A 144,179-nucleotide genomic window follows, 5' to 3' on the forward strand; every position below is an offset into this window, starting at 1 on the left:
GATGTGTGTGTACATTATATAAGTTGGAAAAATGTGTATCGTTTTCATTCTTAATACCTCTTTCGATGATTTCTTTTAATGCAGCTGTTATCGCTGGTGCCTACAACTCTCATGAAAAGTACATTTACCGCGTATTAGCAGAATTAGCCTGTGGTTTCTGTCGTACTACTCATCTTATTTTTGGGCGAGGGATAATATTTCAGATTTGCCAGCACCTGAAAGTGATCAGACATCCGCAAATCCCTCGGATTATATCCATTGCACTGTTTTCGTGGAAGTTTATTCGGAAATTATTTGCAAAATCTCTTTCGTTCTTATCTTTCATATGGTATTTTACTTCCTTAAATCTCAAATTATTCCTTTGGTGAGTAGGCAAGCATCGTTATAAAATAGCCTTTAACGGTAATAATGGTACTTCCGGAAATTATTCACCCTGTTCAACGATTAAATATGCCTATTCTATACCCGAGGGGCGGATCCAGGATTTCTTTCTGGGAGGGGCACGAGCAAGGCCGTATCCAGGATTTTGTTCAGGGGGGGGGCACAGGGATACCTTGTTACACAAAACGAACGAAATGATAATGGGACCGTATTAAAAATAACATATTTTTAAGGGTCTGGGGGGGGGGGGGGGCACGTGCCTCCGTGCCCCCCCCCCCTGGATCCGCCTATGCTATACCCGCAAAACGTCCTTAGGATAGAATCATTTTTTTGGGTTTGCTGTGCCCTGCCATTATTATTATCACTTGATCGAGACTCAGGAGATTAAAAACATTAACATACGTCACTTCATAAGAAGTATTTCACTTCGGCCTCGGTAAGAAGCCGTTTGCGTTTCTGATATTATATTTGTTAGTGTTTGAAAGCAAGGAATAACATCTATATTCTTATAAGGCCGTGGAAACATGCCGATGGGCTCAGAGGCAATGGTGCGTACGTAGCTTCTATGACAACTTATATTAACGTTTACCACAAGAGAGCTATAAATAATTATTTCCTTAAATATACCTTTCCTCACTACATAAGGTTTTAACTGCTGACAATCTTTCGTTATGGCTGTAACTGATTTTACAAAGGTATGGAAGCAGACGAAGCTGAAATCCAACGCCTTCCATTTGATTAATACTCACGTATGAGAACGATTTCTAGGTATTTTTCGCTATAAGATGTTAAGTGCATATGAACTTGTTAACTAGTAACCACTGTCGATGTGTTTATATTCATTTTTGCCATAAATTAGTTCATAATTACTGAAGTATCGTATACAGATACGTAGGAAACTTGCCCTTCAGGATAGGTGGCGCCCCTACCGGCCTCAACGGGAAACGGCTTCATTAAATGACCATGCCTGAACGGAGAGTGTCCAGACCTTCTCATATTCTAAGACCGTGGTTGGAAGATATTATTAAACAAAAACAGTTTTCATGTGTTTATTATGGTTGGCATGTAAATGTTCTACATGGAGACATATTTTGGTTACAGTCAATAAACACAAGGTACATTGTTGTCCTGTTTAACTAAATGAAATAAGGTGTGTTTATTAATTTCTCTCAAGTAAACCATAAAATAACTAAGAATTCAACAAAAAAGATGGTAGGTATAAAGAAACCATGTAGAAGAGGAACGGGACAGGAGGAGTTGGAGAGAAATTTGGTGTTTGGACTTGCCAGTGGCCAAAGAACCAGTTCATGATTATGTCTCCAAAAAGACAAAATACGAGAGGTTGAGAGGTAATGATGCTTCGTCCTCTTGGTTAGTCCCAAATCTGATGAAGCAGAGTGAAAATAGGCTCGAAGCGTGTGCATTGATGAGAATGGTGAAAGTGAAATGGACGGAGGAGAATGATGATGAACGACATATTCGAGGCGGAACACGTGGAGGGTGAGAGTAGATTCTTTCGAAGGAGAATCCACCGAGAGCGAAGTGATATCCTCAAATATTATATATAAACAAAAGAAAATTACATTGGTGGAATCACAAAAGTTCTTAATGGAATTATCAAGGGTTTTCTTTAATTGAAAAAGGCATTTAATCTAAATGTATCTTTAATATCTCCCTTTGCAATGCTAAATGAATTAGAAGGAAAATATTACATAACATACTGTCCATACAGAATGATTTGATTCATACAAAGGTAAAAATGCCAATGAATTTACAAGAAAATATCCGTGTAGCGTACGCGCACAATGTCGAAGCTCCCTTGCGAAGCAAATTTCGGGCCACGTGTCGCTGTCTTACTAAAGTATCTCCTGCATACCTACTACTGTGCACCTGTCGCTGTTCTCCTAAGGCGCCACCCGTCTGCGGAGTAACCCGACATCAGTCGGATAAGGTCAATGATAGCCAATAGGGTGGTTTCCTATTATTTTTTTATTGCCCAAAGCGAAAGATTATTACTCCTGGAGTACGTATTTCATGCTTTTAGATGTTTTAATGAAAATATCTATTTTTCGCGATTAAATGAGACGTGAAAACTTTCAAGCGCGCGAAAATGCGACGGCTAAGTATGATTGCTGGGAAAACCCCGTGTGACGTCATTCAAGTTCCGGAATCCGTCATGTGAGGCCACCTTGGTGCGAGGCTATGAGCGCTGCTACGATGCAGGCTGCTAGCAGGTAGCTGAGTACCCTGCTAGCGGGTAGTGCTTGGCTTAAATATGGATTAATAATACCCTATCAAACGAAGGAAACTTTCCGATCTTACAATTAGGAAATTTTAATAGGCGATTATTAAGAGATGTTTCCCTGAGCTCTGTGCCTCATGCATGCATTGGTAATCTCAGACGATGTGAATCTCCTGACTACTCGTATAGCATCTAGGTCCCTGTGACGTCACGTGGAGTGGCATCGCAAGGGCGCCAATCTGGCCTTTTTCAAATGAGGTTCAAATTGACCATTAAAATTCGTCCAAACTGGGATTTCTAAAATCAAATTATTTTTTATATTATGAATACACTAATGGTGGGTAACGAATCGCAATCAATGCCTTTCGTTTTCTTTGATGAAAGAAACTACCCTTTTGGAGAGCAATGATGCCTCCTGTGATTGACGCTCAGTCTAGGTGAGTGTAGTCACAACTACACAAGGAATGGTGAAAAATCTTGACGTGGTTGAAGAAAAATAATTACAGTTTTGAAATCGGCATGCCTATTTTACCTTAAACCAGCTCAAAAATTGAAGTCAACGGAAAAAATTTAAAAATTGTTCCCCTGTGTTTATTTGACCTCGTGCTGGCGCATTAGCATCGAAATATAGCATCATTAAAGTAGAATTTCTTCACAATATTAATGGGAAGTTCGACACCCAGTGGCGTATCAAGGGGGGAGGTCCGGGGGGTCCTAACCCTTCCACCCCCGAAATATAAAAACACAACTACTTTCCTCACTATAAAAAAAACAAAATATTGAATAAAATCTTGAATTTACAATAGATTTCTTTTACAAATGAAGTTTTTTCGATTTTGAAAAGTGTTGAAATAAATCTAAAACCCTCGTCTCATTATCCCATTTTTTATTACCCCCCTCCCCCCCCCACTGGTTTTGGACCCTCCTCGAACGAAATTCCTAGCTACCCCGCCGTCGACGCACCCTTTAATTCCACCCTCCCCTCCCCCCAACCGGAAACAATTTTTTTGTTACGTGCCTGATTCTTGATGATGAAGATTTACTGAAGTTTTTCCCAGTTTTTTTTTTTCTCTCCAACTCAGTTCACTGTGAGGCGTTCGCTTTCGCGGGGTTTTGTACCCTAATACCTTTGTTCCGTTGTCAACAGGGGACTGTCGCCACCGTCGCCTCGCGTCCTCTCCTTTCTCCCGCGCGGCCCACTTTCGAACGGCGGCATGGCGTCACCCGCAAGATCTCGTCCCGCGCGAACATCCTCTTATCCATATTCCTCCACGGACGAGAGCCGACGTGAGAGTTTTCCGAGCACGGATTTGTTTAGTCCCTCACCGCTTTCATACCTGAGCGGTCGGATTCCAAAAAGGCCGCTCTTTCCGGTGCAGTTGAACGCGGTGCCATCGACAGAATGTTCAAGGTAAGGCATGTATAACATTCCTCCAATTCTTTAAACTTTTTATTCCCACAGAAAAGCTTTTTTTTTACCCATACACGGAGGGTACTCGTTCTTGTTCTTTTACGGATATGAAGACGCGTGCGAGTAGTATGTAAATTCGTGCAGTTGAACGCAGCCCTATCGACAGAATGTACAAGGCAAGCCATATATAATATTCCTCCAATTCATTTAACTTTTTATTCCCATAGAAAGCTTCTTTTTTTACCCATACGCGGAAGTTACTCGCCCTTTTGCTTTTACGAAAATGAAGACGCGTGCTATAGTAGTATGTAAATCCAAGTTGCCGTGTATGGGAATTCTCTCTTTCGATTGGGAAAGCAGAAACGGGAAGCCTAAGACTTTCTTTCGCCGCGATCGGAAGCGCTTTTCCCCACTTTATCAGCCCTTGAAGAGCCATCGTCTCGATCCTGACCTTCAACATTCAAATCCATCCCCGTAATGCCGACTCGTGTCTTTTCCCTAAACGGTTTGATATGGTAGGATAACATTATCTTTTATCCTGCGGGAGGGAAAGTTTGCGCTTTTTTCGGTTTATGTAGTGAACCAGAGTCCGCTGAAAAGCGTGTTCAAATTTTACGCATATTTATTTTTGACCGTCGCCTCAAACGGATTTGTAGGGTATTCCTATTTTTCTCGCAAATTGAATATAATTCTGGTGATAAATAATCTTCTTTCTTATTCACATTATTTTCTGGCTTCGGCCTTGCACAGCTCCCAATTATTGCACAAGTTCGAATAAATTCTTCTCGGGTTTCCAACCGTTTTAGGGTCTGCATATTGTAGGCCGACGTTTCGTTGGGACTCTTTTCCAACACCTTCAGGGCTGATGATCATGATTTAGTTGTCTTCATCCGATGAGTGATACCGATGTCACTTAGTCGGCATTATCAATTCTGAAGATCTTGGGAAAGCCTCGCAACGAAACGTCGACGAAATCTGTGATGATTGTGCGATGGACATTGAAAATGGAAATTGTTGCGTTTTTTTCTCTTAAAATTGTAAAACACATGAGACTAAGTCTCATTAAACTTCGCGCAGTTTTTACGACTTCAGTTTTTTTTCATAACCGCTGAATCAGTTTAGTGCCAAAAATGTTCGGCAGAATACCATATGTAGTTGAATGCAATCCTTTTTATATATTTTATTGGTAAGAAGTATTTTGTTTTGTTTTTTTTCCTCAAAGTATCCTCCAGCATAAACTCTCTCGTTGGTCGAGTAAAAACACATATGACATCTCCAAGAGATTATGAATAGACTCAGAATGACGAAACCAATACCTGCTTACTAGTTGAACTGACAGTCGACCTTAGCGCGCGAACAATGAATGCGAATGTCTGAAGGCTTCCGTGCGTTGAATAGAGTAGAAAATTGGCGCCATCGCATTTTTAGTTTTGCCGTACTGGCGCTGAGCTATTGTTCATGTGACCCAAAGGGGTAAGATTCGTGGTTGTATCTAGGTGCCCTCACCACAGTGGGGTTCACATCAAATATGCATTTATTTACAATTAGTTATTCATATGTATAAAAACACATTCAATTAAAGCATTACTTTGAAATATAACTAGAGTAAGTAGACACGTAAATGTTTTATTGGCTTATATGCTTTTAAAATTTTTTACTACTTGTGAGCAATGGCGTACATAGATTATATTTTTTGGTAGGTAGGCCCAGTTAGGCCATGAGAAGTGGCGTAGCGAGGGTCGGGTCCCCTCCCCCAAAATTTAAAAACACAATTACTTTGCTTCATCATAAAGGAAAACAAAATATTGACAAATCATGACTATACAAAAGATTTTGAAAAATGACGTTTTCTCAACTATGAAAACCGTAAAATTTAGGTAGTGAAAAACCCTCTGTTTAGTACCCTGTTTTTCAAAAAAAATTCCCCTGGTTTTGGACTTTCCCCGAACAAAATTCCTGGCTACGCCACTGGATATAAGTTGTGGTGTGTTATGTCCCTTTTCAATCTGAAAGGTTAATGTTATTTTTTTTTTTAATTCGGTATACATGAAAGTAATTGAATAGACGGTTTTCCATAGCCTCAGAAGATTCTGCCCTGGTAGGGGTCACACTGCAGGTCGTAAATCCGTCCCTGACTCTTCCTTCACAATTCTTCAAATGCTATCCTTTGTCACGTGATATGTCTCTTGCTCCCTCGTCATCCCTTGTTAAATTTCTTGCACCCAGCCCAGCCAGTTAGCGGTACAAAACCGTCATCCTTCAACTTTCTCCCACTTTAACCACTCCCGCATCAATCCGCCGGTAGTCTGCACATATCTGCTGAGGCTTTTTCTCGCATGCCTCGAATTTCTCTTGCCGATTTTTTTCTCTTCTGCCTATTGAAAGATCTAATAAACGGCTTTTTTCTGTTCCTTCCAATACAGAGGGTGCTTAAAAGATGGTAAACTTTCCCGGAAAACATTATTGATAAAATCCTCTCGGGTTTGGCACTGGGGTAAGCATAGGCGGATTTAAGGGGAGAGGGGGCACGTGCCCCTCCCCCCCCCCCCCCCAGACGCTTCAAAACTAGAAAAGATTTTTAATACGGTTAGCATTGCGTTCGTTTTATTTTGTGTATTTCTTAGCCTCAATCACTTAATTTAATATTAATAACTTTCATATAAAAATAAAAGAATATTTTCTACAGTAGTTGTAGTGTTTTGTTTTTAATCACAAATATGGGAGGACCTGTCAGACCCTTGTTTGCATTGCGTTCGTTTTATTTTGTGTATTACGTAGCCTCAATCACTTAATTTAATATTAATAACTTTCATATAAAAATAAATGAATATTTTCTATAGTAGTTGTAGTGTTTTGTTTTTAATCACAAATATGGGAAGACCTGTCAGACCCTTGTGTCCCTCAACCCCCCAAAAATACATCCTGGATCCGCCCCTGCGTGTAAGGCTGTTCAAGGTAAACGTTTCAATGAGTAACGCCCTCATCATCATCAGAACTAAGGCTGACTTAGCCCTGATACCGATGAAGGGGTTTCTATCTGCTAACCCTCTCTGGTTTGACACCTGGTAAGGCTGTTTAAGGTCAACTTTTTTCTCTCTTCTGCCTGTTGAAAAGTCTAATAAACCGCTTTGTGTCTATTCCTTTCAATACAGAGGATGCTTTAAGATCGTAAACCTTCCCGGCGATTATTACTGATAAATCCAGTGGCGGATACATATGGGGGGCATGTGCTCACCCCCCAGACGCTTAAAAACTAGATAAGATTCTTAATACGGTTATCATTACGTACATACGTTTCATTTTGTGTATTACGTAGCCTCAATAGCCTCGTATATTTTTGTGTCTACCCCCCACCCCCTCCTTGCGGGACCGCCTTCATTGCCGAACATCGCAGAACCACAATTGTAACTTTTTAATATCATAATATGACATTGTCTTGCGTATTATTTTGTTTCAATCCACATTTGTTAACTTTGAAGGTAAGCATAAATAACGAGAACTCTTCCAAGTAACTTTCGGCGTCCAAAAATTACTAAATGCACCTTCAAGTACATCCTTTGATTTCGTTCAGCAGCAACAGGAAACATAGTTAACCACAGCACACAGACATTCGATATTAGGGTATAGGTAATCAGTTTGAAAAAAAAACTTTCTAAAACTCAAAATATATTTTGCTCAAAATATCCCTTGAGTGTTTTCTGTATCCGCTACTGGATAAAACCTTCGGGGGGTCTGGGAAAAATAAAAAAATGTCAATTTATTTTAAATCATTTTGATTCTTAAAATTTGGGTTTCATTCGAAATTCCGCGGGAAATCATCACAACAGGGAAAACATTAGTAGGTATGCTATAATATTTGCTTCTCAATCTCTGAGGCTTTGGAGGGGATCCATCCCCCACCCCCAAAGTTATGCCACTGCTTTGAATGAGCATTCTCTCTGAATTCTGAATCCGAATATTCGCGTCGTTCTGATGGATTGGATGGAAAGAATTAACTGTAGCCTGCTTTCAAGTTCTCATCTGTTACCCAATCGGAGAGATGTGGGGAATGTCGTTTTCTAAAAATTTGGAGATAAACCCTGAGACAGGGGCGCAGCTAGGAATTAAGGCTGGGGGGGGGGGGTGCAACTAACACCGGGGTGTGTGGGGTATTGTATACCCACCAGGATAAGCGGCAGGTACGAGATTAATAAATTGCGGAATTTTATAGATAAATGGTTCAAAATGGTGAGTTTTACGGCTTTCCGAGGGATATTTTATTAATCCTTACAATATTCTATTAGTAAATCAATCAAATTAAGTGAAATGGGTTAAACTTAAAAAATTCTCTGAGCTCTGGGGGGGGGGGGGTTTTATCCCCCAAACGCTGCGCCACTGCCCTGAGAAAAACCCATTCTTTTGGCTTACGGTATGCTTTCTCGTATTTACACTTCTTACTTTCTATGTTTTCCCCAATGAATTCCTCTTTTGAATGAGCTGAAGGCCGTGAGTATTAGATGAGATGTTTGCTATGTCTTTTTTATTATTATTCAAGGTTCTGAAATGCAAATAAGAAAATCTTTGACTTTGGCCTTCTCAGAACCACGGTTTTGTTTATTTTATTAAAGGTGTAAAATACGCGGAAAAATGCTTTTGAATGTATCCTCTTTTCCTCGTATATTTTCTTGAGAAGATTCGCATGAGCATTGAGTAAAAATTTCCATACGCGATTTCCAAAATGACTGATTATGATGATATGGATATTGAGGTACTCAGCATTATTCTTCATCCTTTCTACAGCACGAGAGAAAATTATCGCTTAAGCTGCTTTACTTCTGCACTGTCCCAGTGCTGTAGTTGGGAAAAAATTTAGGCGGTACTCACAAAAAATCGCCAACAGCTGAGCATGTAGGTATTATATACATCCGGCCGCGATTGAAATGTCAACTCCAACTCTTATATTAGTTCCAAGTTGTGCCACGAGATAACTCTGAACAAGTAAATATTCATTTCCGATTTTTCTTTCTGACTTACATTGGGCAATTTACAGTAGAGCTATTTTTTACATACGTAAAAAGGTAGTTTAACCGGTACACTTAAAACGATTTTGGATTTTAGGGGTAAGCCGTACCGGCCCAACTACATCACTGCACTGTCCTAAATTTTCAAAGACGAGAGATGGCACAAAGGAGTGGAGATGATCTTGATGCGCATTTGCACTGGTAAAAGAGTAAGTTCGAAGCTTTTAAGGACAGGAGGGTAAGAGGGAGATAGCAAAGAAAAGGAATGTGCGAGAAGGAAGTCTAGATAGTTAAATGGAGCGTAAATTTTAAAGGATGTCGAATGCACCAATAACGGCCATTCTTTTAACCAGCGCGAAATACGCTTGGCAGTGGTATAGCCAGGCATTCGTGGTAAAGTTCGGCGTGGGGTCCAAAACCAGGGGTGCATAGGCGGATCTAGGGGGGGGGGGCACGTGCCCCCCCGTCCCTTATTTTTGAGATTAAAACCAGCATACAATAATTACTGTACACAATATTCAAGCGTCTGGGGGGGAGGGCACGTGCCCCCGTGCCTCCAGGGCCGGATTTACTCTATGTTACACTATAGGCACCTCTCTATTGAGCGCCGCTGACCAAAGTATGCATTGCATATTGCCTATGCTGCCAAAAGTACTACACTCCTTGAATGTTAATGCTTGGATTGGCGTAAAGAGTCGGTAACCTTTATGCACCAGTAGGCCATAAGTTTGTACATGGATGGGTTCCTTAAGATGCAAATCCTGTGTTTCCAGGAGATATTTTATGATTAAATAAATGTTACAAAATAGCAAGGAATTGGATCTTTCACCAATTTTTTGCATTGCGGACTTTAATAGAGTTTGAATAGCCAAGGGATTCAATATTATTCCATTTTTGATTTGCCACCTACATATTTCTCTAGCTAATCATAGAGAAAAACCAACTCTCTAACCCCTCCAAATCAAGGATGAAATTTTCAATGAAAAAAATCATATGGCTCAGCTGGAATTCGAACCTGGATCTCCCAATTGACGTCAGATTTACTACCCGTTACATCAGCAAGCCATTTTCTCCATTGCAAATTCTCAGACTTGGTTTACTGAACTAACTATTGACGTCTCAAGTCCACATTTTGGTACAGGACATGGAGGTCATGGTTATTTATGGGGTTGAGTGTTGTGGAATACCCCTCCAATGGGTTAGATACCACACCTGGATGGCTGGTTAGAGGGGCTCATATTTCCCCCTGTTACCCCCACCATGAATTAGCCATTTGGAGGGCCCAATTGGGGTTGGTGGAGATGGAAGAGCTGGATGAAGAGATGCATCTGGTGATTGCCATCATGATGACAACAAAAAACTCAGGTGTAGATTAAAATCCTATGGCGTAATGTATGAGGCTGAGAAGAAAAGTCAACACAGCTACGCTGCATTAAGTGGGGGGATTTGGGATTTCCACTCCCCCTGCAAAATGCTCAGAAGATTGTAACAAGTGTTCCCCTCCATTAGAACTCTGTTTTCTTTAAAAATCCCTGAAAATTTTTTTTCTTGGTACAGGCTTTTAATGGAGTGATTATGCACCCTCAGCTAGCCTCCTAAGCAGTGGCGTAGCCAGGGGGGAGGTCCAGGGGTCTGGACCCCCCCCCCAAAATATACAAACACAATCATTTTCGTTCATAAAAGGAAACAAAGTATTGTAAAATCAGGAATTTACAAAATATTTCTTTAACAAATGAAGTTTTTTTGTTGTGAAAAGTGTTAAAATTAATTAAAAACCCATTACTTAGTACTCAGTTTTTCAAAAAATTTCCTCCCTGGTTTTGGACTCCCCCTGAACGAAATACCTGGTTACGCTACTGCTCATAAGTATGGGAAACTAACTGCAATAGGTAGCTACAAGCTAAAGGAACTAAAGTATCATTATCACTGATCAACAACCCTAAGATTGGTTTGAAGTAGCTCTACACTCAATTCTCCTATCAGCTAATCTTTTCCAACTTACGTATTTCTTCTCTTTCACATCCTGTCCTCTACCTCTTCCATATATTTTATCTTAGTACATAAATTCTAAAATAATGTGACTGTAATGCCTTTGCATAATAGGGTTTTCCTTTTTTGACTTCCCAGGAGGGTTTCCTGCTTGTTCTGCTAGCTTGCCACTCGTATGCTCAGTTCTTGTCTCGTCCAGGACAATTTCCTGGCAATCCCCAACCACCTCGCCAGGGATCGTTCTTTCCAAGACCACAGCAACCCGGGCTCCTCCGTCAGCTGGCCAACTTGCTGGGCTTCAATGGTGGTGGGGTCTCTCCTGCTCCGGACTCCTTTCCCCCATCTGGCCCAGATGGCATCAGAGGTCCTGCAGGACCGAGGCCCATAGTGCCAAACCAACAGTTCTTCAGGCCGGATGGCCCACCACCTCTTGGACCGATCCAAGGGCTGCAGAACCCACAGCAGACCAATTTCGGCAGTGGTTTCAACCCCCAGGGAAGCTTTCAGAGGCCAGTTCAGGGTCCAAGACAACCACAGCCACAGTTTCTGAGCGGGCAGCAACAACAGCAAGGAAGAATACCTTTGGGAAGCCCTCAGATTTTGACTTTCCAAGCAGAGGATGTGAGGCCAGCTCCAGGATTCAATAGTATATCCCCAGGAAATCAACAATCTCCAGGTTTCCTCCAGCAACAATCAACACTTCAGGGCACATCAATTCGCCCTGCTGAACCCCTGTTGCGCCAACCAATTGCAACACAGATCACAAATGACTTGGTTGGGGTTTCCCAGTCAAATCTTGTTCAGCAGGCGACTTTTACCCAATTCTCCCAGCCATCCCTACAACAGGGGAATCCCATTGAACTGGTGTCAGCACCCACTCTGAATCAGACAGCAACATTGAGGGACATTTTAAGGGAGGACTGTGAGGATTACGAGGAGCAGGGATACTGTGACTCTTCAAGGAGGTACCCCAGGTAAGTGGAGGGTTGCTTTATATGCAAGATACATTGCGTTTTTTTAATCAAACAATGCAAAATCGAATTATTTTGTGGCAGTTCTCCAAATGCCTTTACATATCCTGTCCTCATTTCATTTAGATACCCTTCAAGGCTAAATTTATTGATTATCATATTCATACATATCTTACCTTCCATCATCATCACCATAAATGCCATATTTCTCCAAAATTCTCCTATTAATATTTTCTTCGGTTCTTTTGGTTATATAAACGGTCCTTCATCAATAGTTGATTATGGTAGAGTTTGAAAAGTTAAGAGACCTGGACCTGTCTTATTCCATTTTTGGATTCATCATCTACTTCTCTAGATGTGTATTTGTGACAAAATTCAATGGCCGTGACCCTTTTGCAGATAAGTTGATAGTGCCATTAACCTCAGCCAAGAGAGTCACTGAATTCCAACTATGAATTCCTCAGCCTCATACGGTTTTTTTTTGTAATTTACACTCTTGCTAGCAATGTGAGTGAGGTAACATTTTAGGGTGTGAATCATTCCAAGAAGATATTCTTGATATTGCATTCCCCAAACATTTCAGGGGGTTTGAACTCTATTGAAAGTGTCTACTAAAAGTTCACTGCAGCCTAGTTAAGTGTGGGTTTACAACCCCGGATCCAGTGGCATAGCAAGGGGGGGTCTTAACACTTCCCCCCCCTACCCCCCGAAATATAAAAGCACACTTACTTTGAATCACAAAAGAAAACCAAATATTGAAAAAAATCATGAATTTACAAAATATTTCTTTGAAAAATGTTGATGTAGGCTGCATTTTCTGGGTTTCACCGCGTCGTGGTTGCATTGGGGACAACAGTTTCTCCTACATTCCAGCAGGCATCTTCAGGTCGAAGTGATTATGCTGTCAAGTCAAGTCAAAAATTGTTTATTTCACGAGCAAGTGACAATTACATAAAATTTGAAACAACAACAACAACATAACAACAAAGCTCGTGAAGCTGTTATAGGCTTACGCCTCTTCAGCATTACTGGGATTTTTCACTGGTACAGGAGTGGTGTCGGCCCGGCATTCGCCCTAAGGAGTTGGGAAACCCGTAAAACCACCGTGTTTTGGCCGCCGTTATATAGGCAGCCCAGTGGCGTATGTTCTCCCTGATTGGTCGGCTTGTGGCCAATTGCACACTATGCTATTGGCCGCAAGGCGACCAATCAGGGAGAACATACACCACTGGGTTGCCTATATAACGGCGGCCAAAATACGGCATAATCACTTCGACCTGAAGACGCCTGCTGGAATGCAGGAGAAACTGTTGTCCCCAACGCAACCACGGCGCAGTGAAACCAGGAAAATGCAGCCTACATTACCAGCACACCGCAGAAGCCTTCGCACCAACTTATGAAAAATGTTGTAACATTTTAGCATGGAAAAGGTGAATAAAACCAACATTTTAAGAAAATAATTACACCACTTTATTATTTTTATAAAATTATTTGCTTGGAAAAAAGATTTCTTTCAGTAACATGTCTTATACTAATATCATTTTTCGTGGGCTTAAAGAAAATTTGTTGATAACTGTTGTTACAATTCAGTCCTGATTTTCCGTGAAGACTTGTAATTTTTACTTCTGGGGGGTGGGGCAGCTGCTCTTCTTAACCCCTGCCGGATACGTCCATGTCGGTGGATCCTAGCTCTCTTGAGAGGCTCCATATGAACTTGACATACCTCTGAGAAATACACCAAGTCCTTTCATGCAAACCCAGAGATCATGGGTTCAGTTCTTGCTTGGGTGGGTTTTTCCTCCTCCAAGGCTTAGTGTTATGCGCACATATGACAATTAGATGTTAGATGTACATTTATCACACATAAAAAGAATGAAAAAATATCGTGAGAAAAGGGATAACTTATCATACCCCATAAATTAAAAGCATCATTTAACATATTCATAAAAAGTATTAATTTCCAGGGCGATGAAAGCAAAATCCAAGTATGTATTACATTGCGGTCATGACCTATTTACACAGGGCTCTCTTCTTTATATTTACTGTTTAAAATTTATGATTTTGAATGCTACTTCATTGTTATCCTTTGAACATATTTTGTTCAACTTAGAGAAACAAGAAGGCAAAAACTTAATTTAAAATCACAGTGGAACCATACCTTAAAGTATGGGCATACCCAGCTGGGGGACAGGGGCAGTGGCACCGACTCCATGGGGCCTGAGGGGGCCTAAGCCCCCTCAAAAATTTGTTATGGGTGCGAGAAAAAAATGTGTCAGGCTTGTTGATTTTCCCCGGAGTGTCCAGATATCGAGATTCGAGTTATCAGGGCTCTAATGTTGATCATACAACTCTTTTAAAATGCTTAAAAAACTTAAAACTCAATACTTATAAAATTTCCTGAGGCAAGTTCCCGGTTTGGGCCCCCCCCCCAATATTTTTTGTAAGTCAGCTCCCCTGGACAGGGAAGGCAACTGACCCCCCCCCCCCCCTAGGAGAAAAAAAATAAATTTAGTTCAAAACAAAAGTTATGAACAAAATTTTCCTTTTGAAGAAAATATTAGTATAAGACATGGAACTAAAATAAAAATCATTATTTTTTCAAGCAAACAATTATAAAAACTAATAAATTTCTGTCATAATTTCCTTAAAATTTTGGTTTTATTAACCTTTTCTGTGGAGAAAAGATTTATATTTCCGTAATTATTAGTAGGAATCGCAGGTAAAAAGACGATATCTCGTCGACGTTGAAAACACGTCGATTTTCGGACCATATAGACATCGATCGATGTGTTACCATCGACGTTTTATCGATGAGTACTTCGACGTCGAATCGACGGAGATTCGATGATCCATTTCTCACTGGGAAAAGTTACAACTTGAACGACTACAACTAGTTTTGCCCCCCCCCCCCCCCCTAGTTTTCATTCTGGGTTCGCCCATGCCTGATAGATTCACAATGAATTTTGTATGCTCTTCATCATTTTATCAAATGAACACTACCTGTTATTTAGTGTTCCTAAGTAATTAATAGCCCTAATGATTGTGAAATGAATGCTATTTTTCAGGTTGCAGGTGGCAGATTTAGTGAGGAGGTGTGCTGGGATAGTGAATGCACTGTATGTCCCCATACCGGAGTCTAATGATATTGTATCCACCCACCTGCGGAAGGAGAAAAAAGAGGGTAATTCACTGAGAAATATCGAGCGTGCCAACCAAGCTGTCTGGTCGTGGGCAAAATATGCTGCCGGAAAAAGTTCAGTGTGCAAGTCTGACATTCGCCGCGTGAATCCGAGCTATGCGAGGGATATCTCCAAGAAGTGGGTGGTGGTGCTTCAACATCCGGAGGGTAATATGGTGCAACATGTGTCCATGGATAAGTGTACAAATGTCGACAAAGAGTGCCTCTCAGGGCCAGAGGGCAATAGGCATCCAGGAACCAGGTGCACTCAACGGCATACGCATCACCACTTGGTGACCTGGGACCCGGACAAACCGAGTGACTGTCCATCCTTACGAGCGTTTTCATTTCCGACTGCATGTCTATGCCACTTTTCCCTCAGTTCTTCCAGAATTTGAGGAGCGAAAGACAGGAAAGATTATTTCCACTCTATATTGATCTCAAAGACATTGAAGGAAGTTGGTGCACTTGTCACATATATGCAACTGTGATAGGTTAAGTATAATATATAGGCTTTACGTCCGTCATTACAGACAATGCTGTGTGAAAGGCATTACCATGGAAGAGTTTCAATAAAAACATGAAAAATATTTAGCCCACAAAGAAATGATAATACTGATTGAGTGACATCTGGATTGAAAAATAAATGATTAGTCTCACCATGACATATGTATTTAACCGGAAAAAGTTGACACGTTTGATCTTCAAACCCTAACTACAACCTTCCTCCCAAAGGATTAAGATCCGTATCTCAAATTACTTGCTCAGAATGCCTATTGATTGAGTTGGCACTACTAAGGAATTCCATGAGGGAAAATTCTGAATAAGCATGTTTTCATGTAACAGGAGCAAAAAGAGAGAAAGCATCAAATCTTTTTTACGCTTTCTCCCAGTTAAAAAAAAATATTTGCCTTAATATCAAAATCTGAAACAACTACTTTACAATACCTCCCTGTACGGATAATTTGTCTAATATGTGGTAACTAAATGGGTTCAGTCGGGTGAAACTTCAATATGTATCAAGGAAAGATCTAACATAGCACATGTCCATGTAGATTGCTTCGAAAGTTGATAGGCAATGGTTATGTTTACCAAGAAAACCAAGTGTTTGTTTTTACAGAATAAAAAATGTGTAAGTCTTATCACTCTCTATTCACTGAAAATCATGAATATGGTAAATTAAATTTTTATTCAGATTTATCTTTAAGTTTACAACTTTTCATTGAAAAATATCTTTACACGATTTCTCACATACTACACATTGATGACTTCTTTGATTGCAGATGTATTCGGTAGCAATACTACACCAAATCCATATCATCAACACATCCTATTTCACCAGCAGGGTATGTATCAACTTAGGCTCAAGCAAGGGGAACCTACTGAACACACTTCATATTACATATAGGCATTGAAAAATCGTAATACGTATACATATACTAAAAATTTATTTCATTGCATAATGCTGATGACAATAGAAGCCATAAAATATTGGATCAAAATATATAAGCGAATCATAAAATAAGTAGGTACTACATGGTGCACAGGCAAAACAAGTCGACCCAGTACACAGGCAGGTAGCCAGGAAATGGCTTCCGGGGTTGCTTTAATGATATGCCAGTTGCCTACATTGTTACTACATATTTGGTTCAATTCCCATGCTGTAGAAAACCATAAATTTCATCAACCCCTGAATATAGCTCATTATGAACATCTAATGCCAAATCACACAATGACGAGTGTAGCTCGTCATCAGGTTTCCATCATTTTAGCACTATTTAGGGGAACAATATAAATATTTCGGTAGCTTAACAATGTTAAAACGTCCATAATGTAAATAAAGAACCCATACTTCATGAAATATGTTGCATTGAGAGTAATATAATGATTATATTAAAAAGTATACTAGTAGCTATAAACGAGTAGCTATCATGGGCGTACCCAGCGAGGGATAGGGGAGGGGGGGGGCAGCTGCCTCTCTCTAGAAGCAAAATCGCACGTCTTTAAGCAAAATCAGCACTGAATTGAAATGAAAGTATTCAACAAATTTCCTTTAAACTCACGAAAAATGATATGTATTAGTATAAGATATGCAACTAAAATAAAACTATTTTTTCAAATGTCACAACTTTGCTAGCCGTCAGGTTCATCATCAGGTGAACTCTACAGAGATCCATCACATCCTTTTATACCAGGCTAGGAGGGGTAGGGAGGAAGGTAACTAGGTGAACGGATTGGTCAACAGAGAAGAGGGAGGGGGACGTTACTCAAAGTTTGTTGTGTTTTGTGTACTATGGAGCCTCAATCATTTAATTTCATACTAAATAAGTGAATATTTCGTATAGTATAGTGTGTTGCTTTTCATCTCAAATATGAGGAGACCGTTTACCAGTCAGGCCCTTGTACCCCCTCTCAGAAAAAAATCCTGGATCCACCCTTGCAGTGGAGCATTTATAGAATCAGCTGTGCAACAGTGTGTTGCCTTAATAAGTTGCTAATCACTCTCAAAGGTGGTTCTGGGACACAATAGGTGCACCTCTCTGAGGTGCAAACAAGTAGCTTCAAGTGAAGGGGGACAATCATGGTTAATATGATGGCAGCGTTTACAGTTTTAGTGGAATTACAATACCTTTAAATGCCACCTTTCAGTATTTGCTCACAAAAGCAGCATTTTGCATGGGTGTCAGGGATGCCGACTTAGAAAAAATATTGGGGGGGCCCAAACCGGGGATCTTGCCCCAGGAAATTTTATATGTAGTGAGTTTTAAGTTTTTTAAGCATTTTAGAAGAGTCATATGATCAACATTAGAACTCGAATCTCGTTATCTGCACACTCTGGAGAAAATCGACAAGCCTGACACATTTTTTCCTCGCACAATTAATGAATTTTTGAGGGAGCTCGAGCTCCATGGAGTCAGCGCCACTGATGGGTGTGATGTTATGCATGATATCCCAGTGCTTTCAGCAGGTTTTCATGCTAGAATATACATCCCTTCTATTACTCAGAATATTGATATAAATTTCTTTCCTTCCTTTCTACCCAATAAATTTTGCAAGTTGAGTGATCATTATAATTTAAAGTAGGAAAATATTAAATCATAACAATGAACTTATTTGATTAAATTTGTCATAAAAGACAGACTGTAAGACAAACACTGTGCAAGTTCATAACTACATTTCAGTTTGAATGTGTTAATGGCTGTGGCGGCTGGTGGTTATATATCCAGGGTGTGCATTAGAGAACATATATGATGATGAAAAAGGGCATGAAGTTCAAATGAATGCTGCTGAGTAGCACTGAATGCATTGACGGACTAGGATCCTGAGCACAGGTAGTGTAGGTGGCAGCAACACCGCTACACTTCCAGCAAGTTACTCACCAAATATGAGCGTGCGCACTCGCATCGTGTTGAGTCTGCTCCAAGCACCCATTTGAACATGGCATGCCTCCCAGCCTACCTAGTCCCACCCGAGCACCTTCAAGCGATCGCATAGACTGAAAATGCTGCTGGCACGATGCCATGGGATCGCACACTTGTAGAGCGGTGAATTCGCCAAGGAGATAGCTGTAGCATTTGGAGCTTCATATTTCATCCATATGTAGACAGGAGTTTCATCTGTCTCGTGGTAAAGTTTTCTTTTATAATTCATTAATGTTTGAGAGTGCATTTGCTAACATGTGTATATGCACGTGCCGCCACTGGTTATGGCATTCTTTCTGCCTTCAGCAATTGTACTTTGACATTACCCTACGTGACAGTTCACCCCCCCCCCCTTTCAAAAACCCAATCAGAAATCTGTATATACCACTATTAAATCAAAAATCTGAACTACCCCACCCTCTCTGATCAACTTCCTTATTTCTCCAACGGTCACCAACCATTTCCCTTCCCTCTCTCCCTTTCCACAGTCAGCCCTCCAATACAGAACCCCCTTCCTCCCCCGCATTCATTTTCCCTATTTATTCTGGTGACGTCCGAACTTGCCCATCAATTCAACCTTGTGTTGTTGTGAATATATCACTTCTGCATTGATAAATAGCACTGTTCACTCCTCTCTTGTCTTAATTTACATCTTGACCCGATCTTCTTGAACTTAATTTCCTAGCATTTTTAGTCTGTGAGTATGTCAGTGTTAGTAGTGATTGTCAAGGCTTTCTGGTTGAGAGGCTGTATGTATTTAGTCCCAGCGGTCTTTAGTCTATCCCCACAAGCCAATACAGTATAACCCCGATTAGTGTAAAACGGACAAGTGCAATACATTACGGCTTTTGGAGCACTTCATCTTACAATAACCTATCAGAAATGTTTTCATTTCTAGAGACTTATTCAGTCCCCATTCCTTTCAAAATTAAAATATAGTCTTTATAACCATATGGTGCATTTAGGGGGAGTAAGCAATCACAGCGCTACCACGACAGCTGTAGAATTTCCCTGTGAATGTGACCTCTACGCAGCAGCTCAGTTGGAGTACTTAAAGTCATTTTGGCAGCTACTTGATGGGAACTCTTATAGTAATTTTAGTTTGCTAATGGTCAGTGGTGCAGCAAGCGGGAGTTTTAGAGGATGAACCCCCCCAGAGCTCATATAAAATTTTAAGTTACATCCATTTTACTTAATTGCATTAATACTACTTATAGAGTAGTGTAAGGATTAATAAAATATCGTGCGAAAGATCCACAGAGAAAAAATCATTCGCCTTGACCGATTTTTTCTCTGTGGATCTTTCGCACGATTGTGCATTGCGCGTGACTTTTGTAAAAAGTTATCACCGCAGCTAGTCCCGGTATACTTTAAAACTAATAAAATATCCCTCTGAGAGCCGTAAAAATCACCATTTTGAACCATATATCCCAAAATTTTTCTGGGGACGGCCCCCCACACCTCCCGCTTACCCTGGTGGGTATTCCATACCCTCCAGACCTCCTAGTATTAGTTCGCCTAAACCCCCCCTAGCCTTCATTCCTAGATGCACCCCTGCCAATGATGTGTGCTAAATGATTCAAAGGCCTATACCTAGGGCTCACTCAACTTTTCCATTCAGGGAGGCTGAGAATAGAAGTACAAATAGAGGTCCACGTGGTGAGCGAGAGCTCTTAAGCTCTCATTCCCCTGAATATAACTGATGTGCTTTCCTTCCCTTGTTCCTCTACTGTCCTCCCCAATTGACATAAGACCCAGGCACAGTGCCAACTCTGAGCAGGGTCTAGAATATGAACATAAGGGTGACCCACCGGTGGGTCACACTGAGATGACTATACACGTGACCCACCAGTGGCAGTGGCTTACCTAGGATTTTGAAATTGGGGGGATTTACCAGAGATTTACGGGGCCCTTCCGGGGTGTATAGAAAACACCCCAGGGCAAAGAGGGTTCCAGAGGTCCTTCCCCAAAAATTTTGAGAGTTTTGATGTTCAAAACGTGATTTATACGATTCAAAAACAGTAACCTTCTTTGAGTATGTATTAAAATTAAGGATGTAAATTGGATGAAGTAAAAACTTCAAAGGCTGAGGGAGTTGTAACCCAGAAAACCCCACCCCCCCATAGTTACACCACCGACTAATGGATCCCACTACAGTCTGAACCTAGGAAGAGAGATCAGCTCTAAAGATCATGTGATGAGGCCATCAATGGGCTCTATACATATGGTCTGTCAGGATGAATGCCTCAAAATGTTAGATGAGCCTATGGATTTTGATTAAACGTTTAAGTCGCAGTTATTCCATACAAATACCATTTAGCTGTTTTCAAAATAGAGCTAGGCACAGAAAAATAGCTCCATTTATGCTATACTCCTCCTTTTAATTCATTTCAGAAAGAATGAAGTACAATAGAAAACCTAAAAAATAAATTTGACTTCTAAAAATTAATGAAATATTCAATAAATATCAATGTTGATAACAATTTATAAGTAAGTAAGTACCTTATTGTCCACATGGCCTTGCCCTCTGACTCTGTTTATATAGTGCTGCTGGTGTTAGATTCAGAAATATCAGTAATTGTTGAGGTAAAATGGTAATATCTGCCACAGCATATAACTATAAAACTTTTGGTTGCACTGTAGTTCTAAGCAACATTTACTCAATCATTAACTCAAGAGTATTTCAAGTAAATATTTTGCTTAGCAACTGTTGTGGCTGCAAAACATAGGATTACCACATTGCATTACCACCATTAGTCAAGTTAAATTCAAGAAATTCGGGTGGTAAAAAACATGTGTTCCACTTGTTTAATTCAATTATGAGACATTCACCATGTTACTTTGATGAAAGACAAACAAATGTAGGCACACAACAGTGGCTACATTTCTTTGTACAGAGCTTGTAACATAATGTAAACAAGCCACCATGTTGTTTGTAAATAATTTAAAACTAACAATGGTAGTGAGGGACGCGGAGAGAAGGAGGAAGGGAGTCGCGTATAGAGAGAAGGAAGGGATAGACGTGTTATAAAAGATTGGGAGAAAAATTAAAGTAGTGGTGTATTGAGAGACCGGAGGAAGAAATACGGCAGAATTCAAGATCAGCAGAAAGAAGAAAAGGACGCATAGAAAAAGCAGGCGTCTACGAGAGAGAAAGTGACCGGAGGAAAGGGATACGGCAGAACTCAAGATCCCCACTGGTGCAGTTTATGGCAGTGGTTCAGTGAGTGGTAGTACGGATAGTACAAATGAGATTGTAATAGTCATGGCGGCTTGTTGATGTTGTTTATGCTCACGAGTTTTAAATTGTAAAATTTCTTTATAAAGTGTTATAAAAATAATTTGTTAAGTAAGAGAAGTGGAAAATTAATTAAAACGTTACAAGCTCTACCATTCCTAAACAGGAGAAGTATAAAACATTTCTGGATATGCATTTCCCACAGCCATTACTATAGTATTTAACCATTCTGCTTTTTCAGATGTCACATTAAGCAACCCCAGAAATTCTTCAGCTAAGCTCCAGTATGAAGTTAAAGAAATTGAAGGGCCCAGTTCAACTAACTGCAAACCAAATAAATTTAAAAATTCAGAAGTCATTAATTATGAAGCATTTATTCAAATATTTCCAAATAATTCCAATTTCAGATTCATTACTCTAAACACTCATATATTTACACCATTTAAAAGAAAGAGGTGTCCAATACATAACCAAGAAGTTATTTGCTAACTTATTAAAAGTTGAAACACATAATGAATTTAACTATTTTAAATTAAATACTAACTAGTTAATGAAAACAGAATGAGTCTTATTCTGCAAATGCCTTTAAACCATACAGAGAAAAATATTAACATAACAAACAAAACTTCTCACAAAAAATTACCTTTAATTTAAATAATTTTAATATGCAAAAAAGTTCACCATGCACACTTCACTCTTAACACATGGGACAATAGCAATAAACAATAGCAAACCCATGTTTCTGAGTCAGGATTATTAAAAGCTGAGATAAACCAAAACTTCACCCATCTTTGACAAATCACAGGATCCATTCAACCCATCCTACCAAAGTGTAAAAGCCATTTAACTTCTGATCTTCATGCATTTGGCCTTCCAAATTCTTCTGCTTCACTACCATGATGAATATGGGTGAAATCTCCATAATTAACATGTGTAAGTGTTCTTTGCTGCAGAGCTAGATTTAGTTTGAGTGTCTCTATGAATTTGATATCCAATTGTTACTTTTGGGCCTATTCTCAGTCTCTCTTTTAATTTTCGCCTAAGGGATTAGAAGAGAAAGCATTAAAAACGGAAACAATCACATAATAAATACAAACAAACACATGCCTATTTTTGCAAAATACATACCCTATTTCCTTGACACTAGGGCCATTAGAATAGTCAGCGGTCCATAGACCTATTTTATCCATTTTACTCCTTACATTTAAAACTGCCCCACATACTTCGTCACTACACTCATCAAATGCCTCTCCGATCATACAAAGTAACTGTAAAGTATTAAGATTGATAAACATTCAATTCCTTTTCTAGGTAAACTATGCTACAACACAACTGCAATTACACACTCCTAAGCTAAAACACAATGTATCATCATTAACTTTGGAATTATGAAGCAACAAAAGACCCTTGTTAAAATGAATAAGTAAGCAAAATTAATTTTAAGCATTAAATTATAAAAATACCACAACCAGCAAAAGCTCATTCCCCAGAACAATATGGAAATATTTTCCCGAAGCTGATTATACAAACAGCTGCCGACCCAACAAACTTGTATTTGGCACCTCCTAAGTGTGTTGATACATCTTTTACTACAAAGGCTATGTCTTTCGATGCCCAATCAAATATAACAATATTTTAAAATGCTCTTCCTCTTGTTAAAATTTCTCGCTTGAAATTCAGCCACATGATTTTGAAAAATGCCAGCTTACATAGATGTCATAAAATTATTCTTAAACAATAAAAATGTACACAAATAGGGCAATAATTTTCAAACACATGTGCATAAACTATGCACACACTTTCCATGACCTTTCCAAGTTGAATACGCCAACTTAAGCATGTGATCTGTCATCAAAGCACCATTGTCATGCAGTGGCCAATAAGAGATCACACAACTAAAAAAATGCATGCATTTTCTGACTTTAATTCATTATACCCATAAGGAAAATGTTTCATTACCAATAACACTATGTCTTTCTGAGTAGGGGATCTTTCCCTCAAGATAGGGGTTCAGGACACCCAAATATTATTTGTGCATCGCTACATATAAGCATATTATGAACTTTAAGCTCAAACAACATCCACTTTTGGGGGTCCAGGTAGTAACAAATTATCTCACAAGCTTACAAAAATGATAGAATACACACTATTCATACGTACCACTTCTAGCCAAATGTTTGTGAGCTCATTTCTCTTCTTTTCCAAGTTGACAAGCCATCGCCCACCACGTTTGTTAGCATCATCTTCCCACATAGGCCTGATGCCCTTTTTGAAAAGGGAGTAATCACACCCCACACGAAGGTCACTTGCTGCTTTTATGTTGTTGTACAAGCTAATAAAGAGTAAGAAATTGTAAACAAAATTTAGTTCGACGAGTATTCATCACAAGAAACAAAAACTGTCACAGATCTACTTAAATCATTGCAGCACAGTGCCAAGACCTGGTACATATCTTCGATGGACTAACTCAAATAGCGTTCTTTTGGGAAATAAACCCACTATGTCTTAAGCTGAGAAGACATTTGAAATTCCCGAGTTGTGATTTCACAGCTCTTAACTATAAGGACATCATTAATCAGTCAGAAGCACATAGTAGGACACTAAGTGTGCAATTCAACATGCTTCTACACACAACATAACAGATTAAGTACTAATAATTCACCTGAACTTTTAAGTTTATTCATCATCAATTGTAGAACTATGTGAAAAACAGAAAAAAATCAGTTTCAAATAAATATTTTAACAATTTACTATGAAGGAATGAGTGCAAATAAAAATGAACACTGAAACCTTACGAGAGAAACTGTGAAAGTACTGTACAGCATTCCAACAATTTGAGAACTTACCCCCAAAAATCTTCAACTGTGTCAAAAGAAGTGATCTCGCGTTGATTTTCCTCCCATGATTTGGACCGGTCGTTTTCGTAAAACCATAACGTCCAAGTGTTCTGAAGGGGATGCTTAAAGAGATGGTGATCGGGTGCGATTGCCTCAACTTCTTCTTCCTCCTTTTTGGGAACAATCTCCTAAAAATACAAATTCCAATGAGTTTCCGCATGTGCTTGTAACTGTATAAGGATGACGTGGGGCAAGTTGGAAATTCACTGAAATGGTCAATACCCGCGATTGAAACATTGACCAATAAAATATAACAATATTTAACAATTCCTATTCTAAAATTATAGCTAAATTTAAACGAAAAAGCACTAGCTAACGTAAATGGACTCTGCTGTCGGCTAATCAGTATGGCCTTTTGAAACATTGGAACTACTGAGTCATACTTGGATTTGACAAATAAATATGGGTTAATACACTAAAAATATGAAAAATAACTTAGAAATACACAAATTACTAGTGAGTCACTGGTTTTCCCACAAGCCATGCCACCACTCCAAATCCTGCTTTCAGCTCGTTAGCTAACCTCGTTTCTCGATGTTACCAAAAGTCGAACACGTTGACAATCGCGCCATCTGTTTTTCGATTACCACAACACCAACTTAAACAGTGTTTTGTTTGACAAACTGAAGCAGAGGCAAAGGACTTGAAAGGATACACTAAAGTTAACAGTGATGAACTCGTTAAATTCTCGGAAATTTTACCGTTTTTAAATTATTGGACATCGCTTTTTATGTATTTTAGTTATTTTTATAATCTATTTGGTCGTAGGAGGTGTATTTTTTTAATATTTCGCAGTGAGAGGTCATGTTTACGTGAAGAATCACGTTCGTTTCGTTTTAATTGTGGTAAACAATAAAACTTCACCACGGACAACTACTATAGTATGAAGAGAAAGGTTACTACTTGATTTTTACATCTTTGCTTATAGTCTCTAATGTCGATTACTAACACCAACTGCCATAATAACATATTTTATTTTCTTCAACGTTGCTGTGTAAACCTTGTGTTTACCAACGTTTGCATCAGTTGTAACTCGGTAGAGTTTTATTGTATGTGCGAAATGCAGCACTGGTATTAATTTCTGCCATGCTTTTACAGCCTGACGAAGATGGAGAGGGCGATCAACTTTTACCCAAGAGACATTACCTGCCTCCAGATATGCATTTTAACATTCCACCTGTGCAAAATATTCAGTCGGGTGGGTGGCACCATAATGTAATGAATAATCTGAATAATGTTCGAGGTGGTGGTGGTGTTGGCTATCGCGGCCAAATGTGGAAGAACTGTAATCGGGGTGGAATGCCTTCTCGGGGAAACCCAAGATACTTCCGAGGCGTCAAGTCGGGAGGCCAAGGAAGATACGATTCTTCAGGCAATTATCCATCTTACAACAATGGACCATACCAGGTGAAATTGTGATTATTTAACTCAATGCTAATTTATATCATCGATTTGCAGTAGTAATTTATATTTTAGGTTTTTTTCTCAGAGTAGTTTCACGTACACAGTGCGAACTTCAGCTTCGATATTTTGGGTAGTAACACGCCATACCATCCTACTTAACTATCCGTTTTTGTAATGGATTCATGTTTTTAAGACTTTCCTATTGTGTGTGGAGTCCAGAATTCTAATATTGATGGTATTCATAATTCTAAATGGCCTGCAACTATAAGTGCTTCAAAGGTTACCGGCTGGGAAGTTTCATTGAAAAAATGATGCTAATCAATGATAGCTGCCTGTTTCAGTCGATCGTGGTAGAAGTTTAGTGAATATTATTTAAATTTCCTAAAGATAATTTATCGTAATCAAAGGAAACTGGATTTTCCTTGTGCGTGAAGTACTTGCTAACAAAGAGGTATGTGGTGACCATGGATGTGTGTACATATTATGTAGATATTTACTGTGGTTTACATCGTTCAAAAAATCTTTATTTCCTTCATTTTAGTGCGCCTGTTAATAATCTTTCTATTTCTAACGCACTCATTAGACAGTATGCATCGTTTGATGGTACATGTTTCAGTGCTATCGTCTAAATAATGAGAAATAGTTAATATAATTGTGGGATAGTGGAATCTTATGATTGATGATGAAGAAGTGTAAATCATTCATCTAGTTTGACATGATCCATATCTGTCATGATCATCATGAATAACCGAAGCCAACTACATCTTGGCATATATATCAGTTATTTCGGTGTTTGGCCAACGCATATGGCATCATATTTTTGTGTCTTGTTGGTATTACCCTCATGTAGCAGGCTTGTACTGGATCTTTCCCAATATTTCTCTTTGAGAAAATTTTGCTTTACTCCAAGGTCGCTACTGGCCAGAATTGCAGAGTATCACTTATATAGTCTGAATCGATCTGAAAAACCGTACTTAATTTCCTTCTTAAGGTGAGATAATATCGTATACATCTACGATGCTGTGTGTCAAATTGCGAGGATAGTTTGCCCTTTTCTTTATTTCTTGCATTAGTTATGCGGTTGTTTCTTGTGAACCTCATTTCAGTGTCTTGTTGGAATTGGTTTGTTCTCTAGATATGTACATTTTCCTGCATAACCTTTAATTATAATTGTGTAATATTCTCTTTCTTCTATGTAGAAGGGGTGGATGAGGATACTATTTTCTGAGCACTTGTGAATTTAGTGCTACCACTCAACATCCATTGAAGTGCAATTGTGCATTTACTGTCTGCCGAATTATTTTAGTTTTATACATAGCCCAGTTGGTCATGGTAGCAGTCACTCTGAAATATGGTCATGTGAAAGCATTCAGTTATGATCTTTGTGTCAAGCAACAATTAAAAAGTCATGTGAGCAGTGTTCACAATATGAGCCTTCAGCAACATTTTAGAAAAGCTTCAACAAAAAAAAAGTTTTCGTTATTAGCTTCATTGACTTATATTACTGATAAAATTTCTCTTCCATTGTTGTTACTGAGCAAGTCTCTGATCATATAAATGTCAGACTATGCAGTTAAGTTGGCACGTTGTTAAAATATTTGCAGCCTTATACTTAATCCGTATTAGGGATTAGTTTTTTCATTAACAATGGCCAATTTTCTAATATTTATAGAGATAGAATTTGAAAAAGAAAGACTCATATTTGAATACTTTAAATAGATTGCCTTCGTCTTTAACTAGTTGCTGTAAAAAATTGATGGCCTTATTCCTTAGGCAGATAAGTTCGTGGTGTCATGTGCTACTGCCTTGCGGGATACCATTTCTCGGCTACTCCTCTCTCCACAAATAACCATCAGGTACTTCGTTGTGGTTTACACTTTTTCTTCAGGGAGTAGTTTTCCTGTTTTAGTTAATGAGCCGGGATGCTTATGGCATTACAAACTCATGAATGAAGGCTGCAACATACACTCGTTTTTGCATTTTAATGTTATGGAAGAATGCCCTGATAAGGAAGGTTCTAGTCATCATAACTAATCTTTTCCTTAAATTGTACTGATTACTTTTAATAGATTGCGATTTTAGGTGTGAGTGCACAATCCATTTATAACATTCAGTAATGGTAGGAGGTCTGCTTTGTCAAATGTTATAAAATGGTTTGAAATATCTTGAATTTTTGTTGATTTTATGTAAATTTTTATTTATGGTGTCCATAAATTTTCAACAAGTAGTCAGATTGCTCCTGATTATAAATTGATTTGAAATCTTGCAGACCCTTCTTATCCTTAGATGTGTGGAATAAATCCATTATTATTTGCATTTACCATGAATTAAAACTCTGATAACCTGAATTTGCACCAGGTTCTATACTATTTAAGCTATCTAGCAATCTTCTTCATCTGTGAAGTTGAATAATGTGCAAATTTGCCATTTCAGTCATTGGGTTGTGAATGCAAGGTAGCTTTTTTTAGCGGCGATATGCCTGATTTAAGCTATGGTTACCAAATGGATCTATATGTGCTCTGTTGCTAATGATTGTAGTAAAAGATTACATTATCATGACCAACTGTGAGTGATTATGTTGACATTGAAGTTTATTTTGTATTTGAAAAAATTGGCTTATAGTTAAAAGTTACAATTGCTTACCTCAAAATGCTGTAGAATTTGAATATGAAGTATTAATTTTTGATAAAAGCTGCAGAAAAAGTAAATGCACCACAATTTTCCCAATTTATCCACCTTTGTTTTAGATAACTCGTTACTTTAATTTTTTTTAAATATCTGGGAAAATCTAAAATGAGACCTGTACTTTTTTCTTATTTCCATTATAAATGATTTGATTGAATTAATATTTTTTTTAAACAACACAAAAAACATGGTTTAAATAGTTTCTCAACATGCTTTTAATTATTAGGCAATTCTTTTTCAAACTCAAGTTTACTAGATTTTTCAGCCAATAGTGGTAGATTATGGGCTAGGAAGAAGGATAAATTCTTGAATAGATTTTTTTTAAAACTGCTATCTTGGAAAAAGGGGGAGTTTATTTGTTTTACTCAAAATATTTTTTGTTGAGTGAGCACTATGCAATTCAATGGTTGTTGCACTGTAATGATGAGCAATATCTAAAAAAAAATTTTTTTAATCAGCAGAACTCTCGTGATTTAGGGTCCACCATTATATATTTTGGAAAGTGCTTGTGGGAGTGAAAAGTAATTAGGAAGTATTATTTAATTACTTTCCTTCATTTTTTTAGCATTCAAACCCATTGACCTTGCCCGCCTCATGTTAAAATGAGAAGATTTTCTATAAATGGTGATAAGTCATTGAACATGGTATTCTATCCATTAATACGGAATAATCATTTTAATAAAAAAATTTCATCACTAAGAACTCTCAAATGAAATATGTATTTTCAGAATAGGAAAGATCGATGAGCCTTGAATGATGTAAATGTTTTTGAAGTTGCTGCCACATATTAATAATCCAGCACAATAAGGCAATTCCAGTGGTTGGCTTTGCTTGGGTTCTTTGAGCTGCATGAACCTAATGATGGTGTTTACTAACAAACTTCTTTCAGGTTTAATTATGACATCCAAGTGTTGCTGTGCATTAATGTGTTGATAAGTAATCAGGCTGCATTAATTAATATAGTTTCAAAGTGTTTATCACACAGGAATTAGTTCCAAGGAATGTAGGATATGGTCATTTTCTGCAGTGTTGGTGTTAATTTGCCTTTCTTTAATGAGTGCGTTATGATGTAAGAAAGCTCTTTCAATGGTGACGTACCTGATTTAGGAATGGTGAAGATATTGATCTTTATGAGCAATCTAGCTGTGATGAAGCACTTGGGAAAAACTGTGTGTTTTATGCTGGTTTTTGTGTTTCTCTGTGGTGTTGGAGTTGAAATGTGCATAATGGAATGTTCATAAACATTCTTAAAGTTGGCATTAATGTTTGCGTGTATGCTGGCTGAGTTAATAGTCATCTTGCGTATGGGGTTCCTGATGTTTAATATCTTAATCGCAATTAATTTATTCCATGCCCCAAAATGATTTTTATGATGAAGAGGAATCAGCCTGTGGTGATTTTGTCCTGGCTCCACAGGAGTGGAAAGGAACTTAGTCAATATCAGCATCGTTAAGTTCGTTTAAGATGCTTGAATGTTACATCATTTGAGGAACTGAAATGGAAGCTGATACCAGCTAATTATGTAGATACATCAGCAAAGTGAATACAAAAGTGAATTTCACCATGAAAAGTGAAACAGAAGGTGCAATCATTAAGCTTATGAATGGGAACTTACTACAAATGGTACACAATGGATTCAGCGAAAGAGTGATGAATATTTTTTGCCTTTAAAGTGACCATAAATCAATGTTATTTTTCTTGCAGTGTAATTATTCTTTTACTTTGGGAATTTTCGTCATGCTAATGGAAATGAAAGCATTAAATAAAAGATTAAAATCTTAGAAGATTCCCAAAAAAATTCTCATGATTGAAGCAAAAAGAAGTGGTGATCCTGATAAAGCCAAATCTCTTTTTGACATCATTTCCATATGAATATTAAACAGTGCACTGTCTCATTCAAGAGAAATATTTGAATTATGAATGCAGTTTACTTAGGTGAAAAAGGTAGCTGCTCCAAGCCCATAAATGCTGCTGAACAGGGAAGCCTTTCCCCTCTGTACGTGCTCCGAAGGAAAATTATTGGAATCTGGAGGATGTGAAAGTGCTGTATTGCTTACATTGAGCAATGAAGAATGCTAAAGATTTTGGAGAGTGCGTGAAATCAAATGGTGCCGATGTCAATCTTATAGTTGATACACTATTTTCCTAACGGTAGTGCTTCTGAATAATAGAAAGTAATTTCTCTTGGATGTGTTAGAAATGAAAATATGCAGTATGAGTGTTGATATAAAATGATGGTTGTGCTCATATGATACAGTATTTGAATCAACAATTCAGTAGTAATGCCACGTTATGTTTTTTAAAGTTCATAATTACATGATCTAGTGGCTAAGCTCAAAGCCAAGGAGTGAGTCTTCTTAGGTTTTCTTTTGAAAACCTTGGGTAGAAGACAGAATAATTTAATCGGCCGCATCATGAGATGCAATGATCTAGTGAAAATTATCATTGCAGGACAGGTGAAACGAAAGAATGGCAGAAGTCGGCCTGAATGAGATACATGGAACAGGTGATGAAGAGTGTGAAGCTGAAGACTTGTGTAGATGCTAAAAGATTAGCTGATGGTAGAATTGAGTGGATAGCTCTGTCAAACCAATCTTTGAATTGATGATGTTGATGATAATTTCATCCCATGCTGATAATCATGGATACTTTTCTTGGTGCAAGCGACTGAAATTCAAGAGATTTTTAATGCTCTTGTGTCTAACTACGGTGTTTTTACGGAATGTGTCATGAGGGGCACATGTCAAAAATTGAATATGTCATAGCTATGCCCAGTGATGTGAGTATGCTTCAGTATGACATTTATGCACCTGAGAAGTGCACATTACAAAAAGCTGAGGAGAGAAGCAGTGCAAGGAAATGGCTTTTTCTAAGAAAAATCAGTTTTTTCAACTTGCCGTAAGTTACAGGTGGATAACACTTTTTTGTCGAGGAGTGATGTAATTATATGGTGGAAGTGGTTCTAAGAAGTAGAAAATATTCCCTACATAAGTTGGTGTTTCTATTGTGTGGACTTAGTTCACAATTGAGAGCTGTGCAACAAGTGTCTCCATACGGATTTGTCTTCCCTGATCTCGTTATGGATGTGTGGTGGCTGTTATATTTCTGGAGCTTGCATGCTGTGTGGTTTTACCCTAATTTCATATTATGAGATGTCTTCTCATTTCATAGATCAGAAAAAAAATTATGCAAGCCTTTCTATTTAACCAGATACTGAGAACCATAGATTCCTCTGGCTCCAAATCCTCTCGCTACAAAGCAACTGAGTGCCATGAGTGTGACTGGGTGGTGGCATTAAGCTGTGTAACATAATAACAGCATCCTGCTCGAATTAATGAGTAATTTAACCACCCTCTCATGTTGTGTGGAAAGTTACTAACAGTGTCACTAAACTCTCTTGCCTTACCAGTCCTGGTGCTAATTAACTGGAAGTGGATACCCTTTTATATAAGTGTAAAAGGAATTCATCTTTCTTCTCCTGTTTACAATAATTGATCATGCTCACCATGTTCCTTGGTCTAATACAAATGCAAGTGTAATGTGCCATAGAGCATTAAATGAGAATACTTCCTGCCTGGAGGGCTTATAGCAACTCATGCCAAAAGCTAGCCGCAGTGGGATGATTCATCACAGTTTTTTTGCTGTTAATTGAGCATTTCACTTCAGAAAATTTTGCCTCAGTTTTGTGTCATCATCGGTGCAATAGCACTTTCGTGGCTTGTGTGTGAGAATAGCTGATTCAGAGATTGAGTGTCACACTTCACTTTGATGAAGGCTGGTGGAATGTACCTCAATGAGTGAATGCCATGCTAATGGAATCATTATGGATTTGAATTTAAGCTGAGGAAAATGTGCGAGATCTGTTTTGGATGTCTACAAAGTATTTGTGACAGAACAAAAGTCAGTGTGATCTGCTATTTTGGAAGAAGATGACATCAGGAGACTGTTGATGGCAGCATTGAATTTTTTAATTATGGAGAAAACATTTAAAACCTAAGGTAAAAAACAAAAGAAATTGATTTGAATTCTTAGAAATCCATGAAAAGTGGGAGAATTAGGATCCCATCACCTATTGCGGTCTGGTTCCTCTAAAAAGCCCTTGGAAGAGGAACCTGGCTTGTGGTTCTGTCTTTCGTAGTGTCCTTATTCATGACTTGAGATTCAGATTGGAATCACAGTGTTTTTATTGCATAATGAGCATGAAAAATACTTCTGGTTGCAAAAATAGTTCATTTGTGGATTACTGGTGGCTCATATTTATAGCATGTGCCAACACTGAAAAGTATGCAATAAATTTTGTTCATATTACTTGGCTCAGGGTGCAGGTGGAGTGGAGATGAGATGGAATGCATTATATTTTTTGGCTTAATTTTTTTATGTTAATTATCCCATTTTTGTTAGTTTATTTTAAGTTTCTGTTATACAAACCTGATCTTAATCCACTTTCTTCCTGCAGAGCGCTGGATATTATCACCCACAGCCATGGCCCCAAGATTCATATGGAGATACTGTTGTCACTCCTGACATTGCTGTAAGTTCTGATTGATTCTCAACCTAAGCTCAGCATTTGCTGGATCTCTAATACACTTAAGAGATTCATGCTGACGGCCATGCATATAATTCCAGCTTGTTTCCCATTACTCAAGATGTACTCCTATCATTTTGTTTTTTGCTGTAATTTCATTCTTTCATTTTTTTTGCTTCTCTGAAAACTGTTTATGATATTCTAGCACTTTTGCGACAGTGGGCGAATGCCATTGTACTTTGTAGTTTTTTGTCATAGTTAGTTCTTGCAAGGTCATGAATTTTTGTAGCTCTGATCTGATATTTTAGTTGGTGAAATTGAATAGATTTAGGTTTTAATCTGTAGATGTTAATTGATACCTCCACTGTTCAAGCACTCAACAATCACCCACCGGATTAAACCCGCTCATCTCGGAGCGCAACAATACGCATGCGCCCAGCTGGCAGTAGCCGGAGCACAAACGTTCACCTCCTAAGCTTGGAGACTTGGAGGTGGGCGTTAGTGTTCTGGCTACTGCCAGCTGAGCACATGCGTAATGTTGAGCTCCGAGATGAGCGGGTTTGATCTGGTGAAGGCACGGCAGGAACAAGTGACTTTGTACGCAGTCATGTGCGTGGGTGCAAAGTTAAGTACACCAAAGGATGAAGTTCAGCATGATAAAGTATTTGACTTAACCGGGATTCGAACTCGGATATCCCGATTGCCGGTCAGGTGTGTTAGCCAGTTACACCACAGAGCCATTTTCTCAGAGCAAACTTCGTGATGGGTTTACCGAACAAGATGTAAACGTCACAAGTCCACAGTGTGGCACATGTGGCAAGGGTCGTGCTTACTAAGCCACTGTCGGGGTGAAAAACCCTTGTTTTGCCGCTGGTCGGTGACGACGAATTTCAAAGACCCATCCTGAAGTTTGCTCTGAAAAAATGGCATGGTGGTGTAACTGTCTAACACACCTGACGGGCAATTGGGAGATTCAGGTTCTAATCCCTGCTAAGTCAAATATTTTTCATGGCGAACTTCATCCTTTGGTTTATTTAAATTTGATCCGGTGGGTGATTTTTGAGTGATAGTACGGTAAAGGTATTGCAATGTACAGTCGTGGTAATTAAAAGTACTGTATGGACACGCTTTGAAGCAACTTCAGTGCAAAATCTAAAAAACCAGTCTTTCATGTTGGTTTGACACTCTTAGTCTCCAGGAAAGAGATAGCCTGAGTGGAAAGGGGGTAATGAAGACATTTTCTGGCACTCTGTTCTTAGATTTGACATTAAAAAAGAATAGTTCTTTTTGCCCTTAGATCTTACAAAAAAGATAAAAGATGCCTAAAAAAAGGAGGAGATTAAAAAATAATGGTAGTTCACAATTATCAATGCTAATAAGGAGGTTTGTATTTGTGTTATGTAATTCAATCATAAGGTATATGTACTTATCTCACTCACTCAGTGATTCATTCAGCAGTTTGGTGTGGATCGGTGAGGGTAAAGCTCACCAGGGATCAGGGTTGGTGTCCATTTCCCCTCCCTGGTCCTCCTCATATGCAGAGGATTTTTTGTGTGTCTAAAGGCTTCATCTGGGATTAGAACCAAACCCCCTTTGATCAGTAGCCAAGCACTCTACCCTCTAGTCCACCATGCTGTTGGTGTAATTTGGCGTGAGGCCTCCAAAGTACCGATAATCACTTGTGAGGTTTTCATCAGTGCATCATCTTAAATGAGTTTTTGTGTGTCTCTTGAATGATTCTTCAGGTGTAGTTAACTTATTATGACTATGAGGAAATTTTAATTACATTATCATTACTCTCTTCCCCCCCTTGCATAGTATCGCATAATTTTAACCCTTTTCTGCCTTGAAAATATCTCCTATTTCCTTCTAATACGTCATCTATTTAAACTTATTTCAAACCCTTGCTTGTTAAATACAAGCATGTAGTTCATTTTTCACATTCGTGTACCTCCTTCAATGAGTTCTAGGACTTCATCTGTGATCAATGTAATTTTCTTGACAGCTGCTCTTCCATGAACCTCTTTTGAGGCCTCCTTTAGTCCACTTTTAATGTTTTTCCAGCTATCTTCATCAGTAAAATCCTCTTTTATTGTATCTTCCACTCCAATTTTAACACATGTAACCAATTTCAGCTCTCAGTTAGTCCCCACCCAGACATTCAAATGAGGAACTACTTAACGTCGAGGGTATTTTTTCATGAGAATTCAATCTTGTCGGTCAGCTATAAAATTAATGAGTCAAGTAACTGAGACAGCATAGGATAATAATATGCTGGTTCCCCTTGCCTTCTTCATTGTAGTACTAAAGCCATTTGAGTAAAAGTTACCATGCCTGCCATAATTTGAGTGTAGCTGTACCTATCTGTATGATTTCCCTTTTCCCTCAGTGAAGGAGACCTGCTGTTCTCTCCTCCTGGTGATGGGGAGTATGTATAATTTTTGGTGAAATCCCACCACAGCCCAAGGATAAACTGAAACTCCATCATAGTGTCATCGCTTTTTATCCACGACTGCTTATTCATCCAGTAAACTCGCTAATATTGCAGCAAACCTCTTGAACTAGAGGTGGACCTATCATCTACAACCCAGTTGACACAACCAGTGGCTTTAAGCTCAGCAGCTAGATTTCTTTTCTACAGAAGCCAGTTTCTTGATTGGCTTTGTAAACTCCTGAGACCTTGTAACAGTCTTTAAATCTCTACCAACTTTCAAGTGCCTAACTCCATACATCCCTGCCCTATTTTAATGCTATTCATTGTCTTTTCAACTTGCATTTGCCTTCTTTCTTGACAAGTATTAGTCTTTTCTGATGTGCCTGCAGTTTAGTCACACTGAAGTGGCTGTCCTTCCTCCTCTCAGCCAGATATTACTCCTGCATCAGTTGTTTCACCAATAGTCTCATATGTGGCATATTCTCAATTATTCTTTGATCACCATTCCTTATGTAGAAGGCATTTGAGATGGCTATATTAGTTAGGTTTTAATCTCCACCATATCATTGAAACTGTTTTAGCAACATCGATTTTATTCTGCTGCATCATTGAAGCTATGTAGCATATGTAGCTACATTCCTTCTAGCTTCTACTATTGATCTGTATTTGGATGGCATACATGGGTAATTATCCTTGTTCACAAAAATTTAATGTATGTCGGCGTCATTAGAACCTATTGTTCACTACCCAATATGGATTTGAGTACAGTCACAAGAAAGTTTATTGTCTTTAAAATGGTTGAAATGGAGACAATGCTAGTTAAGCATTGTCTAAAACATCTGTATAACCCTATAGTGTACCTCTAAGTTTAAAAAAATTAGTCATTTATGAGGCCTTAAGTTATTTAGAGATGAGTTAGTTTAGTTAGTTATACTTTACAGCTACTAATGCAGTTTAAGTTCTATTAGACAGAAATCAGAGATGTGCGAAAAATTGCTGCATTTTCTATTAAACTACTTAAGTGAAAACTTGGAGATCAGAGTGGAAGATATCAAGGTTCAGGAAATTCTAAACTATGATGAGAGTTCATGTGCCCAGGACTGTTTTTAGTGAGTATATAAAGTTTTTTCTAGCTTTAAAATGATTTTAAGATAGGGAGTTCTCAGTGAAAATATTTCATGCTTTGAAACTTATCAGTTAATGAAATTTGTGTGTTCATAATTTTATGGAGAAGGTGATTAGCTTTCCTCTGTGTAGTGTAGTGATACAAGTATATATTGCATTTTTTAATTAGCTATGTAGACATTAGAATTGATGGGAAGCCCTTGATTCGTGAGGTATGAGGTTAAGGCTTTTCTGAAGAAAAAAATAATGGAATTATCATTTATTTTCTATCATTTTTTATGTTTGCTCCTTAAGTACATTGTTAGGCATTCAGTCAAGTCTCTTAAGGAAGGCATATGAGTTGCTGAAGTGAAATGTTTATGAGCAGAGTTCTGCATTTCCTTGTGTGCTGCTCATCTGTTTGCCGTAAGGAGAAGAATCTGCTGTACCACATGCGGAATTTTAAATCCTTATATATTGGATGGGTAACTCATCATAATGTTACCTTATGAACCTTGGCTTGCAACTGTGTTTACCATGTACCAGAGACCTGATTTTTTGGGCAAGAATGGGCGTAAAAGATTGTGCCCTGATTACTAGCTTTGATTGGAGTCTCATAGAAGTCAAATAATGCCGGAGCTCTGTCAGTGGAATATTGATTCTAATGTTGAGTAATTACTCCAGACATGGAGATGTGCAACTTCTTGTGCTTTACTCAGTCTATTATATGGGAAGTTTACTTGAAGATCGTATGTTGTCTGTTATTTGGAGTGCCAGTTCCTGGAGATCTTTTCACCTTTTCTCTAATGCTTTATGCTTCGACCTACCTTCCATAATTAAATGGTACATATGGCCTAAGGCATCAAACAAATATATGAAAAACCAAGTATTCAACGTTAATCTCTTCATTGTTTTTTAACAATCAATACAAAGTTCGATAAATTTGATAGTTGTGAAATAGGCTCTACCAGTCAAATAATAATATTGAAAAATGACTTAGTGACTCGACTTCCAAGTGGAAAAAAATTCAGTGCTGTGTTACACTTTTAAGGTGCTTTTGTGCCAAATTATTTCAATATCGGTTCAATTGAATGGCATGTAAATGTCATCGACAAAGCTGTGGCAATCTCTTCAGGAGATTATCTTACATAAGTCTTGGCCATGAGGAAGATACACTCCTTGTTGAATCAGGAGTTGAATGTATATTTACTTGAAGTGAAATGTTCTTAAGTCTCAAGCCTTGATATGCAACGCTTTGCATATGGAATGACCATCATGTGGATTACCTATCTCCTGTTCGTTTCTGATGTTTTTTGCATCTCAAGATCAGAATTCATCAAACAGTGCTCGGCTCGTTCTTTCTTTTTTAGGTGTGTAATGCAAAGAAGGAAATCGTTGCTTAGGAGAATTGCAGATTTTTCAATCTACATCTATTTTTGTATGGATGACCTCTTGATGTATGTCAATTTTTTCAGGATTTTTCTTGAGTAGCTGCTGTTTCATCTGTATAAATCTTCAGGAAATCGTACAGTAGGGTATTTTATTTAGTGGTCTATCTTATACTTTTTAAATTATGATGAATGTAATACAGTGAAACCTCCATTTGCGGACACCTTTTTCTTACAGTAGCCAATTCCTCTAAACTGTTCTTCTTATAATTCAACTTTTAGGGCACCCCTGCTAAACGGACATATTCTTCTGGACGTTTATTGTCCGTAAGAGAGATGTTTCACTGTATTTAGAACTGGTTGTTGTAATGTGTGGCCCCTTTTTAAATTTGTTAGGAATTATGATCATTCAGTTATTGGTTTTATTGATGAGTATTGATACTATATCAGTGAATACTGATGCCTTTAACTCATAACACCCAACAAGTTCATATTGCAAGAGGCGTTGTTGTCCACTGTGCATCTTTATCTGTCTGTTGCTATAGTAATGCTTCATAAAATTTTATTTTTTCCCTGTGAATAATATTGAATATGTCTTCTCTGGTCATATTCTGTGATGAATGTTCTGTTGGTGGCAAACATTGGTCTCAGTGTAAGAACTGAGAAAATGTTCTAAATGATGCTATGTTGTTCCTCAACACATTCTCTGTAGTTAGAAAATAATTTTTTATATGGCATGACAAATTATATTTCCAAATTAGGCGACTTCGTTTGCTACTATACAAGCTTTCACATGCATATGTACATGCATTTGTACTCAAGGAGTATGGGTAGACTGCTAATGACACAATTCCAAAGAAACATTGGCAAATGATTAGCTTTCAACATGACTTATTCACTTCCGAGGATGTATGAAATTCTCCTTGATTAGTTCTATACTTAATGTGTTCGCTCTTTCTTTAAATTTAGCTGGTAATACTATGTAGTATGATTTTCCCAATCAACTTGAATGACAGGCTTTTGAGGAAAACTTAATTGAATAAAATTAGGTAGTTCAAAGGAATTGGCAAAATGAAAAACACTCAAAAGTAATTAACTATTAGGTTTATCAGAAAGAATGTGTTGAAGTGCATCGTGGGAGGTACTGGCATGTGTCTTGAATCCTTCATGTTTATGTATCAGTACCTAGCTACTGAATTCTTTAGCTTTAAATTGTAAGTCATGCATGGTGCAAACAGGTTCCTGTAATTTTTCAGTAACATTATTTTATTATTTTGTTGTTCATATTCCACATTTTACTGACATTCAAAGTCCATAATTTTCCATGCACTATATGTATTTCAATTAAAAAAAATTTAATGCATAACATGCATAAAATATAGTTGTAAAATTGTCACAGTTGTTTCAACACTTAAGTGAATGCACTTGAGTGCACTTGAGGCTAGAGGCTTTCATGCTAATATTAGCATTTCTGGGTTTGCACAGGCAATTGACATGCTCCGTTGAATGCTGAGAATCTTTTTCTTTAAAAATAACAAGAGGGAAGAATTCCTAGGTAGCTTGATTGGCAGATTTGATTTGATTTATTTCTTTTACCTGGCCCAGATGAGGCCACAATCCAGCCCCCTCTTCCTCTGGACCAGGGCTCTCTTTGCAAGGCTATAAATACGTAAATGAAGGAATACAGTATTCAGGAAAAAAAATTAACAACTGAGGTGATTTTAATAGGTGATTATTAAGAGATGCTTCCCTGAGCTTTGTGACTCATGCATGCATTGGTAATCTCAGACTATGTATAACTCCTGACTACTCGTATAGCATCTAGGTCATTGTGACGTCACATGGAGTGGCATCGCATGGCCGCCAATCTGGCCTTTTTCAAATGAGGTTAAAATTGACCATTAACATTTGTCTGAACTGGGATTTCTAAAACCAAATAATTTGTTCATTATGAATACACTAATGGTGGGTAACGAATTACAATCAATGCCTTTCGTTTTCTTTGATGAAGGAAACTACCCTATTAATGCCATACCCAAGTAAGTGAGTCATTCATGAATGTACTAAAGGCTCTTTTGATTGATTTGGCTGCTTACTCATTTTTTTTAGATAGTGGAAAAGCTCTTAAGGCTTTAACTTTTGTTTACTTAGGTGTTGGTTGTGAAGGTTTCAGTCCGATCCAGCAGTAGAGATTGTAGCTCAGCATAAGTGTGTGGAGAAAGAAATATAATGCGCTGTAGTAAAATTCAATAGGAAATGCGTTCTCACAAAATCTCTCTAATTCAATAATTTTTGTCTATGTGTCAAATATTTCAGTTTTCATTTATAGAAACAGATAGAATTGTCTCATTGTATTTAGAAGGAATGCATGTTTAACTGAACAAGAGCATTGCATTCGGCATGCTCACTGGAAGTAGTTTTTTTTTTTCTACCGAACTGATAAGAATTGTTCCTTTATATTATACCCAGTTTTTTTTGCCATTTACATATGAATTAGCTCTTAAATTTTTGGATTCCTCATGTAAAGGATGCATATTGAGATTGGAAAATTATGGTGAATAAAAATAGGACTCTTCACCTTTCAGTTAGATTACCGCCAAAACCAGAGATTCAGATAAAGAACTGGACTTAATTGTCTTTTTCCATGATGCATGATGTAGGTGACTGAAAAAATCTTGTTTTATGCAATCTTGCACCACGGGGGTTTTATTTACATTAGATAAACCCTTCCTTAAGAGAGTTATTTGTAAAGGAAGTTGAAATAACAGAAAATCCTCATTTTTTCTTTCTTCAGCTGGGTTACCGAGGTGCAATTAATTAATGTGTTTCACCCTCTCATTACCTTTAATGTTTCTTGCTCATGAAATCACTAGCCTGTGCATATGTGTGTTTCAGTAGGGAGATGTTGACAGTTTTTCTTAAAAACATGTAGTATCTCATTTCTGGTGTTATCATAGAATGGTAAAAATTACCTAAGAGCAAAATTGTGGTGTGCTTAGCATCAGATGTTTTTCTTTTTTCATACCATATATATGCATGTATAATCTATAGTATATGTTTCAGAATAATAAGTAATTTCAAAATTTGCTGTATTACCTTATATTTCTGACTCTTAGCATATGTGTAATTGTGTCATATTGAGAGACCTAAAGAGAACAAGTTAGAACTGTGCACTTCCGGAGTTGTTTTATTCTCAGTTTATTTCATTTAAATTCAATGAAAGTAAAAATTGTAATGGTTCCTTAATTCAGTTATTTTAATTATAATGGTAATAATTTTATTAAGTGCTCTTTAAAGTAAAATATGTGGATGTATACGTTGTAACTGCATCTATTCAGACATTATGAAGAATCCACAGTCTCTCAATATGTTCGCACTGAATATGAATTTGGTTCAATTATAAACTGCAGTGCCAACCCTTTTTCCTTATCATATATTTAAGTTTTATTTTTGACAATGCTTCAGTGTCATATCAGTGAATCATAATTCTTTGATGCCAAATCTTCCAATCTGCTGGATTCATTTTTGTATTGCATTTGCCCTCACTAACTATTTCATTGGTGAAGCCGATTGTGGCATGACCTCATCAAGTGAGTTTACCTTCCCTACTTAGTGATTCCTTGAAATTGTATAATTTTCAAAATTGAATTAACATTTATGCATTCTTAAGTTTCCAATCATATTAATGAATCTTTTCACTTAATACTATTTCTTTTAAAAAATGTACTGAATTCATTGAGGCTTACTTAAAATTTGGGATTGGGAATACTGGGATTTAATTTAGAATAATAATCTCATATTTGTGTAGCAGCCTTTACCTTACCTTTACCATACAACCTTCTTTCTCACTCAGTAATCCAGTCAATTTTTTGTGAAATGTGCGATGTAGTGGCTCTTTGAATAATTCCACTATGTGCCAGGAGAATTGAAGCTGATAGATCAAAAGAGGTCAGTTGGTGAGATGGGGTAGGATGAAACAGGTTTGATTGTTCCCCTGGTAACTTGATATTTTCCTTCGAGGCTAATGATTTATGATCCAAAGGAAAAAAAAGTCAGACGCATGGGCCGAGCGAGGGTGGAGATTAGTGATTTTGTGGAATGTGCGGCATAGTTACTTTTGACGTGCTTATTATCATACGGCACTGAGATGATTGTTCAGCCTCTTGTGAATATTCATACCATTTGCATGTCGTATTTTGCCTCAAAATTTTCTGTTTCTGAAATTCTGTCGCATAACCCGTATGCGAGCTTTTAAACAAAATGTTTCATGAGTAGGACTAGCATCGCAGTGCCACAGCACATGCGAAGAAAGGGTCAAAACTCTGTCTGCTCCCACTTGTGGGACGCTGCATTCAATGAAGCATTAATTTAAAACTAGGTTACCCGTGCGAAAATTTCACGCTTTCACGCTATCAGGGAATAAGTATGTTAAGAGGGTTCCCACTCAACCGTGTAAACCTCAAAACTGTGAATATGCCGTGAATTTTGTACTGCCGTGAAAAAACCCTGGAAATAGCCATGAATTTCGTCATGAAAACTTAAAAATCTCTCAAACTTGACTGTAGAACCACGATTGACAGATCAAAGGAAAAATTGATATTTCGATCACGTTTCAAGGCTGAGTCACATTCTGAAACTGTCCACGCATTTATCTGCACAGGTGTATTCGAAGTGTTTTTATTGGTCCGTGTGCCACGACAGCGCATGTGATTGGAGGACCGGTTGAGTGTTTATTTACCTTGGTGAAAAATCAGACACTTCTTCACTTCCCTGCCACTCTGCTCTCTCCATTTTCCCACTTACAACTTTTAGCGGGGCTTGGATTTTGCTAAAGATAGGTGACGTAATGAGAGACAGCACTTTCATTGCTGCGTTCGATTTCACGGCGTCTGTTGCATTTGTTACATTTTTAGTTAATGTGCGGCCGATGATTGTTGCATGATCAATTTTTCTGCCGAAAATGCCTTATCTACAAACCGTGAATTTGACGACATTTAGACTGAAAACCTGGAAAAAACCACGAATTTTATAATTTTGTTAGAGCAGGGGCCTAAGTCCGTAACTTGAATTCTCCTTTCTCCGGAGACTCTGTACTCTCCCGTAGTTTTCTCCCGACTGTAGTCCGTAACTTGGCGGAGAGAACATCAGTTCCTGGCCGCTACCGGAGAAAACTCTAATTCTCGGTATCGGACAGGAACGGCAGGTAGGTATGAAAAATATTGAATCCGAAGCCGGCGATACCGTGAAGAACCAATAGAAAAGCTTTGTTTCAAATAAAAAAACGAGAGGGAAATCAAACGATTCTCACCTGTAATAAGGGCTACTCGTTCATCATTAAAGTTAAACTTTCAAATAAAAGAAATTGATGCATCGAAATTATAATTGATAGTGGATAAATCGATTTAAATCCATCGCAGATATATTTGTTCATTAGTACACACAAAAGAGTATATTATACCATTGAAAAAGGAGAGACTAATGCGTAACACCAAAGCATTTTTATGTTTTAGATGTAGGTAATCTTGTATACAAACGGCCGCTGTATTCATTGATGATATATATGGCATATTTTTTTGCACTTCGGATGCTTACTTTCATTGGTGAATGCATGATGAGTATGGAAAAACATAACTATCAACGTCAGTATTACATGCATTTATCCTCGAAAAGCTGAAATACACAATGTGGGAGTGGAAAAAGAAAATTGAAAAACTTTACTATGCAGAAAAGAATCGTAAAGAAAATAACGTTAAGATAAATGTGTGAATGGTACATATTTATTCTTGCAAATACCTACGTGCCAGCAATTAGTAACATATGTTACAATCTCCCAAAATGTTATAGTTTAGGAAACACAACAACCTGCCTCGCTACTTTTAAAAATTTCAAAGACTGACAGCGTAGAATAGCGAAAACATGGGGAAAATGGTTTACTAGAGGTATATATAGAGAAAACAAAGCAAAATTACCCTTACTTGTACATATTTATTGCTCATCATATCACATACAGCACTACAACGCACACATTTCTATCTTTTTAATACTTATAATCATTATATTCGGAATCAACTGTTTCAATAAATATCTTGGCTCACAATAAATATAAAACACCATTATGTAACACTAATAAAACATGATAATCGGTTTTCCAATCACTTTGCACACACTAAAAGGATTTGCACTCCTTGAAGTTCGAAAGGATTCTTTACACCTCACTTCCTACTCATCACTAACGACTTAGAATCAGATTACGTTATTTCACATTAACATTGCGAAGACAATTAAATGAATAGGTTGAAACAAATTGCTAAACCAGTTATTGTAACACCAACAAACTTCGAATTTCACTATCACTCTCACCGTAACATGACCAAAACAAAAACAAACAACAACACAACGAAATGCGTGAAATGTAAACATTGCCAAAACCTCACATCTCACAACGGGAATTGGAAATAGATGCAATACGTAATAAAATCAAACAGAACTTGGAAGCGAACAAACGAATGAAAATTAACAGGCGTTCGATGTATCCCTAAAGTAAGACTAGTTCAAATATGAAACATATCCCCTTCGCAATACATAGTTAGATACCTTTCATCGTAATGTATACAGTTGATTCGTAGCCTAAATTATATACGTGCGAAATAATTTCGTCGAAGATGTTACATTCACAACACACTTCACTCTTTACTTCATCGTCTATGTGCAATCAATTCACTAAGGGGTACACTAAGGACACAAATTTTGTTCACTTATACTAGAGGCACAATGAAAGTTCACTGCACGTAGTTTCCTTGCAAATGCAGCCATACAAAAATTTCTATTCTTGTCACAAATTACACTACATAAGTTGCCTGCCAAACTTGAAGAATGCATTTTCGTGTTCTATTTTGTCACAAATACGTAAAAAACCATATTAGAATACAATTAGAACTGCAGTACGATCGCCCACAACGGTCCGCCATTGGTATTTTCCTCGTTTCTCCTATGGAGAAAATGAATCGCCGGGTCCCGGGCGGGTGACTCCCAAGCTCCCGTCCAGGGCGCCTCAGTTTCTCCAAATCGCGTTACGGACTTCAGTCGGGAGAAAGATACTCTCCAGGAGAGTCAGAGTCTCCGTTACTGGGAGAAAGTTTTCTCCGTTACCGTTACAGACTTCAGTTGGATGAAACTGGAGCTTCACGAGTCTCTTTTCTCCCAACTCGGGAGAAAACGAAGTTACAGACTTAGGCCCCAGGAACCCTGATTAAGGAAATGGTTACGTTTAACATTCCTCATACTCCTTAAATTTTATTTTTTAATATTTTTTTTTGTATGTTACTGTGCTTCTTTTGATCAGTTAAGGATTTTACGGGTTTTTAAGCTTTTTTTTTTTTTTTTTTTTTAAGTTTGGAATTTTAAAAATGTGTGGAGTCGATATACCTCATGGAAAAATCAGAACTTTTAAGTCAAATTGAATTCGAAATTGTATTTTTCGCAAGAAGCCTGTGGTTCAACGTTTGAAATTATACCTCATTTATCACTGTAGGTGATGGTAGTACCAGCGGAGCATTTATAGAGTGACAGAGGAAGACCTTTCTGTAATAATTAATTTAAATTTTGAATCCTGATTCGATGCCTTCAGCATTTGAATCCTAAGAATCCAATGAAGGGCAATATCTGAGGATATTTGGATCCAAGCTATCCGATCTGACCATCCCTAATTAATTTAGATGCATCCATAATTTATATTTCAGCATCATGTACCTTCAGCTTTGTGTTATTTCAGGATTTCTCAGTAACAGGGGTGGATTTAGGTCTTTGTTTGGAGGGGGTGGGAGAATGGTTCATTGCCTTTGCATCACCTTGATGGTATGCAATAGCTCACAACGATAATGCGCCTGAGGTCTTATGTGTGTAGACAAGTGACTTTTAGGTATTCATCAATTATTTTTAAACAGAACATCATTTGGTGAAGTGGAAACTTTCATTGGGGAGCCACCTTATGGATTACCATCTTTTAAATTTTTCTAAGAATTACAGGAACCAAATGAAAAACTTTACTTTCTCTGGTAAACAGGTTTTTCGCTGCCATTTATCTCATTACTGGTCCTTCTTGTCATCAGTTTCGGTTCCAACCCCAGGAACTGGTGGAACCGAAAACCAAAGAACTGAACCATCCATAAATAGGATCAAACTGTTGATCTTTGATTTTAACTCTAATTTAAATTCAAATTATTTGAACTCTAGTTTAAATTAAAAGTTTAAGTCATTTAAAAGCAGACTGTGGGTAAAAAATTTTGCAACGCTCGAAAAACTTGTCTGGGAAGGCAAATTTCCTGAATAGGGCATTGTCATTTTTAATTGTAATAGTAATTGGTGTTTGTCCTCATTATTCTAACCCCAATTTTTCATTTTCTACCGAAATTTTTCTACATATATATATGTATTTCCCATTCTTTGGCATCAAAGCATTTTGATTTCCTGAAAAATTGAATTGTGTTGTACCTTAAATCAAAACTTAAAGCTTTTACATGGTGAAAGGGATCCATGATAACAATGAAGAGAAACTATGATGCTTCCACTATTTATTATGGTACAAGAACAACTGGTTGCAGCTGTCAAACTATCTTTAGGTTTCTGAAGATGGCATAATGGCCAAAGGTATGCATGCTAGCATGAAAGGCATGCTGTTAGCTGTACCACGACCCCAAACAAGACCGGATCTATATAACCAGTTCAAGCATTGAAATTAATGGGATGATGTGCTCCTAGCAGAATTTAACTTGTTGGCCAGGCGCAATTTGTTTGAAAAAATTTTTTCTTTAGTCTTTCCAGATTCACTAGTCTTGCCGCCAGAAATGACCTATTTTGGTAAATTTCATGCATTGCCTCCAACTTCTCTAAAACCTAAATTGTTTGAGTGGTAGTGATCTGGTTCAAGAGTGTGGGACAATAGGGTGGTTTCCTATTATTTTTTTATTGCCTTAATCGAAAGATTATTACTCCTGGAGTACGTATTTCACGCTTTTAGATTTTTAAATGATAATATCTATTTTTCGCGATTAAATGAAAAGTGAAAATTTTCAAGCGCGCGAAAACGCGACGCGTTAGTAGGAATGATGGGAAATCTCTCCGTACGTCGTATTTCTGGTTCCCCCTCCGCCCGGTGAGGTGACCTTGAGGCGAGGCTTAGCGCTGATACGTCGCAGGCTGCCAGCGGGTAGCCTAGTGCCCTGCCGCCTGGTAGCGCTAGGCTTAAATAAGGATTATTAATACCTTATCAAACGAGGAAAACTTTCCGACCTTAGCCAGTTTTAATAAGTGATTATTAAGACATGTTTCCCTGAGCTCTGCGCCTCATGCATGCATTGGTAACCTCAGACGACGTATAACTCCTATCTTCTCCTATAGAAACTAGGTCCCTGTGACGTCACGTGGAGTGGCATCGCATGGGCGCCAATCTGGCCCTTTTCAAATGAGGATAAAAATGGACCATTGCCATTCGTCTACACCGGGATTTATAAAACGAAATAATTTGTATCTTATGAATACACTAATGGTGGGTAACGAATCGCAATTATTGCCTTTTGTTTTCTTTGATGAAGGAAACTACCCTATTGGTCAATGTCATAGGTGATGCTGCACTTGTGTGCACCAGCCCTTGAAGTTGTACCATAATAAAGAGTAGTAGTCCAGAACTTTCTCTTGATTAAACTGAAAGGATTCAGGCATAATCTGGTGTAACTGCATGATTTCTCAAAATAAAAGATAAATATATATATTTAAATTAATATAACTCTATGACTGTTTACAACTCACACACATAGGAAAAACTCATGTTCAATAATTTTCGGGTCAGGACTTAGATTCCTCAAGTGAAGCTGGGTTTGTTGTTGGCCTGCAAAATTAGTGGGCATGAGTTTTTATTCATATGTGTGTGTTGTATCCTGCTCTCTCTGTCTCAGAGTTGTAATTATCCCTAATTGCTGATTTCCACAATTGAACTTTAAATAACCATGCGTTTTAAAAATGAAAGGTAAAATATATTTAAAATAAAGGTAAAAATACGCATAAAATCTTATTGTGTTGAAATTTCTGGTGGTATTTTTATTTTCTGCTTCTCTTGATTGTTTTCATGGAATATAAGTGGTGTTATTTTTTAGTTTAGATCCCATTTGATTTTTCTCGCTTTTGCACTGTCTATACTTTATGATTTTTATTGCATGCGGTTAGTTTTTACCGTACGAAAAACTTGTTGAGTGTTGACTAAAGGGAGTAGTCTTTGGCCTCGGTGCCACCGCCCCCCCCAGGAACCCCCCTCAGCGCACTTCAGCAGCAGGCACTTTCTCAGCCGCAGAGCCAGTCGTCACACCAGTCGTCGCACCAGTCGCAGCCCCCGATGCCGCCCCCTCCCCCACCATCTCAACCCCCGCCGCCACCCCCACCGCAACCTCCAGGCCCCTCCCCGGGGCAGCAGCAAAACAACCAGCAGAATCAGCAACAGCAGCAACGGCAAAATCAACAGCAGCAAAATCATCAGCAGCAAAACCATCAGCAACAAAACCATCAGCAGCAGAACCAACAAAAGCAAAATCAACAGTCCCATAAAAACCGAGAACAGCAAAATCAACAGCAGGAAAACCAGCAACAGCAAAATCAACAGCACCAAAACCAGCAACAGCAAAATCAACAGTCGCAGGGTCAGATCTTGCAGTCGGTCGTCATCGATGAGTTGGGAGTGGAAGAGTTCACGAAATCCAAGAGTAGTAAGAGGAGGCCAATGTCTCAAAGTTATCCGTCTCGGCCGTGGAACAAGGAAGCTGCGGAAAAGGCTCTGTCGGTGGAGAATGAATACCTCAAGGGACTTCGGAGTCAAAGCCTTATAATTAGATTTCCGGATCCAGAGTTGTCGAAAGAAGTCGTGAAGAATTTTCATCCGGGGATAGAAAATGTTCATTTCCAAGTGCCCAGTGGGCCTAGGTAAGTAGGCAGCTCAGAATCTTATTGTTGTAGCTCACAAAACCTGGTGGGAAAATGCAGGGGTAGCAATCAAAATGAAAGTTAAAATTTTTATTTGGTATAATAAATCTTTCTGTTCTCAGGAGCAAAATATGGTAATGAAATAGAGTGAAACTCAACTTAAACCGAGGGGGATTAGGAGTCAAACTATGGCAGATTCAGGATTTTTATTTTTCAAGGGATTAACTTTTGACTGACATAATACTGTTGCTCATTTTCTGCACAATAACCTAGCATTAAGATCGAAGCTATTTCCTCTATTTCTCATTCACTAGACTTTTGGGCTGAAACTTATCAATGTGCTCACAGAGTAGTTTCAAGCAGATTTTTGTTCTTGGCAGTTATGTTGCATGAGAAATTAAAAATGAAGTAAGTACGAATGTAGTATCTTTTTGTGCTGGGATCTCACTTCACCTTTTGCTCATTTTCATTTCACTCGTAGCCAGATCAAAGGATAGGTACGCAGTTGATTTTGATTGGTATCCCTGTTGAACTGAAGTAACTACACATTTTTTAATGTTTTTTGCCTTTTTTAACATGAGTTTATACACACCATTTAACTTTTTCTGCTTAACTTTGTAGAACTCCCTGATTGGAATTATGTACCAAAAATAATCTAAAACTATGCCAGAAAAGATGGCTATCCACTATTTACTACTTAGAAGAGACTGTTCCTGGGCAACTTTCTTATCTTTTCCAAGTCTAGTCATGAATTTGTCATGCTTCAAACAGATAACTAATTTTGGTGCTGAAATGAAAATAAATCTGAATGCATGCAATACCAGGAAGCACTGTGTTTGGGTCCCTGTTTGGACACATTTTGCACTCTGACATGTGTCTTCAACCAGCATCAACCCCACCTTTGTTCTTCATTTGATGTTTTTCTTTCTTTTTACTGCTCTGAATTTGAACTTCTCCGTTGATGATGGATACTGGGTACAACTCCCTAACTGTAAAAGTAAAACACCTATAATTGCAGAAAGTAACCTCTTAGAATTGTTTCCTTGATCACATCCTAATAGTAAGTATTTAACGTTATTTTCTTACTGTTGAAACATTTAGGTTCTGCTTCGTTCAATTAGCTGATGATATTAGTCCAGATGATGTTATTAAAGATCTCCAGGATATTCAGTTTGGTGCTGGAACCCTGAAGGTGGAGAAGAAAATCACTAAAGAAGAGGATAATCTTGCCCCTGAAGCCATTGACCCTTACACGTAATGACATAATTTTTAGTATTTTTGACATAATGACATTATTTAATTTGCCATTTTTACCTAACATATGTTGCTAATATTAAGTGCTTGCTACTTTGAATGACACACATTCAATTATTTTATTACTAATATTAAATCTTGGGCAAAATATGTAAATTTTTCACACTGAATAACTTCAATGGTGTGATTTCTGCTGCATAATTACATATAAAACTGATCCACTTTTATCTCTGGTGATACATATATAAAATTAGTTTTGGTATCAATCACTTAAGTTCTGATCATATTTCACTACTACTATTGTGAATGTGTTTCACCTTTTTTTCATATCTTATTGTACTACTTATATATTTTTCTACTTTCCAAGCAAAATATAGGTGTGTATTGATAATGATATCTGTGATAAACACCACATGTGTTCGACTTTTTTTGTTTTGTACATTTTAGTATATCTTCTTTCTACATAGTCCACTTAAGCTTGTTCCACTACTTCTGTGTAATGTTGGGACCTAAGTCAATCACATGAAAGAATTTAAATTTAAATTGGTACTATGTACTTAATATTTTTCCTGTGAGCTGATATGGAGATAAAAACCTCTTCTTCCCCTGCATACAAATCTCTTTTTTACTGTATGGGCATAATATGGAGTTCAATTCTCCTGTAGAAAAGTATTCAAGTTGAATTCTGTGATTATATTTTCTTTTTCATTTTGCTATTGTGGAATTTTCTTGGTTTGCCATTTTCTGGTTGATACAGAAGCGGGGATGATTCTCATCTTTTTATGGTGTCACATTTTTTTCAGGTTATACATAGGCAATCTACCTTCCAATGTCAACATTCAAACGGTGAAGGAAAAGTTTCCTACTGCTTCCAGAATAGATATTGGGTTTGCACAAAGGATGAAATTCACAAGGTAATTATTTTTCCTCTGTAGATTACTCTAGTGATATCATTTTCAAATGCGATATTCAAAAATTAGGTTAATATTTAATCGGTCTGTTTGCCATCCATTATAATACAGGACACTAACCAAGTTTTGGTCCAGATTTGAATTTTTTGGATTCTATTTTTTTATATTGGACATTCATGATATTTACTAGTTTGAAAACATGTCAGGAAATATGAAAATGCATGAAATTTTCTATTATTAGGCCTAAAGACATGAATATGTCTTGAAATGAAACAAGGAAAGCCATGAAATACCAGAGTGCATTACAAAAAATCTAGAGTTATCATTTATTTGCTATGGAAGTCAAATGGTGGTTATTCCTCACCATGTTACACATTGTTATATACAGTGGAACCGTGTTAAAGCGAGTACTGGCTATTGCGAGACCCCCACCATTACGGGAGATAGCAGGTGCACCTTCAATTGACCCTATGATTTGCATGTGAAAAAATTCGTTTATATGAGGCCCTTTTGGTATTGGTGTATACCTTCAAATTCTCTCCATTCACGCCACTCATGGACATGCATGTATACTGTCAACTGCTTTCTGCCACCGGAGGAACAAAAAAAGATAAAAGTATTCACGAATCTTAATGCCACAATATTTTCACCAATGGGAACTACATATTTATGGAATGGCAGTTTACCTCATGGATTTGAGACAAAGAACTCCTTGTTAACTTCAAATCTATAGGCTGTTTTACACAGGGCACGGAATTGTGCAGGTTAGAACTGCATTTATTTCTAAATTATTTGGCGTGGAATTGCGCGAATGCATGAACAAAATTAAAACGGGCTATTTTGCCGTCTCACGTCCATTCATTCTCGCATATGTTCTAGCATTTCACCGCTTTACGCAATGCAATTTTGACTGTGCCTTCGTGCACATGTCAGATTGTGCAAGTACGTGCCCTGTGTAAAACGGCCTTAACAGATTGTCGGTAATTACAGAGATTGGTGAAGGTTTTCTGACGATGGAAACTCTTGCTATGGCGAGTACCAACACCAAAAGAGGCTCATAAAAACAAATTTTTTAACCTGCTAATCATAGGGTCAATTGATGGCAGTTTGGCTCTCTCGTATTGGTGGGGGTCTCGCAATAGCCCATATTTGCGTTAATGCATTTCCACTGTAGGTCACATCCTGGGTATGTTGGACATCTAGCAGCCCTACCTGCGGATGATCCTCGATTAATGTGCCGAAATTTCAGCCACCATGTACTGCAGTGCCTGGTGTTCTTCCAGAAAAAGCTTGAACTTATTTGACGGCATATGAGGCACACCGTTTTTCCAAAATAATAGCTCAAAATAATCACCTTCATCTTATATGTGGAGGTTCGACGTCCATGGGTTAATGTTCAACTCTGACTCCATTGTACTTACTAATATGTATTTACCTAATACATATATGTATTATTCAATAGAAGAATGCTGTGGTTGCCATTGTTATTATTGAGCTCATTGCATTTATGTGGTGTTATTTATTGTTTACTTATTATATTATATATTACTATTGTTTTGCTGGATTCTGCGATATCGAAGGAGTTGGAAGCGAGATATCAAACTGGATGCATAGAGAACAAGATTGTTATTATACAATCAAGCTCATTCGATATCTCACTTTCATTTATAAGATCATATAATAAGCAAAAAGAATGAACTTAAGTTGTTTAAGTGCTGTGCACTTGCATAGACTTTTTCTTGTGCTCGCCATACTGAAATGAGGGTGCGTCTTATTTGCCGTCAAATACAGTAGTTTGATAGTCTAAGTGGCTATGCATTTACATCTTCTAAATTTCTAATCTCTTTAAAATATTCAACCAGGTATGCTTTTGTGAGGTATAACACTGTGGAGACTGCCATTGAAGCTTTCCGAGCGACACACAATCTAGTCCTCGACTCAAGAAGTATTATTGTAAGATTTCGAAGGCAAAGGGGTCCTGCGGCTGCCCCAACACCCAATGGCGGTAATAACCCGTCTCCGGGAACTCCAAACCCACAACCGACTCAACCCGAAGGATCTCCTGCCCCGTCCGTGACTTCAGTCAGCAGTGTGCCATCCCCAGCATCTACCCCCACTCCTACCCCTGCTGTTACCACTACGGCTGTTACAACCCCATCGACTGCAACAGTTAAAAGAAGTAACCCTTCGTCACCCAGTAGGGCAGTTCAATCATTAAAAACACCACCTTCACCAGCACCAAGTCCCACAATCAAAGCTCAAGAACCTCCAGTGGTTGCAGCTAAGGTACCAAAGGTATGTTTTTATTTAGTTTATTAATTAAGCATGAGAAATTAATTAATTTATGAATGTAAATAAGTGGTGTATAATTAAAACAAAAAAATAATTGACACCATTTGTAAATCAATTAAATCTATATAGTGTATATAAGAGGATGTTTGTTTGTCTGGCTGCTATGCATTTCCATATGAATTGCAACCAAAGTTAGGCTGTACGTGCATCTCATGTTCCTGAACCCCGTAGTGCTTCTTACAGTTACTTCTGATGTGCCCCTTGCATCGTTTTCTCATTATCGTTTGTTACGTCATGTCCTATAACCTCTGCACTTGGACGTCAGGACATATGGGCACCGGGTTGTCTGCTAGTACAGTGTGTCCTCGTTTAACGTCGTCCCGTTTAACGTTGTTTCACGATAACGTCGTCCAAAAATTGAAACCCTTCATCATTTAACGTCGTTATTGCTTCGCGATAACGTTGTTCAAATTATGCGCGACGAAAAAAAAATGAATGGCGAATAGGACGCAAGCGCATCTGATGTATATTAAATATTACTATATTATTGCGATTGAAAATTTTCGTTCGACAGAAAAGGTTGGCGTGGGTAGCGTATGTTAAATATGCATCTGAGCGAATAATTATCGCCTCATTTACCCATTATCCGTATATTTTTCTGATTCCAACCTAAAAAAATGTCCACGAAGAGGAGTGGCTATCCTGGTGGTTCTTCAGACGTGAAGAAAAAACGGCGGCAGAACAAAAACTTGATATTATTATAAGAATTGACGAAGGTGCAACTGTTGGAGAGATCGGTCTAGTTTTAGGTTTTCGGGTCGAGATTTTACAATTAAAATTTCTTCTGTTACTGAAAATATCGATGTTTCGCCATTAAAATACTTTCTTAATTTAGTTTGTATATTTCATTTAATAATGCCTTATTCCCAACCTTTTATCTTTGCGCTGTGCATGAATCGTTATCATGCTGAAGTGAATAATCGGTACTGAGAGTTTCTCGCGATTTCCGCCGGGTTAAAGAATTCATCTCATCACGAAATGTGACTTGCACTTCATTCTCGTGCTCCCGAGGGTCAGATTTTTTTCATTTTGGCCAGGTTCAGGTGTCTCCCTATTGGTCACAAGTCTGCTTAAAAGTTACAGCTCCGATAATTGGCCTCCTTGGATTCTTACCCGGGAAATTCTGGATTCTTTACGAAGAAATCGATTGTTAGGAACCAATCTAAATTTTTTACATTGTTTCTTATGGGAAACACTGCATCGTTTAACGTTGTTTCGCTTAACGTCGTGTTTTTCAGGAACGAATCAACAACGTTAAACGAGGACTCACTGTATCTAATACAGTAGACTGTCGTTATTACGAAGTTTACGGGACCGAAAAACCAGAGGTTCGTATGAACGTTTCTCTTAGGAATCATTGAAAGAAAAAAAAACATACTTTGTCAAATTTCTTGTCTCTTAAATCTCCTGCTCTCATAATCTTCAGAGTCAAGTTTATAATACACGTGATAAAATTATGCGCAAGTCCTCAATATACAAAGAAGATGCATTCGGAGGCCTTGCTTGTAAGTTAATAAACTTATACAAGGCATCGAGGAGATTGTTTATCCTGTATAATGCAACACTGCATCACAATCTTGCGTTAACTCACAATTATGATGAACTGATCTAGCTTGCAACATAGCTGGAGCCAAAAAAAAATCACTCTCCCTGGATAGAAAGAATGAGCGAAACGCTGAGCAGTTCCTGACTTCACACCGGATTAAATGATACTTTGTTCAGATTATGCCCTAAGTGCGAGCTCCTCTACGCCACGTTGTGTTGCATCGGCAAACTCCGAAGGCGCCGAATTTGAAATTTCGGGTTCAATTGAATTTTTCGAATGTTCGTATCTCTGACAGTTCGTAAATCTAATATGCATAGGAAGAGGACTAACTATACGTCCAATTTACGAGAGTTGATGAGTGGGTCACCATAATTCCACAGGAATGAAGCTTATTGTATATGATGTTGCGTACATATTGAAGTATCTCCTACTGAAGAAAGAGCCATAATCGATGCTCTTGGGCGCAGTGAAAGAAGAGAGCTTAAACATAGATCAATGATGATAATGTAGTGTAGTGTCTATCCACCTAAATGCCGTTGCTTTTTCGCGGAACTTCATAATAAAGTTCATTTGGTATCTGCTGGGACCGGGACCGTGGTTCGTAAATTCATAATAACAAAAATTTCATAATAACGTTTCTTTTAGATTAGATTGGCCTTTTCGTCGGGACCAACAATTTGCTTCGTAATAATGAGAACTTCATAATAATATTGTTCGTATTAACGAGAGTCTACCGTACATGCTTTAGTGGATTGCACATTTAATTTCAATGGAGTCAACCTAAAAAAAACTGGTAACTTACCCATTATAGTGCATTAGATGTAACTACATAAGTCGATGAAAATATTTTTCAATTCCTGACTTTTTGAGGTGATCTCAGAGCTATATTCTAGTAATTCTAGGGATAAGACGTTCGAATAGTCAAATCACCGAATAGGGTGGTTTCCTATTATTTTTTTATTGCCTAAATCGAAAGATTATTACTCCTGGAGTACGTATTTCACGCTATTAGATTTTTAAATGACAATACGTATTTTTCGCGATTAAATGAAAAGTGAAAAATTTCAAGCGCGCGAAAACGCGACGCGTAAGTAGGAATGATGGGGAAAAGTCCGTGCGACACATTTCTGGTTCCCCCTCCCGCCTTGTGAGGTGACCTTGATCGAGACTCTGAGCGCTGATAGGACGCAGGATGCTAGCGGGTAGCTGAGTACCTAGCTGGCTGGTAGCGCTTGGCTTAAAAAAGGTTTATTAATACCTTACCAAACCAAGAAAACTTTCCGACCATACGCAAATTTAATAGGTGACTACAGTAGACTCTCGTTATTACGAAGTTCACGGGACCGAAAAATCGGAGGTTCGTAATAACGAAGTTCGTAAGAACGTTTCTTTTAAGAATCGTCGAAAGGAATAGTGTATTATAAACGCGATTAAATTACGCGGAAATATATATAAACAGGAAAATTCGTTTCAGTTTTTCAACAGAAGACTGCGCCATGACGCAATCGAGGGTTGATATCTTCCCGATACATGAACTCCGGTATTCAAACTAGATGCGTCCCAAGACCTTGTTCCTAGGTTGATAAAATTACAGTCCGGCCACCGAGAGTTGTCCAAAAACAGACAAAATGGTCTAGGTCTGGGTAGGGTGTGAGGGGGCCAGGTAAGAAAGGGAAACGCTGACAAAGTGTTCCATGAAGAAAAGAACCGGAAGGGACGACGAACGTGAAGGACATAGAGGAATAACTTGAGGAATTATTTGTTCTTGAGATTCGAAGAATGGGCTTATTTTGGTGGATCAGGCTTATTTTGGTGTTCGTTTATGCATTTGACAACGTTGTATGACTAGGCGAGGGTGTGAGGTGCGTTTGGGGGACAGCGATTGGCTTTATACCGTGCTGGCGCAGCATTATCCGCCCATCCTATTGTGCCGTAATCGGACAACCCTCGCCAGCCGGACTGTATGTAATTTATCGCAGAGTAAGGTTATCCTGCGGGATGCAACACTGCATTACACATGTGCGCTTACTCACGCTTGTGGCGAACTGATCTAGCGGGGCCTGTGATGCATTCGGAGCCGAAAAAATAGCTCCCCGCGGTGACAAAGAACGGGCGAAACGTTGAACAGTTCCTAAATTCACACCATTTTCATTGATTCCTTATTCAGATCATGATCACAGTGAGAGTTTCCCAGCGCCACACCGCGTAGTAACGGCCAAATCCAAAGGCGCCAAATTTGAAATTTGAAAATTTTGAATGCTCGTATCCCTGAAAATTCGTAAATCGAATGTGCATAGGAAGAGGACTGACTGTACATCCTATTTACGAACGGTTATGAGTAGGGCACCCTGACTACACAGGAATGAAGCTAGTTATATGATGTTGCATGTAAACTGAATAAAGAACCATAATTGACGCTCTTAGGCACAGTAAACGAGAATAACTTAAACGTGGCACAATTATTGAAAGTTAAGTGTAGTGAATATCCACCTAAATGCCGTGACTTAAGCGTGCAACTTCGTAGTAAAGTTCATATTGTAACCGCCGGGACCGGGACTTAGGTTCGTATTTTCGTAAAAACGAAAATTTCGTAATAACGTTTCTTTTACTATAGCTTGGATAGGCCTTTTCGACGGGACCAACGGTTTGCTTCGTAATAACGAGAACTTCGTAACAACGTAGTTCGTATTAACGAGAGTCTACTGTATTAAGAAATGTTTCCCTTAGCTCTATGCCTCATGCATGCATTGGTAACCTCAGACGATGTATAACTCCTATCCTCTCGTGTAGAAACTAGGTCCCTGTGACGTCACGTGGAGTGGAATCGCATGGGCGCCAATCTGGCCTTTTTCAAATGAGGATAAAATTTGATCCTTGCCATTCGTCTAAACCGGTATTTCAAAAACCAAATAATTTGTGTATTATGAATATACTAATGGTGGGTAACGAATCGCAATCAATGCCTTTCGTTTTCTTTGATGAAGGAAACTACCCTATTCCTCGAATAATGAGCTTTTTACACTTTTCGATATTCGATGACACAAAGTTATCAATTATGTACAGGCGGTCCCCGACTTTCGTACACAATGCGTTCCCGAAAACTTGTACGAAAGTCGAATTGTACGAAAGTCGAACCATTGACTTCCATACTAATTAGGGGTTACGTTCCAAAAGAGCGGAATTTACGTACTAAAACCTTTTTTTTCACGGAATTCATTTCAATTGACTTAATTTTAATAATATATTAATAAAACTCCTCAAATCATATAATTTATTTCGAAAATACGCAGAAAATGCAAATATAAGTTTAAAAAACAAGAACTCCGTTGGCTATCGAGTGAAACTTCCTCTTGGCGTTTAAGTTGACATTCCACTTATTACGTCCACTATAAATAAAAGGACATATCAAGTAGCATAAAAAAAATGTATTCGTTGAACCCGCACTCTGGATACCTTTTAATTTTTACACCAAAATTCGATGTTTGGCAGGTGACATTCGTGATCGCGTATATTCCGCATGTTATTCAAAAAAGACAAAAGACAAACGGAATTCGGGTGATATGTCGTGCAATATCGTTGCTGAAGGTTTACATGAATTAAACAGCACTCAAACGAAAAAACACAATTAGAAAGAAGGTCTTACTAGTTTTATTGAAAGCTATTCGATGATGTCTAGTCAACTTCTTTTGAAAAATATCTTCAATGAAGGCTTTCCTCTTCTCTTGATAAAGGAGCCTATAGCAGGCAGTCTCTCTCCCAAATAAATCACCTAGATCAGAGTCAATTACCAACAATTCCCTTCATTATATACGTTCATATTGTTCGCATATACTGCCAATACTGCAATTTGAAACAATTGAATGTTGGGATGCGCAATAAACATAGCGGGAATTTTAAAAAAATTACAGACCAGCGTCCGAAAGTCCGAATTTAGCGTACGAAAGTCGAGTAAAAGGTGTCAATTTTGAATGTACGAAAGTGCGAATTGTACGAAAGTCGAGTGTACGAAAGTCGAGGACCGCCTGTATTCGAATTTCAAATACACAGCACAGATCGTCCGTGATACAATTTAAATCCGTTGACAATGGTTGGGTCTCACATGAAGGTTTGCACATTTGGTTGGTTCAATTCTTTAATAATATTTTACAATACCTCATCATTGAGAGTAAGCATTACAATACCTAGAAACCTGATGACTCCACGAGGACTACACGAGGAAGAATGAGAATGTATGTATACCTTCAAATGCACTCGCAAAGGCTGTTCCTTTTCCGGCTCCCTTTTGCATGATCAAATTTGCATTTTACATGGTCTAATGTTAAAGTTACTGTCAATTTTATATTTAATATCAGGTTCTTGAGGAATGCAGTTAAGCAATACTAATAATATGACCTTCAATACGCATATAAGAGAGAGCAAAAGCACTGTGGTGCTTCATGCGCAAAAGTTTTATATAATCGGGGGTTACAGTTGCATCAGGATTTGGGAGCCATATGTAGAATGACTTGCAAAGTGTTCAGCATTTTTAATTTTCTTTTGTATTTGAAATTGGTGAAAAAATCCTTATTCACTAATGCAGTATTCGATATTCGAATTTGAGAAAAAAGCTATTCAACCCATCTCTAATTAGTTGACATATTTCGATGGCAGTAACAGGGTTGACTTGATAATTAGGAGAAAGTCGCGTGGGATGGACGTCCCTTCGTTTCATATTCCTTATGTGCTGCTTCTGATCAATCTGCTTATATAATATAATAATAATCTGCTTCAGTTACAATATCCATTAGAATGAAATTTATAGGCATTGCAGGTAAATTTAAATTGCGAAGAATGTCTTTTGAAGAGGATTTTTTTCGTCTTACAGGTGGAGCCAGAACCTGTCATATCTCCAAAAGCAAAACTCAAGAAAGAAAAGGAAAAAAAAATGGAAGTGGTCAAGGTAAGTTTTTCATGACGTGCATATTATTAAAACCATTTTCATAAATTGCTAACACATTTAAGTTTCAGTTTAGCCCTACTATATGTTAGATTTTATTGTGTATCCCTACAAATATGGATTTAGCTATAATTTTATATATGTACTCTTTTTCCTTGGTTTTCCTGTGTCAAAGGCAGCTCAATTAGGTACATAGTATTTTTCTGGTTTAATATTTCTCTCTCTAATTTAATCACATAATGTTTGCTTATGGCATGAACAATTGTGTCTTATGTGTTTCTTTTTTTTTATGATTATGATTCACTCAGATGATATTTTTAATTTTATGTAACTGGCCGTTTCATTTATTATGTCATTTTGTATTGTTGAGAAGTCAAATGTATCACCTGGGGCCTGTTTCTCATGGATATTTGCTCTCTGCACCCTCTGCATAGATCTTTCATTCTGTGATGTGGACAAAAAATAATGTAAAATCTCATTTATCTACTTCTACTATACTCTACAAAACCAATTTACAATCTTCTCGCCCATTTTGTATTATTGAGAGACCAAGATTGAGAACCTCCTATTCGTGAAACCTTTTAAAAGTCCAATTTATTGATTTTCCAAGTACTGTGAAACCTTGGTTATGGAATGCCTCTGATAACGAACAATTCGGATAACAACCAAAAATTTCCCAAAAATTTGCCTTGAATAGCGAATAAAATATCGGTTAGCGAACAGATGTGTAGCGGCCATGTTTGAGTTTGGTGCTGTGCAGTCCCAATTGGATACAAAGTACAGTAAAACCTCTTTACATCGTAATGGAGGGGACCAAAATTTGGGCAATTTGATGTATGGAGGTTCACTATAGAGAGGTTTCAGTGACAGGCACCATTTTTTCATATCCCTCGGAAATGAAAGGCACTTTTGTCTTTTAAACCATTATATTTATGTATTGAAACAAACATGCTTGCATTAGTGAACATATTTTTATTAATAACAGAAAGCGAGCGCTATCGCTTGATTTTTACTGTGATTTGAGAGAAAACGATGTGATCTCTTTTAATTCAACAGTCAATTAAAATGATTAGTATATTTGGATACCTTTTTTCTTATTTACTGTTAGGTATGCTCTCATATGGAAAACATGGCCACAACTAATGATTAACGTGAAAATTATAGCATATTAAAGGTGTATAAAAAAAAGTAAGGGTGAAACATTTATTGCTGAAAATTCATTCCATGTATGTAATGGTCTCTAGTTGTCTCGGTACAATTTGCGAAGGTAGTTAGGCTGTCTCGGGGGTATCTCCTTGGTGTGATAAGTGGAGGTTTTACGATATAAAAAGGTTCACTACAAAGAAGTTTACATGTAAATCTGACGGGACCATAAGGGTGGTATGATGTATGGAGGTTTATGATGTAAAGAGGTTCACTACATAGAGGTTTTACTGTAATACAATGTCTACAATAGTAAGTCTACAAGTAATACAATACCTATATACCCTTTAACTTTCATATAATAGCGAGTCAATAGGAGCTAGGAACCAATTATTCCTATTACCTTTATTTCTTGTGGGGAAAATTATTTCGGATAGTGAACATTTCGGATAACGACCAGCTTTCTGGAACGGATTGTGGCCGTTATCCGAGGCTCTACTTTTGTGCAGCTAGTATCTTGCATGCTGTGAGGCATGATGTGGTGGAAGTTCTTAACATCAGTAAAATTGGACATTGCAATATTTCCACTGGGTTTTATTTTGACAGGATGCATTTTGTTGTTACACGCACGCACTTGATAATGTTGTTTGTTACAACGAAACCCGTCGTATCAACCCAGTGGAAATATTGCATTGTGCAATTTTACTTATGTTTGAAGGGAGGGGGTAAGGTGGAGGATGGGGTTTGGATGTCGAGAAGTGGGGATGTAAAAGGTTGTGGGAGAAAGGGTCATTTTTTTAGGGTCTCGGATGAGGATCAGGGTGGGGGGGAGAGAAAGGTTCCAGGGTGGATGAGGGCACCACGCACGCCTTCACTGTCTTCTTTCGCATTGCTGCACTTGATAATGTTGTTTGTAACAAATAAAAGCAGCTGGTCAAAATAAAACCCAGTGGAAATATTGAGATGACCAATTTTACTAAGATGCAGCTAGTACCTTGTACCCATATTTTACAACACGAAGTAGACATGGAGGAACAAACATTTGTATGAATATGTCAGTGGTCGGAAGTGAGTTATACATTGCCGTAGACTCCCGATTATCCAGCTTCTGTCTCTCTCTGACTTCCGTGCAGTGAACATTGCTCTCCAGCTCACATTGTTGCCAAATTGTTGTTGGTTATTGCTGTTTGTTCCTCCACGCATACATTTATTTCCATGGACTGGCAACTCTGGTGAGCCACATTGAAGAGAATGGTGAGGTGGAAGGGGGGGCAGCGCCTCTGGTTGGCTTCTACCTCTCTACCGTCTAGCTGCCAAAAGTTGGGAAAAAGGGTATAGCAAACCGAAAATCCTGTTTTGGAGACTTAAATTTCTAATAAAATGGTTTAGGGCGTACACTTCTAAATTTCATGTCAGCCATTCAGCAGCTCCTCTCCAATTTTGGTTTTCATTGATACGCTGATATATCTTCTTTTCTCAGGAGGAAGAACCTGCGGAAGAAGACGAGGATGAAGACGATGAGGATGAAGATGAGGACGACGACGATGATGATGATGATGACGATGACGAGGAGGATGACGATGACGACGATGATGATGATGACGACGATGATGAGGAGGAGTATGACGATGACGACGACGAGGATGAAGAGGAAGAGGATGGAGATGACGATGATGACGACGAGGCGGAAGAGGATGATGACGAGGAAGATGACGACGACGATGATGACGTAAGTTCACCCGTTTCCCCTCATTGCTTGGCAGGATACTGTCGAACCTCACAAGTGAAGTTCCTCAAGTGCGACTGCCAGATCTTGTTCACATTTTGCTACATTGCAATTTTGCATTAACTCATGATGGTGACAAACTGATCTTGCTGGACGTGCAAAGTGGCTGGAGACAAAAAAGTTTTGCTGCCCGCAGGAAGGAAGAGTTGGCAAAATGCTGAACAATTCCTGGCTTCAAAACGGTTTATTTGATACTTTATTTAGGCTTTGCTTGAGTTCCAATATGCCATACCGCATTGCGTCAGCCAACCTCTAAGGTGCCAAATTTGAAAATTCGGGGATGCTTCAATTTCTGAAAGTTCGTAATCCTAATGTTCGGAAGTGGAGGACTGACTCTATTGCCACGATCGATGGATTTTTCTTCCTCATAGGAAAATCCACTAGGATTGGTAGAATATTAATTTCGTTTCGCTTGGTTTCGCTGTTAGTAGGGCCCGCCCGCCTTTGTGACGGTGCGGGATTCCTCGTCCCTTCCCTATCCCCTCCCCGGAGGCGTCGCTGGGCTCTCATCGCGGCGGCGCCTCCATTCCTTGTTCCTTCCCATCCTTCCCCTTCTGGGTGCAGAGGAGAAAAGCTAGCGCTTACAGTCCCTGCCCCAGGAGTGTATCCCTGCGAACCCGCCCTAGGGTTTCGTTTCCATTGACTGTATTGCCAAAAGGAGTTTCAGCAGTCAAGCCTTCCGAATTGGCTAGTGTTTTGCACTGTTTCTATTTTAATAAAATTGATTCCAATGAAAAAGAAACTCTCCATGTTCATGCTCAGATCGGAAATCGCCATTAATTGAAAGAATTCGGTAGGTCAAAGTGAAAGATAAGATACCACCAAAAAATAAATATATGTACCTCAATCAGCCATTTTGTAGGAGTCATTCATTGAAGTGGTAAATCATTTCTCTTCGCTAAATACATATTAAATTTCTAGATTTACTTACAACTCTTGCACAAATAAAATTCAGGCGGTTAATAAATTAATAATTTAATAGCATTTAAATACTGTACATTGTGACCAGTTTCTTAATTCTCAAGCTGTGTCTTCTGTGATTTTCAGGGCTTTGACTAATGTCCATTTGATACAGCCATTTACATAGTCCATTTGATTCCTTTTCCCTCTTTGATGATGTAATGCTGGAACATTGAGTGATGAGAACATTATTGTATCGCTTGCTCTAAGTGGTTCCTGAAAATGGTACTCTTTGCCATGAGATCGATGTTCTTCGTCATAAGTAATTTTTAAAACAATGTTAAGGTGTTTAGTTACTGAGTGCAAAAAAAATCAAGGAAGATTCAACATGCCACACATTCAAATTTCTACCTTTGATTTTCATGAAAAATCTCAGTGATGTTGTCTGAGATTATTAAACATCTGTAGACAATACATATTGTATCAAAGTCTTACTAAGATTCTCTGTGCTTAATATTGTCTGTCTTGCCTAAGATTCTCTGTGTTATGTACGTTGGACTGACCTCTATTCAGTTTCTCGTTATGAATTTATCTTTAATGAGAGCAAAAGTGTCTATTTAGAAAAAAATTAATTTGTGTGGGGGATATTTTTTTGTAAAATATTCATCTTCGAACAATTTCAATAATTTAGGAAAAATGATTTAGGAAAGGACTGTTTTCTCATGATTTATCGGCTAAGGTCAAAATGACTGCCAAGCTTTCTATATAGGCAGGAGAGTCAAGGTGGTTTAGTGTTAACTGTGATGCAATCATTTTTTTTCAGCAAAACATAAAAGCTGATCAATTGTTGATGAGTTGACTTTATGGTAATTTATTGTATGTAATAAGATACAAACAGCTGTAGCAATTTTCCAGACTACTTTATTTGCTCTACCGGTTTCAACATTTACAAGTCACTATCAAGAGCTCTTGGTGGAAAATGGGGTAACGATGTCAACGTCCTCAAAAGATGCAATATGGAATGAAAACTCAATTGGCCACAAGAGCTCTTGATAATTATGTGTAAACATTGAATCGGGTTGAGAGAATAAAATAGTGCGGAAAATTACTACAGCTGTTTGTATCTTATTATGTAAAAACTGCTTCACTTTTTCATGTAGAATTGCACATGCACTCCTTAAAATCAAAGTTTCTTAGATTACATAAAAATGTTAGACTTAATATTCAAGAAAGTTATGCATCTAGAGGGTTAAGTTTTTACATTCATACCGATAACATACTTCATATTAGAAAAAAACATCATGAACTCCAAGAAACGAAATTTCTTATGGCAACTAAACAATGCACTCTTTCATTGCAGGATGACCAGTGACCTAGTTAATGAGCAAAATTATGACAACATAAAGCTGCTCAGGTATTTTACTGTTGTGTTGAACTCTACGGAAGATTTTGCTGTTGATCAGTGGTTTTTGTGGTCAGCAATTGACCATTAAATGCAAAGTGATGGATTGTGTGTCACACGAAAGTGATTTTAATAGACCATTTTAATGTATTTAAAGTGGATTCAGAGGAACTCTGGAGCCAAAGAGAAATGTGTACTGTAAATTGGTGTCAATTACAGCCACTACTTTTTACTTTGGCTATTTTTGTTGCTCATCTCAGCTTCCACTTGTGCCTTCAGATCATATCGCCTTGCCCTCGCCAAAGCATCAATTAATTTGGATGCTTTTCCTTCGTTGTCATCTGGCAGATTGCAAAAGGTAAGAAGAACCTGAAAGAAATGATATTTAAGTGACGACTGTATATCAATGCCTTAATTTAAAAAAAAACGTTAAAGCTGAGAATGTGAGCAAACTACCTGATATGCCTGGCGCTTCATGCTGAAAGGGTATTTCCCCTCGATTTCTTCAATTTCATGATCTGGTACATTTAAGTAGTGAGCCAAATCCCACCATTTTCTTCCAATATTCTCTGAGATCATATCCAGAACTAGAAATGAAAAAGTATCCCTGATTAGTTGGATAGAATGATTTAATAAACCAACAGTTAGTGTCTTTAACATCAAACAAAACTACACACTCACTGTTACATGTTCTTTTTCTAAGTCTACTTATGATTGCTAAAAAGATGACTGGCTTAGAAATCACTATTACTATTACACGTTCATTTTCTAAGTATATTTATGATTGCTAAAAAGATGGCTGGCTTAGTAATTTCAGTTACATTTGATAGAGAAGCACATAGTAGGTAATCAACACATTTGAGTGCATGAGATTCTTACATATACCTTTCCAGGGGTTAACATCATTAGCAAAAATCCAGTTCAACTGTCATAATTCTGTTAATAACATGCAGCAATACCCAGCTGCCTTCTTTTGTCAGTTATAAGTGACAACTACGTGTTAATGTGTTGACTGTTTATTCCTGCATTGACCAACCCAACTTTACTCCTTACTTACATCCCAAGTTAGGCATAACACAGCAATATATAAATATGTTTATAAATAATATTTTACCCATCAGCATAGACACTGGGAAAATATGAACGTAAAGTACATAAATAGATTCACAGAATGCAGACATTGGCGTTATAAACAATAGAATGTACCACGTCATGCTTATCCCAGTCTTATTCTTATAGTTATTTAATATATTTTTGTTTAATTTGACCACTTCATAGAATTTCATAGACAATTTCTGATATATATATAACTTTGTTAAACCATGTCCTTTCGTAAATTAATGGGATAACTTAGTTTATAGCAATAGTATTACATCTCTCTTGATAAATATTTACAGGAATATTATTGTTCTCACATAATATAGTAATTATCATCATGTCACAATGAGGGGAAACTGGAGAGAATTTGTTACAGCACCAGCCATTTTAGATACGAGGAAGAGCATATCATAAGGTAATTCTCATTTATCATAGAATGTTGGATAATTTATTACAGTGGAACCTCGTTAAAGTGAGTACGGGCTATAGCGACACCCCCGCTATTACGAGAGATAGCCGATGCACCGTCAATTGACCCTATAATAAGCGTGTTAAAAAATTCGTTTTTATGAGATCCTTTCGGTGTTGGCTCTCGCCATAGCGAGGGTTTCACCACCGGAAGACTTTCATGAAGACTCCTTAACCTCTGTAATTTCTAGCGATCTGTTAGAAATGAAGTTAATGGAGTGCTCAGTCTCAAATTTATGTGGTAAACTGTCGTTCGATAAATATAATGATGACGAAACAATGCTTTGCATGATTTTTATTCAGTGCGGCGCTTATAAATTGTTTGAATAGTTAGTCGTTATTTGAGTAAGGAAATTTAGTGATGCAAAAAAACATTGCCTTTCATCTGGATTTATGCTTACGTTTATCGGATAGATGTTTGTCTGTCGCCGCACCACTCCTGTTCCTGTATATCTGTTCGCAACAGGTATATTGGCTATTATTTGCTCCACCTCCTGTAAAACGACAATTCGCTATAGCGAGTGTTTATTAGTGCACCGTGGGGTGTCGTTATATTGAGGTTTCACTGTTCTTAGTTTTCTTTTAAAATCAACCCATGAGTGATGTAAAATAGTTTCCCATAAATATTGCCACAGAGACACTATAGGTTGAAGTAGAAGCAAACAGGGTTCCCACTCAACCATGAAAACCATAAAACCGTGAATAAGCCATGAATTTCGTCTACCGTGAAAAAAACCTGGAAAAAGCCGCTTATTTCGCCATAAAACCTTAGAAATCTCTCAAACTTGATCGTAGAACTACGTTAAACAGATAAAAAGAAAAATCTATATTTCGATAATGTTTCAAGGCCGAGGCATGTGCAGATACTGTCCACGTACTTTTCTGCCCATGTGTATTAATTGTTGTGTGTGCCATGACAGTGCATTGACCTTAAGACTGCGATTGAAAGACATTTAACCTGGCAAAAAATCAGGCACACGGAACTTCTTCACTTCCCTGCCACCCTGCTCTCTCCATTTTCCCACATCCTTTAGTGGGACCCGAATTTTACTAACTATAGGTGATGCCATAAGAGATAGCACTTTCATTGCTGCATTTGCATTCAAGGCATCTGTTGCGTTTGTTACATTTTTAATTAATATGCGGTCGATGATTGTTAAGTGATCAATGTTTCTGACTTAAATGCCTTATCTACAGACCGTGAATTTGATAATAATAATAATAAATTTATTTCACCATTGGCAAATTATACATCTGCAAGGCTTAAGTCAATATGAGATACCAGCATACATACATGATTGAATATGAGATACCAACATACATACATGATTGAAAATTTTCCAGGTTCTTGGGAATTCTCAAGATAATCATTTCACTATATGTACAAAACATTAGAAACAGAGCTGAGAGGGTTATAAACATACTAACAGAAAGATGGAAAATTATAGGCATTCAAGTTGCCATCAAGAAAATTTCCTTTATAATGCATCCTCCAGGTATTCATTAATACTGTAATAGCATTTTTCAGCTAGGAGGCTTTTTAGTCTCCTTTTGAATTCGGAAGGTGATTTGCAATTTTTTATTTCATCGGGAACCTTATTGTATCTGATTGTATTAAATTGATCTGATGACATTTAGACCGTGAAAACCTGGAAATTTTGTGTTTTTATAATGTAATTAGAGTGGGAACCCTGAACAAAGCTGAAAAAATTAAGTTTCTTACATAGTGCCTACCTTTATAATGGAATACTTTGGTACAACATTAATGATACTTTGATCAATGCAGAAATTCGTTGTCTCCGGAAAGGAAATAAGTTTTGATAAATAGGAGGTACAGGGTGTTGAAGGAGGAATCTAAAATACTAAAGAAGGTGGTTGGGGAGATCATTTAAGCATTTTTAAGCATTTTTTTGTCCTATACGAATGGGTTGGCAACTCCGTAGTTACCAAGCTATGGCAACGCAAACATTTCTTTGGGTGCACTTTGCTGTTCACATGAAAATGTTTTTGCTTGAATGTCAAGCCTCACGAATATTACAAAAGAGGATCCTCAAGTCAGCCTCTAAATTTGTTGTCAACCGCTGCGCATTTTAATAGGTTTCAAACATTGCCAATCGCTTAGCTGACTGACAAATTGATCTGATTTTCACAGGGGAATACATAATATATAGTTGGGGTGTAAACCAACATTTACTTTCATGAAGATGTTATTTATGATTATGGGCCTCCTCTATGCAATCCCCTTGTCAAGCCGATTTGACATTTTATTTTATGCTCTGGATTTTTTAAGACGTTAAATAATTAAGGTTGACAAAAATGTGCAATAAGGTAGTTTCATATTTTTTTTAAATTGCCTACATCGAAAGATTATTACTCCTGACGTACATATTTCATGCTTTTAGATTTTTAAATAACCATATCTATTTGTCGTGATTAAATGAAAAATGAAAATTTTATCAAGCGCTCGAAAATGCGACGGCTAACAATAAGTATGAATGTTGGGAAAAGCCCGTGTGACGACATTCTAGTTCCAGTTGCCACAGTGTGAAGCCACCTTGTTGCGAGGCTATGAGCACCGATACGATGCAGGCTGCTAGCAGGTAGCACTTGGCTTAAATAAGGATTATTAATATGTAACCTATCAAATGAAGGAAACTTTCCGGCCACAGGCAATTTTAATAGGTGATTATTAAGAGATGTTTCTCTGAGGTCTGTGCCTCATGCATGCATTGGTAATCTCAGACAATGTAGAACTCCTATCTACTCGTATAGCATCTAAATCCCTTACGTGAAGTGGCATCACATAGGTGCCAATCTGGCCTTTTTCAAATGCGGTTAAAATTGATCATTGCCATTAGTCTAAACTGGGATTTCTAAAACCAAATAATTTGTATATTATGCATACACTAATGGTGGGTAATGAATCGCAATCAATGCCTTTCGTTTTCTTTGATGAAGGAAACTACCCTATTGTATATAACAGAGAACTGGAAAAAATTCTTTTTAGAGATGGGGGATGGATGCTGAAGGGAGAATATGACAAACTGAAGTTGCCCAATAGAAGAAGAGAAGTGGCAGCAGGGGAGAGAAATGAACTAGGTATCATGCCATTTATTGCTTTCTGCGAGTGAAGCGGAGGAACCTTACTGAGAAGATAACCCAGCAGAGGTGGCCGTTAAGGAAGGATGGAAAAGGAGTCAGAGAAGAGGCGAAGAGTTTGGTTTTCCAGTGGTGCATTTGAGCCTCGTAAGGTTGTCATGAAGGAGCTCGGAGAGAATGCGGTGAAGATGAACCCTTGCAGGAGGAAACAAGTCAGAAAACAAATGGGATAATTCCGGGTTATCCATTTAGAGGCTTGAAAAATAACATTGCATCCGTCACCTGGCCAACTGAAAGGTTTGTTGATGGGCTATTTCTCTCCTCAATTTTTCACATAGGAACCCTATCCCAGTGGCGGAACTAGGAATAGGCTTTGGGGGGATTAGGGTGATTAGTGGGGGCTGCCCCCAAGAAAACGGGGAGGAAAAATTTTGAAAAATAACATGCTTGAAAATGCATTTTATATCATTTTGGCACTTAAAATTTAACTTAAAGCAGAAGCAGTTATTATTTATCAAATCCAGGAAATATTTTTAAATAATTTTTTGATTTCTCTGAGGCTTTGGGGGGGGGGAGATCTATCCCCCTCAGCCATGCAGTAGTGACGCCACTGAGGATGAGCAATGCTGAATTATTAACAGGAAGCGTATTTCTTTCTCCATATATATTACCAAAATCAACGATTCGTTTCAGATATGTGTTTCTGTAATTGATATAATCACCATGTCTTGGTATACCCTGCTCCTTCACAGGTTTCTCGCAGGTCGCCGACCTCTTTGACTCCGTCAGTTTCGTGCATTCAACAAGTGCTGCCGTGAATTGATCTCGATCTCTCCCATCGATACCCCTTAGCTCCAATACATTCACCAAGTCAATCAAAGTCCTGATGTAATACATAGCTCTCGAGGAGTTAACGATGTGAGAAAATTTCGCTTTAAGCCTTTCCAAATTGTCTTCATTGATGGTGATGTCTCTGTCCCTTACCCTTTGGATCACCGAAACGTGTGGCGGAGGTGACGAACTTTTCATATTTTCAACGCCTTAAATTAACACAGATTAATTTCCTTGCTGTTAATATTAATCAATCCCAACACTTTTAGGGAATAAATCACTGTCACCGAGAAAAAAAGAAGTTCTTCATCTTCAACCATAAGGTTCGCAAGTGTCCTTCAATTTCCTTTCTGCACTGCGATAGCGGAAAACGAAGATAAATACCCGCGTTGTTGTAGTTAGGGAAATCCCCGCCCAGTGCGTGGTAGCTGAGTCCATCTGTTGGACAATCTAACCACTAAGAGGGCGTCCCTTCGTGAGAGCGGGTTGGTTGATCTCTCTCATTTCAGAGATAATTTTTAAACGGACGTCGTTCATAGTTATAATTGAGGAAGTGGTTAAAGCAACTCTTAAAGAATACGCTAAAGGGGTTGAGAGTTCCTCTCCAGTCACCGTTTTTTGGTTAAGGTACCCTTCGAAGCCCTTGAAACAATTTTATTTAAGTATGAAAACTAATTTAATGATTGCCTAAGTTGGTTCTCGTATTGTAACAGCCGGTTTTTGGCGGTCATGTACGTAATGATGATGGTCTAGCAGCCATAAATGATGATTCACTAAGGGCATTTTTACCAGTGGACTGCGCAAGTATGTTGAGAACTTCAGCAAGAACTTCACCTATTGTTGCTGTTTCTTTATTCTGGGGTAGATCATTATGAGGGTGGGGGAACGTACCCCTAATTTGGGGTTAGTCTTAAGACTATGCCTGAATCCGCCTCTTATTGTAATTAGAGAATGGTAGAGTTTGGATTTCACCTATTATCGTTTCTGGAATGCGGATTTAGTAATGATAATTCACTATTCAAATTGCTGGAGGTTACGTCAAATTAATTTACATTAATTTTTTTGCATTAAATTAAGTCGTGGTGGCTACCAGTTATTCAACCTGAATGTTGGTTTGAATAGGTGAGGGTAGAGCTACCACAGTGTAAGCATCAGGCGTGTGATATTTTTCACGCATTAAGGGGTTAGGGGAAAGGGGGAACCATAGGAATTTCGTTCGGGGGGGTGGGGGGGGGGTCCCAAGATCACGGGGGAAAATTCTTGAAAAACAGGGAACTAAGTAGAGTGTTTTAAACTAATTTTAAAAGCTTTCGCAAGCAAAAAACTTCATTTTTCAAAGAAACCTTTTGTAAATTCATGATTTTTCAATATTTTGTTTTCTTTTAGGAAGCAAAGTGATTGTGTTTTTATATTTCGGGGAGATGTCAGTACCCCCCGGACCTCCCCCCTCGCTGTGCTACCGGTGAGGGGTCCAATTAATTTCTCTGGACTGGCAGGATTTCGATTTGCGATGTCCGATGGCTACCTCAAGGTACAGAGGGCATTAAGCTAAACTCTTGGCTGATCACCCAGCCATTTCGAGGGGGCAGTGGCCATGGGTGCAAGAGAAAAATCGCTGAGTTATTCTCTTTTATAGAATATTCTACCATTTCTCTCGGTACAGTATATTCGGTTTCACTAGTGGCAGCTCACGCCGTCTTTATTTACAGGGGCGGATTCAGCATCAAATTTGAGGTCATGACCTCGGTACGGCAGGTACGAGAAAACCCCTGAGAGGTGTTCCTCCGAATAAATTTTCATAAAGATATACCAATTTATACGCATTTCGGAGCCAATATTCATTTATTTTCTTAGCAGCAGATGAAAGTGAACAATTTTAGACAATTAAGGAGTTTAACTATTGAGAAGAAATAAAAAGTCTGAAAAACTATTTATCTGATGAAAATGTTAAGAATTCTATCAAATTTGGGGGGGGGTCATGACCCCTGTCACCCCCCTAAACCCGCCACTGCCTTCATGACGGCGTTGAGATTCAGCAATCCCGTACCCTTCCTACCATATCCTTACCCTGGAGGCGTCGTCCAGTTCTCATCACGGCGGCACCTACATTCCCTTATTATTTACTCTGACTTCCTTCCTCTTGAGGTGCATCTGACTCAGTGGCGGTTTGCCCATAAGGACTCTCGGACGCCGCCCCTCCCAAATATTTGAAAAAGTAAAAAAAATAAATATCCATTAATTTATAATTATACATCTGATTAATCAAAGCGTTTTTTCAGTCCCATACATCGAAAGTGTTGGAAAAACACGAAAAGAAATAGCGCGAGAAGTTCGTATTTGTAGCCGTGGGGCGCTGGCCAGAACGTCCCAATCCATCCCCATGCAGTTATATGGAGAGTGGTAGTGGTGGGGGCCGCTGGTGCTATGACGCGTCTAACGTTGTGTCTTATGGAACTCTTGGGACGTCGTCCGAAAATGCGCAGAGCGACGTGTGAGTTGACATCGCTGCGCAGGCCGGCGGGCGTACAATCTGGCGTCTACTTGGTGCTGCCACAGAAAAGGGACGTACGGAATCAGAATGGTCACTGTACTGGGTGTAGTTATACGATTTTAATTTTTAATTACTGGTAGGTATTGCTACAGTAAATAAATTATCCCATTATGCTTGCGTTTTTTGGTGTTTGAATTCCGGAACACATAAAATCCAACCAGTTAAAGGCCGTATTGACGAAGGAAAACTATTCTCGAGTATTTGACACAGTTCTGTTATGATTACGAATTTCAAGAACCTTGGGGAAACTAATATTATAATATTTAGGCCTTAACAATGTATTCATATCTTCCCGATGATTAGAAATACGGTACCTATTTTTCAGATAAATTTATCAAAAGACCTGCAGTATTAGGAAAAATCAGTTAACATTCCCCACTGATTTATAATTTAAGAAATAGTTGCGTGCGTGAAAGGGTGAAGGATTAAATATGATTTAAATCGTTAAGCGTGACTTTAAATAGAGTCATTCAATTAATGTCATGAAGTGCCGCGTACAATGCACCTTTTGTGTGTAGGTTCATCATTTTTCTAGCCGTCCTTGTTGTATTAGTTCATGTTCACCTAATTCCTCAGTGGCAGAGCGGTAGCTATCTGACGGAAAATGCCCACTTGGGTCTGATTTAAGTGGCCTCGAAGAGTTCATATCAGTGAGGAAATCCTTACAGCTCCCATCTGTGGCTCAGTCGAGTCGTCTTCTTTTACGATCTAGAACTTATTTTCTGTTATATCATGGCAATGATTTCGAAGACACGGTTATTCCAAATGCGACCCGTTGGCGTCTCGTGTGTTTACCACATATGAATCTTAGACTCAAGGAGATGGTCCGTGACGTCCTTTGTTTGCGTGAATGCCTTTGCTGACCTTAAATTCGTCCCTCAGCTGAATCAGCATTAGTGGACCACGACTTCTATCTCCCTTGAGTCGTCCTTATAGTAACGGCAAGACTCTCGGAAAGAACGGAGTGAAATGAGTTCAGACATCATTTTCGAGGAGTTAATTGTGCGTAATTGGCGATTAAGAAGTTTCTTAGTGCTGTGTGTACATTCAAGAAGACAATTTTGAATTAATCAACAGTGCTCGTTTTTTTAAGGGAAATATAGGGAAAAATTGTCCCAATTCTGTGTCCAGGCACCTTGTTCTTTTTGGTCGTATTTTTCGTCGGCCTATTTTGTGTCGTCCCTTGTTTATTTATAGACTAGTGCCCTTGCCATGTGTTCAATCAGAAAGAAATTGTTGTCCAGCGCTGATTTCAACGAACGTGTAATTGATCACTTTGCTGGACAAAATGAAAGAAGGATGGACTTTTGCAATACAACTAAAGGCCTGTGAGTATTTCCTATTTTGTTAAAAATGTGTGAGAAATGTTTAATTGTTGATTTTAAATCATACTGTATTCAAGAAGTATCGCGAACACCGCCATCAAAGTTTACATCTGCAAAGCAAAGCGCGGGCATTCTAGTAGTGTTTGTTGCCTAGTGGAAGTCAGTGACACTCTCCTCCCTCCTCAGGTGTTACAAGTGTCATTGCTACCTAAATCATTGCAAATGTTGTATAGATTTGACAAATAACGCATTATTATTGCAAAACGAACAACAGAAGTGTATTGCGGGCATATCCGCACGAAGAATGTAGACGCTAAAACCTAAAGTTACGTATTTTCGTTTGTATTTGCAAAATATCGCAGCAAATATATTTTTATTCTTCAAGATCATTGATCAGTATCATCGAGAGTCCGGACTAAGCCGATCCGTATGACCGAGAGTCTACTGCATTTAGTATTTATTAATCAAGCTTTATTAGGAAAACTAGGTATTTTTGTTGAAAAAAAACGGAACGTATGGCATCACAGAATTTAATTCCTATATTGCCGTAAAAACTTAATAAAATACACGAAATATTCAAAAATTATGACCCCCCGGTGGAGTGCGCCCCCCCTAGCATTTGACTCACGAGCCGCCACTGATCTGACTTGCTTCACGGTCATCGAGAGCAGGCGCTGGTCCAGCATCAAATTTGGGGGAAGGGGGTCATCAGTGATGTCATGACAAAATTAGCAGTGCCTGAGCGCACTTTCCGTAACTTTTTTTAGATGTGAAATATTACTCTGCGTGTTTTGTTAATTACAAGTTATTATTTACATTTTATTACAAAAATTTTTGTTTCGGCTAGGAACGTATATATTAGAAATTTTAAGGCAACAATATTGATAAAAGTGTTATTTGTTTAATGCCGTAACGGCGTTCCGGCACCATGACACCTCTGGGGGTCATGACCTGGATCCGTGGAGTATGGAATACCCCCGTGGCGTAGCCAGGAATTTTGTTCGGGGGCCCAAAACTAGGGCGGAAAATTTTTGAAAAACAGGGTACTAAGTAGAGTGTTTTAAACTAATTTTAACACTTTTCATAATCGAAAAAACTTCATTTGTTGAAGAAATATTTTGTAAATTCATGATTTTTCAATATTTTATTTTCTATTGTGAAGGAAAATAATTGTCTTTACATATTTCGGGGGGGGGGGGGGGGGTCCGGACTCCCCACCCCGGCTACGCCATTGGAATACCCCCTGGTAGAATTCTCTTGTACCCATTGTCACTGACCCCTCGCAATTGCTGGGTGATCAGACAAGTGTTTAGCTTACTGCCCTCTGAACCTTGATGTAACCATCGGACATCCCACATCAAAATCCTGGAAGTGCGAGGGGGTTCAGGAAAAGTAATTTCCCCCTGGGAGAGAAGGGTGTTTTTACCATATGGAGTGCTACGCTCTACGATAAATACAGCTCAAATTTCTCTCACGCTTGGGACTTGTAGCCAAGCATTTGCATATATACTACCTTTACCCCTTTACAATGGTAAAAAAAATTAAAATATTTTTAAAAATTTGATAAAATTTGGGGGAGTCCTGATCCCTGTCTACTGGTGGACTACCTCCCTAAATCCGCCCCTGCTCGAATGCGTATCCCCGCGAGCCCGCCCTGGGTTTCCGATCTAGTGTCCGCAGGCTTCTTCCGTGGCTCGCCTTTCTTGGAGAGTGCAATTGATATCGGAGGGTTCATTTGGAGGGTAGGTACACACTTAGGTACAGAGAATGATTGGAAGCAGACTTTGACCAATATGGGAAGGATAATGTTCAGATATCAGCTGAAAATCGACAAAAAGAAGACTAAGATATTAGTCCCGCCAATATTTTTTGTTAGTCTGCATCCCTGCTGGGAAGCCGAATTACCAACTATGGAATAAGCGAGAAATAAACACTCATTAGAATACCGCAGGCGAAGAAGGCTTACTACAAAAAGAAGAGTATTCTTTCAGCTGAGAATACAAGCACAAAAGTAAGGAAGAAATTCTTCAGATGCTACGTATGGAGCATGTTTCTCTATGGTTGCGAGGCTTGGACGTTGACAGCAGCAGAGAAGTCAAGAGAGGAAGCATTCGAAACGTGGTGCCATCGAAGAATGATGTAAATAAAATGGATCGACCGTGTAAGTAGTGAGGAAGTGCTGAGAAAAGAGAACTCTTCTAAAAACTTTAAGGAGAATACGGGACAACGTACTTGGCCATATTAAGAGATATTAAGATAGGCCCTGATGAAAACAATCATAGAAGGACAGGTGGAAGGGAAGAAGGGCAAGGGACGGCCCCGAATGGGTTACATCGGACAGGTTCTAAAGGATGTAAAAGAGAAGAAATACGTCGCTATGAAAAGGATAGCGGAATGGACAGCTGCGTCAAACCAATCTTAGGAATGTTGACGATTTATGATAACACTGAAATAGCGTATCCTAAACATTTCCCGGGGGGTTGAACCCTCCCTCGATAAAGGGCTATAGTAAATGCAAGGCGTTATTTCGTTTGAGAATTTTCTTTTTATATATATACAAACGGCTGGTGTCCTAACACCCCCGCCACACCCCTATTGAGGCGGCTTGCGGGGTAGTACGTATAGTAGATGTAGAACCCAACCCGGCCCTGTAAAGGGGAAGTCATTGGTGTCAAGACCCTCCTTCTGAGGCAAGTAGCCCAATGACGCGAAATCTTGAAAAAAAGGAAGGCCTACCCGTGTCAAACGTGGGATAAGGATTAGTTCACCCTAATCTGTACTCAGTTTTAAAAAAATAGTTCCCACTTTTTCACGTTTTCAAGTTCGTTCGTTTTTCAAGTTTTCGTTCAAGTTGTTTCTCATATGGAAACTTTTGAGTATTCATCCGCCAAAACGCATGTCCATGTATAACTAACTAAATAAAACAGATAAAATTTAATATCAGTTTCATCGATCGAACGTGTAAATTTTTCCAATTATTTTCTCCATAGTTCAATTACATCGAAAAAAGTATGATGTGTGAGTAGCAAGCATTTCCAAAAAGGATCAGGAAAATGAATTGTATGTCTCAGTCGATTATCATTGGCCATTAATTTATCACCACTCGTAAGTAGTATGATATGAAAAAAAAGCCATTCATCCCGCGTTTAAATAGCCACGGGAGCGCGCCATTCATCGTATATTATTAGTAGCGGAAATCCTCAAATGTTATCAGGCTTGCAAAATTTCCGTTTATTTTCTCCCCTACTGCGAACGTTTCTTCATTTCGATATACGACCGTTGGGGGAGGATGAGATGTATTATAGATAAACTCAGTTCTAGGCATCCACCTTCCCCATTTATTCCACACTTTTCCTTTGATCACGGGCGAGAGCACCCCTTGCCCCTCAAAAAAAAAAAAAAACAACGAAATTTTCAAATCCTCTGCTTCTAATTTATCGTCTTCAACAGTTTCTTATGTTCACCATCTTTGTGGACACCCTCCTCATGCCTTTTCGTTTCAAACTATTTCCCCTTTTCCTTTTTTTTCGAAATGGGCGCATCTATATGTTTCTTAATTGGGGTTGGAAACGCGGAATTGGGAATATTTAAACATATCTTAAAATTACGTTCTAGAAGTGTTCTGAACCTTTAAAGGACTCTTGGTTATTGCATGTTTTCAATCGAAGTTGTTGAAATTTTGCTTATTTTTTTCAATGTCGGGGGTTACATTAGAACCTGTAAGGATTTGATTCTTTCCCGGCGAATGGTTCCCGGGCTTCCCTCCGGGTTAGGCAATGTATTTCTGCCGACGTTTTAATGAAATACTTGGTTGGCCAGCCCTAAGGACGATGGAGAATCATTTCATCGAAACGTCGGCGAAAATGGAGTGCCTAACCCGGTGGGAAACCCGAGAGATTGAAAAAAATCTTCTGTTTACGCTTATGCACTCGGAAACCACATTTCTGACGCCTCGGCTCCATTCTTGCATTCCTTCCCTAAGGGTCGCGAATCCGAACAATATTACGCGACTCGCCACATCATGACTCTCCCGCAATTTGTTAGAAAACATGACGTCATTTTCCACAAAAAATATCCACTAGTGGGTCTATTTATCGCAATCCCTAAAGGGAGGGTCGAGTGGCGTGATATCGTGCGACAGATGATGCTTTGAATGACTCAGCTTCCAATGGCAGATTTATTGAAGGAGGGGTTTAAGTCCAAGCTTAGGCAAGAAAATTGAGGAAGGCGAGTAGAAATAATACGTATTGCCTAAGAAACGAGATAGCATTGTACCGTGAGGTTTTCCATTTGTATTATGTGATATAACCCAGTGTTGTAGTTGGAAAAAAAATTAGGCGGTACTCCTCAAATATTGCCAACAGCTGAACATTTTTTATATATCCGGAATTCAAATGTCAAACTCCAACTCTTACAGTAGTTCCAAGTTGTGCCTCGAGATAACTCTGAACAAGTAAATAATCATTCGTTTTTTCTTAATGAAATCAATTGGACAATTTACAGTTGGGCTATTTTTTGCATATTTAAAAAGGTAGTTTAACCGGTACGCTTATAACGAGTTTGTACTTTGGGGGGTACGCCGTGCCGGCCCAACTACAGCACTGATATCACCGTCGGGTCAATATGAGGTAAATTCCATTAAATTCAACCTTTTGGAAAAACGCCAATGTTACCTTGACCATCATTTGCGTGTAGCGTTGTTTTGTCTCATATCTCTATGAACTTGTTTAACATATTACCTACTTAAATACTTATGAATCTTAATTTATTTTCAAACGAGGTGCAACGCCTAACAAATTTTTCTCTCTTCCAGGAAAATTAAAGAAAAAATGCAGGAAAAATGTTTATGAGAGAGAGGGAGTTTCGAAGAACTTTAAAAGTCTACCTTAATCTTTATGTTGAGTAAATTTACACAACATTTATCGCACATTCGTGGCCCAAAGAACACCGCTCTGAGTACGTAAATTGATTTGCGATCGTAATTAATAATACGTGGATATATTTTGATTTAGTAATCCAAAAGCTGTCTTTCCAAAGGGAATGGTTCCATATTCAAGTCTATGAATTTCGTGACGCGTGCGAGAATCTCACGTTCCTAAAATGACGATTTTACTTTGACCTCAGCAGCGTGCGAAATCGTCACCTCTGTGGTTGAGGATTTTTTGTATGCACGAATATTTTTTTATATCCTCGAAATTTATGCGTTCTTAATGTATGCGAGCTTGTAAAAACCTTGGTATCGACCTATTTTTCCCTTTTTTCGGAAAAAATTTGATGTGCAGTACAACTGACATTCGATTGAAGTTGCAGCTGTGAGTACTTAACTTGCCAATTTTTGCCCAACCAATGTGAGGAATAAATCGTGCTTAGTCACATTCCCCGCAATAAAGAGCCGTAAAAGCTGGCGAAAAGATGGTTGGTAAATTGGTATCCATCAGCATGCAAATAAAAACAATATCTTCCTTCAAAGCTAAAAAATTTGTCCCATCATCATCATTAGTCAACAATCCTAAGATTGGTTTGACGCAGCTCTCCATTTCTCTCTCCTATCCGCTAATCTCTTCATTGCTACATATTTATTCTCTTTTACATCCTTTATAACCTGTCCGATATAACTCATTCGGGGCCGTCCCTTGCCCTTTTTCCCTTCCACTTGTCCTTCAACGATTGTCTTCATCAGACCATCGTGCCTCAAAATGTGGCCAACTAAGTTGTCCCTTCTTCTGCTTAATGTTTTTAGGAGGCTTCTCTTTTCTCCTACTCTCCTTAGCACTTCATGGTTACTCACACGGTCAATCCATTTTATCTTCATCATTCTTCGGTAGCACCACATTTCGAATGCCTCCACTCTTGACTTCTCTGCTGCTGTCAACGTCCAAGCCTCGCTTCCATAGAGAAACATACTCCATATGTCCCATTAATTTAAAAAAAATATAGCATGAAGATTTTTTGGTTAAATAGGGGAAAAATGTTAATAATTTTGAAGATGATTAATTATTTTAAGCCGATTTATTATTTTTTATTTTAGGAATATTGAATGTGATAAAGCATCGTAACCTAAGCACTCGGAATCGCTAATTACGGTAAGTTATTTTGTATTACCTTCATTATCCTTGCTTTCCCATTAAATATGACTTTGAAGTATCTCGTTCCCAAAGATTTCCTTCAAATTTTTAACGAGAATATAAAGAAACAGACTTATATATTTTAACTAAATCATCAGATCACTGAATTGAGAAGATCATTTTATCGATATCTAGTATTGATACCGTAAAATTAACAGCTCTATATTACGTTGCTCTAAATGGAAAAGTTTACTCCGTTGACTCTCTTACTTAACTGGTTAAAGCAGCTATCCCATTAACATAGAAGCTATTTTACTAATCAAAGTCCCAACAGTAATAATTAATAAAAATGAAATTATCACAGCCTAGTTAAACCTATCATTTGTATGGAGTGAAAATGTAAATTATGAAACAAATGGAGAGACATAATCGCTGAAATAGCTTTAGCTATACTTATAAATACCTGTACCATTGCATAGATAGTGAAACTACTATCATTCCTATATTTTTTGTGAGCTCTTTAATAGTATACCAAAAATTTGACGTATAACGTCCCGTCTGGGTTATGTCGTCACCTAGGGCCGCCAAGAGAAATTAAGGAGCCTGAGCACTGATCTATTGGTGACGTATCTCCCCACCCCTTCCTCCAACTTTGAAAACACTTTAATTTTTTTCGGAACACTTCAGTGTTTCTGTAAAAGTGAGATCCAGGGAAAAGTTACCCCTCCAACAGTTCTTCCCCTAGTTAGCCTGTTATCGGTTTCAGTGGCGCGACTATGGGTTGGGGGGGGGGGAATAGGGGATAGATCACCCCCAAAGCCTCAGAGAAATAAAAAAAAATTTTAAACTATCGTCTAGATTTGACGTATAATAACTTCATCTGCTTAAAGTTAAATTTTAAGTACCAAAATGATGTTAAATGAATTTCCAGGCATGTCATTTATCGAAAATTTTCCCGGAACCCTCGTTGCCTGGGGGAGTGGGGTCCCCATCTCAGAACCCTTCATCCCCCCCAAAGCGTATTCTTAGTTACGCCACTGATTGGTTTATAATATCACTATCTATTACACAGTTCACAGCGCGGTGCATAGTCCATTTCAAAGTTTCCCGGCGAATGAAAGGATCGAACTACCATCTGGTGAGATTTTGCTGAACTACGGCGTTAAATAAGAAAAGTAGGAAGCGGTGTGCCTCAGTCAATTGGCATATGTTAGGGAAGGAAGTCCTGCCAGTGGAAGGTGTTTAAGACAAGTGTAATTTACATTGGTTACTGGATTGTGCAGATTTTTCCCAATTGTGAAGATAAGTGCCTCCATCGGAAGTTGAATGTCATAATACACCCCATAGCTGAGCTTGAAAGCGCCAAGTCTGGCGTTTACCGGCACCTTCCTTGTATATAGCGTGATCGTTGCCGCGGTGTAATTAGTCATTCCCCTCGTAAAGGCCTAATCCTTCCCTAACAAACCGCAACCATGAATTACATGGAAGTTACTATGCCCAATTACTCATATGTTTTCAATTTCGAAGAAGAATTTGTTCATCAAGACACTAGAGTATGGATGACGAAAAATTGGAAGTATGGTTTCTACTACGTTGGAATCTACATGATATTTATATTTGGTGGGCAACATTACATGCAAAGTCGTCCTCGGTTTCAACTACGTGGTGTTTTAGCGGTCTGGAATATAGCTTTAGCAGCATTTAGTCTCATGGGCGCATGCCGAACCGTTCCGGAATTCATTCATGTCCTCAGGAATTATGGATTTTACCATTCTGTATGCATTCCAAGGTAAGATTTTCAATTTTATTCATTAACTATTCCATTTCACTTGATTTAATTCGCTATTTTGACGATTGCTTTTTGTACTTTCCTTACATTTTAAGCGCTATGTAAAACCTGTGAGTTGTTGTGGGTCGTATTTTAGATGCTGTGTGCAGGTTTCAGTTGCTATAATCTTAAATCTGGATGCCCGAAATTAGTCTTATTATGTTAATAGTTCTTTGCTTGGCGATTTTCTGCGGGTAAATTCACAGAACGGCTACTTGGTAATTCATACTTAGGGTAATAATTATTGATCAGCTTCAACCGGTTGGGGGTTATTTTGATAAACCTAACCCACTCATGTTTTTCCTTCCTGTTACTGAACCGGGCTAATTTTTAGGGCATATATGACCTAAAGCCGCATGCTCCACTTTTTCTTCTGGACTAAATAGCAGAAGTTTACTTCTTGACCGTTCAAACCGGTTTTTCTCGGAATCTGGGCGACAATCTCATTCAAAATATCAATTTTCATTGAACATCGTGTGTGTTATAAGTGATTTTGTGATTTTTATAATGCAAGAGTCTTATTTTTTGTATTTCTCACGAAGATGTTGATGATCAGCTTCCGTGAACCAATTGACGTTATGAATGACTCGCATACCACTGAATGCTGCCTTATCTACATTTTTTCTTATGTCTGTAATTTTGTTTGAAATTTGCTATATTTGCCACTTTTCGTGGTCATTTTTTTGTAGTGAACTCGCATTACCCAGTGTTTTCTGTCATCTTCATGGTATTTTTTCATTTGGGTCTTAATGAAATTATTTATTCTATCAACAGTACGCTTAAATTATACCTTGAATTTTCTGTACTTATTTATAAAATCCTCTTCTTGGTAAAAGTCTGATCTTGAGCTGTAAATTCAGCGCACATTGAACATACCAAGATTTTCACCTTAACATTTTATGATATTATCTGCATTCATTGAGAGAGGTATATTAACTGCATGATATATATTAAGAACGCCGTGTAATCAAGTGTTGGATTCTTCACCCATGCGTTTTTTGTTGATATTTTGGTGTAGCCCACCTCTAACCGTGTTCAGAGTAATTGGTAGCATACTGATGAATTTACATTTGTCGTTCTTGAAGGAGCCTCTTTGTAATCATTTTCTTTGTCTTATGATTTTTCCAGTTTCATCGAGCAGGATAAAGTATCCGGTTTCTGGACCTGGATGTTTGTCCTGTCCAAACTCCCTGAGCTAGGTGACACTGTCTTCATAGTTCTGCGAAAACAGCCCCTCATCTTCCTCCACTGGTATCATCACGTTACAGTGCTCCTTTACTCGTGGTACTCATATACGGAATACACAGCCTCAGCCCGCTGGTTCATTGTGATGAATTACATCGTGCACTCCGCGATGTACACCTACTATGCCATCCGTGCTTCCGGCAGCGGGGTTCCTCCACCGAGGTGGATAGCCATGGCGATCACGTGTGCACAACTGGCTCAAATGGTCACCGGCTGTGCCATCAACATTTGGGCCTACCAGTTGCTCAAGGCCGGCGACAGGGACTGTCACATCTCCGACTTCAACATCAAGCTATCCCTCTCCATGTACTTCAGCTACTTCGTTCTGTTCGCCCGGTTCTTCCGGAAGGCTTACTTGGGCAGTAAATCGGGCAAGGGTGGACTGAAGAAGTGCTCCGGTTCGTCGGCGGACATGACCACAGCGGCCGCCCCGCCTTCTCCCGCTGCACACAGTTCGCTCGCCCTGGCCACCTCCGGGAAGGTCAAGGGTGGAGAGTGAAGAGTCTGTTTGGTCGGGCCGGGTGCCTTTCCCAGTGATCGACCGCAGCAGCATAGCCCATCTCTCGAGAGAAGAAAAAAATCCGGTCATTTTTTTCCCCCCTACCTTTTGCCTGTCTTCACCACACGACCCAACCTCCATAAGTCCCAGATCCCATCGTCATCACTACCTCACCTGCTGCTCCATCGATTTATATATTCACCGTCAATTTCTTCTGTACCTCTTTTTGTTTCTTGCCTGTGATTGTAGTGTGTTTGTGGACATGTTTTCAGTTCGGCTGGAAGGTGTAGTCAAGAAGAGCTGTTGCCTAGAAGTGATGGGATATATATATGCGCCAGTTCATTTAAAAATGGAGCCTCAGGCTGACCTTTGGAGGCAGGGAGGAAAAGCAGGACCCATCGTAAGCTGGGGTATAAAATCATGGATTTTTTAATTATTATTTTTCAAGTCCTCCCCGATGCTGGACAATCAGCATGAGAGAGATGGTGAAATTAGTGGAAATGTTTTTTCATCATTTAATGCTGTTGATTGTTGTTGTTATTTGATGCTGACTTTGCTTGTGTAAGTGGTTACCATGAGCATTCCTCCGTGTACATTTTGGTATGGTTACCTGAAAATCAGTTGTACTATCAGGCAGATTTATTTATGCCAGGTTTTGCATGAAGGTCGGCATATACAGTCTTAAATGATATGTAGGTGGATTTGGTATTGTATATGATTAATGCATTTTAAACCTACACTTTTTTGAAGATGGTAAACATCTGTTAGGTACGTGATAGGTACAGTGGAGAGGGCAGCTGTAAAATCGAAGATAGCCAATAGAAGCGCCCCAATTGATTTCATTGTGGAAGTCGGTTAACGGTGGATGGTCTTCCTAACCATTAATCAAACATTCATCCCTCACAATTCCTCATACTTAAGTTTCAAATTTATCCATAATTGTTGTTTCCATTCACAAATAGAAGAAGTAGTAATGGATCATTTTAGGACAGTAGGAAAAATCCTGTCAAGCATCAAGTTAATTTAATTACCTCTTGGTAGTCTCGGAAATTAACACTTGGAATAAATCTCATGCTCATTTAGTGGTTAGTATTTAAATTTACTTATGATGATTCTAGTGGATTGTTTATCAGTCGTGAATCTCCCAAAGAAACTGAGCATTTCACTATACTCAGTTCCTTGAGCAGTATTTTGTTTATATTTATCTTAACCTATGTGTATATCTGTTAGGGTGTGGAAAATATTTAAATATACCACATAACTCCTTGACAAATACCAGATCTCTCGTTAGAACCCTTGAGATGTATTTTGGAGGATTATTTTTACCCATTTTATCAGGTGTCATTCCCTATTAATCAGTTATGTGCGAGTTTAAAAACTTCTAATATACCTATTGTATCTTGTGAACCCCTCTGAACAGCGAGAAATTTAAATGTCTGCTCCACATTTTAAGCACATGTGATTAGGAAGGTTTTATTTTTTTTTTGAAAAAACTTTTATGAGGCTGTTCTTCATTTTCAAGTTATATTTTTGTTGACATTTATTTGGTTTATATTCATTCATCCTAATTGTGAGCTTTAGTTTGAGAAACAATACTGATCATGCATTAGCTGGTCTATCTTATTATTAATTAATGAGGGTGCATTTTCCTAATTGTAATGGTGCATTTAATTTCAACTTGGGAGACATTCCCACTTTTGGCTGATCACTTGCTATTGACTCAGTTTTTATTGTGTACTTTTTTATCAGGGATGCAATAATAGTATTATCAAGCGTAACAACTTCAGTATTATGAGTACTGAATTTTGTGATTATTATTTCTTTGTTGATGGCACTTTTGGTATCAACTGCCCTGTCTTAATTTTCAATGAAAACGTACAAGGGGTGGGAAAAAGTAATCAAACAACAATATTCAGCTTCATTACATTCCACTGAGTAAGCTTTTAGCCATAATGTGTTCATCTATTGTAATTATGATGGATGGAATCCATCTAGTGTATCTAAATTTTTCCTCTCATGCTCCCTTGAGTTTCTCCAGTAGCCTTTCCCACGGTGTTGCCTAGGCCCTCATAAAAATGAAGTTCTCCTGGCTCTTATAGCCTTTGAAAAAAATAACAAGAAATTGTGATGCCTGCAATTTTTGTTGCAATGTTAATGCATTCAAGGAAGATTTTTTAAAAGGCTTCGACCATTGCTACTATTGTGAGCAGTATGCCCTTCAGCCAATGCACATGCATTTCAAAAGTTATGATTTTCATTGATCAGCTTGTGTGTAAGTGCCGTTATTGCTTTGTTTGTGGAAATATTAAAATATTATGAATAATGATGACTTTTAATTTATATTTTCTATCTCCGATTTGACAAGGTTTTAATTTAATTTTCTGCATGCTATTGGTGTAAAGTGGTGAGACACAAGTCCCCCATTCCTGCGTCGTAGCATTATGAGAATTTTTTTTTGTTTCCGTTGTTTATGCACTTTTTTGCTATCATATTCTATCAGCTATTTGCTATCGGCCTTATGATATGAGTTTTGGTCACTGTAACTATGGCTGCTATTAATTAAATGAAAAAAAAATATTTCCATTTTATAATATCTAGGTTTAAATAACTAGGGCTGGTCTATTATTTTGTCTGTAAAATTTTTCACAGGGTTTTCATTTTCTTTTCCGCATTTGAATGATAGGGAAAGTAGTCTGTTTGATGTCCATCTATTTTAGCCCTATAGCTGCTTCTTTGATATTAGAGAGCAGTGTATAACATTTTTTTCGAGGTTCTGGATGATAATTGGCCACCTTTGCTTTTCTTTGGAAATTTCTTGATTTTTGTGGTGAATTTGAAGATAATGTACTTAGCAAAATTTTCAGTGCATTCAACGACTTGAGATTGGCATTGGAGTTCATTGCTATTCACTTTGTTTTTTTTTTGCACGTCAATGAAATATGGTCTCACTGAGGCCTGACCGAAGAGATATGGCACTTTTTGAAGGACTTTTTGCTTTTGATTTGATAATTTGTTGTATCAAAATTTCTCTTGGACACACTTGCGATAGGGGTACAAATTTCAGTGATTCAAGATGGATATTTAGGGCAATATATTAAAATAAATTTTTTAAAATGCTGAATTGTGTTTTGTCAAAGTGATATTTATGTATACTCTGAACTTTATTTAGGTGCAATCGATTCATGACAAGGTAGGAAGTGAAGATTACTGGTGACAAGAGATAGGGTTTGAACAATTTTAAGGGTAAGAGCAATCGCTGAACTTTATGGGAATAATTATAACATTTCGAAACAGACCTTCGAATCCAATCAGAAGCTTCCCCCTCTATTTCACAGAGGTTGCAGAAACTACCCCCCCCCCCCCCCCCCCCCCAACCTTCTCCCAGACATCTGATAGGGAAGCAGGAGGCGTGTTCGGGAATGCAAGTGGAAATTTCAATCGCTATTTTCGAATCCAGATTTTGGATTCGAAATCGGTTTAACTTTCTTCAAAAGTTAAAATTTTTAGTGATTTAATATCAGGTATAAGGACGAGAGTTTTTCACCATTTTGCGTAGTTTTTGTTTACGAAGGTTTTAAATCGTAACGAATGAATACCCGCTACTTTTTCACCACGTTTGTCGCTATGTCACAGTGGTTGGGATAATGGCGATAATATTTACGTATATATGCAGTTGAGTAGCCAAGAATTTCGTTTAGAGGGGGTGGGGGGTCAAAAACCATGGGGGAAAATGTTTGAAAAACAGGATACCAAGTAATGGTTTTTAACTAATTTTAACACTTTGTAAATCGAAAAATCTTCATTTGTTAAAGAAATTTTTTTAAAAATCATAATTTTTTAATATTTCGATTTCTTTTATGAAGGAAAATAATTGTGTTCTTATATTACGGGGGGGGGGGGTCCGGACCCCTCACCCCCTAGCTTCGCCACTGCGTATATGGTAATAAATGCACGTGTGTAGGCCTAAGAACAAGAAATAGGCTGCGAAAGAATGAAACTTCAGGTTTTTTTTATGAACAGCAGCCTTCTTCAACTTATTTCTGGAGGAAAATTCTGAATGCGTGGATATTCTTAGTTGTTCAACGTTAGTTTCTCATTTTTTAATAATAAGGCCTCGACTTGTCACTGAGCTAGCCGCTTTTCGAGTTCTGTCTCCTCCTGCGCCACCAAAGCAAGTTCATCTAGCTTTACGGCAAGCCCTAATAAGTCTAGTAAACGCACCTGCATTTGGTTCGTTCCGCGTGGGTGAATCAACTGAAATCTTTTTCCTCTTAGCGTGCTAGACGATGAACATTCCAAGTCAGCTGTTTCGTGTATCGCGTAGTATTGGAGATTGAGTTAACGCGCATAATTCGGATACGAAAATTAATGACCGTTTGTTAAAGAAACGGACCAGCCCAGAACATTCATCGCAGCAATTCTTTCTTCCTCCACGTCTGAACGAGAAAGGAGACACCAATTCATGCTTTTTTCTCTCCCGATTTATTATTTTTTTCGCCTTCGGACCCGTCAACTTTCTTTCCAAAGAGATACCGATGAAATATGCCCATTCGTCCATCGAACGCGCGAAAGAAAAACATGAGTAAGTATGCAACCGTGATTTGCTACTTTAAAGGAAATGGCCTGAAGTCTGCCCGGCCGGCACCTACTTTCTTTTACGAAAAAAACTTTCCATTTCTCAATAAGCTTGGGCGTCTCATGCTGATGGCAGCGCAGGTCCGTGATAGGAAGTCTTGGAGAGCGTATCCATACCTCCACTGCAAAAATGCTCAACAATCACCCACCGAATCAAATCCGCTCATCTAGTAGCCCAACAGTACAAATCTGCTCAGCTGGCGGTGTCTGGAGCATAAATGCTCACCTCCTAGCTTGGAGAATAGGAGATGAGTGTTTATGCTCTGGACACTGCCAGCTGAGCGGATTCGTACTGTTGGGCTACTTGATGAGTGGATTTGATTAGGTGGGCGATTGTTGAGCGTTTTTGCAGTGGAGATATCGGTATATTGTGCATACGTGTAAAAAAATCTGCGCTTGGCGTATAAAATGAAGTAATGTTTTCTCGAGGGCATGAGAAGTATTCTTAGGGGTCACTTAACCTAGAATGAATGTTTGAAAACACAATTTTCAATTTTTTTCCAAATAAAACATAATTCGAAAGATAATTTCGTGTGATTTATGTAATCGACGAGTTGAACGTCCTGCCTAAAGAGTATCGCTATCGTCAAGCCATGGTTCGTTTACCTACGATATTCAACCGGTTTTTGCTCTTTTGGTAGAGTTCATCGCTTTGCTTTATTTCAAAGAAAACAATCCACTTGCAAAAAAAATAATGGCAATTTTTTCCTCAAACCATATTGTGACAAACTCTTTATTGGACAGTATACTGTCAGCTGAGTAATGGGTCAGACAATTTCAGTAGTTCGTCTTCTAGACTACTAAATTCTGCCGAATAGTCGAACATAACATAGTGTGTGCAGTAGATATTAATCTAACCGTAGACTATCAAGGCTTTAGGCATGAAATGTAAGGTATTCCTTTCCATTATAGTGAGAGATAGTCTTAAGCGTACATTCTTCGGATGAACAGGTCAAATTACGCATTTGGCGTAGCTAATTACGCGGAACTGCTGAGTTTGCAATAGTTCTCTCTTCCGAGGGAAGGAACTTTCTCTCCGTCATCCTCCACGTTGAATTCTCGTCTGCAGTTTATCTGGCTTGTACTGAATCTCTGCAAAACTGCAATGAAGGTTTATGAAGATCACATAATGCTCTGTGTTGGATTTCTTAAACGCTATTCTTCCGCTGGCTTTCTTTTGTCTTGCATTGGTTGCATTAGTTTGTGGTTGTCCTATACTCCTCTCTAATGGCTTGTTTTGAATAATGGAAAGTGCATGTGTTTCTCATCCAACTCTCAAGCAACATATACTTTTGTCATCCAAATGAAGAATTATTGCCTCTCTTCTCTGCTCTGACTATAGGTTAATTTTCTTTCCCATATTCTTACCGGCAACTTTTTCGTTAGAAATAGGCACATGTGAGGTTAAGTTCACCAATCATTCGCTGTATTACGCTTGTATGTCGTAGCTGTAAATATTAATTGCGGGGAAGCGTTCTCGGAAATAATATCCAATTTTTAAAATTTGCAATCGTCGAACATAAGATTTTGGATCGAAATTGCCAAATCTTTCGCATGAAGTGAAACTATAAAGCGATTTAATTTTAGAACTATGGATACGAGATATTCACTGTTGTGCGTGGTTTTGTTTTCAAATGTTTAAATAGAACCGTATAAATATTCTCTATTAGCTCACCAGGTTAGTTGCTATAGAGCAAGTATTTAAGATATTAACACGTACGTATGCGATGGTAAAAAGGTGCGTGCAGGTATAACAACAACGGGTAAGATGCGGAACAACTTAACGTAGATCGTCTCCCGGCGTACTTAGGTTTTCTCTGAAAAACAACATTCTTCAATTTTTACTCACCAAAGAAATAAGTTAGCAAGGAAAATACTGCTGTATTCGTGACCTTCCGTGACAACTCTCCGAGTTCTTCAACGCAAGGATTGGTTTTGGTAGTTGAGAATAGAGTCCACCCTAGACTAGATCGCAGGGAATGCAAGTGCAGATAGGCAGGGGCGCAGCTAGGAATAAAGGCTGGGGGGAGTTCAGGTGCAACTAATACCGGGTTGTGTGGGGGCATGGGATACCCACCAGGATAAGCGATAGGTGCGAGATTAATAAATTGCTGCGGAATTTGAAGATAAATGGTTCAAAATGGTGAGTTGTTCGGCTTTCTGAGGGACATTTCATTAATCCTTACCCTATTCTATTAGCAAAATATCAATCCAATTAAGTAAAATGGATTAAACTTAAAATTTCTGTGAGCTCGTGGGGGGGGGGAGGGGTTATCCCCCAAAAACCCCCTCGCTGCGCCACTGCACTAGTATAGGTATGTGATAGACTTTGCGCTAAACGCTAGGAAACACGTCACTTTTGTCCCAAAGATAGGAAAAGCAAAGCTTTTTCTCTCGATGAAAAAAGAGAGGGCCGAATGAAAAGTCTTTGCCACTTCTACTATCTTACCCTTATTTACTTACTCTTACAAGCAATTAAGAAGAAAATTTCGTCATGGTTACCTCCCGGTTCTAATCAATCTCCTCGATTCGTCTGCGTATCTGAATCAAGGACTTCATATTCAAAAGTTTATCGTACGTATGTACTACGTTCGGAAACATTGACTCTTATGAAAGAGGAGAATGGAGAGGGTGAAGTGGACGGAGAGGAGGGGGAACGACGAAGTACTGGACATGGTGGGTAAGGAGAGGCAGCTTTTTTAGCTGAGATACGGAGGAGACAGAAGTTATGGATGGAGCGAGTACTAAGCGGAGAACAGTGTTAGAGGGTAGTATGTTGGGTAAACGAGGGAGAGGAAGGATAGCAATAGGAATTTTAGATAGAATGAAAGGGATAAGGCCTTATTATGGATTTAAGAGGGAATCTAGGAAGGGAGGGGAGGCCACTTTTAATACTCCATGCAAACCTATCTTAATCGGTATAATACTTAACTGCAATTTCCCCTCGAGGGTTAGCCGTTAAGTGTAATTCCTTAGTGACTATGTAGTGATGTAAGATCTTACATTTTCCCGACGTATCAGGAGAAGAAAGGATTGTCGGGTTCTCCACCGGGTAATTGACCGCATGTTTCCCGACGTTTCGAGGAATGACTTCTACTTCATACTCAGGGGACCTTCTTCACCATATATTCGAAGAGAAAATACCCTGAGGACGAAGAACAAGTCTTTTTTCTAAACGTCGGGAGATATTCAGCCAATCATTTGGTTGAGAACCCGAAAATCCTCTCTGCGGCTGCATAGTGGTTCAGGACAGGGGCGCAGGCAGGAATTAAGGCTAGGGGGGGTTTCAGGCGCAACTAATACTGGGGTGTCTGGGTGTATGGCATACCTGCCAGCGCAATCGGGAGGTGCGAGGGCCCTCCGACAGAAAAAATTAAGATAAATGGTTAAAAATGGTGAGTTTTACGGCCTCTGAGGGATATTTTTATTAATCCTTGCACTATTCTATAAGTAATATTAATCCAAAAAAATAAAATAGATTAAACTTAAAAAATTGTCTGAGCTCTGGGGGGGGGGGGGGGGGTTTATCCTCCAAAATCCACCCTCGCTGCGCCACTAGTTCAGGACGTCCTCAATTCTCCCCGTTCTTCGGCCTGGGCCTAGATCAAGGACCAAGGTCAGAATCTCAGCCAGGGAGGGAGAGGGAAGTGGAATTGTCGCTGGCCACCGTGAAGACGACCTTATTCTTTTCATGCCCGTGTGTTGATTTTTGAGGTGCATCTGTTATCAACGGGAAGCGGTCGATGCATTAAGTAGGTGAGTCACCAGCCCGTGGCGAAGTGGGGGTGTGCCGGCGGCGGCTGTGCTCGAGGAAACGATTCCTGCTCGCCTGCCTTCAGAAATAGATCCCGTCTCTGACCGCTACGAGCTCGGGCTGAGAAACGATTCAGACTTTCTTGTGAATATGCCGCCTATCCCTAGTTATTTACGTAACATTACATTTATGTCGTTAGAAGACAAATTTGGCTGCAGTTATGGTTTTCCACAGCAAAAAAAGTTAATTCGGCTTAGTGTTTCAATGTTTCTCAAGGTCAGGGGCGCAAATGGTGCATTTGTACCCCGACGATCATGCAGTGACATTGAAACCCTAGTCGAATTCAGAGGTGTTTTGTGGATATTTGCACGTAGTTATTCTTGTATGCGGATAAAGTTCACTTCGATGCGCCAAATACTTATTTATTCTTGTGCACAAATTCCCCGAAAAAAGCATCATTGGCGTTTTAAATCGAGGTTTTCAACTGAACAATTAAGCGTACACGAAAATATATGTTCTAGATGGGGTCAGCTAACCCAGGTGGGACTCGTACCCGCGACCTTTTGTTTGACAGGAAGGACATAAACTCGCTACCAACGAAGTCGCTTGGACTTAATTGCATATATCGCTTTAAGACGCCAAGGTGTGACGTGAGATACTAGCCTTTTCAGAGAAAATTCTGTTTTATTTTTAAATTATCTAATATATCGCGCTATTATTGATTTTCATTTATCGTCTTATATATTATTGAAATACCCCGCATACATCGATTTTGAACGTAAATCACAAGATTATAAAATCAAGTTACGATATGTTGTAGAAGAGGAGATACGAACATTTCAATGTTAACAATTTTCAGACGAAATCGAACCATAATGCAACCACCACTTGCCGAAGTAGACATTGTATTCCTGCAAATCAAAAACATGTTGAGGTGCTAAATTTCTTTCGAAATTAAACGATTTAAGATTGCAAACTAAAAAAGCGAAGAAGGAAAATTGTAAAGCCGTAATCAAAAGTTTTGATTTCATTGAAATACGCTGTATGCCTACTAAGGAACAACCTTATACTTTTATTAAGATGCCTTACATATGCATGCAAATAACCGCCGCTCGAGTTCTGCTGTCCGAGCCGAAACCGCCCTAGCGTATTGACTGTGGTGTATTTACAGTTCTCCGTAAAGCCCTCCATAACGTTACCATCATTCTTTCACGGATTCAGATGGAAGAAGCGCCGGATCGAAGGCGAATTAAAAATTTCGCGTGTTCCTTGAAATCGCTGTTTTCCCATCGTAGACAAGAGCCCCGAAAACAGTTAAGAAATGTGTGGGAAACAATGGAAGTTCTCATGACGGATAGCGATAAAGCGAGAGAGAGATTCATAATCGCGGCCATGCTTCCGCATAAGATTAGGCAACAATCAAGCAAAAAAAATCTAGTAAATTATATTTTTGGTGTGGACCCGTTCTCTGGTACCAGGGGTGGGACGAGACAAATCTTAAGGGGGTCCCGGTTTTAAGGGTTACTCCCAGGATGGGTGGACAATATACAAACCGTAATTAGGTTGAAAGTGATGATATTTAAGCAATGAACGGGCTTCCGATCGGGTTGATGTCTATATCGTCGCCAACGTTTTGAAGAGCGCATTGCTCATTTATCAAACAAGAAGAATAAAGGTTGAGAGTTGATTTACTTCACAAAATTATTGTAGAAGTTAGGATATATCGTAAAGTGGATACCCCCTCCTCCAATACTTGGGTTATTGTTATTCCCAATCACATTCAATGTATAAAGGCCTTTTTACACGATACGTTAACACGTAAAAGTTAATGTCTGTTTTGTGGACCGGAACGGAACATGTACGAAAGCATGAACCAAATTAGAGCAGGTTCTATTTTCCGTTCATGCATTCGCACAAGTTGAGTGGGTACACAATACATTCTCGCGAACATTAAGACATTAACTCGTGCGGGTTATTGTACTGTTTAAACAGGCCTTAAGAGCAAGCAAGTAATAAGTTCACGCTGATATTTTAGTCCCGATCTTAATTCCGTGAGTACGTGTATTTACTTTAGACTTGAATTTACTTTACCCAGAGAGAATCCCTTCTACATCTCAGGTTATTTGAGAGGGGGGGCGGTATGTTGTTCGCTTACACTAGAAAAATCTCTAGAAGCTGCCCTGGCAGTCTTATGGAAGAATGGAACAACCGGGTTGAGATACGATTGTCCAGGAGACAAGCCAGATGTAATTAGTGAATGTGCGTAATGTAAAAGGTGATTGGCTGTGGTGAATCGCTTGTTCTCGCTTAAAATTATTTCTTTTTACCGGCCGAATGCCAAATGCTTCTTTCACTGTCCAATGTAAGCCCGATTGTTTGGTACTTCACATGCGCCACGAAATAGTATCTATCTTATAAGATGAGATTTAAGTTTTTGGCTCAATAATTGTATATTATGACTTAGTACTTCCTAAAGCCTGAATCACACGATCATTTTTTTTCGTCGCGAAAGTGATCACTATCGAAATCACTTTTCCCGTCGCGAAAAGCAATCGCTCTTGTGATCATTTTTCTGAATCACACGGTCACTCCCGCCGTCGCTTTTCGCATCATTTCCAATATCACAGCTCGTTGTCATAGGACCCACATAACAAAATTATATAGCGTGTTTGTTTATTTATGTCGTTCCCACAATTGTCAAACATTGCGCTGCAATCGCTCCATAGGGGAATGCGTTCCGATTGGCTGATATGGGGTTTTAGTGACGGTTTTAGCGACGGAAAAAGCGACCGGACGAGTGATGAAAAATAGCGATGGGAATCCACATCGCGATCGCGAAAAACAATTGCCGCCGACGATCATTTTGCGCAGTGCTCGCGATAGTGATCACTTTCGCGACGAAAAAAAATGATCGTGTGATTCAGGCTTTACTTAGAAGTAACTTTGGGTTATTATGGGTTAACCAAACCATCCTACGGGTTGAATCGCAGAGTAATTCAATTTCAGGCGATTAAATTAGCCATTCATTGGTGTACCTGAAAATGTATACATTTTTTTGATGTTGCCTGAAACACACGATCATTTTCTTTTGTGGCGAAAACTGATCCGATCGCTTTTCGCGGCGAGAAAAGTGATCGCTCTAGTGATCACTTTTCTGAATCACACGGTCCCTCCCGCCGTCGCTTTTCGCATCACTTTCGATTTCACAGCGCGTTGTCATAGGACCCGCATAACGAAAATATGTAGCGTGTTTGTTTATCTATGTCATTCCCACGTTTATAAATTTTATGATATTTCTTGGAGTTTAGGTCAATGTAAAACAAGTTATAGCCAACGTTTCGATTTATTTAAAATCATCCTCAGGGCTATGAAAGAGAAAACATGAACAATATAAAATACAAAGATGACAACGATATACAATATTTTTACATTACAATATTTTTAACTTGTTTTACATTGACCTAAACTCCAAGAAATATCATAAAATGTATTAAACAAGGTCAAGAATAGAAGAGGAAAAATAATTATAATACTAATTATTCCCACGTTTGTTAAACGTCGCGCTGCAATCGCTCCATACGGGAATGCGTTCTGATTGGCTGATATGGGGTTTTAGCGACGGAAAAAGCGACCGGACGAGTGATGAAAAATAGTGATGGGAATCATCGTGATCGCGAAAAACAATTGCCGGCGACGATCATTTGTGAGTGATCGCGATAGTGATCACTGGGAAATGACGGATAAAATGATCGTGTGATAAGGACATTACTTATTGTTAAAAGCAACATTGGGTTGTAATGGGTTGATCGATTATAGCATTTTCCTCGCAACCTAGACGAGAAGATGGACAAGTAATGGCTGCAGGCAAAAAACTTTATTACGCGGGCTAAAGGGAGTATGCATCCGTGTGCCAACACCTCTGGGAATAGGTGTTAACCTGTGATCGCGTAACGTGTATCTAGCCGAAGACGTGGTAGCTTTCACTCTGAGCGAGAGAATGGCGACTCGGAGAGAATCGATTTTTTCAGGGCCAAGATTCGAGGTAGGTAGTTTTTTTATTAAGGGGCCAGCAGAGACTAGACCGTGGGGATTCCGACCTACCCCAAGGTCCACCGGAAGGGAAAAATAAACCTTCCCGCCGGGGTCGCTGAAACGATGCCTTCCAAGGATCGACGTGAGAATTTATTGAGGGACTACCGTGAATTGCACGTTTACGGTTTTTCTTATTTTATACGTTTTTTTTATTCATCAAATGCTGTGAGAAATTGAAGACTGGGATCCTTTGCCAAATTTATTTTATTGCCGAGTTGAAGGAGGTTAAAAAAAGAAGATTTCCTTTTACGAGTTATCGGTGGCGAAGCCTCGCAGTTCTTAATATTTTCACTGGAAGGTGAGAGTGTATACAGAAACGGTTTTCATCTTCTATCGTGGGACCATTTTTGATTGTAATGACAAAATGCGAGGTCACGTGACGGGTGTGATTGGCTATCTACGACAGTAACGGATGCTTTCATGCTGTTTATTTCGATCGGAAATTTTATTCCCATTAAATACGAGAATTTTAATAGTATCATACAATAATGATAAAGTGGGAGAAGTATAAGATTTTTAAGAAAATCTATATTCATCAATGGTTTATTATATAAATTTTTCAATTTCAGATGGTAATACTGAAGCTGGGGGTTCGATGATGACCTCTCTTTTAAGTACTGGATAACCATCATGAACGCCCTTGAATCTTCTTACTTTGAGGATGTAAGTAGCTGCTGCCGTACTGTCACATCATCCTTTTATGCCCAAAATGCAAAAAAATGAATTATGGAAGAATAAACTCCATCAAAATATATCGATAATGTTAAAAGCGGCATGCAGATCCCAGATTGGGTTTGGGTGTAGGAGTAATAAATTATTATTATTATTATGTAGGGTACACAGAGATTATTAAATGATAAACTGAACCTTTCACCGCTTTATTGAAATCGGAGGATATTTCAAGTGTAGCATACGTACTGGCCTCGTTCCCATGTTCCATGGAAAACTTAGATCAGTTTGACTTTAAGCTGGTTATGTTTTCTAATGGAAACTGCAGTAAACTTCAACTACGGTGTGCTGTTTAATTGCGGAAGGCCAACCATGATCGGAGGTTAATGCTGTTATTGGAGGAGGTAAATGTCTATGGCTATGTAACTGCGGTCACTGGAACAATCCCTAAGGTTTACACTTTATTGATCGAAGAATTTATGATGGCAGGTTGTATTATGAGGAGTAACATATAGGAAGGACTAATTATATAGGCAATGGAAAAGGGATGGAACAGTTAATCCATTACAATGGTGGCATGTTTAGCACGACCCCATACATTGAGCAACACAGTGGAGTGTAGACAAGATAACTGGTTCGGTAAACAGCCTAAAATATCGGCTTTGATGGAAATGTGGCTGGTAAGTTTGGCTGATATAGAGTCAAACAAAATTATAGCCTCGCCGAAAAATGTTATTACAGTAGATTCCGGTTAATTGGGACATATTGGGACTTGTGCACTTTGCCCCAATTAAGCGGCTGCCCCAATTAGGCGAACTATCCTGTATACGGGCATAAACAAACGTTGAAATGATAGAAAGAAGACTAAAGAATGTTTATAAAGCAACATAAGTTTATTAATCTGTTAATTTGATTAATTAATCAGCGAGTTTAGTTAATTTAATCATTTTTAAGAATGATAACAATTTAGTTAAAAATATATTTCACAGCCTCTGGCGACGCTGATTGAATGTCATTTACTTAGTCCTATTAAAGAAAAGTCCTATCCTCTTGCGAATCGTATAACAACAAGAGATTTCAAAATAGGGCAAGAATAGGAATATTTGTGAAAAATAAGAGCAAATCAAAGGAGGAAAATATAAAAAATAGTATTCTGAAAACAAAAATATTTAATTTCGACGCGAGTATAGAGTCTATGTCGCCGACTCATGGCCCAATAAATCGGCATGCTGTCCCAATTAAGCGGAGAATACTCTGGGATATTCCTCTATTGGGTTATGTTCTTCAAGATCTGCCCCAATTAAGCGGCTGCCCCAAGTAACCGGTGGACCCATTAAACGGAATCTACTGTAATACGATAGTAGGGCAATGACATTCACACTTTAAATCACTTTTGAGGGATTTAAGTCTCATAAACTCTGAGGAATTATTAAATTTAGCCAATTGGCTCTTCTTTACCATTCTGCTTATATCTAAATTGTCTTCTTTGGAATGCAATGTTACCTAGCGTAATCAGCGCAGCGTTACACGTGCGTGGAGACTATACTAAAATGTTTAAAAGGGTGAATTTAAAACTGCCAAATTCTTTGTGTCTCGACTAACAATCAAAGCCTGAATTGAGTGTATCCTATACCACTACCTTTTTATGATTTTTTACATTGATCACTTAAACCCAAGCACTGGTTCTTGGCGTCATAACTGAACTCAATTATCGCTTGTCTTCCGGTAATAACCAAACGAAGTGAGTTCATGATACTTATGAGATAAGATGGCATGGTAAAACTGGGGCGACGTAAAATAGGAACAGGTGGAGCGACATTTTATCTCCTGGACGGATACGAATGTAAATACGTGTTATCATGTATTCTCCAACGATCGTGATAAGACCTCAAATCAGAAAGTAATGGTATGTTTCTACAAAGTGATGAGTAGTAGTATCATGAACTTTTTTCTAGAAGAAATAGGAATAAGAACTTGTTAAAATTCATGAGAACACCTAACAATGCCTTCACCGTAATGTGCCATTATCTGTTATCAATTGATTTATGAATTATAAAAACTAGTCAGCAGGTTTTTTCCTTTTTGCAATATTAAATATATTTTACCAGCTCTCGATCCGTTGGAAAGGTATCAACATATCGGAGTGTCAAACCCGTGATTTCACTGCCCTGAAGCTGACGAGGAGTTTAACTTAAACTCAAGCGGCGAATTTATAGCTTCTAAAATTTGTTTACTCTTAGAGTTAAAATTTATTGGGACCCAGCCAAATTGATGGTCCACTTAGTACGCTGCTTCTTACAGCCTGGAGTTTCTTGATCATCAGAAATTAAATTTTGGTGATGATTCAGAAATGACTCAAGCAGAGGGAATGGTTCCCTGATCTGATTTAACGGTTAACAATACAAGGTAGGTATATACCGCTAATATTATATTACATGCATGGAATTAGCTCATGACAGGATCGTTACGTAAGAATTTAAGGTAAAGGTTAGTGAAGAGCAGTGCTGCAGTTGGGACGGTACTGGCCGGTACGGCGTACCCCCTAAAATCCAAACTCGTTGCAAGCGTACCGGTTAACCTACCTTTTTAAATATGCAAAAAATAGCCCTACTGAAAATTGTCCAATGGATTTCAGAAAGAAAAAACGGAAATTATTGTTTACTCGTTCAGAGTTATCTCGTGGCACAACTTGGAACCAATGTAAGAGTTTGAGTTTGACATTTCAATCGCGCCCGTATGTGTAAGAAATGTCCAGCTGTTGTCAATTTTTGGTGAACACCGCCTAATTTTTTTCCCCGACTACAGCACTGGTGAAGATTCTGATCTGGAGCGTAGCTCTTTACGGTGCGGAAACGTGGACACTTGGGAGGGAGGACGAGAGAAGTCTGAAGGCGTTCGAGATGTGGATGTGGAGAAGAATGGAAAGGTGAAATGGACGGAGAGGAGGAGGAACGAAGAAGTGCTGGTCATGGTGGGTGAGGAGAGGCACCTTCTAGATGAGATACGGAGGAGGAAGACGGTATGAATGGAGCGAGTACTTAGCGGGGAGGGGATGTTGAAAACAGTGTTAGAGGGTAGAATGTTCGGTAAACGAGGGAGAGGAAGGAAAATAATAGGATCTTTTCGAATAGAATGAAAGGGTCAAGGCCTTATTAATAATTGAAGAGGGAAGTTCAAGAAGGAAGACGTGGCTTTTCAATGGTTTTTGCGCACATACTATTTATTCATTTAATTCATTATATATGGACACATGTTACATTGATGAGTCATAGATGAGCTAAATTTATTTATAATAATTTTTCATATGTACGGCGGAGCATTGCCGTATTTTCTTTGAATGGCCAACACCTACACGAGATTGTATATCTGCAGGGTTGCCTAATTTCACTGATAATCTATGCATGTAGGGGTATTTTTTTGGCTGTTTCATCGATGCAATCTTGTAATTTGATTTTTTTAACCACATCCCATTGTCGCCTTAAAGTTTGCACACTTACTTGCTTCTGATGACAATAAAATATTCATTAATCTCATTTGAATTTTTTCCATTGGCTAGTAGCTATCTATTGAGGAAATTTAAAACTAATTTTCATATGGAAGATTAGTTTCAAATTTCCTCAATAGATAGCGCTACTTATATTTTTCGGGAAAAAAAAATTTGTAACAGCTCTGGTGTAATTGGAAACATGTTTCACCACTACAAAATTAAAAAATAAAAATAAAATTTTATTATTTAAAGAAACACGTTTCTTCCGAACACAATATTAGATGAAACAACGCATTCGTGCCCATTATTTTTAGTTTCCACCTCCGATCTAGAATGTTATAAAAATAAAATATAAAAATATTTTTCTTAACAAATTACTATGTTCATAATCCCTTTAGTAAGACGTAGGGGCTGTTCACGTTGGAAGGAAATAATTTAAGCAGAAACTGATTGAGGAAAAAGGATTTACATGTATTATTGATACCAAATAAGTAGTGATGGGCAAAGTCGATCATTTTAGTGATTCAATCATTTTGACTCGAGTCACAAGTGATTCAATCAATTGATTCAATCACTATGATCGAAAAGACTCAAATCAAGATTCAATCACTATGATCGAAAAGACTCAAATCAAGATTCAATCACTATGATCGAAAAGACTCAAATCAAGATTCAATCACTATATGATCGAAAAGACTCAAAGGAGTCATGATTGAAAAGACTCAAAAGGAATCATGATCGAAAAGACTCAAAAGGAATCAAGATCGAAAAGACTCAATCAATGGATGTAATAAATCACTTTGAATAATCGAATAAATACTGCCTCATCTGCGAAGAGCATTGATAACGCTGATTGCTATCCATATTATCATTTCATATACTATTTTAATTGTGAATTCCTAGATGAGTAAATTAGATTGCAAAAATGAAGGAAGCAGTGTCATGAAAATATTTGGGAAGGCGAAACTGCCACAGTTTCTTAACACTAATAAAATAATTTCTAATTATAGTTGATCAAAATATAACACAAAATGCACCACACACTATGCATGAATCTGATCTGCAGGATAATTTTATGAACGGCACAATAAAATATAACCAGCTATAACTTCTACTTCTTAACGTTCTCCTACAGGAGTCATCTTAATATTTTCCTTTTACGTGTATTGGTGTTATTAATACTGATAACTGCTGGAAAACATTTAAGAAAAAGATTACACAAGTATTCAGTTCTTCATAACATAGTATTTAATTTTATCACAACTATTTCTGCCCTGACGAAAAGAGATTAAGCATCGGTCGTTCCAAATTTTGAATCAAACCGGAAACCGAGATGATTGATATGAAACCGGAAGTCGGAGTGATTGATGATTGATGATCGACTTGTTTAACGAAATGAATCATGAGTCATTTGATACCTAGTGATTCAATCTTTTTGATCGAATCGTTCATGATCGACCCATCACTACAAATAAGCGATTTCCTGTATTTTGTGGAAACCTTAGTCAACCTTAGAAACTAATTTTAAGGCTTAGGGTCAGCGTTAATTACGTAATCACCACTCACGTATCATTATCCCAGTAAGGAATAGCAATTTTTTTTACTCAATATATTGCCAGTGCATTTTACGTTATTTTCAAGAAAAGCGTTTATATATTTGTATTGTATGAACTTAGGAACTAGTGCTAAGTATTAATGGATTGATTATAAGATGTTTAGCAGTATTATTATGTAGTTATACAATCTCATTGATGTGTATGTTTTTAAAAATTCATTTCAAGAGAGGACCTGATATTACTAATTGCTCTTGAAATAATAGATAATGTGCATTACTTAATTCCCCCCCTTTTTGGGGGAGGGGGGAGCTAGAATCCCCATTATATACACTCCTATGAATGGCGAGATTTTGTTCTTGAGCACAAGCTCCGGTATTTTTTATGGAGGGGGCTCAAGGGTCAGACAGCCATATTTGAGATTGAAAACAACATACAAGAATTATTGTGCGAGATATTCTCTTCATTTTTATGTGACTATATCAATGTGTTACATATCGATGGCTAAGTTCTAACAACACATATCTCAAATTCGGCCGGTTTGAGACAGGCATCTTAAAATAAGTGTAATAAAACTTAAAAAATAAAATACAAGCAAAAAACAAGTCTTTGTTTGAAAATGAATGTTTATTTTTCAGTTTTATGAACTTTTGGTTTTTTTTATTTCAGTGTACAAGTGAAAAAAAAATAATCGCTTTTTTGCTCTCCTGAGAAGTTGCTATTTTTGAGATACGTGTTGTTAGAACTTAGCCATCGATATATAATAAAGACACTTTTCGAGCCCCTTTTCCGCTAGGACGATACTTTTTTTCGAGCGCTAGTCAGCGAATGACCGGCAAATCTGTCTTCTTGACTTGGGTTCACGGTTTACATGATGGAGGCTCCCTTATACACAACAAAAACGAACGTAATAATAACCGTATTGAAACTTTTGTCAATTTTTTAAGGCACGTGCTCCTGTGACCCCCCTGAAATCCACCTACGCTTAGGGATGCTGACTTACAAAAAATAATGCGGGGGCCCAAACCGGGGATCTTGACTCGGGAAACTTTATAAGTAGTGAGTTTTAAGTTTTTTAAGCATTTCAGAAGAGTCATATGATCAACATTAGAACCCTGATAACTTGAATCTCGATATCTGGACACTCCGGGGAAAATCGACAAGCCTGACTAATTTTTTACTCACACCCATAACGAATTTTTGAGGACACTCGGGTCCCCTCAGGCCCCATGGAGTCGGGTCCATAAGGTCCATAAGTTTCTAAAAAGGCGAAAAAAAAACACTCAAAATTTTATTGATATGGGCGGAAAGGGCGAACGACTCGCTTATTCGCCCTCAACAATACTTAAGGTCGGCTTAGTGACCACGATGAAATAAACGTTAGGAGTACGTTTTGAACTGAATATTTACGTAATGGAGAGAAATTTAAATTTAATGACACTCGCGATCACATTAAGTTGCCATCCACTCATTGGTCATTTCCTTCATAACGAATGCTCAAATGTCCCCGTAATGTTAAATTCTATAAGTAATAGCAATTAGATATATTTTACAAAAGTATAGATTCGATATGTGTCGAATGGGAGCCTAGCTAGCAAATATATTTCAATAGTGCAGTATGATCAATGCTATGATGAACATATTCATTAAATTTCTTCGGTCTTACATCAATAGTTATAAAGATACGCCAATTGAAAGTCGAAACAGTATATAAAATATATATTCCCCCAATCACCCCAGACCGCCCCTGTGTCAACCCATCGGGTGAGTGTCAATTGCGCGTCGAACGGACGGAGTCGGAGTGACGGAGAGGGACGCAGGTGGCGAACGGGACGCGGCCGGACCGATGCGCATCACGTTAGGCATTCGCGAATGAAAACAGCGGGGAGAGAGGATTGCACCCGTCAACCGCTTGCGAATTAGGACGACAGGCTCTTCCGCCCGAACTGTGAGGACAAACTCCGTCGCCGCCCTGCTATCCGAAGGAAAAAAGGTTTGGATCTCTTCAATAGGGTGGTTTCCTATTATTTTTTTATTGCCTAAATCGAAAGATTATTACTCCTGGAGTACGTATTTCACGCTTTTAGATTTTGAAATGACGATGTCTATTTTTCGCGATTAAATGAAAAGTGCAAATTTTCAAGCGCGCGAAAACGCGACGGGTAAGTATGAATGTCGGGAAATCTCTCCGTGTGACGTATTTCTGGTTCCCGCTGCCGCCTTGTGAGGTGACCTTGAGGAGAGGCTTAGCGCTGATACGACGCAGGCTGCTAGCGGGTGGCTGAATACCCTGCTGGCTGGTAGCGCTTGGCTTAAATAAGGATTATTAATACCTTATCAAACGAAGAAAACTTTCCGACCTTAGCCAGTTTTAATAGGTGATTATTAAGACATGTTTCCCTAAGCTCTGCGCCTCATGCATGCATTGGTAATCTCAGACGATGTATAACTCCTATCTTCTCGTATAGAAACTAGGTCCCTGTGACGTCACGTGGAGTGGCATCGCATGGGCGCCAATCTGGCCCTTTTCAAATGAGGATAAAAATGGACCATAGCCATTCGTCTAACCCGGTATTTCTAAAACGAAATAATGTGTATATTATGAATACAGTAATGGTGGGTAATGAATCGCAATCAATGCCTTTCGTTTTCTTTGATGAAGGAAACTACCCTATTGTCTATATCCATGGACGTTATATTCCTATATTCATGGGCGTACCCAGCGAGGGGCAGGGGGGGGAGAGACTGCCCCCCCCCCCCTAAAAGCGAAAATTGCAAAAGTCTTTGAGCAAAATCAGTACTGAATTGAAACGAAAGTATTCAACAAATTTCTTTAAACTCACGAAAAATGATATATATTAGTATTCACATTCATTCATTCACACGACGCCTTAAGCGTAAACATTCAAATAAATTCAGAGGTAAGGAAAGAAAGGGATAGGGACATATAATAAAAAAGGACGAGGACAACGGTGCTGTGGTAGATGGAAAAAGTTAGAAATCAGAGGGTAAAATTGCTATAGCACCCGGCCGGCAACCGGGAGGTTCTGGGTTCGTGTCCTTGTCCTTTTTCTATTATATATTCCTATCCCTTTCTTTCCTTACCTCTTAATTTATTTGAATATATTAGTATAAGATATGTAACTAAAATAAAACTATTTTTTCAAGGAAATAATCTCATAAATTCCATGGCTTGCCCCCACCCCCATACTTATGATCCTGGGCACGCCGTTGTTTGAATCTCTTCAAATGTCTAAATCCATGGACCAATGCATGCATGAGTCACAGAGCTCAGGGAAACATGTCTTAATAATCACCTATTAAAACTGGCTAAGGTCGGAAAGTTTTCCTTGTTTGATAAGGTATTACTAATTATTTAAGCCAAGCGCTACCAGCTAGCATGGTACTCTGCTACCTGCTATCATCCTGCGTCGTATCAACGCTCAGAGCCTCGCCCCAAGGTCACCTCACTTGCGGCAGCGGGAACCATAAATACGTCACACGGAGTTTTTCCCGGCATTCATACTTAGCCGTCGCGTTTTCGCTCGCTTGAAAATTTTCACTTTTCATTTAATCGCGAAATATAGATATCGTCATTTATAAATCTAAAAGTGTGAAATACGTACTCCAGGAGTAATAATCTTTCGATTTAGGCAATAAAAAATAATAGGAAATAACCCTATTGTTGTATGCTGTTTTTAATCTCAAATATGGCTGTCTGACCCTTGAGCCCCCTCCATAAAAAATACTGGATCCGCCCTTGCGCTCAAGAGCAAAATCTCGCCATTCATGGGAGCGTGTATAATGGGGATCCTAGCTCCCCCCTCCCCCCAAAAATGGTGTAATTAAGTTATGCATATCGTCTTTATTTCAAGAGCAATTAGTAATACCAGCTCCTCTCTTGAAATGAATTTTTAAAAACATACACATCAATGAGATAATCTAACCATATATTAATACATGCTAAGCCCCTTCTTATAATCAATCCATTATCTCAATTTATAACTTATCACTAGTTCTTGAGTCAATACAATAATAAAATATAGGTAGTGATAAACACGCTTTTCCTGAAAAGAACGTAAATTAGAAGTAAAAAAATTAGCTACTCCCAACTCGGATAACTATGCTTGAGTGGTGATTACGTCATCAACGCTGACCATTAGCCTTGAAAATAGTTTGACTAAGCTCTCCACCAAATACAGCTAGTCGCTGTTTAGGCATCAATCGGTGTCGATATAGCATTCAAATCCTGATTTCCCAATCAGTTTCTACTTAAATTGTTCCCATCGGCCGTGAACAGCCCCTACGTTTAACACAAGGGATTATTAGTATGTTTATTTGTTAAGAAAAATCGTTTTATATTTTATTTTAATGACATTCTAGATCGAAGGTGGACACTAAAAGTAATGTGCACGAATACGTTGTTTCATTTAATATTGTTTTTTGAAGAAGCGTGTTTCTTTAAAGAAAATTATTTTAATTTTATTTTCTAATTTTGTAGTGGTAAAACATGTTTCCAATTACACCTGAGCTGTTACAAATTTTTTTTCCCCTAAAAATATAAGTAGCGCTATCTATTGAGGAAATTTGAAACTAATCTTCCATATGAAAATTAGTTTTAAATTTTCTCAATAGATAGCTACTAGCCAATGGAAAAAATTCAAATGAGATTAATGAATATTTTATTGTCATCAGAAGCAAGAAAGTGTGCTAACTTTCAAGCCGACAATGGGATGTGGTTAAAAAAAATCAAATTACAAGATTGCATCGATGAAACAGCCAAAAAATACCCCTACATGCATAGATTATCAGTGAAATTAGCAGTGGCGGCTCGTGACTCAAATGCTAGGGGGGGCGCACTCCACCGGGGCGTCATAATTTTTTAATATTTCGTGTATTTTATTAAGTTTTTACGGCAATCTAGGAATTAAATTCTGTGATGCCATACGTTCCGTTTTTTCAACAAAAATACCTAGTTTTCCTAATAAAGCTTGATTAATAAATACTAAATGCAGTAGACTCTCGGTCATACGGATCGGCTTAGTCCGGACTCTCGATGATTCTGATCAATGATCTTGAAGAATAAGAATATATTTGCTGCGATATTTTGCAAATAAAAACGAAAATACGTAACTTTAGGTTTTAGCGTCTACATTCTTCGTGCGGATATGCCCGCAATACACTTCTGTTGTTCGTTTTGCAATCATAATGCGTTATTTGTCAAATCTATACAACATTTGCAATGATTTAGGTAGCAATGACACTTGTAACACCTGAGGAGGGAGGAGAGTGTCACTGACTTCCACTAGGCAACAAACACTACTAGAATGCGCGCGCTTTGCTATTGCAGATGTTAACTTTGATGGCGGTGTTCGCGTTGATTCTTGAATACAGTATGATTTAAAATCAACAATTAAACATTTCTCACACATTTTAACAAAATATGAAATACTCACAGGCCTTTAGTTATATTGCAAAAGTCCATCCTTCTTTCATTTTGTCCAGCAAAGTGATCAATTACACGTTCGTTGAAATCAGCGCTGGACAACAATTTCTTTCTGATTGAACACATGGCAAGGGCACTAGTCTATAAATAAACAAGGGACGACACAAAATAGGCTGACGAAAAATACGACCAAAAAGAACAAGGTGCCTGGACACAGAATTGGGACAATTTTTCCCTATATTTCCCTAAAACAAAAACGAGCACTGTTGATTAATTCAAAATTGTCTTCTTGAATGTACACACAGCACTAAGAAACTTCTTAATCGGCAATGACGCACAATTAACTCCTCGAAAATGATGTCTGAACTCATTTCACTCCGTTCTTTCCGAGAGTCTTGCCGTTACTATAAGGACGACTCAAGGGAGATAGAAGTCGTGGTCCACTAATGCTGATTCAGCTGAGGGACGAATTTAAGGTCATCAAGCAAACAACGGACGTCATGGACCATCTCCTTGAGTCTAAGATTCATATGTGGTAAACACACGAGACGCCAACGGGTCGCATTTGGAATAACCGTGTCTTCGAAATCATTGCCATGATATAATAGAAAATAAGTTCTAGATCGTAAAAGAAGACGACTCGACTGAGCCACAGATGGGAGCTGTAAGGATTTCCGCACTGATATGAACTCTTCGAGGCCACTTAAATCAGACCCAAGTGGGCATTTTCCGTCAGACAGCTACCGCTCTGCCGCTGAGGAATTAGGTGAACATGAACTAATACAACAAGGACGGCTAGAAAAATGATGAACCTACACACCAAAGGTGCATTGTACGCGGAACTTCTTCACATTCATTGAATGACTCTATTTAAAGTCACGTTTAACGGGTTAACTCATGTTCAATCCTTCACCCTATCACGCACGCAACTATTTCTTAAATTATAAATCAGTGGGGAATGTTAACTGATTTTTCCTAATACTGCAGGTCTTTTGATAAATTTATCTGAAAAATAGGTACCACATTTCTAATCATCGGGAAGACATGAATACATTGTTAAGGCCTAAATATTATATTATTAGTTGCCCCAAGGTTCTTGAAATTCGTAATCATAACAGAACTGTGTCAAATACTCGAGAATAGTTTTCCTTCGTCAATACGGCCTTTAACTGGTTGGATTTTATGTGTTCCGGAATTCAAACACCAAAAAACGCAAGCATAATGGGATAATTTATTTACTGTAGCAATACCTACCAGTAATTAAAAATTAAAATCGTATAACTACACCCAGTACAGTGACCATTCTGATTCCGTAGGTCCCTTTTCTGTGGCAGCACCAAGTAGACGCCAGATTATACGCCCGCCGGCCTGCGCAGCGATGTCAACTCACTCGTCGCTCTGCGCATTTTCGGACGACGTCCCAGGACTTCCATAAGACACAACGTTAGACGCGTCATAGCACCAGCGGCCCCCACCACTACCACTCTCCATATAACTGCATGGGGATGGATTGGGACGTTCTGGCCAGCGCCCCACGGCTACAAATACGAACTTCTCGCGCTATTTCTTTTCGTGTTTTTCCAACACTTTCGATGTATGGGACTGAAAAAACGCTTTCATTAATCAGATGCATAATTATAAATTAATGGATATTTATTTTTTTTACTTTTTCAAATATTTGGGAGGGGCGGCGTCCGAGAGTCCTTATGGGCAAACCGCCACTGGAAATTAGGCAACCCTGCAGATATACAATCTCGTGTAGGGGTTGGCCATTCAAAGAAAATAAGGCAATGCTCCGCCGTACATATGAAAAATTATTATAAATAAATTTAGCTCATCTATGACTCATCAATGTAACATGTGTCCATATATAATGAATAAAAAGTATGTGCGCAAAAACCATTGAAAAATACAATATGAGTACAATAATAGGAAATTATCATGAAATAAAAATAAAAATCAAATAAAATTTGTTGAAAAATAAAAGAGTACAAGCAATCAAAATAGTCCTTGGAACCTTTGAAATAATTGATGAATGTCTAAAAGCCACTAGTCTCCGCATATGAAACCTCAGAAGCATATTCACCGGGGCGTATTGCATACCATTAAGGCACCACGTAAAGTAAGGAACTTTGTACTGCCCTCCAATATTCATTTGAGGACACCAGCGAGGCAACTATTGAAACTGTACTACTATAAAATTGAAAGCAAATGCAATTAGGGAATCCCAACCTCGACGCTACACAGCCACCACAAAAACCTGAGATTTCTCCATAATACCACCAACGAGATTAGGATTTTGCCGACGATAGATTATCCACTGAGGTAAGGATATCGTAGTCACTTGTAGTGTGCCGGTTGATCGCGGTTCCGCTAGGCAATTGCTCGATTTGGGCCGCACGCCTTTAGTCACGGCGCATTCAACTATCAGCGGTCTAGTATTGAGCTCATGTCAAATTTAAGGTAGAAGTCAAAGGCGCAGACAGGACAACCGTGTAGTATGCCAATGTGGCCCAACTGGGTGGGCTGACGTAACCGCCCTCTAGAGGGTATATACGAAAGGTTTTAGTTGGCGTGTTGAGTGCGGGCGTTATGTCTGGTCCTTTGTGAACTTCTTTTCTCGAAATACGTACCAGCGAATCTTGACCACTGAACGCAAGATAGTACCCTGCATACAAATCATTCGTTGAAGCCTAATCTAGGTTCAGCTAGCGTGTTTGGTGGGAACATTGTTTATGGTTATTTGTAACTTTCATCCTTGGACTTTTGCTGTGTGCTGGTGTACGTCAAAAGACAGCAGGAAACTCAGCTCACCCCATATCATGGTTCTTCTTAGCAGTGGTAAGTATCAGGGACGCCGACTTACAAAAAATATTGGGGGGGCCCAAACTGGGGATCTTTCCCCGGGAAATTTTATAAGTAATGAGTTTTAAGTTTTTTAAGCATTTTAGAAGAGTCATATGATCAACATTAGAACACTGAGAACTCTAATCTCGATATCTGGACACTCCGGGGAAAATCGACAAGCCTGACACTTTTTTCCTCACACCCATAACGAATTATTGAGGGGGCTCGGGCCCCCTCAAGCCCCATGGAGTCGGCGCCACTGGCTAAGTATTCTTTACAACACATACTAGACCATATCATTCTTCGACTGATTAGATTGAAGTTAATCGCTGAGCATGTAGAAATTGGGTTAGTTGAAGTCTAACCTCGGTTCAGCTAGTATTTATGAAGCGACTATTTTTTATCGTGATTTATTAACATTTTCTTCGATCGAAGTGTAACCCTAAGTTGTACAATACCGCTGCCGTTGCTTTCACGGGCTATCACGGAATTTCACGGACCCAATGAGCCTACATTCTCTTCAGTGCGGCTCTTGAATTGTGTTTTCTTGTCAGAGCTTCGAGCGATAGAGTAAAATACCTCATGCTTTTCCAGTGAATACTATGGTTGAATTTTTTGGGCCTCCAGGGAGAGGCTCATCTAGAAGCTCATTTTCTTTCTCAAGTTCAATGGATTCATTTACTGCCAAGCAATACTAAGCAATTGAGTGGCACTTTTAAGAGATAGTTATTTATTTATTCAACGGCCAACAGCATTTCATAACAAATGTTAAACAATACATGGATGTTTGACAAAGTTTTACATAACATGCAAGGACATCAATAACAAAAACAAATATTAAACTAACAAAAACTCAAAATATACAACAAGCAATAGCTAGAAAGATGATAACAACAACCAAAATAATAACAATAACATAATAAATACTAAAAAATAACCAGCAACTCAAAATATGTGCTGGCAATGACTACAAAGATTGATTCGGTCTATTACATGTGAACTTCTAATTAACATCCTTATAACATTCTATTACAGTCTTCATTAAATCAAGAAAATAAATAATATGTGAATTTGGTCAAAATTGTGCTGAAAAAGTCAAAATTTTGCGGAAGACTGTTTCCCAAGCGATGCAGCCGAGGCAGAGAAGTTGATCTTTGAGTTAGTGATCTTTGGGTCATATTTTATACCAGGTGTTTCAGGAGTAATCTTCAATACTAGGGGAGACATTGGGGGAGGGTGGTAATGGTACAAAATGTGCGATCATAATTGTCTGAAATAATTTATCTCGAAATGGGAGAGATTGCGCAATGGCATGGTTGATACTTCCTCAAAGATCTAGTTTAATTAACCTCAAAGTTTAATCGTTTCAGACAGTTATAATCGAACATATTCGTTCAACCTTAATTATTTTATGCCCTTAAAATCCAGAGTATTACCTAAAATGTTGAAAAGGCCGGGAATACGAGAGAAAAATCGTTTCCATGGTAACTGCAAAGTGCACCCAAAAAATTTTTGCCATTGCTCAGTAACGAAGGAGTTTCGACTCCATTTAATGGACAAAAAATACTTGAAATTGTCTCTCCTACCACATCCTAAAGTTAATTATTGCAGATTCCTCCTGAATCACCCTGAATAATTTCATTATTTGTCCCTTCCTCTTGACTTGACTTGTAGTTTATTTAACATGGTGTAGATGAGGCCACAATCCGGCCCCCTCATCCCCTGGGCCAGGGATCTTTTACATGGATAATGGGTTAGAGATAGTTCATTTTTTACAGCTCGGTTTATGTTAAGATGTTATACATAGGATGATGACATAAAATCTGCGAATAGATGCCGGTTTAGCTGTTCAAGGTGTGGTCCAGGTTATCCTCAACATCTATGATGTTCTGGAAACCCGGCTAGTTTATCCATAATCCATAAAAATAATAGATAAAATGACATTAAGACATAAATGTCAATTAAAACGATTAAGTTAACGATTATCGACTATGATACAAAAATTGTATTCGATATATAGTCAAACATCAGTCATTTTGAGGATTAATTAATTGGAAATAGTGTAGACGATGATGGTTTTAAAATAAAATCTCCCACATCTCGCATTGTTAAGGAGGCAAAACTTCAACATTGCATCACAATGAATGTAGGCCATGGTAGCATTGTTAGGTTGATGAAAACTTTAGCGACAACTAAGCGGTGCGTAACCTACGCGGAAAATGTAGCGGAGTATTTTCTACTCAATTTAGCATCACCGCTCCCGACGTGTTTCGATGTATATTTTAGGTGACCAGGGGCACTGCTAGGAATTTAGGATAGGGGGGTTATGGCCGCAACTAATACTGCAGTGTCTGTGGGGTATGGAATACCCGCCAGGATAAGCGGGTGGTGCGAGTCCCTCCCCCAGAAAAAAAATAGGATAAATGGTTCAAAATGGTGAATGTTACGGCTTTCTGAATGATATTTTATTAATCCTTACACTACTCTATAAGTATTATTGATCCAATTAGGTAAATTGAATTAAACTCAAAAATTTCTCTGAGCTCTGGGGGGTGGGGGGCGGTTTATCCCCCAAAACCCCCCCTTGCTGGGCCATTGTAGGTGACTGCCGATGCGATAGACATGTCGTATAAATCAACTCGTTGGGCGTTTGTCAAGGCGTTAAAAGTTATCAGTTTTTTTCGTAAAAAAGGTATAGTTACGGAAGTGCAATAGTGACATCTTTATTAATTCTTGAATATGTTTAAAATGTTTAATTGTAGTTTTCCTTTGGGTTATGAACTCATTGAACAATTATTAAAAAATATTAGTGCTGAACGTAAATAAAATGAATACTTCATTTCAGCGCATTACGCTTTGAAAGAGACCTATTTTACAGAACTAATATAGATAAACTATAATCATTTATCAAATTTATTTTTTTCTGAACGTCAACAGATTTTAAAATCAATGAAAATAATGATGGTATACCACTACATAGCGACGGTGATGAAAAAGGCAATGAGCATTTTTTGAAAACGTCGGACTGCTGTAGCATTCCTGGCGATTTCCTTTTTAACGCCGTTCCTTTGGTTTTGGTATTTGAGAAGGAGAAATTTTTCTCATGTGACGAGGAAAGTTCAGCTTGTCTCATTTACATGAGTGGCGAAGTAAAAAATCTCATTTTCCGCACTCATAATGCGGCTGGTTCATACTGTCGAACCTTATACTTTTCATACCATCAGACAACAGTATTGCGAATCACAAAACACGTATGATTCGACGTAAAACATACAATGAAACTCAAATTCCAATGCTCTAAAAATTTACTGACCTTCACGATATCTTTTATGCTAAAAGTTATTTCTATGCTCGTTGTCTTCTTATGTAGGGGTCTCATCTCCTTCATATTCATATTCTTCTTCTTCATATTCATACGGGGTTATTTCGTCCCGAACAATCACAGTCTCTTGTTGTGCATGTGGAACATGTGCCTATGACATTTTTGTACCTCCTGTTTCCAAAAAAAAATCCAGCTTAAACCTTTTTTCCAGCGAAGATTTCATGAACCGCCTCCTCTTCCCGTAATAGACAGCGAAATGTTTTTCTCCACTAATTTAAGGAGTCCGTAAACTTTCCTTGATTATTTCTATCAGAACTTTACGACATCAAGATTCAAAAAATGAAAATATGTTCCATCGATTCAAAATTACCTGAATCGTATTAAAAATGTAATATATTTCGTTTAAGACGAAAAAATATTGAAAGGAAATTGAGCAAAAAATGTCACATTATCATTAGGTACATATGTTACATTCTAACGATACAATTTTTAAAACAAGCGCTTTTATTTGTCAAATTTGAATCAAATATCTCATATTGTGTGAAGAAATTTTCCTTATAGGAATGAAGGTAATTGAGCAAAAATGCCACATCATCATTACATATGTTAGATTCTAACGATAAACTTTTAAAAACAAGCGCTTTTGTTGGTAATTTTTAATCAAATTTCTCATATTGTGCAAAGAAATTTCCCATGTAGGAATGGCCCACCATAATATACGATTCTCGGCCGATGCAAAATATACCCCACGGTTTTTTAAATCTCTTAGCTCGGTAAGAAATTGGATATCAAAACATGCCTAGATGACAAAGTTTCCTGAAATCATATCCTCTATCACCTCAGAAAGAGAATTCTCCTTTAAACACCATGTAAGTGAGAATGGACCCCTTTCAATTAATAGAGAAGGCTTTCACGTTGACTCATATGTAGAGCGTACACAAGTACGTGAGACTGAATGAGATGGCAATGGCCCGGAAAATTCTCCGTGACGCCTTCTTTCTCCACATGGCGTCCTCAGCGGAAACTTCCTTGAAAAAAATCTTAAATTGAAATGAGGTCATGCCGCGTGTGAATCATGCATTACGCCGGAATACTCAACTCCTTCCATAACGGATGAGAGTCGATCCTGGAAGAACATCTGTATAACTGAAGCAAGTCAGAATCGAATAGAGTAAAATTTAATTACTCATGTTTAACTATGAGGTTTTCTATTTTAACGTTTCTTGGATGATTTTCTATTGCTTATGTCACTTCTTTTTAATTTTTTAGGAAAAGTTTAAGTTAATTATCCCTTCATGAATTATATAGATGATAATGTGTAAAAATCAACTATCTATCAAATAAATTATCTATTCTCGGGATACCGCGCGGGTAAGATTATATGAGAGCGCCGACGTTTCGGCGTCTAATATAATCTTACCCGCGCGGTATCCCGAGAAGAGTTTTTACATGTTGTTCGCCGGGAAAGTGTTAAATCTTACATAAATTATCTATTGTCGCTGTACCCGAATCTCTTCTCACGTGATGTAACTAAGGTTACAGCAATAAGATAAGTAGCTGATAAATTACGCCTGATGATTATGTTTTTAAGAATACCGGGACTGGCTACGGTTATATCTTTACGGAGTCACCCGAAATGCTCAAATTGAGCGAAAAATCCACAGAGAAAAAAATCATTCGCCTACCATCCGTCCAATTTGTGCATTGCGGGTGACTCCGTAAAGATATCACCGTAGCCATTCCCGGTATACCTAAATTAGTCAAGAGATAACACCTCTATGTGCTCAAAGTTCGGGCTTTGATCTCCGGCTGTGGCGCTGCGCGCACGATTAGGATTGCTTGTGGCATCATTCGCTCAGCATACCAGCTTGTCCTATATAATCCTAAAATTTCCATAAGGAAGATTGACGCCTCGGTTGCCAAAAATGACTCGACCGGAAATTGGGGGATCTGGGTTCGAATCCTGATCAAGGCGAATGATATTTTCTTTGTGAATATTTTGCGCAACCTCATAATGACGATTATTTATTGAAACCCGGATATGTATGCTAAAAAAATAAGTGGTAATAGTAATATATATATTTATCCAAGAAACCTTCGAATTAAAGACATTTTTAACCACAAATAAAAATCAAAATAATGTATGAAATTGCAAGAATAATACGACATCTAAATTCACACACAGAGGCACTCGTGGTAAAATGAGGGAATCAAATCATACAGGAGAAATGCGTTTGAGAATGATATCGGTCTCGGAGATTTGTCAGCGCGGATTTTGTAAATAATTGGAGATAAGTAAACAATAAAATTCGTCAGAAAAGAAATTTTTAGCGATATTAGCTCTCAATATCGTATTTAGACGATGGACTTCCTTGAATTTGGAAACGTTGACAAAAGATGATGTGGGCATTTTCCTGATTTTTCTTCCGCGTCAGTTAGTTTGTGGACAACAGTTTTGCTGGCTATCCTTTGGCCAGCGTTTTCAGATCAAAGGTGGCGCCTAGAGACGTCAGCGAAACTATTGACCACAAGTCGACTGACGCGGAAGAAAACCCGAGAAAAATGCAGAGATCAAACCATCACCGAGGGAACCATTGTTTCAATATAGACAAAGGATGTTATTTTGATTGCTTAAACTGACTTATTCTCGCTATTGATGAATGGGTTTTAAGTTTCACGCGCAGCCTTCTCGTAACTTTGCCGGCCTCGGTGGCGGTGGGGTAAAGTCCTCCCCTGCCAAACCGTAGGTCGTGGGTTCGAATCCCGCCTGGGTAGGTGATCCCTATCCAGGGCATGGATGTTTGTGTTGTACTTTGTTAATATTGGAAACCCTCGTTGTAAAAGGCCGTTATATGCTGTTTACGGGGGATGTGATAAATAAATAAATCAAGGGCCTTCGACCGGCGCGCCAGTCGAAGGCCCTTGGCGGCCCGTCGGCTAATTTCTTGTGGCCCCCGAAAGCTAAAGAAAATATGGTATCACGAACCAAATATCGAAACACTCATAAAAAATAAACAGTGTCAAAAATCTCATTGACTGATTGAACTTTTTAACTAATATATAATAATATTATTTTATTTTTAATTAATATGATTAAAAATTGAAATTTTTTTCTTTATAATTTGATTGTTGTGGTGATAAAGTTGCGTGGGGCACTTTGGTCCTCCGTGCGTTGTGAAAACGATGTTTGGCCCCTGTAATTAAAAAACGGTTGAAGACCCCTGTCGCAAATGATCAGCAAGTGGCAGTGGAAAAAAAAACACCGAAAGTACCACTTCGACCCGAAGACGCCTGGCGGAACTGTCGTCACCTCTGACCACGAAACGCGGCGATAAGTCGGAAAATGGAGAAATCCACAAATTCTATACGCCATGGAAGACTCCGAGACAAGTTGTAGTACTCAGCTTATTAAAACAACTTGTCTGTTTCCACACTATTTTATTTTCACCGACCATGGTTTCGGCAACTTGTGCCACTGTCAAGGCACCTTCACCTTGACAATGGCACAAGTTTCCGAAACCATGGTCGGTGAAAATAAAATAGTGTGGAAACAGACAAGTTGTTTTAATAAGCTGAATATCAAAGATTTCCACCGCATCACGCCGGACACTGTATCTTGTATTCAAAGTGGCAGTACCTCGCGAGGGTGGAATGGGTTTGACTCACGGGTAAAAATACAGGCACGCCGGAGGTTGCTGTGCTCTGCGTGAGCGTATTATGCCAGGTCGGACGGCGAGCGACCGTTAACCCGACACACGCGTCTCAGTTATACACACGCCGAGTCATGGAGGGGGGCACGCGTGCGTGCACCTTGACTCCGACAACGCGACACTCCTTTTATCATCAGCTGTCCACTTCATGCGCTAACTTAAATTCGTTCGCTGCAGCTCATTGAAAAGAACTGAGGTCATCATATTCTCTCTTGACTGAGACTTAATTGCGATGTTTACTGCTCTCAAGCCATGTGTGGTGTGATTCGTGATCGATGTTCGCGTGGTATGATTCTGAAATTGTATTGTCAATAATGGAAAACTACTTATAGCGTGCTTGAGCGTGAAAATGATTCTGAGGACGTATATTCAAGGAGATGAACCTTGGACATTGAGATATATGGAAAGGAATACCATGAATAAAAAAAATATTCGAAGGATACAAATTCATCATGTTTTCCGTGCCTTTGTTCACGGAAACCTCTGACTTAACGAAAGTATTCAATTCCCTGGCGGACGGATAGAATAAGGATAGAATCTTTAGTACTTATACGAACGGTCCCAAATACGGACAAGGGCACCTCTTATATGTACACAATTTTACACTACTATGGGCACCAACGACAACGTTTTCTGACCCATCTCTCAAAAATTACAGTTTTTTTATTTAAGGTTTCATTCAGCTGGCTTAAATTTTATACCATAGTGCTTTATTTATTTGTTAACCATGCCACGGAAAATGCACTGTATCCAAAAATATTCAATGGATACAAAATTTGAATGTGTTTCGTATTTACAGATGTTTAATGACTTACCTTACGTAGCCCATATCTGGATGTCAAAGTTATCCCCCTTCTATATATTTCATTTTTTTTCTGCTGGCCCCAGTAACGCAAGGTATATTCAACAAGTTTCTTTCATCTTATTTATTTTATTCATTTACCATACCACCAAAAACAGCACTACATTGGCCATTTACTTGTTTTTTTCAACAAGTCAACAATTACCCTAAATGTACACGACCATACATGCCCTGGAAAGGAGCAGTCTACCTAGGCAGGACTCGAACCCGCGGCCTCTTGTTTGGCAGGCCAAGAATTTACCCGCCGAAAATTCATTTTAAAGCATAAATCATCTTTCCTCTCGCGATTTCCCGCGGAAGACATCTCTAGAGGGGATTTTTCTCGGGTGTTCCACCAGCTGAGAGCATCCATTTCATCTACATCCACAATCATCTCCGCTAGTCGCTTCAGCAGACTTGTGACGGGAGATAAAAGTTGGCTGCCCAATCCGAGAGATAGACTGCATGAGTTCGACCGGGCATTGATTTATCACATGCGCTGGGAAACGAATTCCGCTGCCTATCAGTGTGGAAAAATATCTCTCTCCTTTCATCGTATCAGGGGACTTGGAAGTAGAGTGAGGTTCTCATATGATCTTCTCCATGTCACCCTGAGAGGTAACTGCTCTAAATTGATCTTTCCATTCTATTCGGGTTTTCACCGCGTTTGTTGTGTTTTCATGACAACGGTTTCGCTGGCATTACAGTCAGCGTCTTCAGGTCGAAGGTCAGGAAATTGGAAAATTTTTTCCGCCTTTTATAGGCATAAAATTTTCCGCCTTACATAGGCGGTGGCGGCTGCTGATCCGCTGCTGCTCTCTCATTGGCCGGTTGTCCATCTCTCATTATCATTAAAACACAACAAACGCGGTGAAAACCCGAATAGAATGGAAAGATCATCTAATCAACGCCGCGAAAATCTTCGAACCTAAACTGCTCTAAATTGTTCAAGAGATCTCAGCCTATCACGTAGCCTCTGGGTGTCTAGAGAGTGGCGTAGCCAGGAATATCGTTCGGGGCGGGGGGGGGGGGGGGTCCAAAGCCAGGGGGGGGGGGACTTTTTGAGTAACAGGGTACTATGTAGACAGTTTTAAACTAATTTTAACACTTTTCATAAAAAACTTCATTTGATGAAGAAATCTTTTGTAAATTCATGATTTTTCAATATTTTGTTTTCTTTTATGATGGAAAATAATTGTGCTTTTATACTTCGAGGGGGTCCGGACCCTCGGGACCCCCCTCTGGCTACGCCACCGGTCTAGAGGCTCCTGACCTAATTCGCGTAAAAGCTGTGTAAATCCCTCTATTCGTTCGCAGCTATTTTGTACGAATGGCACTTCTTTCTTTTGTATTTCATCCATAAAATCATGCTAGAGTTAAGTCACGGTATTCACAAGAAATCAGAACCCCTGATGACCGAAACTGAGTCAGAGATAAAAGCGTCTGCAAAAAGGAGTAAATCGGTGGATGACCCGAGATTGAACTGTAATTCAGTGATAATTCGCATGTGATTAATTCTTTTTTTTCTTTCCTCTCTTCTCCTCTCGTTTTCGCCGTTGATTCTATCCATCCGTTCGATCTACGTCGTTCATGGATGACATCATTCTGGACAACATTAATTTTTCACATGGTAGAAGGAAAGGTACCGTTCAAATCTGATGTTTAGAAAATTAAATATCCTGGGATGACCTCTTAACAAATCTGAAACCGATCTCGGTTGGGCCATTTGGGCTATGAGTAAAATTCCCAACCTGCAAAAAATTGGTATTCATTACGACCGAAAGAGATTTATTAAATAAAATTTATTATACTTATGCACTATTAAGTTGAGAGATAAATCTGTCGCCAGCATGGATCGTGAGTTTATAATACATAGTCCGTTTGAAAATCATGACTCAAACAGTACATATGGTACTTGATGCATTTTAATTAACAAAAATCATTTCCAAAAATTCTGCCGAATACTTTGATAAAAAATGAAGCTCCGGTGCTATCAGTTCCGCCTAAAGCTCCGGATGATGTCACAGCGAGCTCGTAAAAAGCCGCAATCACGGTGCTAACAGTGATTCTGGTCCTAAGGCACCACTTGCCATCATCAAATTTTGATAAAGCGACACTGACCTTGAGTCATTACATCACTTTGGCCACTGATATCTCTCGGCTCTTTCTGCCGTTGCGCTCAAGTCCTATTATCGCCATTCCCAGGCGAATTAATAAACCCAGTGACGCTCCAAGCTACACGAGACAATGAAATTTTGCCTTCTACAATAATTGAGATATAGATTTCTAACCGTGCTGAGAAAGTCCTTTCCTCTGGTATTTATGGAGTGAAATTTTCACGGCCACCCGGCTAAAAACCTTTTTTTTTTGGTAGAATTAAACAAATGCATTCATTGTCAGGGTGGGGGGATGGTAGTCTATTGGGAAGATCCGTTGGTTGCTGACCGAGGGGTACCGGGTTCAAATCGCAGGTAAAAGCCCTCCTACACCCCAAACCAAAAATCTTCGAGGCTCGACGTGGCTCTGGGAAAGGTAATGGCCCCTCTATCCCTAATATGTGAATTTCACACGCCTGTGATCTAGTCTGGGGTGAGCTCTACCACTATTTAACCCTTACTAACCCAGAGCTGCTTCTGGGAGAAATTAAAAATCGAGACTATTTTGCAATTTTCATTCCACCTACAAGGGAGCTTCTAAGTGAGAGAAAAAAATTATATTTTGATGGGAAATGAGTTTGTTTTAATGCGCTCAAATGACATTTTTAACTCTCTCTAACCCAGAGCTCCGTCTGGGAGAAATCAAATTTCAAGACTTGTAATTTTAAAATTGTTAAAATTGTCTACTCAATCTTAATTATTGTGGCTGATACATATTTCGCCATTAAAATCTGCAGCACAAAAGAACACGTAATTTAAATAATTCCTGAAGAGAGTTGAAAATGTATACATTTTTGATGTTACTTAGAAGAAACTTTGGGTTATTAGGTTAACCAAACCCTCCTTTGGGTTGAAGAGAGCTAAGAGTAATTCAATTTCAGGCGAATAAATTGGTATTCGTTGGTGCAGCTCTCTAGATGTAATTGACTTAAGGTTCTATACCGGGCATGTGGATTGATCAGAGGACCTTAAAATTTAGAGGGTTAAAAAGGCAGAAATTAAAAATGTATCAGTTGTACGAAAGATCACTTTTACTGAGTAACCCTCCATATCAGGAAGATACATATATCGAGCTATGAGTGTTTATAACGGCTCTGAGTCATAACTCCAGCTGCTAATGATTGACACGGGAATGTAAGTTCACACAATCATTTTAAATATAATTTACTCTTCAGCTGGGGAGACGCTGCACCTGAAATTAGGTCACATTTGCGTCGATGTCACTACATACTTGCTATATATCATCTCATCTTCAATAGTCTTCTACCTGCAGATTGGTACGCAGTTCCTCTCGGTATTAATTTCTTCTCAATGTCTTCTGCATTTTGCTTCATCTATTCAGATGGCATGCAATGGGCATCACTCATTTCATTCTTTTTGTTGATCTGCATGTTTTTCCCTTGATTTAGTCAATACTGCCACATTAATGGAGTTTGAGTAGCATCCCTGACGTTGAAGGTGGAAAAACGTTAGGAATACCGAATTAAGCAAATAAGGGCTTTGTATGCTCATGTCGACCACTAAAATAATGATACACGTAATGGAATGAAAATTTTCATGATAATTGCGGAATCCTAGGGCTAAGTCATGTTTATGAAAATTTTGATGTATATATGTCCGTTTTGTCACAACAGAGGAGTAAATACTATGCATCCACCCGGCAAATATAGCAAAAGCGCTGAAATTCCATATCTCAGAGTAGAATAAAATTATCATTAATATAAGTGATTGAAATACAAAGCTAATCGCATATATAACCAAGCTTTGATATAATTTATTTTAAAACCAAATGAGAAGTCTTTGATATACCTACTTATTAGTCTTCCAACTGGGGAGACAGGAAGAGGGAAGAACATGAAGGAAGGGGGACTACCAGAATAAATTATCCATGGAAATCTATCTAAATCGGTAGAATACTTTCATCAATAGCCATTTCAATATTCCTAGGTTCACGCTACTTTTTTCTTCGACCTAGTATCATCCTCCATACCGCTTCATGTGATATGTGGACGATGCAGCTGTGTAAGGCCGTTGAACGTTGCTCACTGAAAGCGAGTTTTCTAAGCGCCTTGACCGCTAAAGTAGTTCTGTTTCCCTTAAGCCGAAGACTTTCGCAGGCGCTGCGACGCACTGCAAGTGACTGTGCGGCAGATGTGGCTGAAGTTCAGGTGCTGCGTCTCCCCAGCTGAGAAGTAAATTATATTTAAAATGATTGAGTGAACTTGCATTCCAGTGTCCATCATTAGCAGCTGGAGTTATGACGGAGGAGTGTTATAAACACTCATAGCTCGCTTATATGTATCTTCCTGATATGGAGGGTTACTAAGTGAAAGTGATTTTGCGTGTAACTGATACGTTTAAATTCCTGCCTCTTGAAGCCCTAAAGTTTATGATCCAACAGTGAACAGTGACAGAGGGGCAATTTTCCTTCGATGTTAAATTTAAGGATGACCACGCCATTATTAAACTATAACTCTCATACATCTCCATACTTTCCAGAGGAATATTTTATTTCATTCAATATGCTTTACGAATTACTCATTTTTATAGGTGGTAAAAATACTATAATGCGCTATAAACATTATCCCCGACGTATTTTAAGCCAAATTCTGATGTGAAATGGCTTTAAGCAGTTGTTGTGCATAATATGAATACATGTTGTTAAATATCGCAAATTCGTATTCACTATGAGAATGATGAGAACTAGGTGAAATTAGACTTGAACAATAAAGCGGTTTTTTCATATTTAAACTTCATTTTCCCTGTTATCTCATTTATTTTCAGCCACAATGCCTCTCCCTGATTTCCCATGACATTCGAGGGTCTTAAAGCCGTTCTTCCGGAAGAGTAACTTTAATTTTGAATGAAGAAAGGAATTTTCGCTTAAGGTTTCCTATGTGCAACATCCGTTATCCATTTCTTTCAAACTTCTCCACAAACGTAAAATGGATTGCAATAGATCTGGCCCCCTATTCATCAATGGTTCCGTGGCATCTGGAGTGGCGCTGGACTCGGAATATGGGATTAACCGACGCGAATGAAGCCGTGAGATACTAATCTACCTACGCTAATAATAGTGCCCACCTTCGAAATGGGGAGCGCGAGTTACGTCTACTAAGATAAAGGGACGATTCAGAAATAGCTCGGATCACAAGGCGTCTCCCACATTTGCAAATTGGCCTCATTCAAGGATCCGAGATCTCTTCCAAATTCACCCATTCATTCATTCATTCATTGCTTTTTCGAAGCCCTCTCTTCATTTATGCAACTACTTGCCACTATTTTTTATCTCTCTTTCTCAACTCAACGACTACCAAGAAAATCCTATACCAAAATCCATCAGTAGAATGCACCGCCCTTGTATGGGTAATTTCCCTTCGAATACAAGATAAAGATTTTTTTCATCGATTAAAGGGTTAATATTAGTAATCTTAGTAAACTAGAGGGCTGAGCTTATGCTGGTCGATGGGTCCTGTGTTCGAATCCCGGGTGAAGCCCCTAGACATTCTCGAAAAAAAACTGGTAGTGCGAGGAGGTACTGGGAAAGGCTGTGGTCCCTTCACCCTTGTTTGACATTCGCAGGCTTGTGCCTTCACAATTACCGTGCTTACCTTAGTACGGTAGATCTGTTCTTCTGTGCTGGCCATTTTCAATACTTTTGTGTTATTTCTAAACAGCAACCTTTGGTGAGAGGAATAGGTGTTTGGCATCATTTAAAGAATGAATTTTTTTTTCATTAACTTATTTAACGGTTAGTATCACTTTGTTAAAAAATTGCAAATAACGATTTTTCAAACGACGGACGGCGTACTATTAACCCCGTAGCAAAAATAGAAGCATTTCACGTGGCATATTATTACGCCCATAGCACACTAAGTGTTAATTCGGGGTGATCCCTGCCCTCAAATTCGAGTAGAATCATTGAGTGAGAAAAGACTAAAGAAAATCAGTCGATGTTATACTTCTAATTCCGCTGGAGTTTTTTTTATTTCCTTAAGGTTGCTTCTCTTCATAAATAGGAATAAGAATGAAAAATAGGAATGCAAATAATATTAGAAATAATAATAGGAAGGAGATAGAATATACAGCACGTCCCAAAATTTGTGACTCGGTTTTAAAAAGTCAATCTTTTTAAGCTTTAATATGTTTCAATCAAGAGAGGAACATCTAACAAAGTGAAGATACAAGTTTAATTAGTGCCTTCAAGTTGACCTTTGATGGTGACTTAAAATCTACCGAACAGCATTCTAGGAGCTTTCATAATAAATAGAAATGAGGGAACATTTAAGGCAGCCTGTAAGCTGGGACTGGTTGAATTATGTGGCTGGCGAAGGATTAAGAGGATTACAATCTCAACCATTGTAAGCGCGTCTCTTTTCAATCAACACGGGTAGCTCTCACGACCGAAGAGATACTTTTGGACTCGAATAAAAAAACTGACATTTCTTGAGGATAAATATGACACGCAGATTATAAACTGACTTTCATAAAGTTAGGATACGTCAAGCGTATTGTGGGAAGTTTTTCGGAGGAGAGAGTAAAAGAGAGGTGTTATTTCGCACTCGTCCGACCACACCTTGAATATGCAGCGAGCGTACGGGATGCGGTGCAGAAAGATCTAATCCGTGAACTGAATAAAATACAAAGGAAAGCTGCGCGATTCGTCAAAAACTGCTACGGGCGTACAGACAGCGTTACCCGGATATTAATCGAATTAGGCTGTTAGCCGCTAGAGACTCGGAGCCTGCGCGCTAGGCTTAGATTGCTCAAGCAATTGAGAATGGATATCTTAAAGGGCGATACGGAGAAAATCATATTACAGCCCTACTAAATTTCCAGGTCCGACAGAAGCGATGAATTTAGAGAGGCATTATGTTGAACGGATAGATATGGGAATTGGTTTTTCCCCCGAACCACAAAGGACTTTAATAAATGCTAATCGTTTTCTATTATACTAACGCAATAAATTTTCTTTGAGCATTTCCTTGTTATGTGTAAACGGCTGGTGTCCTAACACCCCCTGCCACACGCCTATTTAGGCGTTTGGTAGGGGGTAGGCGTATGGTATAGATGAAGTGCTGAAATTCGGAGCACCGCTAGAAAACCCTCATAGCAACCATGACACATTGAGCGGGGCATTCTTGGTGAAAATGCGCAGACACTACGGTTGGCATTTTCGAGGGGGGAGTGAAATTTTCATTTTTGTCGCTTAAGAGTGTGAGGCATTTGCTCGAAGATTTAAGGCATCCCTCCAGTCCTTAGGGGAAAACTTTCCTTCACTTTTGAGAGGAAGCCATCTATTTCGGTCCTTCCGAATGTGGCGATTCATCTGCATTTCCATACCTTAAGCCGCCATATGGGCGCCAATTTCAAGTGCTGAGTAGATTGGGTAAGACTGGCTAATATCTGGCCCCTCTTCCAATGCTGATGCTTGAACCAGGAATAGCGGAATTTTTAGCGTTTAGTGCGCAATTTTCGGTGACCGCGTCAAGAGAAGGAGATTGAATATTAGGAAAAGTAATAATATTAGAAATAATATTACGAAGGAGCTTGAAAATTCAGCATGTGCCAAAAACTGTGGCTCGATTTAAAAAAAGCACAACTCTTAAGCATTTCTTCTTTTTCGACGGTGATGTGGACATCTAAATAGAGAATAGGTCCAAGTTTACTTGATGCCTTCCGGTTGATATAAAATAGTGACGTAAGCTGGGATTGCTTGAATTCCGACTTATGGATAACATGTCTACCTTTCAAAATATTTCAATCAATTTGGCGTAGTACGTTTCGCCTCTGGCATATGGCATCTATGTGTCCTCGCTCTTGCTCGAGAAAAAATCTCATTCTGAATATAAACGATCCCCGATTTTCCCGAAAAAAATCTATGAGAAATGAGATTAACACAAGACATCTCAAGTGAAGAAATGTTATTAATGCCATTGAATTATTAGGAAATAAACTATATTTCACTAGCCTGAGGGGAAAAGGTGTGATTTATTTATTTATTGCTACTCAGTTAATGGTTAGGTTTTATTTATAACACTTTCTAATGATTTTGATTTTATAATTCGTCGTCACACCTCAATAATCCTATGATTGGTTTTACGCAGCTCTCCTCTCAATTATCCTATCACATACTTAGTCTTTTCACACCTATTATGCAATTCTTCTCTCGTTCTCATCCTACTCTACCTATTCCATATATTTCATACAAAACCTTTCTTTTTTGCTCTTGGCATCTTCTCGTCCCTCGACGATTGTCTTCACCAGGCCAACATGTTTTAAATTATGGTCGTCCTGTCTTCTTCTTGAGGTTTTCATGGGACTTCTCTTCTTTCCTACTCTTCCTAGGTGTTGCACCGGTTAATGTCGCTCTCGTGGGGACTACCGACGGTCAGTCCCTCTAATGAGGGTTCATCCTCGACTCCGAGCCTAATCCGACCTTTTCACGAGGACCTGAGCTAGCGACGGATGGACCCAAAACACCGGGAGGGCCCCCACCCATGTCGGCCACGTGTAGTACAATTTTGATTTTATAGTTCCTCTTGTGCTATCAACAATTTACTGCCTTTATCTGGCCCCTCTTCCTATGCTGATGCTTGAACCAGGAATAGCGGAATTTTTAGCGTTTAGTGCGCAATTTTCGGTGACCGCGTCAAGAGAAATAGATTGAATGTTAGGAATAGTAATAATATTAGAAATAATATTACGAAGGAACTTGAAAATTCAGCATGTGGACATCTAAATAGAGAATATGTCCAAGTTTACTTGATGCCTTCCGGTTGATATAAAATAGTGACGTAAGCTGGGATTGCTTGAATTCCGACTTATGGATAACATGTCTACCTTTCAAAATATTGCTTGTCAACATAAATAAAACGTCGTGATTAAAAATAGACTGTATTTTAGTTTTTTTTTAATGTCGTTGTTACAGCTTTTTAAGAATCGTTCTTACACTTGTGGAATATGCGCCGTACACCGACCGTCGATCTGCTGTGACTGTTGCTTCTGTCCCTTCCGGGCCCTTCACACTTTATTGTTCTTCAAATTTTCCAATATACATAGATAACTGTCTACCTTTAAATACAAAAAATATTTTCCACACAAGGATTACTTGATCACTACCATTTAAAATATTTTAATCAGTTAGGCTTAAAATAGTCCGCCCCTAGCATACAGCATATAGGCTCGAGAAAAAAATCTCATTCTAAATTTCAAATTTCAATCTATTCCAGCGCTAAAATTTCCACAGATAATTACACTTCCAAGAATTCATTATTCTATGCCCGAATCGTCAACGGCCTGACCCATTAACTACCATTTACTACTGCGCCTTGTGCCCCGCTGATCTTTTCTTTCTCCTGCACTCCAACTCTCATTATCCCCATGGTTCCTCATCCACTTCAACCCCCCCCCCCCTACCTTTGCAGCTCGAAGTCCCATCAAAACAGGGAAAACCACCAAAACCTTAGGTTTCTCTTTTTCCTCCACAATCACTTTCCTCCAAATCCAACTTACCTGACAGATAGATGTGCTTACCGTCGCGCCGGAACAATAAAAAGTTATGGCACCTTTTCACACGATTTATTCAATGCGACCGGTTTCGTCGCAGAGGCGACATCATCAGGTACAGAAATCGTTATATTAACATCTAAATAGAGAATAGGTCCAAGTTTTTTTTATTAATAATAGTTTATTAATAACAATATATACATATTCCATCATGTCTTTTAACATATAACAATCTAGGCCCCGCTAAGTCTCAAAGACTTGTCAGCGGGTTCCAATACATCACAAAAATATATGACAGCATTTGTATAATACAGATACATTTTCCCAACTAATGCAAGCATACATACACATGCGAACTAGCCTTCAATTGATATTCATATACATTAGTATACCAGTATCTGATACATTTATATACATTTTTTATATTTATATATTGCTTTCAGGGATAATAACATACATTAGAAAAACGGTCACTCGATTTCATTTACCTTCTTTTTCATTTTCCAACAACCAATTAACAGATATTTCAACAACATATTAACAATAATTTTTAACCATTGATCATCAAACATACACTTATTCCTTATTACATACATAAAATACACACATGACTTTTTTTAGTTTACTTGATGCCTTCCGGTTGATATGAAATAGTGACGTAAGCTGGGATTGCTTGAATTCCGACTTATTGGTAACATGTCTACCTTTCAAAATATTTCAATCAATTTGGCGTAGAACGTTTCGCCTCTGGCATATGGCAGCTATGTGTGCTAGCTCTTGCTTGAGAAAAAATCTCATTTTGAATCTAAACGACCTTTTATTAATCGTTAATCGTGATTTTGGTTAATCGTTTCTGTACCTGATGATGTCGCCTCTGCGACGAAACCGGTCGTATTGAATAAATCGTGCGAAAAGGTGCCATAACTTTTTATTGTTCAGAATGGATTTTCACAAGGTAAAGTCAGAAACAATCGAGTTTATTGTCGCGCCGGACTTGATATTTAAGGAGATGCATGCATGATCGATGGACCTGAAGATGTAACCATGTTGCGAAACCCGGGTCGTGCTTTTTTAATATATTGGTGAACCTTACAATGTTTATTCTTTCATTTTTCAAAGTTCACACAAGTTCTCACGAAGTTAAGTCTGTAATCATCAGTTATATTCCACAGAGAATTTCCATCAATCCGTGGTAATATGAGGAAGGTGAGATTATTTCATTTAATACGGGAACTCACGCAAGATTATCCAGAAGATACTTGCCTTCTAAGGCGACTCATCGTTGGCTAACGTTTAATCTTACCCTTGGGCAAGGAATTTTCTGCTTCATCCGTAATGCACTCGGCCAATTGTGTCTGGGGCTCAGTCGAGGGGATTTTCCTCGGCGCTCGGCCGTCGTGATAAGGAGTAAGCAGTATACATCCTGGGAAAGGAATGATAAGGAACGAGTCACATTTCTGTTTGGTTTAGATAATAATTGAGAATTTAGCAGTCACATCGGTGCGATATCAAGATACCGTGGTTTAACAGCCGTGCCACACTTGGTGGACCTTGAATCAATTAATTTGTTTGAGCGAGCACTGATATCGTGGAGCAAAATACATATTTTTTTAAGATAGGGGATAGTTAATCCTTGTTTAAGTTTGCATGGACCCGGAGGTAATGTCCTCGACCGTCAATTCATTGATAGGGAATTACATGGTAGCATACCAAGGTGATAACGTACAAAGCTAGATTGGTAATTCAAGTAATATACACTCTTTTAATATAAAAATTATTTTAAAATGATTTTGAACAAATTAGTATTGTTATTTTATGCACAGATTGTTTACCGTACGTATGGCCTAGTTTTGGCCTATCATTGAAAAGAAAGTGAAAGGAATGTCATATTGAAAAACTTTTCTTGTTCAGGTAGATTAATATTATTCTGTAAAACGATCATGACAAATTTAGATCATTATCAAGAAAGTAGGAGCATAGCATACCCAGATGTCATAATTATGTTGCACCGCAGTTTATATTACTTAATTCATCACGAGGTTTCTAAATAAACTGCCTATCTAATATTTTTACTTTTTTATTACTTGGCCTGAATGATAATGTATCGTGGGAAAATGGGGTTATAAAATTTTAAAATCATGATCGTAAACGAAATTATCTGTCTAGCAATTTCTTAGTTTTCTCTCCTTCATGATCCTTCCAAGATCATGACTACTGATCAAAGGTATGCTCGGTTCCTAATGCATAAATTTATTCGAGTTCGTAATTAGCATGTTCTTCAATACCAGCAGAGATCTAAGTGGCTTGTCACGGTGACATTAGCGAATACCGAATGTGTTCTTCGGAACGACCACCTCTCTTTCATCCGTGAACTGTGAACAGGGGCGGTCTGGCCAGGTCGGCTGGTCGGCGATCGCCGAGGGCCCCGAGCTTAAGGGGCCCCCCCACAACGCTCGTGTCTATCTTGAAGCGTATATGAAAGGTGTAATGAAAAAGTCTCGGATTAGTCGAACCAGTTTTTTTACTGTTATGATATTCTAAGATTCCATTGGTTGCTTCACTTACTACATACTGAGCGTAAAAAGATCACATGCAAAATAAATAAAATTAAGTTGTCAGAAGATAAAAGAGAACCTGAAATACTTTTTTGAAAGGGTTATTCGAAAAGTTTATTTTCGAGTTTGGTTTTTAGATTTCAGTGGAGTTTCAAGGAAAAAGTTAACTTAATAGATAATAGACTAATTCTACATCATTAGCATTTATGGGCTGTGAAATTCTCATTTATCATTGTATTTTTTCTAATGGAAATGCCATTTTTTTACTTTTACATGTTTTTTAGAGCCAGAACAGCGTCAAGATCCATTTCCAGGCATGCAATTTCCTAACATTATCCCGGGAAGGATCCCCGAATCCCTCGGTAAGCAGGGCCACATCATGAGGCATATCCGAGGGCCCCCAATCACCCCTGACCATCTGTGAACGTGGTTGGGCAAGGCAAGGCCCCTTACGCGGAATTGGATTCTTAAATCCACGAGTGTCTGATGTAACGAATGATATTGAAACTGGCGATGAACGTTGAACTCTCGTGTACCACGAAAAAAAAAGCTAATAGCTTAGATCATTATGAACATCTGGAACTGGATAACAAGCAATAACGTGTGAGTGGGCGGGTGATCTTCAAGTTTAGCATTTTATATAAGGAACTCGTGACAATCATTTCGAGGCGTCGTGATTGCTTCTCAATAAATATTTATGTGCCGTCAGCACCCACGGTATTTAATGTGAGCGGTTATCGCAGGGCAATTTTTTTAAACTCTGTACCCTCACATGAGTTTCTCGGATAGCAGACAATGCCGTGTGGGCACTTTTAACATTCATAATCATCATCATCACTGGTCAACGATCCTAAGATATTTTTGACGCAGCTCTCCACTCAATTCTCCTATCAGCTAATCTTTCTTTATCTACATATTTCGTCTCTTTCTCATCCTTCTTTACCTGTTGTAAACCTATATGTATAAGGAACTTTTAATATTGCGACGGTAAATTGGTTGCCAACGATTGCGATATTTAAGCCATTGAATATTTTTTTTAAATTTGGACCACGAGTTACGGGCCAATTCTAAATGGCTCGCTAAAATATCTTGGCGATCCTGTCGTCACTGGATATTTTTTAATTTAATTTTTATTATATCCAAGTAACTATTGAATTGCTTTCTCGCAGAAAGTATTTGATACAATATCTTTAACTGATGTGTTCTTTCTTTGACAAATCTTCAATTGTTAAAACTCGTTAAGGCAATTATGAGTAGAAAAAAATATTTTACGAAATATTTCTGTGACAGTTTTCTCCATGATTTCTTATCGGGGGAATAAAATCATAACAATAAGCTTTATACATGACAGTATTTATATATAAACCGAATTATTTAAATCAAAGTTGATGAATTATTGTATTCTCATAAATCTTATCAGGCAGGTCTACTTGTCCATCACTTTATCAGATTTACCGATATTTATTTTTTCAACTAAGTGACGATAGGTTTTTATGCATATATTCACCTTAGCTTCACCATATGAAGTTTTAGACATGATTGATTGTGTCTTTACATGTCTATCTTTTATCCGCATGCTTGCATATAAGCAGCTCATCAACAAGTAAACATTACATTTTATACCAGTTATTTGACATTAGACTATGAAAAGAAAGCCATCGTGCGATTGATTAATGATATTTTATGCGAGGAGAACAAAAAATAAATCATTATATTTCAGTGAGGGAAATATTTTTCATCGTGATTGGTACAAACAACTATTGAGCCGGATAAAAATATTCAACATTGCAGTCACAGAAACGTGAAGTCTTCTCCCCAATCATTTACAACTCCAGTTTTAATAAGGTTTTACCCATGGGTACGGATATCACTTCCTGTATATTTTCTTGCCATTGTTCCGAATCTTTTTATTTTTATATACATAGTTGTTTTCAGTATTTTTATGCATTTGATTCACGTTACATTGTATGTAGTTTTTTAGGTACTGGGCCACTGTAAATGAACAATATTGCTGTGTGTGGACATTTTCTACGTATAAAACTAAAAAATTGCATACATTTCTAATTCCAATTTTATGGAAAAGATTCCCAACCTTCCCTGACTTGTTGTTTTCAGCGGCTTGCCAAAATAGAGCAGGAATCGGATGGCTACTAAGGACTTCCGCGTAGTACGGAAATGACTTCCAATTCGTGAATTTTATTTTATTTTCCAATTACAAGTCCCTCGAAATGCTGATGCGAATCTCTTACGTACCATTATCGTAAATCATCGCATGTTCCAATCTTTTTGGGCCAGGTCACACCAAAAGATGTCTTTCCCATTTCTGGCCTATATTTTGGTTAACTACCGGAAGGAATGATACGAGTTCCCATTATAGCGAAGATTAATCACTTAACAAGACTTAAGTACGAGCTCAAGGTATAAGAATATATTAGAAGTCTGTGTATGCATACAGCGGCGACATTAACTTAAATCAAGTTTGTAATTTTTAATGCCCTCCCCGACACTGTAGTATTGACAAATCCCGATCATTGTTCTAACCATGTATTTTACTTCGATAGCCATTTTTGCGATTACATTGCATCAAAGCAACTATTTTTTTCGGTGAAAATTTTCTCTATGACCTCGGTTTTGTTTTAACTAAAAGCTTCCTTGAATATTCGATTGTAATCACGAGAGAAAACATTCCACAAGTATCAAGCGTAACAACCAATTTTTCTTCGAATACTTGTGAAACGTTTTACTTACACAATATCCCCAGAATTTTTTTCCTCAGCGAAATAGTATTTAATCGTGAAATTATTATGCGAGGTTTTCTTTACTATTTACATGCTATGGCCATTAAAATCGCACATGCTGTGAGTCGCATGTATTCTGCTCCGTTTACTTTGAAAATATGAGAACTTCAATACGGATTGAATCTCTTTCTGTAAATACAATACAATATTTTACCCATGATGCTTCCCTTTGCATGCATACAGCGGCGATATTAACTTCAATTAAGTTCGTTATTTTTAATGCCCTCCCAGACACTGACATTCGCTAACATTTATTTGTATTATCATTTACTTGACGATGCTACAATAATTTCCATGTTAATATTTCATTGGATTTAAAAACAACTTGATGCGGTAATAATAGATGCGAGCATTGATTAACTTCTGATCGAGAAAAAATGTAGCCCAACAGTATAATAATAGCTGTTGATGCATGAAAAAATTAATATTTACCTCCATTGATTAAGGGAAGACAAAGTCGAGAAGAACTTACGTCTTAACCCGTCTTGTTGCAAAAGTGAAATGATAGAATTATCTGCCACAGATAATTATCTGTAGAAATTTTGTTAAGTGTAAAATGTTAGCATACCAACGTTTATTTTGGATAAAATTTTCTCGGATTTGGGATGTTTATTACCTTTTGTATAGTACCTTTTATCTATAGTATTTCCCTGAAAAGCCTACGATCTTTTATCAACGTTAATTTTTTGTTTCCCTACCAAACTTCAGCTCACGAAGCCAAATGCTTTAGTGAATGTTCTTTTACCATTGCAGAAATTAATGCAAAATTACTTTTGGAGCAAGAAATAAGAAGAAAAGATTCCAAAGAACTAATATGCAAATATCTATTCCTACTTAGAAAACCGGAAGGGAAGAAAGCATCCTCAATGATCTTGAATAACAGGTTTCGAAGCAGGGAGTTTCTATTTCCACCAGCCTCTTAACTTCTTTCACTGGTATTCAACACGCGTTACTGCATTGCATAATGTTTGTTCTTCGTTCCCTGTCTGAGGCAAGCTTAAGACTGAAAAGTAAAATCAAAATCCCTGAAAACATTTAAAAAATAACCACACTTTTGTTTTTGAAAATGCTGAAATTTTAGATAATTTTTTTTTAAATATTTAAAGAAATGGTTTAAATTTTTGAAAATAATAAAATATCAGGGAAGAAAAGTTTAGCAAAATTTACCATCTATTATTTTAAGTAATAAAAATTAATTGGTAACCATGAACTTGATTAGCATAGTTACCATTAATAAGAATTGCAAAAAGTTACGTCAAAACGATAGTCTCTTCTTTTTTGTCACTTCACAACTGAATGTTTTTTACAGATTTACAACAGATACAATCTTGAATAACAGGTTTGAAATCGGGGGTTTTCTATCGCCAATACCCTCTTATCTTCTTCGGCAAGTATTTAACACGTGTTCCTGTATTGCATAATCTTTCTCCTTCATTCCCTGTCTGAGGACAGCTTAAGACTGACTGCCTGTGGTGCGGTCCCAATGCAAAAGAAACTGTCACTAAACTAGAATCACTGTTCGTGTACTTTCGACTGGCGAGGGGAAGCATCGCACGTTCACCAGAAGCGCTTATCTCTTTGGTGCAATTAACGCGAAATAGATATCGCATGATGTGTCTCGCTATCTGTGGACCGCGCTCACGCCAGTGCAATCCGTCCGATATTTCCTATCATGGCACTCTTCCGGTCTTTCGGAAAGGCTGATAACGAAATGGATTCCATTCGCGTGAATTTATGCCCTCATCATGACGTTACTGAAATGGAAACTAGCCGAGAAAATTTCAGATTAAAATTCTGCAAATAGGCTACGAGCAAGACAGAGGATAAATCTACATATTAAGCCGGCCAATCGCTTCAAAGACTTGATTTAGGCTTCTTCGAAAAAATATTAGGATCTTTATGGGTATAGATGAACTGGAAGTTAAAGCGACGAGTCAGTTCCATCGAGTTTATTACGACATGCTTAGTTTCTCGCAAATATTCAAAAAATTACGAAATTATTCCATGTGTTTTTTATTAAATTGCACACAAAAATCATAACGCACAAAACAAGCTCCTTTACGCAAACATAAAATCAGAAACACAAAAAAGTTTTAACAAAAGCCATACTCTCGAATTTGAAAATACCGAAATTTAAGGTATGCACTGAAAATAATTTGACAAAAATGTAATTTAAAGAAATAGTTCATACTTACGAAAACAAAAGTAGTTGTAGTTGTAAAACATTAGACGTAGAATTTTTAAGCAAAATTTATTTTTATTTCTGTAATGAAAAATGGGAGGAATGATGTTCAAATCAGTGAGATTCGCGGATGACCAAGCGTTTATTAGCCAGTCAGCGAGGGGGCTGCAGGCTCTAGTGGATGCGTTATGCGAGCGTTGCGAGGAGTATGGGATGAGGATTAATCACAAGAAAACTAAGGTAATGCGGTTTTGTAAAGCATCACGAGCGAGGAATGTGAGACTCAAGATAAAGGTGGGTGGTGAAAAACTTGATCAGGTTGAGCAATTCAACTATTTAGGCAGTACGTTAGAGGAAAACGGATACAGTAGTAAGGACATAAGAAAGAGATCGTTGTGTAAGAGTTTAAAGAAAAGGTTAGTGAAGAGTTTGATCTGGAGTGTGGCTCTCTACGGTGCGGAAACGTGGACACTGAGGAAAGAAGACGAGAGAAGATTGGAGGCATTCGAGATATGGGTATGGAGAAGAATGGAGAGGGTGAAATGGACGAAGAGGAAAAGGAACGACGAAGTGCTGGATATGGTTGGCGAGGAGAGGCAGCTTTTAGATGAGGTACGGAGGAGACAGAATGTATGGATGGAGCGAATACTTAGCGGGGAGGGTATGTTGAAAATGGTGTTAGGGGGTAGAATGTTAGGGAAACGAGGGAGGGGAAGGAAAAGAATAGGATTTTTAGATAGATTGAAAGAGAGTAGGCCTTACAGTGAATTAAAGAAGGTAGTGCTGGAAGGAAAGGGAGGCTCCCTGCTCACTTCTTGAATACTCCATGAAAACCTTCCTTAATCGGTAGAATACTAATAATAATAATAATGAAAAATGATAGGTAGCCACTAACTGAAATAGCTTTAGTTACCATCAATAAACATTGCGAAAAGGTACGTCAAAATTCTGGTGTCTTCTTTTTTTATTAATTTACAACTGAATCTATTTTCATTTTATTATTGTAAAAAACATGCTTTATTATTTACCTTTCATTTTGTTTATATCCCAAAATCATGTGCTCATTTTCATTCCAAGCCCTGATGATAGTGTAAAAAGGCACCGAAATGTTGGCAAAAATTGCGTTTAAAAATCTTTCAAGACCTACAATCCAAGACACCGAATTAAAATTATTATATATTTTTTCTTCAAACGTGAAACATATGTGATGACAGTTTCAAAGACATTTACGCCACCAGGGATGCCGACTTACAAAAAATATTGTGGGGGCTCAAACCGGGGATCTGCCCCGGGAAATTTTATAAGTAGTGCGTTTTTAGTTTTTTAAGCATTTTAGAAGAGTCATATGATCAGCATTAGAATCCTGATAACACAAATCTCGATATCTGGTCACTCCGACAAGCCTGACACATTTTTTCGTCACACCCATAACCAATTTTTGAGGGGGCTCGCGCCCCCTCAGGCCCCATGGAGTCGGCACCACTGTACGCCACAAAATAATGCAGCTTTCCGCTCGTAGTTGGTCATTTAAACATCAACCCAGCTTAGATTTGATCCACCCAAAGAGATTGTCCGAAACTCAGAATCAGAGAGTACGCCTACTAAAAGCAGGCAACAATTTTTAATTCAAACATGAGGTATTGTAAAAAATTGACCCCTATAATTTCATCAAAAACAAATTCAATCTCTCGCCAACTAAGACTGATAAAATAATTAGTATACTTATTTATTTTAATGAACGATTATGTAGAGAAACAGCCTCATGCCAATCCGATTATTTTAATTCTCGTGCAAAGTTTTTTTTGCTACATAATCAAACAAATAGACTATAAATTCGTCAATAACTTTGAATAGGTAGCTTAGACTCCCATGCATATATGCTCAGAACCAAACCCTACTAAAATAATCAAACCATGTAAATGTGGGAATAAATTTTATAAGTTAAATCATTAAGTACTCCATCATAATCGATTTATTTAAACATAAGAGCCCGTAGCCTCATATATGGGCTCCTTAACATTATACTTACAATATTGGTTTCCTGATATTCTCTTGGTAATGGATAGCAACTGAATGGACACTTAGCTATAGAAATATTTCCGGGTACGATGAGTTTCTGATGTTTATTTCGTAATTTTGCTCCCATGAAACGTGTCATTGTGCCCATCGCGAAAAGCCTTCCTCAAGCCACGAGCTCATTACTATTATTGATATTTACATCTATAGTAGTAATACTATTGATGGGGTGACAAATAATAATGATTTATTGCCTCTACGAAGCCATGGACACCGCCATTTCTCCTTAAGCATTTTTTTATACTTTTAGACCGATCTTTTATCAAGTCACATTTTTTCTTAGAGAAAATTCTTGATAATTTTATTCGCGATTGCGATATTAATGTTCACCCCATAATTGACAGAAAAAAATCGAAATAAAGAGGTGGAAAATCCTTTTGGCAAAATATCTATAAGGTAATGCTGTTAATATAGTATCTATATAAGCGACAATGCCACGTAAATTATTAATCATAGTAGTCCTAAGTGTCCCAATTCCGAGGTTTTTATTCAATGGAATAATTTTAGCATGGTTAAAAGAACTGCGTTGTATGCAAACTGTTTTAATCGAAACGTAAGGCGCTGAAAGGGATTAGAAAATAGCTTTTAATCACGAAAAGATAAACGATCAGCTAAAGAATGGCATTGATTCGGCATTGAAAATAAAACTCATTGAGAAATATCAAAATTAGAAATAAAGAAAGTTAGATGTATATAAAATTATAAATACAGAAAATTAAAAATAAATCAAATTGGAAATATAGGAAATTATAAGTATAGAAAATTAGACACATACCATCGAAAGTATCAGCTGATACATTCACGTTAGTTTAAAAACGGTGAACGGCTCTTTTCGGTATCGGGATGGAACAAAGTAGTAATACACTACACCGATTCGTCACCCATGCTAGCAAAACGATAATATTTTGCCACTTCTAACCTCCGCGTTTTCCGACGAATTTTCACTTCACGAAATGCCTCTCTAATTGAGTGGTATTGCCGCAACTCCTGACGGAAATTTTTGCTCGGCGAAGATTTTCTCGTTTTGAGACTAGCTCCGGCGAGAGTTCGCGCCAAAAATGTCATCTTCTTCCGAGCGGAAATAATACCTTTTCCCATCCGTTTCCAAAGTTATTTGCCCTTTCCCGGCTGAAAACATAAGGGCTTTTGCCAAAAATATCTCGCTTTAGCCTCACTTTGGTACATACAGACATAATTACACGTCGCTCTCTCGGGAAGGAGTTAAATATTTAGGCACCGTCATGATGGGAACTACTTTGATCTTCTCCTGCGCGGCGGACGTGACAAAAGAATCGTCTTCTCGCGGTACGATGGTATGTTTGTGGAAAGGGACAATCTTCGCTAGAGGGAGGTGTTGCCATTCTTGGAAACGCGGTCGCTGATGGCAAGTTTCACCCTGATGCGAATTTACTCTACGGCACGGGGATAATTATTGCTTGCGACGACTTATTGGCCCGGAGCAAACGATGGTGGAATGCTTTCGATTCGCCCACGAGAAAGTAGATATAGTCTCAGTTAAAAGCCAACTAGCAGTCAGAAGAATTCACTGGAGACGGTGAAGAGTATATACCGCGGGAGAAGTAAGGAGAAGAGCAGCTCATCTCTGGTTGTAGTCTTCTGAGGTTCATGTCGTCATTCATAAAAGATTCCTCTTTTCTAACCATTATCAAAGAAAAGCTATTTAATTATTACTTCAGCGAGCACTTACGTCGGTGAATTATATTTATTTTTGAAGTGAAAACTTCTTTAGCGGCGTTAAGCACTTTTGCGGGATGGGGAAAAAGCATAGAATTCGTGTGAGCGTCACCGACCCGACACCGGGATCGCTACAGCGAGATATACATATGCATAGTGTGTATAGTGTAAACAATGGTATAGGTTGCGTCACCGCTATACCTTTACATACGGAATACTGGCATCTGTCTGCTTCTAGTTCTATACTGTACATGTGTACTTTTTCTATGCAGTGCGTATTATTTTGTAGACTGTTAATAGAGATTAACATATACACTTTGGTAATATATTGTTAATATATAGACTGTTAAAGTCTTTTTGTTTTAAAAATATTAAAATTGAAAATAAAAATCTATAGTGTATATTGTATAAGTTCATTAAATATAAAGAGCTCGTGCATGAACGTGCAGAAGAGTGCACACGCTATAAAAATACAGGTCAGTACAATTTAAGGCAGTTTCTTTTATGTGCATAGTGAACAATTATAGGTTTAAAGCATATTAAATAAAAGAAATAGAAATATTTTAATATATAAATGATGTTAATTTCTATTCATACACATCGTATTTTTAATATATATATTTAATCATAAACGGTTTGCTGAAAAAAATAATTTCAATTTTTGTTGAAAAATGTGTATTACTGGAAAAATTAGTTCTTTAATAATATTAAATCTATATAAAAAATAAATGGATAATAATTATTTCAGTTTTCACTTCTGTCAGCCAGTCCCCCGACTGCCCCGTTTTTTTTTTATGGTGTTCTATCACAATTTAACTGGAGGTTTAGTTTGATTTTTCTATTCCTCTAGTTCGTTTCTGTATGTTCTCATTATTTATTTGGATTAATTTTTACTTCGGTGTATTTTTTTTGCTTTTAGCTGAGAACTGTGCCAGGTGTATTTTTTTATTGTTTGAGCAGAAATTGTTGGATATGTTTGTTTTTTCTCTTATGGTGAAACCCTGAGCATAAATAAACTTTCATTAGTTCATTCATTCGATAAAGAAGAAAAGTATTATGAGTCTTTGAATACTAAGTAAAATACATCTGATTTCCATAGACTACATAGCGAAAAGTGGCAAGATAAATATGATAAAAAGTATAGTGATTTTTAGAAAATATTTTTAGCAATTTTTTTGCTTTCCCATCGCTTATTTACAAAGAATTGTAACCTCAAAGCAGTACTGAACTTAAGCAACATGTGGATAGTTTTTGCCTCATGACTCAATTTTTGCCAGATTCTACGACAATATTATTACAAATTTAAGCGATATCGTGCATCCATACCAGCGACAAACCAGTAATGAATGAAACTTGACGATGGAGACTTCTTTACTGCTGTCGAATAAACAAAGTTAATTTTTGCCAGATTCTAAGACAAAATTACAAATTTGAGCTATAAGTACCTGCCACCAACCAGCTATTAATGAAATTCAGCGATAGACATCTCTCTACTACTGTCGAATAGTAAAATCAACCCAACGGTACAAATGATAAAATTAAAATTTGCCTTAGGTTGAAAATATTAAATTTCACAAATATTAAATTTCGTGTTATTTTTCAATTGTCTAAATCGAAGAATTATTACTCCTGGAGTACGTATTACACACTTTTAGATTTTTAAATGACGATATCTATTTTTCGAGATTAAATGAAAAGTGAAAATTTTCTAGCGCGCGAAAACGCGACGGCTAAGTATGAATGCTGGGAAAGGCCCGTGTGACGTCATTCTGGTTCCTGCTGCCACCATGTGAGGCCACCTTGGTGCAGTACTATGCAGACTGCTAGCAGGTAGCAGAGTTCCCTGCTAGCTGGTAGCGCTTGGCTTAAATAAGGATTATTAATACCTTATCAAACGAAGGAAACTTTCCGACCATAGGCAGTTTTAATAGGTGATTATTAAGAGATGTTTCCCTGAGCTCTGTGCCTCATTAATGCATTGGTAATCTCAGACGATGTAAAACTCCCGACTGCTCGTACAGCATCTAGGTATCTGTGACGTCACGTGGAGTGGCATCGCATGGGCGCCAAACTGGCATTTTTCAAATGAGGTTAAAATGGACCATTATCATTCGTCTAAACTGGGATTTCTAACACCAAATAATTTGTATATTAGAAATAAAATAATGGTGGGTAACGAATCGCAATCAATGTCTTTCGTTGTCTTTGATGAAGGAAACTACCCTATTGTAATAGCAGAGCACTATAAAAATGCATGAATACAGAGACATTTTATCGCTTGCTTTCGATGAGTTGTATCCTCAAAGACCTCTAAATGTGGACTAGAAATATCTAAGCTGTCCCAATGCTTTTTTATTGGACTCGATCGTTAAAGAAGGATGTGTACAACCTTCGTATGATTCAGAATCATAACTTCCTCGCCTCCGAAGCTTTCACCACATTGAGAAGTAAACCAAAAGATCACAAGTTTTCTAGGATATGCGTTTTTTGCGGCGGAATAAAGGCCTTTGTCATGGCAAGATGCAGCAGCTTTCGTTCTCGCCCTGGGCACTGGCACGTCTCATCTTCAAGTGGACTACTTTTGTACGATAAACTGCGCACATACCACTGCTCTCTCTCTATTTGCGGAGAGCGTCCTCTTCTTAGCAGGAGACACGCGATCGTTGAGGTCATTCCAATGATCGAGGGTTACTGGGACAAATTAGAAGGGCAAAAAAAATGCTGAAAGTAAGATGCTAAGCACCCATTGTAAGCGATTGTCGATAGAATCGTTCAGTGCGTAGGTGACAAGAAGGAGGTGGCTGGAGATTTGCAAGTATATGTGCACGATATCGCTCAAATTTGTAATAATATTGGCGTGGAATCTGGCGAATATTTAGTTGTGAGGCAAACTATCCACATATTGCATGGGTGCATTAATGCATAGAGTTTACAAATTTTGTAAATGAGCTATGGGATAGCAAAATAAAAATCAGAAAATATTTCTTAAAAAATGAACAGAAGATAGTAAGCGAATCGGAAGGTATACAAGAGGTAAAAGAAAAAGAAGGGAACTTAAGATTGTGCCCGATTTCTGGCGATGTTTTCTAATAATTAGCTTAGGAGAAGGAGATGATGAAGGACATTTAAAATTAGATAATGGCGAAGTTGTTAGTTCTCAAACAGAAAAAACAAGCATATGTAGCTAAATGAGGTACTTATGGGTGAATAGTATTTAAAGCTTCATGAAAGAAGATAATGGGTGGTTGATTCATGGGAATCCGGATAATATCGTTAATGAATGGGATGAAAATAATATGCCAATAATATCGAAATTGTGCGCAGTGATTGATGATTAGTTACAGGAGATGGAGTCGCTGTGGGGGTTAGAGTGTTGGGTTCACAATCAGAGGGCCTAGGTTCAAATCCCAGCGATGGCAGAGATTTTTCAGGCACTACCCTATCCCTTCTTCAGTGTTGTGTGGAGGACACTTAAAAGCGCAACATGACATACGTCGGATGGGACTTTATGCCTTTCGTTAAGAGAAGGCTAATGCCGACGCCGGGTTTATCTCCTTCCATCCTTAACTTCCCATCCCGATTGGTGCAAATGTCATAAGCTGTCAGTTGCCTCTTCCAAACACCAGTGGCGCAGCGAGGGGGGTTTTGGGGGAGAAAACTCAAGAACTCAGAATTTTTTTTAAGTTAAGCCCATTTTACTTAATTGCATTAACATTACTTATGGAATTTTGTAAGGATTTATAAAATATCCCTCAGAAAGTCGTAAAACTCACTATTTATCCAAATATTTCTCTGGGAGGGCCACCGCACTTCCGGCTTACCCTGGCGGGTATGCCACACCCCCAGACACCAACGAAAACACTCCTACCCTTAATTCCTGGCTGCGCCCCTGCCAAACACCATACCATACCGTACCGTACGATAATAGGTTTTCTGAATTCTGTCTAAAGAAACGACTCTTAGAAATGTCTGTTTAATTTAAAAAGACATTATTTTAGCCTAAGCTAATTAAGCTTATGTTTTCTAAAGGCCGTTTTACGCGATACACGGAATTGCGCAATCTGACGTACGTGCGAAGGCGCAATCAAAATTGCGTCGTGTAAAGCGGTAAATTGCTAGAACACATGCGAGAATGCGTGGATGCGAGACGGCAAAATAGCCCCTGTTCTAATTTCGTTCATGCATTCTCGCAATTCCACGCCATTTTAGAAATTAACGCAGCTCTAACCTGCGCAATTCCGTGCCCCGTATAAAAGGGCCATAAGAAATTATTAATTATTAGTTTCATTTTAGAAAAGTTAAACATACTGTGATGTTCACTGCATTTCTAAGGGATCGCTTGGTTCACAATAAAAATATATATTACAAAAAATATGTAA

The 144,179-nt window shown here is 38.3% G+C and overlaps 5 protein-coding genes and 2 long non-coding RNA genes across 10 annotated transcripts; 5 read left to right on the forward strand and 2 right to left on the reverse strand.

Annotated features, from left to right (window-relative positions):
- Positions 1-3,833: 3,833 nt before the first annotated feature.
- LOC124160166 lies at positions 3,834-16,309 on the forward strand. The gene is made up of 3 exons (XM_046535925.1): positions 3,834-4,034; positions 11,162-11,997; positions 15,060-16,309. Exons 1-3 carry the CDS (start codon positions 4,026-4,028, stop codon positions 15,568-15,570), a joined length of 1,356 nt encoding a protein of 451 aa, XP_046391881.1. The 5' UTR covers positions 3,834-4,025; the 3' UTR covers positions 15,571-16,309.
- Positions 16,310-21,730: 5,421 nt separating this feature from the next.
- On the forward strand, positions 21,731-22,457 carry LOC124160528. The gene is made up of 2 exons (XR_006865179.1): positions 21,731-21,817; positions 22,074-22,457. It is a non-coding gene; the product is annotated as an uncharacterized LOC124160528 (long non-coding RNA).
- LOC124160525 (eukaryotic translation initiation factor 4E-like) lies at positions 22,188-25,293 on the reverse strand. Of its 2 annotated transcripts, none has more exons than XM_046536389.1 (5): positions 25,184-25,293; positions 24,679-24,857; positions 23,993-24,164; positions 22,961-23,100; positions 22,188-22,871 (listed from the first exon to the last, which is right to left on the reverse strand). In XM_046536389.1, exons 1-5 carry the CDS (start codon positions 25,211-25,213, stop codon positions 22,757-22,759), a joined length of 636 nt encoding a protein of 211 aa, XP_046392345.1. In that variant the 5' UTR covers positions 25,214-25,293; the 3' UTR covers positions 22,188-22,756. The 2 variants fall into 2 exon arrangements, with proteins under 2 accessions (XP_046392345.1, XP_046392344.1); XM_046536388.1 differs by having other exon boundaries at positions 25,175-25,261.
- Positions 25,294-25,335: 42 nt separating this feature from the next.
- Positions 25,336-65,696, forward strand: LOC124160524 (putative mediator of RNA polymerase II transcription subunit 15). Of its 3 annotated transcripts, XM_046536384.1 has the most exons (10): positions 25,336-25,624; positions 25,828-26,136; positions 33,275-33,349; positions 48,534-49,234; positions 50,336-50,488; positions 51,292-51,402; positions 53,262-53,694; positions 60,162-60,236; positions 62,857-63,105; positions 65,423-65,696. In XM_046536384.1, exons 1-10 carry the CDS (start codon positions 25,613-25,615, stop codon positions 65,432-65,434), a joined length of 2,130 nt encoding a protein of 709 aa, XP_046392340.1. In that variant the 5' UTR covers positions 25,336-25,612; the 3' UTR covers positions 65,435-65,696. The 3 variants fall into 3 exon arrangements, with proteins under 3 accessions (XP_046392340.1, XP_046392342.1, XP_046392343.1); XM_046536386.1 differs by lacking the exon at positions 33,275-33,349; XM_046536387.1 differs by lacking the exons at positions 25,336-25,624; positions 25,828-26,136; positions 33,275-33,349 and adding an exon at positions 36,851-36,886.
- Positions 65,525-71,336, reverse strand: LOC124160526. Its single transcript, XM_046536390.1, has 3 exons — positions 70,852-71,336; positions 65,921-66,051; positions 65,525-65,833 (listed from the first exon to the last, which is right to left on the reverse strand). The coding sequence occupies exons 1-3, from the start codon at positions 71,156-71,158 to the stop codon at positions 65,687-65,689; spliced, it is 585 nt and encodes a 194-aa protein (XP_046392346.1). The 5' UTR covers positions 71,159-71,336; the 3' UTR covers positions 65,525-65,686.
- LOC124160527 lies at positions 65,738-81,631 on the forward strand. Its single transcript, XR_006865178.1, has 4 exons — positions 65,738-65,822; positions 66,889-66,977; positions 70,038-70,426; positions 80,865-81,631. It is a non-coding gene; the product is annotated as an uncharacterized LOC124160527 (long non-coding RNA).
- Positions 81,632-82,080: 449 nt separating this feature from the next.
- LOC124160529 (elongation of very long chain fatty acids protein 6) lies at positions 82,081-86,796 on the forward strand. Its single transcript, XM_046536391.1, has 2 exons — positions 82,081-82,690; positions 83,858-86,796. Exons 1-2 carry the CDS (start codon positions 82,374-82,376, stop codon positions 84,471-84,473), a joined length of 933 nt encoding a protein of 310 aa, XP_046392347.1. The 5' UTR covers positions 82,081-82,373; the 3' UTR covers positions 84,474-86,796.
- Positions 86,797-144,179: the final 57,383 nt, after the last annotated feature.

This window comes from Ischnura elegans, chromosome 6 (assembly GCF_921293095.1).
Source record: "Ischnura elegans chromosome 6, ioIscEleg1.1, whole genome shotgun sequence".
Lineage (NCBI taxonomy): Eukaryota > Metazoa > Arthropoda > Insecta > Odonata > Coenagrionidae > Ischnura > Ischnura elegans.

Bases quoted from the DNA above. Each gene is read 5' to 3' on its own strand.
- LOC124160166 (XM_046535925.1), top strand. The intron at 11,998-15,059 runs GTAAGTGGAGGG...GCTATTTTTCAG, and splicing joins TCTTCAAGGAGGTACCCCAG to GTTGCAGGTGGCAGATTTAG.
- LOC124160525 (XM_046536388.1), bottom strand. From the start codon at position 25,213: ATGGCTTGTGGGAAAACCAGTGACTCACTAGTAATTTGT. The intron at 24,165-24,678 runs GTAAGTTCTCAA...ACTCTTTATTAG, and splicing joins ACAGTTGAAGATTTTTGGGG to CTTGTACAACAACATAAAAG. The intron at 23,101-23,992 runs GTACGTATGAAT...AATACTTTACAG, and splicing joins CAAACATTTGGCTAGAAGTG to TTACTTTGTATGATCGGAGA.
- LOC124160524 (XM_046536384.1), top strand. The intron at 53,695-60,161 runs GTATGTTTTTAT...TTCGTCTTACAG, and splicing joins TTGCAGCTAAGGTACCAAAG to GTGGAGCCAGAACCTGTCAT. The intron at 60,237-62,856 runs GTAAGTTTTTCA...TTCTTTTCTCAG, and splicing joins AAAAAATGGAAGTGGTCAAG to GAGGAAGAACCTGCGGAAGA.
- LOC124160526 (XM_046536390.1), bottom strand. From the start codon at position 71,158: ATGAAAAGTTCGTCACCTCCGCCACACGTTTCGGTGATCCAAAGGGTA. The intron at 66,052-70,851 runs GTGATTATATCA...TTTCATTTCTAG, and splicing joins GCAGGGTATACCAAGACATG to TTCTGGATATGATCTCAGAG. The intron at 65,834-65,920 runs GTAGTTTGCTCA...CATTTCTTTCAG, and splicing joins TGAAGCGCCAGGCATATCAG to GTTCTTCTTACCTTTTGCAA.
- LOC124160529 (XM_046536391.1), top strand. From the start codon at position 82,374: ATGAATTACATGGAAGTTACTATGCCCAATTACTCATATGTTTTCAAT. The intron at 82,691-83,857 runs GTAAGATTTTCA...TGATTTTTCCAG, and splicing joins CATTCTGTATGCATTCCAAG to TTTCATCGAGCAGGATAAAG.